The sequence below is a fragment of the Tursiops truncatus genome, chromosome 1 (assembly GCF_011762595.2).
Source record: "Tursiops truncatus isolate mTurTru1 chromosome 1, mTurTru1.mat.Y, whole genome shotgun sequence".
In the NCBI taxonomy this organism is placed as follows: Eukaryota; Metazoa; Chordata; class Mammalia; order Artiodactyla; family Delphinidae; genus Tursiops; species Tursiops truncatus.
Window position 1 is genome coordinate 19492618 of NC_047034.1, and position 144179 is coordinate 19636796.

Here is a 144179-nt window from a genome sequence, read left to right on the forward strand (position 1 = left end):
ACAATTACTGAAATTAAAAATACCCTAGAAGGAATGAATAAGCAAATAACTGAAGCAGAAGAACAGATAAGTGAACTGAAAGATAAAATGGTGGAAATAACTGCTAGGGAGCAGAATAAACAAAAGAAGAATGAAAAGAATTGAGGACAGTCTAAAAGACCTCTGGGACAACATTTAATGCACAGACATTCAAATTATACAGGTCCCAGAAGAAGAAGAGAAAAAGAAAGTGTCTCAGAAAATATTTGAAGAGATTATAGGGGAAAACTTCACTAACATGGGAAAGAAAATAGTCAAACAAATTCAGGAAACACAGAGAGTACCATACAGGATAAACCCAAAGAGAAACATGCTGAGACACATATTAATCAACTATCAAAAATTAAATACAAAGAAAAAATATTAAAAGCAGCAAGGGAAAGCAAAAAATAACATACAAGGGAATCTCCATAAGGTTAACAGCTGATTTTTCAGCAAAAACTATGAAAGTCAGAAGAGAGTGGCAGGACATATTTAAAGTGATGAAAGGGAAAAGTGTAAAACCAAGATTACTCTACCCAGCAAGTATCTCACTCAGATTCAATGGAGAAATTAAAATCCTTACAGATAAGCAAGAATTAAGAGAATTCAGCACCACCAAACCAGCTTTACAACAAATGTTAAAGGAACTTCTCTAGGCAGGAAACACAAGAGAAGAAAAAGACCTACAAAAACAAACTCAAAACAAATAAGAAAATGGTAATAGGAACATACATATTGATAATTACCTTAAATGTAAATGGATTAAATGCTCCAACCAAAAGGCATAGACAGGCTGAATGAATACAAAAACAAGACCCATACATATGCTGTCTACAAGAGACTCTCTTCAGACCTAGGGACACATACAGACTAAAATTGAGGGGATGGAAAAAGATATTCCATGAAAATTGGAAATCAAAAGAAAGCTGGAGTAGCAAGTCTCATATCAGACAAAATAGACTTTAAAATAAACACTATTACAAGAGACAGAGAAGGATACTACATAATGATCAAGGGATCAATCCAAGAAGAAGATATAACAATTGTAAATATTTATGAACCCAACATAGGAGCACCTCAATACATAAGGCAAATACTAACATCCATAAAAGGGGAAATCACCAGTAACACAATCATAGTAGGGAACTTTAACACCCTACCTTCACCATTGAACAGATCATCCAAAATGAAAATTAAAAAGTAAACACAAGCTTTAAATGACACATAAAGAAGATGGACTTAACTGATATTTATAGAACATTCCACCCAAAAACAAAAGAATACACTTTTTTCTCAAGTGCTCATGGAACATTCTCCAGGATAGACCATATCTTGGGTCACAAATCAACCCTTGGTAAATTTAAGAATATTGAAATTTTATCAAGTATCCTTTCCAACCAAAACACTATAAGACTAGATATCAATTACAGGAAAAAAAAATTGTAAAAAATACAAACACATGGAGACTAAACAATACACTACTAAATAAGCAAGAGATCACTGAGGAAATCAAAAAAATACCTAGAAACAAATGACAATGAAAACACAACAACCCTAAACATATGGGATGCAGCAAAAGCAGTTCTAAGAGGGAAGTTTATAGCAATACAATCCTACCTCAAGAAACAAGAAACATCTCAAATAAACAACCTAAACTTACACCTAAGGCAATTAGAGAAAGAAGAACAAAAAAAACCCAAAGTTAGCAGAAGGAAAGAAACCATAAAGATCAGATCAGAAACAAATGAAAAAGAAATGAAGGAAACAATAGCAAAGATCAATAAAACTAAAAGCTGGTTCTTTGAGATGATAAACAAAATTGATAAACCATTAACAGACTCATCAAAAAAAGGGAGAAGACTCAAATCAACAGAATTAGAAATGAAAAAGGAGAAGTAACAACTGACACTGCAGAAATACAAAGGAACATGAGAGATAACTACAAGCAACTATATGCCAATAAAATGGACAACCTGGAAGAAATGGACACATTTCTCGGACACATTCCGAGACTGAACCAGGAAGAAATAGAAAATATAAACAGACCAATCACAAGCACTGAAATTGAAACTGTGATTTAAAATCTTCCCACAAACAAAAGCCCAGGACAAGACGGCTTCACAGGTAAATACTATTATCAAATATTTAGAGAAGAGCTAACACCTATCCTTCTCAAACTCTTCCAAAATATAGCAGAGGGAGAAACACCCCCAAACTCATTCTACAAGGCCACCATCACCCTGATAGCAAAAACAGACAAAGATGGCACAAAAAAAGAAAACTACAGGCCAATATCTCTGATGAACATAGATGAAAAAAATCCTCAACAAAATACTAGCAAACAGAATCCAACAGCACATTAAAAGGATCATACTCAATAATCAAGTGGGATTTATCCCAGGAATGCACCAATTCTTCAATATAAGCAAATCAATCAATATGATACACCATATTAACAAATTGAAGGAGAAAAACCATATGATCATCTCCATAGATTCAGAAAAAGCTTTCCACAAAATTAAATACCCATTTATGATAAAAACTTTCCAGAAAGTAGGCATACAGGGAACTTAGCTCAACATAATAGAGGCCATATATGACAAACCCACAGCCAACATCGTTCTCAATGGTAAAAAACTGAAATCATTTCCTCTAAGATCAGGAGCAAGGCAAGGTTTCCCACTCTCACCACTATTATTCAACATAGTTTTGGAAGTTTTAGCCACAGCAATCAGAGAAGAAAAAGAAATAAAAGGAATTCAAATTGGAAAAGAAGTAAAATTGTCACTGTTTGCAGATGACATGATACTATACATAGAGAATCCCAAAGATGCTACCAGAATACTACTAGAGTGAATCAATGAATTTTGTAGAGTAGCAGGATACAAAATTAATGCACAGAAATCTCTTACATTCCTATACACAAATGATGAAAACTCCAAAAGAGAAATTAATGAAACACTCTCATTTACCACTGAAACAAAAAGAATAAAATACTTAGGAATAAATCTACCTAAGGAGACAAAAGACCTGTATGTAGAAAACTATTAAACACTCATGAAATAAATTAAACATGGTACAAACAGATGGAGAGATATACCATGTTCTTCGATTGGAAGAATCAACATCATGAAAATGACTATACTACCCAAAGCAATCTACAGATTCAGTACAATCTCTATCAAACTACCAATGGCATTTTTCACAGAACTAGAAAAAAAATTCACAATCTGTATGGAAATACAAAAGACACCAAAAAAACAAAGAAATCTTGAGAAAGAAAAATGGAGCTGGAGGAATCAGGCTCACTTGACTTCAGACTATACTACAAAGCTACAGTAATCAAGACAGTATGGTACTGGCACAAAAACAGAAAAATAGATCAATGGAACAGAATAGAAAGCCCAGAGATAGATAAACCCATGCACCTATAGCCAACTAATCTATGACAAAGGAGGCAAGGATATAAAATGGAGAAAAGACAGTCTCTTCAATAAGTGGTGCTGGGAAAACTGGACAGCCACAGATAAAAGAATGAAATTAGAACACTCCCTAACACCATACACAAAAATAAACTCAAAATTGATTAGAGACCTAAATGTAAGGCCAGAGACTATCAAACTCTTAGAGGAAAACATAGGCAGAACACTCTATGACATAAATCACAGTGAGATCCTTTTTGACCCACCTCCTAGAGAAATGGAAATAAAAAAAAAACAAATGGGACCTAATGAAACTTCAAAGCTTTTGCACAGCAAAGGAAACCATAAACAAGACGAAAAGACAACTCTCAGAATGGGAGAAAATATTTGCAAATGAAACAACTGACAAAGGATTAATCTCCAAAATTTACAAGCAGCTCATGCAGCTCAATATCCAAAAAAACAAACAACCCAATTCAGAAATGGGCAGAAGCCCTAAATAGACATTTCTCCAAAGAAGATATACAGATCGCCAAGAAACACATGAAAGGATGCTCAACATCAGTAATCATTAGAGAAACGCAACTCAAAACTACAATGAAGTATCTCCTCATACCAGTCAGAATGGCCATCATCAAAAAATCTACAAACAATAAATGCTGGAGAGGGTGTGGAGAAAAGGGAGCCCTCTTGCATTGTTGGTGGGAATGTAAATTGATACAGTCACTATGGAGAACAGTATGGAGGTTCCTTACAAAATTAAAAATAGAATTCCCATATGACCCAGCAATTCCACTGCTGGGCATATGCCCTGAGAAAACCATAATTCAAAAAGAGTCATGTACCACAACACTCATTGCAGCTCTATTTACAATAGCCAGAACATGGAAGCAACCTAAGTGTCCATCAACAGATGAATGAATAAGAAGATGTGGCACATATATACAATGGAATATTACTCAGCCATAAAAATTAATGAAATTGAGTTATTTGTAGTGAGGTGGATGGACCTAGAGTCTGTCATACAGAGTGAAGTAAGTCAGATAGAGAAAAACAAATACCATATGTTAACACATACATATGAAAGTTAAAAAAAAAAAAGAGGTCATGAAGAACCTAGGTGCAGGACAGGAATAATGACCCAGATGTAGAGAATGGACTTGAGGACGTAGGGAGAGGGAAGTGTAAGCTGGGACGAAGTGAGAGAGTGGCATGGACATATATACACTACCAAATGTAAAATAGACAGCCAGTGGGAAACAGCTGCATAGCACAGGGAGATCAGCTCGGCACTTTGTGACCACTTAGAAGGGTGGGATAGGACATGTAGGAGGGAGACACAAGAGGGAGGGGATATGGGGATGTGCGTATGCACGTAGCTGATTCACTTTGTTGTTTGGCAGAAATTAACACAACCCTGTAAAGCAATTATACTCCAATAAAGATGTTAAAAAAATCCAATCTATCCTTACTTCACTGATGTGAATAGTCATTTTCTAAAAAATCATATACTAAATTTTCATATTTATTAATATGAGAATATTTATATTTATAAATCTATTTCTAGACTGTTCTATCGCCCTGTATAGTCCTTTTTTTTAAGTTGTATTTTTTTTGTGATGTGGACCATTTTTAAAGTCTTTATTGAATTTGTTACAATATTGCTTCTGTTTTATGTTTTGGTTTTTTGGCCACAAGGCATGTGGGATCTTAGCTCCCCAACCAGGGATCAAACCCACACCCCTTGCATTGGAAGGCAAAGTCTTAATCACTGGACCACCACCGAAGTCCCTGCCCTGTATAGTCTTCTGCCAGTAAGTTACCACTTTCATTATTGTAGCTTTATAACATATTTACTACTACGTAGAACTATTGTCTCTGCTGTGGGAGTGCTGGGGTTGATTTTCAGGAAATACAACAGCTCAGAACCCCAGGACAATAGGTACACCAGTCACAAGCTAGTTGAATGTGTTCAAGTATACTCTGCTAAAACTGAATATTCATCTTATGATTATAATATGAAATATAGTTTATAATATAATATAATATATCCAGGTGTGTCTTGCTAAATTGATAATCCATCACAAATGCAGTTTAGCCCATGAATATACAAATATGTTATGATGCTAGGAAGTTAATATGTTCTATATGACTATATCACAAGGAAGAATCATATGATCATTTCAGTAAATGTTGAAAGGAAAGGTCATTTGATTCATTTCTACATTTATTTCAAGAAAATAAAATTCTAAGTAAACTAACATGATTTAAAAAATGCAAAGTTCAAACCAAAAATCAGCAACATACTAGTTAATGCAATTGGACAAAGTAACAAAAAATACCAAATTATTTTGAGCTCTTCTGTTGCTTTTGGTTTTCTAATTTGTTAATTTTCCCATTTGTCTTTACCAGTCTCTTCCGTTGGCCTTCCTTAAATTTACTTTCTTTTTTTACACCATTTTCAGACTTCTTAAGGAGATCATTTTATTGTGTGATGTCAATGTTTGAGCTATGAATTTTCCTATAAGAAAAGCTGTAGATGTATTCCATAAGTCCTTACCACATCTCATTCATTCTAACACACATTTTTTGTCATTTTAACATATCTGAGATAGAAATTTATCTGATAATATCAACAGCATCTTACCATCATAGTGGTCAGGAAGCAGCTGTGATGTGACTGACTGTCACTGCACAAACTTGACTATGATGTTGATATTTTTACTACTTCACTTGAGATCAGCACTGCTGGTAATTGCCATGTGCATTGTCTTCAGAAAGTTTTCCCTATAATTTGGCATTGAAGTAAAGTTATTATGGATGCAGAATACATGGAAATGTATCAGCAGGGCACACATTTATATTAGTGATGTTCATTTTAATATTAGACAAAGAACTACAGTTCTATATTTTCTTGCAAAGCAGCTACTGAATACATTACTGCATCTAAGAAGGGAATGTATTCCCAAGCAGATTAAGCTGTGTTACATTATGTTCCTGAGATGCATGAAAAAGGATTGCCCATCATACACTAAGCAAAGCAACCGAATAAAGGAGAAATTGCCAAATCCTTGAAACAGAGAGAAGAAATTTCAAAGCTGAGCTGGTATGTCTCATACATGCATAATGCAGGAAAATTTTCAAAACATCAAATAGCAATTTGACCGAGACTTCCTGCTGATTTTGAATAGAAGTTGCTTAAATTCTAGTTACATGATTCAACTGAAAAAAATTAAAACTATGGGTTTGATCAGATAAGAAATACTGATGAAACAGCAGCATTCTTTGTCATGTCTTTGAATTATACCAAAAATGCTAAAGGTGATAAGAAGATTATGATATGAGCACAGGATATAAAAGTAGCAATTATTGTTTTTTGATGCTCTGCATTACTGATTTAGCCAAAATTTGCCATGATATTTATAAACCACAGAACAATACCTGAGAATGAGATGTTGCTCAAAGACAGTATTACACATGCACAGAAAAATGGGAGAACAATGGTAGAGCTGATAGAGAATTGGGTAAATGTTACCCGGAAAAGATGTGCAGCAGAATCTTCAAAGATAAGTAGGAGTATTCCAGGAGGATAAAGAAGGGACAGTCATTACAAACCAGGGGAAGAGCATAATAAAGATAAAGAAGAAAACGAACTCCTTTGGAGAAAGAAAGATTCAGTTTGGAAAGGGGCTTCTACATGACAAGGGATATGTCTGTTTGGCCACACCCTTAAAATTGAATTGACTGACCCGTTGCAGATTGCATAGATCTTGGTAATGGAGCCCTTCAAGGATGGCACAGCCCAAATCACACTGTTTGAGGTGCTGCCTACTTCTAATTCTATTCCTCTATTTCCCCCTGTGCCTATCACAGAGCTTGTTGGATGTTGAAGAAATATTCTTGAGTTAAAAATATAATTATATAATTTTTGTAGCTTCAACATTGTCCTCCAAAAAAATGCTGAGCACGTAGAAGACCTCAATACATGTATTGAGTGGTGGCCTTATTTGTCCAAAATTTTCATGAGCTTAGTTGGCAAGATTCACTGCCAAACATTGGATTACTATATTTCTTTCTTCTTCATATTGCTTGTTTTTCTCAACATACAGATAGGCTCTCCCAGGTCCCTCCACAGTACCATGCCCTTCTCCATACTCCATGCTGCCTTGACCTCTGCTTGTCCCCACTTCCTTCCACTTCACACAAATCTATGCAGCAGTGAGCAGTTAAAGCAGCATGGCCAAATGTAGTTTAACATTTCCTACCAGTAATGGTAGGTCATCAGCTCACTCGATTTCTGGAAAAAAAAAAATCCTATAACTCATCTATATAAAATGGAAAAGTATCATCATTTTGTGAGATCTTATTTAAATCTTCTTTAGGTCTTCATGCTTTTAGCAAAAGCCAAGGAGGTTACACCTTCTCCCCATTACCACCAAATAAATGAAAATAAAACAAACAAAACACAGCTCAGTGTTTGATTCAGGGGTTAAATTGAAACTCTTACATTAATAGGAAAGAAATATTTGAGATATGCATTACAGATATCCAAGACTGGATGATTTTTCTTCTGACCTGGGAATTTTCAGTCTTTCCAACTCAAGATTAAAGATCTATGACTGAAGGTAAGGGGGATGGTATGGAGAGATACAGACAGACAGACAGGTAGATGTACAGACAAGACATGGGTCATAAAATACATTCTTGCTTTAGCTTTAGAAATCTCTTTTAGTTAACAACAAATGTAAGCAAAAAAAAAGTCTTCTTCCATCTTTTCTAGATTTACATTATTATTGAGACTAAGGGTAATGCCTTTGTTTCAAAGAAAAATTTCTATTTCACAGAGCTAGGTTTGATTACCAGCTTGTGCTGGCCAAGGAGAGACACTGAATACTGTAACCCCAATTTACCGTGTCACTAATTTGGCAACAAGGTATTATTCTTAATGGAGTGAAAGAAAGATACCATTTTTCTTCTGTGTCTGTCAATCTTTTTTTTTTCTTTTTTTTTTTTTTTTGCTTCTTGAAAGAGAAGTAAATGTCACAAATTTCATTACTATAATACAGACTCTAAGAGCTGGTAGGGATGTTAAAAGGCACCTAGTCCAATCTCCTCATTTTACAGATGAGAAAAAATAAATATATTGACTTGTTCCATACTTTACAACATGCTGGTGACAAAGCCAGGATAGAACCCAAGTCCAGACTTTATGCAACTAATCTGCTTAAGACATCTTATGGACCAAGTGGTATCTATCAGAGACATCTGAGTTGCTCATGTAGCCACAGATTGGGTTGCAGTAAAGTTCAAGAATGCTTAAAAGGTCTCTTTTCCTGCAGGTTAATTGACTTATGAACTACAAGTAAAAGACATTGAGGTAAGTGTTGTTTGGAGAAATTCATAATTAAATCTGATAGGTGAAAATTCTTATCACTGCGCAATGGCTGCTGAGTCAAGGTAGTTCTGAGAAAAAGAGAGGTGAAAAATGCTTGCATGCATCTCCCCATTTCCCAGATGAAGAAATTGAGGCATGGGAAAAAAACAAAAAAAACACATAGCTGAAGAAGAAATAGCTCCTGAGCAAAGGCTTCTCTTTCATGGGCTTCAATCTGTAACCCAAAGCTGGAGTAATTCTCTAAAGCACTCATGATTCAGTGACGATGCCAGCTCAATCAATAAATAATACAGAGAGTTGAGAGATTGAGGTCTCTCAGCAGTTCTACCAAGATCTATTAAAAGTAATTTTAGCTCCCTTTTGAATTACAGTCCCTTTTATCTGAGCTTTGCCAGAGGTTTTTATTTTATTTGTTCTTTCATTTTGGATGGCCTCCTTTGTTGGCGTGGAATGGATTTGATTATCTCATTTCATTTGGTTCTTTCCAGTCTGTTTCTGTGATCGGAGTGAGTTGGAAATGGATTCCAAACGTGCCTGAAGGGGAGGAAGGAGGACTCTCTCAACAACTCAGCCCGTCCTCCCTGTGGACCAGAGGCCTGCTTCTCCAGCCGGGAGGATCCCCAAGAACCCAGGACCCCCAATTCTGTTCTCGTTCCAGCCATGCTCACTCTGTTATTTGTTGCAGGCCATGAGATACTCCCAAACTCTACAGGTACTTTTCAGACTTACTTTGAGGAAAGGGGTGCCTGCTGTTTATAGGATTCCAATCAGTTTAAAACCCACAAAATCAATCAGTCAATCAAGCAACAGCTCTTGGTTGGACAGCTACTGGGCATCTGGCACTTTGAGAAGCCAAATAATGAGCCCAGTGAAAACTGGTTCAGAGGACCTGGAAGTATTCCTTACTGATTTTTATATCACTGCATATGCAGGGATGGATAGGATTCCTTCTTAGACAAGGCAGATAAGTTGGCCAAGGTCATGCAACTGCTTCATGTCAGAAGTTGCAATCAAAGCAAGGGGTGTCTACTATACCACAGTATTTTTTTTTCACTCATTATTTTCCAAGACATTGCAAAGCTAATCCCCAAAATGGCATGCTATGGTTTGCACAGTCCTCTATGAAATAACACCTAATTACACCAATTTCCTGCTAGCTGCTCCCCAGAATTCAAGATAGCCTGCACTTTGCAGGAGAAAGTTACCACGATTCCAGTGATGAGAAGGGAGGAAAAAGGCATGCTTCAGAAGCCCTGAAAAATGACAGCCCCCTGCTAAGCATGCCTCAGCCACACTTTGTCTCACTGAGTTAAAGATGGGTAACATACCTGTCCCTGGCAGTGGCTCAACAGTGCTTACACTTGTTTCCTCACCACAGCATGATGGAAATTGTGCTACTCTATTTCTTTCAGAGGACATATCCTTTTACTACAAGAGCTCTGGAAGTATTCTGGCCATTCCCCTGGTGGAGGATTCTAAGGCTGAGAAGCTGCTGGATTCTGAACTGTGGTTCTGGTAGAAATGGAATAGACTGCTCCTAAGCCAGAGCCTTGGGAAAAGCTGAGGCAGAGGACAGGCATGGACTGAGTTGAAACTCTGTGTCTACTTGGGGTGCTAGAGGGGCTTCAGAAAGGACTAAAGGAGAACCCTGGGTGCTTTGCCTATACCCATCCACCATATTTTAGCTAATAAAGGAGGCATAGCTTTTCTCAGACTCTCAGAGCCTCTATAAGACCAGGTTCTAACTTGTTTATTAATAGGTAGGAATTCAAGTTAAGTCAGGAACTTGTGTTATTGGACTAGTGTTTCTTCAAGCTCCAAGTTGTTCGGAAATCTTCTCACCCTTATGACACTATACGTCTTATTGTAGAGTCAAGATTTTTGACCTTAAGGACAATAATAGAAGATAGCAAATGACTAAATGCCAAGATGAATGATTCCAGAAATACATGCTTGAATAATTTGGAAAAAAGAAACTCAACGTGGAACAATTTGGGTGGGTTATTTCTGAGCAAGGCTTTATCAAGAAAAAGAAACTTGAACCCAGTATGAGCTGAGTACACAGAAAGGAGGAGAGGGTGGAGATTTGGGGCCTCAGGAATGAGCATGTGAGGAAGGCGTGGGATGGACTGGACCATAGGCTGTGCAGGGTCATTCTCTCCCCCTACCCTGGTGCCAACAGAGACCAAGAGTCCTGCCCAGAGGACAGCTCACATAGTCTAGAGTTGGCTTCCTGAAAAAGACATTTAAGGCAATTGGATTTTCATTCTGTCAATAATAAGAGCTTCCTGAAGAAGCTAAAAAAGCCAATTTAGATCAATTGGAAGAATTACATTACATGACAAATGAAAGGAAGCACCATTTTCATATAAAGACGTATTGTAGCCACTGTCTCCCTAGGCATTAATCTTGTAATTCTATCAAAAAAAACAAAATAATTAACTTTGTTCAGCCTTATTCTTGAATAAAACAATTTTTGTATAGCTCATGAGTTGGTGACTCTCTGTTTATTTATTTTAATCTTTAAAGGTGAATTATTGTATCACAAAGGAGAGATAGATTAACATAAGTGACGACTTTAGAGGGGGACACACATGGGTATGAGCCCCAACTCTGCAAACTACCAGTTCTGAGACTTTGAGCAAAAAAATGACAGTTATGTGGAATACAATAGTTGCCTAACAGAAATGATGGGACATTAAGTAAGATGATGTAAAAAACATACCTGACACATGGTAGTCATCCAATAAATGGGAACTAATGTTATTATCTAATTCTGTAAGCATTTACTCTATTTGTTGGGGTTGTGAGAGAAACATCATATCAAAATCCTTAATTATTTTTCTCTTTATTTTCTCTTGACTTTCTATTATTTTTATGCTAGTGAGTCCAAGCCACTGTTGAAAGTAACCCTAAAATGCCACAGCCTAAATATTGTCCAAAACTCTCCACAGGCTGTGAATAGACCAAACCTAGATCAAATAAACATAGGATATGCAGGTTAGGTAAATCCAGGGCTTAAAAACTTCAGTTAATTTAATACAAGTAAAAAAAAAATTATCCAGCTAGTTGACCCAAAAGAAGAACCAGCTGGATTGACTGAATTTTTAACTTATCAACAAGTTGAATTAGAATTATATCATTACCATCTCACATGGGTTGACCAGAAATCTGTATGTGGTCAAATCATTAAGGTCAGAGACAGTAGATCTCCAGCTTTTTTTAAATCTCTCTGAACTGCTTGATAGCTAGCTAGTAGTCTCATACGGGGGAAAAAAAAGACTGGTTTTAGTTACAACTAGAGAACTGGAGTAGGCACCTACGTATGGGTGTGGTTGGAGAGTCAGAACATCACTACCAGCCAGGAAGATTCTCATGAGCTTTATAGCTTATAACTTGTACAACAGATTTTTTAATTCCTCACATTTACCATACTGAGAATGTTTAGTCAGATTGCACATGCCATACCAACATTCTGCTGTGTTCCCTCACTTCTCCTCTATTGAGGATCACTTATACAGAAAGTGATGTGTTTGCCAAGAAAGCTGTTATCTCGAGCCTCTAGAAATGTGGGCTCTAGAATAAAGAGTATATTGGTTCTGCTATACTCTCTTTTGGCTAGGCTACATCTAATTCATTCCCTTTAAAAGGATTACTGGCAAACTAGAAAGAGGAAGAAGACTCAAATCCTGCTATATGACAAATGATTGAAGAAACAAAGCTATTTAACTTGGATAAGAGTACAGTGTGAGGAGGAGGATCTTAATTCCTAGCTGTCACTATTTGACATTTGGCTGTCCCTTTATTAGAATAGGGCTGACAATAGTGATAATGACAAAGGCTAACTTACACTGAGCATTTATTATGTTACAGGCCATGTTCTAAGCTATTAAGTTTTACGTCACTTAATCCATATAAAATCTAGGAGGTATACACTATTATCGCATCCATTTTACAGATGAGAAAACCAAGGCACAGGGCACAAAGAGATTAAGTAACTAGTCCATAGTCAAACAGTAAATTGAGGTGGCACTTAACTCCAGAGCCCATACTCATATTTGTTTCTTATGGTCCTGGTGAGTGAGAAGGGTAGTCATTTTGTGGGAACAACCGTTTAGTGACTTAAGCAAGTGGATGTTGAAACATACGGGAGAAGTAATTACCAAGGCAATTAGGTGAAATAAGCCTGCTGGGATTTCCCCCCTCAAGGATTTACTTGTTAGGGTTGACAGACCTCTCTTTCTTTATGCTACAGTATGTAGAAGCCCTGTGGTGAGATGTAAACTGTGTGGACCAGATTCAGTACTGATTCTGTTGCTTCTTAGCTATGTAACCTTGGAAATAAAAGTTGCTTACATCTTATGCCTCTCTAGAAGACGTCCTTTAAAATATCAACTTTAAGAAGTTATACACAGACATATAAAACAAACTTATGGTTACCAAAGGGGAAAGGTGGGAGTGAGGAATAAATTAAGAGTTTGGGATTAACATACACACACTATTGTATATGAAGTAGATAATTAACAAGGCCTACTGTATAGCACAGGGAACTCCACTCAATATTCTGTAATAACCTATATGGGAAAAGAATCTGAAAAAGAATAGATATATCTATATGTATTTGGGTTGGTTAAAAAGTTCCTTTGGTTTTTTAAGCAAAATAAAAGACACATTTTTCATTTTCACCAAGAACTTTATTGAACAACGTATTCACCCTTTTGTTCCACTACCTTCTGCCATTTTCACACAGCTTCATAATTCCATCTTCCCAAAGCTTTTTATCTTTTTGAACAAAGAACTGTTCCAGGTGCCTTTTACAGTGTTCCAAGGAACTGAAATTTTTTCTATTAAGAGAATTTTGTAAAGACCGAAATAAATAGAAATCCGAAGGCGCATGTCTGGCGAATATGGCGGATGAATCAGAACTTCCCAGTCAAGCTGTAACAGTTTTTGCCTGGTCATCAAAGAAACATACAGTCTTGCGTTATCCTGATGGAAGATTATGCATTTTCTGTTGACTAATTCCGGATGCTTTTCGTCAAGAGCCGCTTTCAGTTGCTCTAATTGGGAGCAGTACTTGGAATGAATTGTTTGGTTTTCCAGAAGGAGCTCATAATAGAGGACTCCCTTCCAATCCCACCATATACACAACATTACCTTCTTTGAATGAAGACCGGCCTTTGGTGTTGTTGGTGGTGGTGTATTTCGCTTGTCCCACAATTTCTTCCATTCCACATTATTGAACAGTATCCACTTTTCGTCACCTGTCACAATTTGTTTTAAAAACAGAACATTTTCATTACGTTTAAATAGAGAATCGCATGCAGAAATGTTGTCAAGAAGGTTTTTTTCACTTAACTTATGTGGAGCCCAAACATCAAAGTGATGAACATAACCAAGATGGTGCAAATAATTTTCAGTGCTTGATTTGGATATTTTGAGTATGTCAGCTATATTCCATGTGGTATAACATTGATTGTTCTCAATTAATGTCTCGATTTGATCACTATCAACTTCAACTGGTTTACCTGACAATGGAGCATCGTCCAGAAATCTCCAGCACAAAACTTCGCAAACCACTTTTGACACTTTGGATCAGTCAGCACCTTCTCCATTAACTGCACAAATATTTTTTTGCATTTCAGTTGTGTTTTAACCTTTCTTGAAATAATAAAGCATAATATACCGAAAATGTTGCTTTTTTCTTCTAACTTCAACATTAAAATGGTTACACAAAAATTCACCAATTTTTATGTTTTTTTTTAATGTACACTGATATGACAGCTGTCACAATACAATCTAACAAAATTACTCTGAATAGAGTTAAAGATAATTAAGCACTACTAGAGTCATCTTATGGAAAAATCCGAATGAACCTTTTGGCCAACCTAATATATCTGAGTCACTTTGCTGTACAACTGAAACTAACACAACATTGTAAATCAACTATACTCCACTATAAAATTAAAAAATTTAAAAATAAGTTATGCAATTAATACTATAGTTATCTTTAGAAGATGAATAATCACAATCTCTTCTTATTGACATTAAGCTGATTTTCTGAATATCCTGTATATACACTCAGAATATACAGGACTCAGGGAGAAAGACTTCTGTAGGAACAACTCTGGAAGACTGGGATGCTTCCACTCTGAATGAGATGGGAGTTTTTGGAGTTTTGGATCATTATCCTTCACCTGTGAAAAAGCTAAAGCTCAGGATGCCAACTACACTACATAATATGGGATCATAGATAACAGCAGTAATTCTCAGTGTTGCATTTCCAAAACCACATTCTGAGGGATGTTAATAAGTTCTTCCTGAGAAAGGGTCTCTGAAACCAAATTCATTTGGGAAATGTTCCTACTAGGCGCCCCTCTTATGGGGTCAAAGGAGCAGTACCTGATGAAAGATTCTGAGGATCCTCAGTAAAAACAACTACTTAATCTTGTAACTAAAGAATCCCACAATATGATTATGCAGGATTTATTCCCGGAATGCAAGAGGGATTCAATATAAAGAAATTTGTCAGAGTAAACCACTTACCAATATATTTTGGTAGAAAAATAACACCCATTGATTCTAAAAAGGAATTTGAAATACACAAGCCATAGTTATTGAAAATTTTTATAAGCTAGGAATAAAAAGAAATATTTTAAATAAAATAAATATATACCTAAATAAAAACACATTATAATGAATAGCAAAATAAAATGGTTTCAATTAAAAAGAGGAAATGGACATGAATGGTTGCTATCACAATTAATTTTACATTTCCTTGGAAGTTTTAACACATTCAATAAGAAAACAACATGAAATAACTGATAGAAGCATAGAGTGAGAAGAAAGTTTTATCTTGTTTTACCAATCAAAACCCAAGATACTTTGATAAAACTTACCAGAATAAGTTTGGAAAAGTAACCACATGCAAGATAAAATAAAGTTATCAAGAAATTTTCTTTCATCTACCAGTAGCACCCATGTATGGAAATGGGAAAATTTAGTTGACTTAAAATGGTAGCAAAATCTATAAAATGTTTAACTAAATTCAGCCAGAAAGGCACAGGACCTGTATGGAAAGAACTATAAGATGTTAGAGAATGGACTTGAGGACATGGGGAGGGGGAGGGGTAAGCTGGGACAAAGTGAGAGAGTGGCATGGACATATATACACTACCAAACGTAAAACCGATAGCTAGTGGGAAGCAGCAGCATAGCACAGGGAGATCAGGTGCTTTCTGACCACCTAGAGGAGTGGGATAAGGAGGGTGGGAGGGAGGGAGATGCAAGGGGGAAGAGATATGGGGATATATGTATATGTATAGCTGATTCACTTTGTTATAAAGCAGAAACAAATACACCATTGTAAAGCAATTATACTCCAATAAAGATGTTAAAAAATAAATTTAATTTAATTTAAAAAAAGGTGTTATTAAAAGCATAGCAATAAGATATGAATAAAAAGGAAAGGCATACCATGTTCTTGAAGGGAAAGATAATATTAACTTATCAATTTAATACAATTCCATTTAAAATTCTTGCTTTTTAAAATTAGATAAAATCACCATAAAATTAATATGATGAAAAAAATGTCCAAGAGGATCCAAGGTAACTGAGAAAGAATAATGAGAGAAGTCTTACTTGTAGATACCACCACACGCCAAAAGTAAGTGTGATCAGATCAATATGGTATTGGTATAAGAACAGATTTGTAAATAGAATAAATAACTCAGAAGCAGAACATACAGTATATATATGGTGTTAAATATGCATTTAAGTTCAGTAGAAAAAGGGTGGGATAATTTTTTAAAAGAATCTACACATTTTGCTCTTCATCTAGAAGAAACACATGGAACCCCATTATAACACTGGTGATATTCAAAAATTAATTACAGATTGATTAAAGATTGAAATGTGAAAAAATAAACAATTACATCTTTGTAAGAAATATTTTGGAAACTACTGGTACAATGTAACCTAGCTAAGTCTTTTACTCTAAAAGCTATAAAATAATGGTAGAAATTGTTAGCTATATAAAAATTAATAAAAATTGTATGGGAAAAGATGTCATACAGAAAGTCAACAGACACACTGTAGACTTGAGTAAAGAGAATTTATAACCCAGAAAGGTTTTGATATGCATGCTAAACAGAAATGATTAAAAATTTAAAGAGTAGGCAAAAATATATAAAAATATATAAATATAAATTCCAGTAGAAGTGTCAATTTTGTAAATGAAAAGATGATCAAATGCACTCCTAGTCAGGGAAATGCAAATCAAAGGGAATAATGAGCTATTACTTTATGTCTATCAGAACAGCAAAAATGTTTTAAAACACTGTAGCAGATTTTTCCACTAGAATGAAAGCTCCAAGGGAGAGTGATATTTTTGTCAGTTTTATTCACTGCCATAGCCTTGGAGTCTAAAATAGATGCTGAAAAAATAGTAGGATGCTTATTCAACATTTGTGAAATGAGCAACGGGCATAGCTAACAATTGTACCACACTTACTATGTGCCAGGCAGTCATTGCTCTGCAGGTAGTAATTCATTTCATCTTCACAACACTCTTAATGAGGTAAGTGTTATTTTTCCCATTTTACAGATGTGAAATCTGAGGTACAGCTTTCACAAGCAGCAGAGCTAGGAATGGAACCCAGGCAGTCTGGCACCAGATTTTCTTACCTGACAGCAAGACCGTATTACCTCTCCCCACATCCATACAGCTGGTTGGGCTGTAGGGAAAGAACACAGCCTTTTTATGGAAAGCAACCTGGCAGGAATTCCACTCCTAAAGGCAAAAATACCAAAAAGAAAGGATATGTGCAAGGATGTTTATCACCCCATTGTTCAATGAGGAAAATAGAAACAAAGGGAACGGTTGAATGATTTATGGTTAATACGCAGCACAGAATAGTGTGCAGCTATGAAAATAGAAAAAATTGAGTTATGATGGTTGACTTGGATCAATATCAATAATTAAGGATTGTAGAAAAAACAAGATGCTGAAATAGAAAAATAATGTGACTCCCATTTTGATAAAAAAAAAAAGACAAAAACCATATCTGTGCCTTGTGTGTGTGTGTGTGTGTGTGTCTTTGTATGATTACATTAGTAGAGAAACACTTCTGGGTTGTTAAGATGGGTGTGCAGGGTATTAGGGCTGGGTACGGATGTGAGTGGAATAAGGAAAGTAGAAACTAAGCCAAAATGGAAAAATTAAGACTGTACTTTAAAAATGTATTTGATCACATTTATGCCCTTGTATAAAATTATTTATAACAAAAATAAATTGAAAATGTCTATTCACATTTGTTGTTCCTATTTTTAAAGTGGATTGATTTTCTCATTTTTGAGTTGTAAGAGTTGTATATATATTCCAGATACAAGTCCTTTATTAAATGTGTTTATTAAAAATCTTGTTTCCCAGTTTGTGGCTTGCCTATTAATTTTATTAATGCTATCTTTTGAAAAGTGGAAGATTTAAATTTTGATGTTATCCAAATTATCAATTTTTCTCTTTTATGTTCAAGTGCTTTTCATGAGTTGTCTAAGAAATATTTACCTACCTCCACAGTCACAAAGCTTTTCTCCTATGTTTTCTTGTAAAAGTTTTCCTTTTATGTTTATTCATTTCTAGTTAACTTTTATATATGGTTTGAGGTAGGGGCTAACATTTGTTTAAAATCTTTAGTCATCAGAGAAATGGAAATTAACATCACATTGAGATACTACTACAAATCAACAGAATGGCTAAAATTAAAGAGCCTGACAATATAAGTGTTATCAAGGATGTTAGCAACTGGAACTCTCATACATTACTGATGGGAAGTAAATGTTACAACCACTTTGGAAAAGAATTTGACAATTTCTTATAAGCTTACTGTGTGATCCACTTACCCTATGTCCCAACAATTCCACTTCTAATTATTTGCTTGAGGAAATAAGACTGTAGATTCACACAAAAACTTGTAAATAAATCTTCATACGGTTTTATTCATAACAGCTCCAAACTGGAATTAACCCAAATGTCCATCAACAAGTGAATGGATTGAAATAACTTGTACATCCATAATACAATAATATGGATGAATCTCAACATTATGCTGGCTGAAGAAGCCAGATATAAAAAGGTACATATATGAAAATGTCAAAAGGTACAAACTTCTAGTTACAAGATAAATACTAGAGATGTAAAGTACAACATGATGACTATAAATAAAACTGCTGTATGATATAGAGGAATGTTGTGAAGAGAGTAGATCCTAAGAGTTCTCATCACAAAGAAAAAAAAAGTTTTTTCTTTTTTTGTATTTGTATAAGATGATGGGTGTTAACTAAACTTATACATTCATGGTATATGTAGTCAAGTCATTATGCAGTACACCTTAAACTTACACAGTCCTATATGTCAATTATATCTCACTGAAACTGAAAAAAATTAAAAATAAAAGAATAAAAGCATACATAGGGCTTCCCTGGTGGCGCAGTGGCTGAGAGTCTGCCTGCCGATGCAGGGGACATGGGTTCGTGCCTCAGTCTGGGAAGATCCCACATGCTGTGGAGCAGCTGTGCCCGTGAGCCATGGCTGCTGAGCCTGCGTGTCCGGAGGCTGTGCTCCACAACGGGAGAGGCCACAACAGTGAGAGGCCCGCATACCGAAAAAAAAAAAATTTACTTTTCATGTATATGAAATCAGACCAGTGGAGTTACGTAGCGGAGGGCAGGGGAGGATTAATTGCAATGTTCACAAGGGTCAGCTTTTTTGGAGTAATGGAACTTTCCTTTATCATGACTGGGACAATGATCACACACTTGTGTACATTTGTCACACTGCTTGAACTGTACTCTTAAAATGGCTCTATTTTATTATAGGTAAATCATACTTCACTAAAATAAAATATAGGAAAATAAATTCTTAAAATAAAATGCACAAATAAAATAAATCCCTAATGAAGACTCTCTGCCACCAAAACAACTTGTGATCTATTCTGATTTTTGGCCTTCTCTGATTCTTGCCAAACTGCTCATAACTATTAAGGATAAATTCCTTTCCAAATGGATTCAAAGCAACTGATCCAATTTTTTTTAGAGGGGAACCCTCTACTCCTCCGAAAATTTAGATCCATTTATTTCCTGGGCATTTTTCATAAACCATAAATGTCCATCTTGAGAAATTGCAAGGGTGAGTTTCTTGAGTTAATATCCATTCTGAGTAGTGGGCCTATTTTTGGCTCCCAGAAACAGCTATTGACCATTGCGATATAATTCTTAACATGTTTTAATGAAATAGGTAGTGCTTTATAAAGAATTTATGAAACTGCCTCTTGTTACCAAGTGATCCATGGAAGCTCAGTGTAGACCCTGTTCTGTGCCCCAGTGGAGATAGTCAGGTCAGATAATGATCAGAGAGCAGTGGCTGACCCCACCTCAGGCTAGTAAATCAAAATGTCTAAAGATGAGATTTGGCCATCAATAATTCTCTAAGCAGCGCCCCATGTGCAATCAGGATTGGAAATCACCATTTGAAAGGGAGAAAAAAAAGACATGTCATTTGCCACCTTTTAGAAAATATATACCTAGTGGCATAAAACCTTTTTTTTTTTGTTTGTTTTTTGTTTTGTTTTGCGGTATGCGGACCTCTCACTGTTGTGGCCTCTCCCGTTGCGGAGCACAGGCTCCGGATGCGCAGGCTCAGCGGCCATGGCTCACGGGCCCAGCCTCTCTGCGGCATGTGGGATCTTCCCGGACCGGGGCACGAACCCGCGTCTCCTGCATCGGCAGGCGGACTCTCAACCACTGCGCCACCAGGGAAGCCCCAAAACCATTTTTTAAAAGAGGAGGGAACGTGTACTCTGCGTTGAGAAGAGAAAGATTAACATTTTAAAAATTAAGTTAAAGAAATACATGTATAACCTCAGAATTTCCTCTCCTAATTTGATTGCACAGCCAGGCAGATATCTATGAACAACTCTCAGAGCAGCAGTGCTCCAGAGAACACAGCCTTGGAATCGCTGGCTGAGTGTGACACATCCAGATGTCATAAGAGGGCCACTGAGGTTCCTTGATTCACTATTTATTTTTCCGTATTTCCATCTCTCTGGTGGGCTGAGCCAACTGGCTGATCATTTGTTTGCGTCTGTTTTACCTATTTCCACCTTTCAACCGCCTTATTCTTTATCCTGGTATACTGACTGCCCTGGTAAAAAAACCTATCTCCCTTCTTTCTTCAAAACCTGGTCTAAACTCCTCTCCCAGGGAGCCTTCCCTGATAAACAGAATGCCTGCTCACATGTTGCCTAGAGCCTTACTACTCAAAGTATGATCTGTAGAACAGGGCCATCACCATTATCCACCCTGGGGCTTGCGAGAAATGCAGAATCTCAGGCCCCACCTCAGACTTGTGTAAACTAATGTTGTCACCTGGCCATATCAGTAAACAAAGGATGTTGTGACCATTAAGCCATCAGTCTCTGCAGCCACCCCCAGCGGTGCACCCTGAGGGGATTCAGGACAGAGAAAAGCAGGATACTTAGGGTGCATATCAAAGGAATGATTTCATGATTTCCTAAGCCCAGAATCTTACATCTTCCCATACAGAGAAAAGCCCTAAATTCATTAACCTGAGACAGTCTGATAATATTTATATACATTTAAAACACACAACATACTATTTTATATTGTTTATGGATAGACATATGAACATAAAAAGTAAAAATCGATCGGATGAATATACACCAAACCCATGCTAGTGGTGGCTTCTGAGATATGGGTAAAAGAGATATGATTGGAGCATGTGGTAAAAAGAAACTTCACCTATATCTGGAACTCTGTTTTTCTAACTGTAAAATGTGCGTAATAATAGTATATATCTCAATAAGGTTGCTGTATTAAACGAGTTAACATACTAAAGTGTTATAGTAATATATACATATATCTTCAATAACCAGGTATTTTCCAATAAAACGTATAATACTACATTGAAATAAAATTCTCTGCTTGTATAATTTGTAATGAATAAATGAATGACATTTATTTGAAAAGAAAGAGATTTCCAGAGAACACCCAGACAGTTTAAATAATAACAAGCCTATGGTGATGGGGTTTTTTGGGAGATTCAACCTGTTCTACCCCCTCCCATGACTGCTAAGCTACTGGTTTTTATGGTTACTGCTTGTGAACCTTTGGTTTTAAGGTCACTGCAGAAACGAGGAGAAGGGAATGTGAAGAGGGTAAGTTGAAACACCACAAAACTCACTTTTCTTACCAAGATTCATATGTTTTTCTTGAACAAATGTTCCTCAGATTATTGCAAATTTTGATTCATTTCCAGAGCTTTGAAAAGTTCATTTTGAAAAATGTTGCTGATTGCTTTTGTGGAGGAGCATATTTTAAGAGATCCTTACACCATCCCTCCAGAAGTGCTCTCTCCAGGGATTGATTTTTTTTTTTTTAGTCAGAGCTGGTTATGATAATTCATCAATAAAGCCATCTATCTTAACCATCATTAATTGAATTCCCTAAGTGCTTTGAAAGTTGTGATGTTTTTCTTTAGCAGTAGTTCTTCTCCTGGCCTCCTGGAGCTTTATTCTATGCAAGCTCAGCTTAATATTCAGACAAAGTTTCAAGAGGATTCTTATGCAGGTCTTTGGAGCTCTCTTTCTTTAAAGCTATGTAATCTCTGGTGCTCAGCCCCTCAAATATGTGCTGTCATAGTCTCCCTGAATTTGGATTTATGTCTTGTCCCTCAGTTGAGAGTATTATGCTCTGCTTGAGTTCCCCTCCCCGTACGCTGTTCTAGAAAATTCTTCTATGAAAAAAACTGAAGTCATTGTGGAACTTACCTCATCAGTTTCCCTTCCTTTATGGATCACAGTCCTGTATTTTCCATTGCGCAGTGTCTGAACATGTAGTATCATGTATTTTGTCCAATTTTCTGGTTGTTGACAGTAGGGGAGCAAGACTAGCCTCAGTCATTCCCCAATGGTCATAAGTGGAAATCTGTTGGGAGAAAACGCTTCATGAATATTTTGTTTCTGCACTGTCAGGGCTTTCTTGGCAACATTATTGACAACCTGGGTTAAATGATGATTAAATAATAAACATGCCTTATAAATTAGAGATAGTAAATTGCTCTGCAGAGATTTAAAATTTTACCTTTTTCAGAGCTTTTGGCTTACATAATAACAGTGATAAAAATGTGGGGAGCTTCCTCATCTCTCCCCATGGAGATTTTGTTTACATTCCAGAGCAGCAAATGTCTCTCTCTCTCTTTCTCTTTTTCCTTCTTTCTCTCTGTTCCCAGGAAATGAGGGACAGATTTGCTAGTCATCCTATAGGAGCTTTGCAGCTCGTAATATTGGGGCTCCTCTCTTGTGGTGCAACCTTTGCATTTGCAGTCCATTTATTCCTTAGTGTCCCGCAATGAGGAATTGACCTGTGAGTAAATGAACTGTTTTTTGCTAAAGAGATTTTGTGTTTCCTGTCAGGATAAATAGACAAGTAGATAAATACAAATACAAAAACTTAACAAAGTCTCGTAATGTTTTCCTGATTATAAGCTTGATGCATGCTCATATTAAAAATGTTTCTTTTTACAATAAACACTGAAAATTATGAAAAGAAAACACTGTAACTATTTTGATATATTTCTGAGACAGAAACAGAGAAGGATACATAGAAAAAGGGAATGAGAAGAAGAGAAGAGAAAGAGAGAAAAGAATTGTAAAACTGTTAGTTTTTCATTCAGCATTATGAGCAATTTGCTGTGATGCTAAATGATCTTTTAAAACACGCTATTTAATACTTGCATAATATTTCATTCATTCGATCTCCATTATATTATTTAGACACACACATATCATTGGACATTTATCTCAAGCTTCATTTATTATAAATAATATATTATTTATAAATAATATATAAATATATTTATATATATTTATATATTATATATATTATATATATTTATATATTATATATATAATATATAAATATATTTATATAAATATATTATTTATATAAATATAAATAATAATAAAAAATTATAAATAATATTATAAATAATATTTCTTATACGCAATTCCTTAACCACATCAATTCCTTAACCACTATATTCTTAGGATACAGTCACAGAAGTTGAAAACCTGGGTCAAATGGTGTGATGGTTAGTTTTATGTGTCATCTTGGCTGGGTCACAGGGCCTAGATATGTGGTCAAACATTATTTTGGATGTTTCTGCAAGGGTGTTTTTGAATGAGATTAATATTTAAATTGGTGGACTTTGAGTAAAGCAGTTGTTCTCCATATCGTAGATGGGCCTCCTCAGTTGAAGGCCTCAAGAGAACCCAAGACTGACCTCTTCTGAGCAAGAAGTAATTCTGCCAGGAGACAGCCTTTAGATTTCAGCTGCAGCATCAACTCCTCCTTGGATCTTCAGTCTGATGGCCTTCAGACTCAAACTACAGCATAAGTTCTTCCCATAAGCCAGTCCATCTTGTAGATTTTGGACTCACCAGCCTCCATAATCACACGAGTCAGTTTCATAAAATAAATAAATACCTTTCTACATATCCAAACATCTTATTAGTTCTGTTTCTCTGGAGAACCCTGTCTAATAAGAAAGGCATGAACTTCTTAAAGAGTCCAGAACCACACTGACGTCACCAAATTATTGGGCAGTGTTTGGGAGGGGCTTCTCTTTTATTTTTAGGAGAAACTTTTGCCTCTTTTTTTGGTAGTCCTTGGATAAAACTTGCATGCCAAACACAGAGGATGGACCAACTACTTGGCTCTCAGCAATGTGCAAGGACTTCTGAGGTAGTATCTCCCTTATATTCAGTTTGTCTTTACACTTTGTACTCCAGGAGAATAAGAGGGACTTTCTTCCTTTATTTCCTTTATTTTTGTTGCTGTGATTTTGATTTCAACTGCAGAATACAACCAAAACTACACATTAAAGGCCAAGAGTTTCCATATAACATAATAACAATGATATAAAACTAAGTCTTATTAGAAATGCTGTTTGAATATGAGTCCATTTTTCTTAAAGTTTTACAATTTGGGGACACTTCCTTGCTTAAGATTAGAGGTTGGGACTTTGTATACAGGTACTGGGTCAAAGTGCCAAGTGAGTAGGCTTTCCCTGGTTCCTTTGCTCACTGTATATCCTCTGGCCAACTGTTCTTAATAACGTGTGCATCACACAGGAGCCAGAGATCCGCAAGAGGAAGCATGGAGACGTCTTCCAGGGCAATCACCAGAGAAATGGATTAATTTAATCTCATCTTTGACTTCAATCCAGAAAATAATTACATATCCCCTCCTAAGTCAACCTCACATTTGATATGGATAAAGACTAGTCATTTGAAAAGGAATTTTTGGGAAAACAAAAGTTCTATGTCTGACATCTCACATTTATTGGCCCTTTCTGTGTGTTCGGTTCAGGCTCCTCCAGGATATAGGATGTAGAATTATATGTTCCTGAAATGGCCCCAAGAGGATCTTCAGCATCAATAAATAGATAATTATATTGGCAAATTTTGATATGAAAAATTGCATGCTAGTTCAAAGTGTGGTATATAGGTATCTTTTTATTTAAAAGAACCAAAATAAGTGTTAGAGAACTATGGATGTCCCCTTTGCACTGGTCAGGATTCCTGATGCTGTGGGAATCTACCACATGAAAAATTCTGATATTTAACCAGATCTACAATGGTAAAGAGAGTAAGGGATGAAATCATGAAGAAGAGTATCATTAATTGTTGAGAGGATTTTAAACTGTCCTGTTGTCTTTTAGTCTGCTTGATAAGAAAGATAAGATTGTAGAAAATTCATCCAATTTCTAATTCCCCCAGCTGAAATAATAGAAAAGAAAATATTTCATTTCTTTTTAATATCAGTTCAAACAAGGAAAAGGGGGTCACACTAAAGAAAGACCCTAAAGGTAGGGTCATAGGTTGATTCATAATTGAGCCCAAACTTCACAGCCAAACATGTCTAGTGGTAGTTATAGTTAAGATAGAAAAACAAGGAAACTATACAGAGCTCCGTTCAAGTAGAGCATCCTTGATATAGTCACTGTGGATTTTTGCCATTTGCAGTGCATTGCATGTGAAAGTGGTAAGTCCTCCTCACGTTGCCATTTTCCAAACAGAAGACATAGTTTCTTACCATTGTGTTTTTTTTAATATTTTTTTAAATTTTTATTGAAGTATAATTGATTTACAATATCATGTAAGTTTCAGGTGTACAACACAGTGACTCAGTTATATATATATATATATATATATTCTCTTTCAGATTCTTTTCCTTTATAGGTTATTACAAAATATCGAGTATAGTTCCCTGTGCTACACAGTAGGTCCTTGTTGGTTTATCTATTTTAAGTCAGTTATAAACCAAAGCTTTCCCAACATACAAGGAGCAGCTTGAGGGTAAGCACCATATTGTATATAACTTTATATATCTAGTGTGTAGCATAAACCCCTTGGATGTGGTGAGTGCTCAATAAATGTTGTTAAATTGAATAAGCATGATGAAAATGAGGGTGTCCCAAAAGAGCTAAAGCTTACTAAGCCCGTGACATGAACCAGCACCTTTTCTAAACTATCTCTAACTGGGGATCAGAGTGGTAAGCACAATCAGCCCAGCTAGTTAGTAGCAGAGATGGGATTCAAAGTGGATGTGTTTGGTTTCCAAAATCACTTGACCGTCCTTAGTTGCAAGAGGGGCTGAACAGGAAAGCTAGGTTACCTTGTCACCAACACCCTCACTCTTCCAAGTCCTCCTTCAACCCTATGTTATCCTCCTTTATTTTTTAAAAAAGTAGTTGTTGAGATGTTAATACCAGACATAATTTACAGTATTTACATACGTATCATTCATCATCTGAAGTGAGAGGCATTCAGAGAGAGAATGTGAATAAAATGAGAACTAAAATGTACATAGATTTAGGCAATGTTGTCAATATTAATGCTGATTAGGGATATTGGATAGCTAAAACAAGGAAGAAAAAATGTGAAATTTGATTAGCCTGTATAAAAATACTACTAATTGTATAAACTAATCATATAAACTGCTCAGGATAAAGCCCAATTATCATGCATTACAATAATTTTTAGGTAAATGTTTAGATGTGTTTTGGGTTGAATTGTATGGGTTTATCCACCTCTTGGAGTAAACTTGGTCCAAGGCTACCCAGTCTTTGGGTGTCCTGCCCATGGAGTTTGGATAAGAAGCCACAGAAGCCAGAAGCTTGCTCATTAGGTGAAGATTAATTCATGTCATCAAAAGAGGAAGAATAAGGACTAACCTTCTCCTCAATCTCTGCTCCCCTTTTCCTTTCCAACTCTAAGATTTAATATTTTAGTTAAAAAAGAAAAAAAAAAGTCAAAACATAGGACCTACAGCAAGACTGTTGTAGAATTATACTTCAGTCTGAAGGAACAGTCCTTTCTCTCTTCCTATGTTTCTGCTCCTTAGATCTAGTGTTTATTCCTTAAAAATCAAACCAATTTCACAAGGTTTCAGAGGTATGTTTTCAACTGTCTGCTGGCCTTTTTAAAAATGACTTTTTAGTAGGCAGAAAGCCTCAAACAAAAGGAGAAAACACCCAAAGGAAACTCTTATTTCAAGAATTAATGGATCATCTCAGAGTGCCAGAAGCAAGAAATGTGTGTTGGCTAAATGCCTTATCCTTGCTCTTGGATAAAGAGCCTGTTGAAATGCTGACTACATGCTTCACCATAAAGATATTATATTTGTAAACTTTCATATTATGTTGCCTCATTAGGATATGTACCTAAAAGATAGATATTGGTGAGGCATCAAACCAGGGAAGTTCACTATGGTACAATAAGTAAAGAGACCATGATAGGCTAGAAGCATATTAAGAACAGACAACATAAATTTGCAACAAAATTGGTGTTCATCATTCAGTAAATAAGAAAACTGTAACTTAGCTTAGTAGAAAATTATAAAGCAGTGCTAGTTCACTTCCTGTTCGCTGTCTCATTCCTTCCCCTCCTTTCTCATTCCACAAGAAATTACTAAACCCCAATATGTGTTAAACAGCATAGTAAATGCTTTGGTGGGGAGGACCTGAAAAAATAACAAACAAGCAAAGCCACGTGTGGACAAATGCCAGATAACATGACAGCAGCTTTATAGATGAAAGCTAAAGGGTATAGAATACAGTTGTCATAAAAGAAACAAAATTGATACCTTCATGAACAATCAGCCCTCAGTGAAGACACAGTGACTTGAAGGAAGCAGTAGGCATGGATTAGGAGAAGAGTGAGAAGGTTATGCAGTCAGAGGAAAGAGAAGTCTTGGAGGTAACTTTAGGCAAACTGTCTTTTAATTTGACATATACCACTGGGAATGTCCATAGTTGGGAAAAACCAGAAACCTCCTTAATATTTAACAATATACCTTATTTTAGTAGACAGAGCATACTTTCACAGGATGGCATATTATGCAATTATGAAAAATGATCAGTAAGACTAAGTAATAACTCAAAAAATACTTTTAATATCATGTTAAACATCCAGTAATCACAAAAATGTACTTACAGAGTGATGAAAAGTATATTAAAAAATGCCTAGAAAAAATTATCTCTTAGGAAATAAACCAGAATATTTACATTGAAAATAAGAGGTAAATATTTTCTATTTTTCTGTTTTCAGAGTCATATTTAATGAGCATATGTTATAATTAAAACTGTGAATGAACGTGGGCTGGTCAATAAAGGGAGTTACTCATTACTCTTCTCTTAAAAGATCTCAAACATGTCCCTGTAAATTGCATTATTTCATTCTTTTATATGGTTGAGTAATATTCCATTGTATATATGTACCAAATCTTCTTTACGGACCTAGAGATGGTCATACTGAATGAAGTAAGTCATACAGAGAAAGACAAATATCATATGATATGGCTTATATGTGGAATCTAAAAAATGGTACAAATGAACCTATTTACAAAACAGAAGTAGACTCACAGATGTAGAAAACAAACTACATCTATGGTTACCAACGAGGAAAGGGGGGGAATAAATTGGGAGATTGGGATTGACATATGCACACTACTATATATAAAATAGATAAATAATAAGAACCTACTGTATAGCACAGAGAACACTACTCAATACTGTCATGTCCTGTATGGAAATAGAATCTAAAAAAGAGTGGATATATGTATATGTATAACTGATTCACTTTGCCGTACACCCGAAACTGACACAACATTGTAAATCAACCATAAAAATCAACTATAAAAGTAAAAAACTCAACAATAAAAATTAATTTTAAAAAAGATCTCAAACACATACTTCTTAAACTTTGCTGTCTCCATTCGGGAAATTTGTTACCTACCCATAACAGCTTCACTGGGTGGCTGTCAGAGTAAATTGAAATGAGTAAAGTGGCACAGATGACAGTTTATTGTTTACTCTAAAGACTGAAAACTCACTTTTAGGCATTTGTAATACGTTTGATTACTCTTCAGCCTTCTGGTGAAGATGTACAATAACTTTGAATATATTTTCATGGTGTAAAGTTAGTGATAATGGGTATAGTGTGTCTAATTCTTCTTCAACCTCTACACTCTAAAATGAGGACTTAACTATTAATAATAATTACCCACAGAGTCTGTAGAGACCTAAACCAAGACAGCCACTGGCAGAATCCAACAGGGAAGCAAGTGATCATTCTTAGGACCATGGATCTAATTCTCAGACGGCAGATGTTCAAATTTCTTGGGATTACAAACAGAATTTTTGAGTCATTTTCCAAGTGGGAAATCTTGATGGTACAAGTAACAAGAATCATGCAAGCTCAGCTTAAGTAATAAAAGGGAAAGATAGTATTGTAAGGATTTGATAAGAGCTTAGAGAAGCCAAGAAAAGATAAGCCCACCCTGAGGAAAAGGATGAGAATCAGGAACTGAAGTTTTAAGACTTCAGGGGTCTCTGTCTCCCCCTCTCAGCTCTGCTATTTTATAATATATGTTTACATTTTTTTCTCCCACATGTCATAGGCAGCAACATCTCCCAAATTTATTGATACATAATACATGTCCAGCTACCCAGAGAGAAACAGACCTCTGATCTCTTGCCTAATTCTAAATTTCTGGAGATTTGACTCTAAATATCCCGCCCATCTTGCTCAAGTCCTCATTCCCCATCCAGTGAACAGTGACCAAAAGTGGTTACAACTTCCAGATAGCTACTGAGCTCACAGTGGTATTACCATGCTATTGGGAGGAAGAGACAATCCCCAGAAAATTATGCATGTGTTCCAAGGCAGATTGCTGGCCAAGAAAAACAACCCAGCGAGAGACCACAACTGCTTTAACGTATGAATTTAACTTTTTGTACATAACGCTTAGCATGCCACCCCCCTCCCTGACCCCCCCACCAGTGTAACTAAGCCTTGTTAAAGCATCATTGGGTCAGAAAGTCACATATCTGTTTTGCCCTCGCTGGATGCTGTAATCTGAACTGCAGTTGTCCATGGAGTCCACATGGATCAATTACCTATCCATGTCAATACCCCCAAAATGGTGTTTATGATCAGGGTTTTATACAGAAGGATATGTGGAAAATAACTAAAAGCACGCCAGGATATGAGAGTGGTGGGTGGGACAAAAAATTTATTTGGGGAATCTTTAGCGGCCACCCAATAACAGCCTTCAGGCCAAGCAATCCCAATATAGCGACCCAAGCCACCCTATGTAGATGTGCAACCTAAGTAAAAGGCTTATGCTTACTATGCAAATACAGCATCACTTTAAGGGTCCATCTAACCACCTCTATCCAGATTGCCTACACTAAATCTTCTTCTGTTTAAATTTTAGAGTCACTTCTGTGGACAGGTAACTCCAGTAGAAGTATACTCACCCTAATAGCACGATAAATATCATTTTAGTAGTCATTTCCAACTGCATCTCACTAAGGAATATGTGAAGATCTTTAGGCAGTTCAGTCAGAAAACTCTATCCTGTGGTCATCTTCTAGATGTTGCAGCACTGAGGTTTCTTTAACCCTTTCCCGGGTGACCCTGCTAGCCTTTCCCTCTGCAGTTCCACCCAGGATATAGGCTTGCCTCTATCTGATCTTCATGCTCAGGCTCTAAATTTAAAGTTAACATTGAACAAGCACGTAAAGAGACTCTCCATCAAAGATGTGATTAAGGAGGCTGGGGTTTGCTTCAACAAATTTACCAAGCTGTGGATTACCAGTTCTTTATTATCAGAGAAAACCTTTTCTCTCCTATCTGGATAACACTGTAGCTTTTGCTCTCTATTGGGCATACACTATTATTTCTAGCTGGTTGCCTCAATCATCTTTTGAAGCTCTGGTGTCATTGAGATGTTTTATTACACTCCCTACGAGGTGAAGAAACTCTCATCTTGGTAAACTCTGAGTCCCCCCATTGTGCAGAAATACGAGAACCTGGAAATGTCCTATATCCTTCTTTTACACATCCCTTTTGGACTACAGAAACCTGGTGGCGTATCCTATAACTATTTCACGCCCATTCATGTGTGGTCTACATTTCTTAATGCACGTTATTTTTCCCCATTAAACTGGAAGAACACACTGGTTATAAAGTTATAGGTAGTGCCAATCAATTACAATACTTTGGACAGTTACTGGCAAGAAGACAGGATAGTGGATCTTCTGTCCCTTCCCTTTCTTAATCCCCCATTTTTCAATCTGTCTACATCTAGCTAATACATTCCATCCTTTCTACACAAACCCCAAATAGTTCAATCTAAAGGAAAATAAAATGGGGCAGTTTTCTTTTGGAATGCCAGCTTTTGGCATCTCTCTCCCCAAATGTCTCAAGGTCTTTTGGCAAAGGGAATTTTGTATTCAGAAACGTTGGCACAGTGGTATCCTAGTCTGCGATCCCAACAGTCATCTGTAGCATTCTTCCTCATTTCCTGTTGGGAACAGCTGTGAGAGGCTGTTTGTTAAATAACTGCCCCAATTCAACAGCTCACTCCCCAGCCCACCACTAGGAAATCATTGGCGTTTCAAGGTTGGATACAATGAAGCCTGTCCATTGGTACATTAATATATAAAAAAAAAAAGCTGTGTTTACTTGCAAGGAAAAGATATTTTGTTTCTGTTATTCTATATTATTAAAAGCGTTGTTTAAAAGGTGAGTATGGACCCCCAGATGATAATTTACAACAAATCTTCAACTTTCTCGGTAATAAGTTTTTAGCGTTATCTCTTAGGGCTGATGCACTTGGTACAGGGGAGAGGTATTGATAGGAGACAGTGGCATTTGCCTTCTCTCCTTTTCAGATTGACAGTACCTAAGAGATGCAAAACAAAGAGATGCAGAACAAACCCAGGATCTAATTTGATGACGCGGATGACTCAACCAAGTATTTCTCCAGAAACACAGGCAACTTTGTATATTTCCTTGTGATGGCTTTATTAACTCCACCTTTTGTCTATAAATGTGAGAGTCCATTTGACAACAGTGGTCTCTAATTGCTCCAGGGAACATAACTTAAGCTGTTTTCTCTAAATCATCCCAGGTACAGAATCTAGAAGGAGCCCCATTTTGAATTAAAATCTTCATTTGGGCTAGTGTCCTCAAAATGTATACTAATCAAATCTTGTTGGTTTATATATGTGATTTTCATGTTTTCCTTGTATGAAAATGTGGAGATAGATGGAGAGAAAAAACAAGGAAAAATGGAATTGAAAGGAATAAAATTAAATGTAGTAGTTTAAATAAATCATGTTGTGTCACTATAATATATTCCAGTTACTTTATAGCCCTTAGAAGAGGTCCTGGCACACAGGGACCACTAAGTTTGTAGACTGAATGAATGAGATTCCTAAACTATCAATAATTAGGGAGATCAGTTTAGCTTTCTTTAACATCCAATAGAGAGAAATTATGGAGAGAAAAATGAGCTCTGATGTAGAAATCTTACATTCCAAAAAAAGGAAAATTCTTTACATGTTACTCATTGTTCTAAAGAGGCAGAGAGGAAATGGGAAGCTCTTCTTTGGAATCCAACACTTTTCCAATATGTTGAAGCTCATGGGACTGGCTTGCTAATTTTAAAACACTAATTTAGGGGAAAATGTCAAATGACTGCCCCTTTCTTTTCCACAACAGGAATAGTCGATTGCGTTCTGCCCCTGATGCCTTTTTCATCTCTTAGGTGGTGCATCTTCCACAAAGTAAGATGAGTAAATATTCAGCTTTCCAGGTCACCAGGCAGAGTTCTGGCCTCTGACTCACGTGCTGTTCCCTTTCCACCCCAAAACTCCAGGTCAGTCCAAAGAGAGCCAGGAAAATGCTGGTAGATTTCTTGATGGTGAAGTCGTCCAGGGCTGTTGGGAAACAGCCATTCCCTCTCAGAGCCCAGCCCAAATGCTAATACAGCAGCTGAAGGAGCAGGGCAACAGGTGATGAGAAAGGAGGGCCAAGGAGGTCAAAGTAAGACTAGATCACGAACCTGTAAACTCAGCATCATCAGCAAACAGCCCTCCCTTCCTCTTCTACCAACCGCACAGCTCTATCAGGCATCTGTGTTTCCCTGGAGGTTTTGCAGAGGTGTCCTAATGGTGGGCACTGCCCTTTGTTATGTGAAGGAATGACTGCATTTTCACTTGGGTGCAGTGGCTGGTCCTTCTCACAGAACACAATCCTGCAGTCAAATGCTCATTTATTCTGTTCTTCCTCATTCCGTTTGTCAATAGCCCTAAAGTCCTCTTGCATATTTCTCATGGTGGATGGTGGCATGTTTAACTTGTTTGATAAGTTGGTTTGTTTCATTCCAAAGGAATTTTATCTTTTTTACATATGATGTTGGGACATGGCCCAATAACACAGGATATGCCAGCTATTCCCTTTCAATGACCGCCTTCTACGCTGGTAACACATGATTAATGGATATTACACACTCAAATAACAGTCCTTTGTATCTGGTCCTATAGGCATATATTCACCCCTTCTTCCCACCTACCCCATGCATATATTTAACTCCTTTGCATACATATACATACACACAGATTCTAAATATTCCATTTTGTAGTGTTGAAAACTGCAGCTGTTCTCTTTGTTTTATAACAGCATAAAAAGAATGGTACCCTGAATACAATTCATAATTCATTAACACCAGTGTTAGCACTCTGAGAGTGCTTCTAAAGGGATTTTTATGGGATACTGTGGCTCTTCTCCAGGACATCAGTGACAAATGGTTGGGCCACCTTCATATCATCCAGATGCCTTTAGAGTCTGCTTATTCTCTTGACTGTACCCTTCTTGAGGCAATAAGTTCAAAAATTTACTCCTCATTGTGTGAAGGGAGCTTACTATAATTATTTTCAAATATACCTTTAATCCTTTGACAGACTACAGAGACAAGTGGTTCTTAAAGTGGTTCAAGGAAACCTAGGACTTCCTGAGACCCTGTAAAGGGAGTTCACAGGGTAAAAACTCTTTTCATAATAATATGAAGACATTATTTGTCTTTTTCAATGTGTTAACATTTGCCATGAAGATGCAAAATCAATGGTAGGTAAAACTGCTTGTGCTTAACACAAATCTTGGTATTGACAACAAATAGTAATAGTAGTATTTTTTTCTTCACTGCCACATGGATCCAGTTAAGAAAAAGTACCCATTTCATATAATATTGTCCTTGATGGATCAGCAAAAACTATTAATGTTATTAAATCTCAACATTTGAATATACATCTTAGCAGCTATGAAACAAAATGGGAAGTAAGCATAAAGCAAGCCTGCTACATACCAAAATATTATGGTTGTTTCAAAGGAAAACACTTGAAGATTGTTTGAGTTGCAAGCTGAACTAGCCACCCATTTCATGAAACAATATTTTTACTTGAAAAAATGATTGACAGACAAACTATGGTTATTCAGGCTTTGGTATTATAGACTCCTGCATTTAAGGAGTCTCTTATACATGTTTGAATAACTGTTTTCCTATTCACACTGTCAAATTTGTTTGGAGTATTTAATCCATTTACATTTTGTGTAATTATAGTATTAATATATTTAGCTTTAAATCTAATATGTCACTGTTTGCTATCTATCCAACCTGTTCTCTTTTCCATTCCTTTCTTTTTTTTTAATCAATCGTTTTTATTATACTAATTTCCTCTCTATTAACATATTAGTTATACATTTTTACTTGAAGTTAGAGCAAGCATATTTGACTTAACAAAATTTAGGATACATTTGTATTTCCCCTTCATCATGTACAATGCTAGGACTTCGAACATTTTAACTTTAATTTTACCCCTCCAAACTTACATGCTAATGTTTTTGTATGATATGTATGTCTGTGTTTAAGCTCACATATTACTATTACTTATTTATGCAGTTAATGTGCATTTAGATTTATCCACACATTTATACTTTCTTTTTTACTTTATTCCGTCCTGTTTCTCCAAGCTCCAGCTGAGACCATTTTCCATCTGCCTTGAGAATACCGTTTAGATTTCCTTCAGGGCCAGTCTGATGATTAATCCTATTAGTTTTGATTATACTTAAAATGTGTTTATTTCACTTTTATGATTGAAAGATATTTTCACTTTGTATAGAATTTTATGTTGGCATTTATTTTCTATCAGCTTTTTGAAGATATTCAATTTTCTACCAGTTTTCATTATTTTGGTTGAAAAAATTAGCTGGTCAGTCTTATTGTTGCTCCTTGAAGGTAATTGTTTTTTTTTTTTTCTCTAATGACTGTTATGACTGTCCCTTTATCGTTGTTTTTTTTTTATAAGCTTAATTATTATGTGTTTAGATGTGACTTTTTTATGTATCCTTCTTTGGGATCATAGTGCTTCTTGCGTCTGTAGCTTGATATATGGCATGAGTTTTAGAGCAATATCAGCCAATATCTAGGCAAATATTGCTTCTGTCTGTTTCTCCTGTTCCTCTACTTATTGCACTCTAATTATACATATATTCACTTTATTACCTGTATTTTCTCACATGCATGTCATTGAATCACGTATGTATTTCCTCATATGGATCTTACTTTATCCATATGTATTTTCCATTTATTTGGGTTTTTGTTCTTAATTCTAGAAATTTTCTTCTACTAATCTTTCTTCCAGTTCCTTAATTCTCTCTTTAGTTATGTCTCATCTTTGTTAAACCCATCCTTTGATTTTTTAATTTCAATTGATATATTTTAGTGATATAATTTACATTTTTTAAGTGTCTAATTCTCTTCCAAAAGTCTAAAGTTATCTTGAGATATTAATAAAGTGAGCATAAAATCTAAATCCAATGTCTCAAAGACATATATGTCTTATATATATTATATATTTTTTATATATATATATATATATATATGTGAAGCTCTGAATAATGTTATATCTATCAGCTAGGGTAGTGCTAGGAGCACTCTCAAACCCAGACTCACTTTACTCAATACGTGATTGAAATGCTGCAAAGATTGATTACAACCTCTATGAAGGTTGATATATTCATTACATATTCTTAGTCCAAGGCTATAATCCCTTGGGGTATCAATCCAAAACCTGTGAGATTTACCAGTGTCCTTCCATCCTTGAAGGAGGGAACATTGAACTCCAATGTTTCCCTTAGTTCTCTCAGCCTGCCAAAAGTTCCGCTCAACTTTTCAGCCTCGCAGCTGACTCTTCCAGAAATGGAAGATGCATTAACATTAAAGCATGCCCAAATGCCATGATTACTTCTCTAGATTTCCTTATTCCCCTGGATTTTGTTTGCATAATTCAGAATGACTTCAGCAGGTCTCTGGTGTTTTCAAAAAATTGATAGCCCTCCTTTTCTACAAGCGAAACTTTCTCTGGTAACTTTGAAGGTTTTCTGATTTTCCTTGATGTTCTGTAGTTTCTCTACAATGTATTTAAATATAAATTTGTTTTTATTTATCCTGCTTCATTGTCATTGCTCCTTTTTCAATCTGCATCCAGTGTCTCCTTTCAATTCCTGAACTCTCTACTACCATCTTTTTGAATATTATCTGTTCCCACTATCTCTAGTCTCTCTTCTTGGAATTTCTATTAGACATTTGTCAAAACTTCTCCTTCTGTTCCCTGTACATTTTAACTTTTCCTCCAAATGTTCTACTTATTTTTCTTGATCTCAGACATTTTAAGTGGTTTCCTCAAAATTATTTTTCAGTCTATTAATCTCTCCTCTAGTAAATATAGTCTACTGTTTAACTTTGTGCATTGTGTTTTATTTTTATGACAGTTTTAATTTTTGAAAATTTCTTGTTTTCATTTTCAAATGTGCCTGTTCTTCTTCATAATTTCCTATTATAATTCTCTGAATTATTTTCTTTCCCTTATACCTGAACATCTTAAACATGCTCATTTAAAAGTTTTTTGTCAGGTTGAAAAAGAACTAAATATTTATCAGACTTGTTCTACAAATATTTCCTATACTTTCCCACAGTTGGAGATGTATCCCTAAAACCATTGCATGGTTGTTTCTGCTGAGACTATTTTGAGTTCACTACTTCTGGACCAGTTATATATTAGATTCTTGTTTATGAATTTTCTTACTGAATAGGTAATACAAGAGATTTATCTTACTCCAAAACATGATGTTTAAGTAAGGGCTCTTATTTGCTATGGTTGAGTCTGTTTCCATTATATTTAGAAGAACATCCTAATTCTGTGCTGTATCTTTGGACAAGGGCCAAAGCTCTATGTGGAGCTGTTTTTTCTTACAAGGAGTACATTTTCATATTCCACCAGGTACAAAGTTTGCTATCCAGTCTCCTGTTCTTACTTGGGTGGTTGAACCCTACATCTTTCATCTGATTGTATAACCCTCTGGGACACATGGCTTCAAATCCTACTTATTTCTTATTTCTAGAATCTCCCTTTCTGATACCTAGAGAATTTACTTCTGGATTTCAAAACTGGCAATGTATTTTTAAGGATTTACTTTAAATCTATTACCTTGAATTTCTATGTGTTTGGAATTTGAGGTGTGCTCAGGAGAGCACTTATAGAATTTGTTCAGTCTACCCTCTTGAGAGGGAGTCAGATTATTTTTTAAACCTTTAAATGCAATCACATCCGTCAAGAAGGAAAATTCTGGTGCATCTGCCAGCAACATATTATAAAAATTCTAACTCCTATGTTTTCTCCTGAGAAAACAAATAAATAAATAATTTAGATCAATAATCTGAACCCAAACTCAGACTATATTTCTTTTCTTTTTTTTTTAAATTGAAGTATAGTTGATTTACAGTGTTGTGTACCAGCTGGAGGGAGAAACTTGGGCAAAGGCAAGGAACTCCATACCAGTATGGGGTGAGCTCTGATTAGTATGGATGCAGCACGAAAGGTGCTGGCAGGGGGACGGTGGGGGCTGAGGGCAAGAGATGAAGTTGGAAAGAAGGAGGGAAAATCAGGGACTAGGTCATTAATATTGGTATCAGGGTTCCCATCAATGACCACCCTTTTGGAATCTTATCAAACCCTGACTTAGAGTCTGGTATGTGCAACTGTGTACCCAGTTAATTTTGCAGGGGTTACCCCCAGTCTTTCCCAGGAATGCTCTCTGTCTTAGAAGCAATCGGTACAGCACAAGCATGATGAACTAACTCTACTTTTCTAAGTATTCTGTCTCCTTGCTCTGGAAAGTGGAATGGAGACATAAGAATTCTCAGTTCAGAGTTAGAATTAACTTGCAGGGCTAGTATAAGAATGTTTCCTAAGCTGAGATGGAGAATGCCCAGTTGAAGGCTATAAACTGGGGTATGCCAAGTAAACAAAGAAAATCACATGACAGTGCATCACTCTCTCCAACCCCTGACCATCACTTTTAGAAATACAGATTTCTTCCTTACGAGACTTCTTTATTTAATTTTTTAACTTTTATGACTTTATTATGATATAGTTTCAAACTTAAAGAAAAGTAGCAAACACTTCAATATATCCTTTACCCACATATACCATTTATTAAAAGTTTGCCAATCTACATATTACATCATTGCCCAAAGCTTTATACATTTATATATATGTTCTTACCCTTCCCCCAAAATATGTATATGTAAACTTAAAAATTACATGTATATAATTTTGGACAATGATATAAACAATATATACATATATAAATGAAATATATGCATATATTACTTTCTGAATCATTTGAGAGTAAGTTACATACACCATGCCCCCCATTCCTAAACAATTCCATGTATTTCTTCAGAACATTCGCATATAATCACAGTACAATTACCAAAATTTTAAAAAATAAACACAAAATTATCTTATACACACTTTATATTCAGATTTTGCCAACTGTCCCTGAAAATGTCCTTTATTGTAATTTTTCCTGGTAAAGGATCTGATCCAGGATTACGCAGTACATTTAATTGTCATATTTCTTTCTTTTTTTCATTCAAATATAGTTGACGTACAATATTATGTTAGTTTCAGGTATACTACACAGTGACTTGACATTTGCATATATTAGGAAATGACCTCCACTATAAGTCTAGTAACCATCTGTCCCCATACACGACTATTACAATATTATTAACCATATTCCTTATGCTTTATTACATCCCCATGCATTATTCATTTTAGAACTAAAGATTTGTACCTCTTAATCCCCTTCACTTATTTCACCCCCAACCATAGCCCTCTCCTCTGGTAACCACCTGTTTGTTCTCTGTATCTATGAGTCTGATTTTATTTTGTTTTATTTCCCCTTGATCCTTGGAGACAACCTCTATGACTGTGATATTCCCCCTGTTTGTTGATTGCCAACCTGGGGGTGTGAGTCCTGACTATACTGCATCTTCATCCCTCCTACCTGTCTTGTTGGGGTTCCTTCTTTATATCTTTAGTTGTAGAAAATCTTTTTCTGCTAGTTTTCAGGCTGTTCTCACAGATAGTTAATCTGTAGTTTTGGCATGCCCATGGAGAAGTTGAGTTCAGGGTCTTCCTACTTTGCCATCTTGGACAAAAATATCCATATTTCTTTAGTTTGCTTTAAGCAGAAGGCTTTTCTCAGCCTTTTTTGGTCTTTTATGACAGTATATTTGAAACACATAGTAAGACTATTTTGTAGGATGTCCCTTAATTTGCGTTTATTTGATATTTTCAGGATTGATGGTTTGATTATAGGATATACATTTTTAGTAGGTAAAACAAAGATGATGTTGTGTCCTTCTAAATGCATCATATCTGGAGGCACATGGATGAAGTCAGTTTGTCTCATTATTGGTGTGCTTAAGACCTCTTAAAATGAAATTTGGAAAGGTATACCTCAGCATTACTAGATTAGATTTCTTAAGCCCAAAATCTGTACCTGCAGTATAAAGGTCTTCATGGGACACAATATTCAAAATCACATGGAAAACCAACATTAGTTGTACATCTACCATACATTTTGCACCCTACAAACTATATTGTATATGTCATCTTAGTCTTTATAGTACCTCCCTGAGGGAGGTAGGATCACTCCTACTTTAGCACTTAAGAAAGTCAGAAAGGCCAAGTCACTGGATGGAAGTCACACAAATTAATAGGATTTAAATTCTGGTGTATCTTAGAATTACATAATCACCTTATTAAACAGACCAATTTAAATTCTGAGATAATCCAGTTGATGTAGGTAGTCACCCCAGTACTGTCCTATGCATGCTTTTAAACCCCCATGCTGAATGTCTCATCCTCTACTCAGTGCCCTTAGGTTGCCTCTGGCTGACTACTTCCCATCCATACCTCCTCTCTTCAGAGATACCTAGGGCTTGAAATCTGTCCAAAGATTCCTTAGGCTTCAAAAGTATTTACTATTTTTAATTCTTTCTGGAGCTTTAAAAACTGGGTCTGTGGTTTCCAAAGCACTGGACTGTTCATCCTCTTAATTAATTCTGGGACTGAGCTCCTGGAGAAGACCTGGGTGGTTGGGTCTTCCCAGGGGAAGGTTATAGCTTCCTTAGAGTGAGCTGAATGGTGTCCCCTCCACCCAAAGCTATCAGACCCTAATTTCAGAAACCTGTGAATGTTGCCTTATACGATAAAGTGTCCACAATGTGACTATATTAAGACTCTTGAGGAGATTATTTTGGATTATCCAGGTGGATCTAAATAATGTCACAAGTGTTTTCATAAGAGAAAGGTGGAGGGAGATTAGACACACACAGAGGACTAGGTGATGAGAAGACTAAGGAGTGATACAGCCACAAGCCAAGGAAAGCTGGCAGCCACCAGAGCTTGAAAAGCAAGAGATGGCTATTTCCTGAGAGCCTTCCAAATTCTGTGGCCCTACTGACACCTTCATTTTGGACTTCTAGCCTCAAAGCTGTGAGAAAACTAATTTCTGTTGCTTTAAGCCCCCAAGGTTGTACTAATTTGTTAGAGCAGCCACAGGAAATGAATCCTTTCCCTTAACATTTGTGGAGGTGAAATGCTGAGGTTAATGGCCAGCAATGAATAAATATACAGCTCTTCCCGTGGGAATTTGCACTTTACTAGCCCCTTGTCATAAGGAATGCCCGGACGATAAAATCTTAGGCATTTACCGAAGGCCACTGGTGGCCTGATCATGGAGGGTTACTTTTTGAGGAAAATCAGCTTTCAGGCAGTGCAGAAAGTTATGTCACCAGTGTTCCAGAGTGTCTGCATTATCTGAGATGGTTATTCAAAGCTTCAGAAGATCAATACCAACCATAGATGATGGAATTTGGGATGTTAAGCCGAGAGAATAAAAGAGTTAGAGGGAACTGATGAAGTTCCTTCATTTCTACACTTATTCACGTATCTTCTAGCCCTTTATTTCCTTCTTTTATTCATTCATCGGAGGAAGTTGAACATTGGCATTGAAGAGAAACAGCTTTGTGTGACACAGACTGGGCTTCCAATCCTGTTTCCCCACTATTCTGCCATGGCCCTGACCGACTTTGCAAAGCCTCCATTTACCAAAAAAAACCAACAAAAATAGTGAAGGATAATAATGCCTACCTTTTGGGGAGGTTATGAGGACTGGATGAGAAGCTATACATAAGGGATTGGAGACTGTATTGGGGGTGTACTAAATATTCAGTAATGTATAGTAAATATTACTACAGAGTGCCTCCTCTTATCTAGAAGTGGGCTCTTTCCAGTTATTTCTTAGTTGGTTTATCAGGCATTGCATGTGTCATCCCTCTGAAAGAGTTCACAAGAGGTAGATATGAGACATGAGAACTTTTAAATTACAGTAAAGTCATGTAATGCAGACTGTGCTGTGTATGCAACACACTGTAGGAGCACAGCGGTAGAAAAGACCAATACATGTGAGCAAGGGATGGGGAGAAGAAAAGGAGGACTTGGAAGATGGGTCTAGAAGGCTGTGAAGGACTCGACCTTGTGGAAGAGAAAATAACTGCACGTGTCCCTAAAGATCTGTGATTATAGATTGTATGTCTACACTCATTTGCATGGATTTATGTGTTTTGGGGCAAGGCTCTCATTTTTGCTTTTCATCTGTACTTTTCCTTCTTGATATTGGATGATAAGTTGAGACAATAAAGTATCTTCTCTAAATAAAGTTAGTAATCTTTGCTGAACTTTTCTTTTTCTCTTTAATGTGAAGAATACCTGATAGGTCTTTTGTGAATATTCAATAAAATTTTACAGACACACACACACATACATAAAAATATATATCTATATATACATATAAATACATATAAATATCTAACAGTTCCTCGAACCAATAGCTGCTCAACAAATTTTACTTTTAATTCTCATCTCTTCTATTTAGCTCTTTCTCCTTTGCCTCTACAGTGTAGAGGCAGTTGGATATAAAAAAAAAATGATTGGATTTAATGGTCTGGAACTTGAGGGCAACTTGATTTCTAAATTGCTGCATCTCCCACAGATCCTAACATATACAGGGGCTCCATGAATGATTGGAGAGGGAAGAGATGGGGAAGGAGAAGGAGGGAGAGAGAGAGAAGGAAGCAAGACTGGTCCACATATTACTTTATGAACCCTGTGCTCTGAAAGGGTTATCTCCTTCTCCCCAAGGGAAAGTACAAAATAGCTTAGTGTTGTGGAATTAAATGATTTTTTTCTTCTTACGTGCACTTTTCTGACTAGTTTTTTTTTTTTATGTACGTTATCTTATTTAATCCTCACAACATGCACAAAGTCCCAGAGATTGAAATCCCAATCTGATTCCAGAGTCTTCTCTTTCCATGGCATCATCCTGACCACAAGATATTATATTTCTCTAACTAGAAAACAGAACTATCAGAGAAAGATCTGGTTTCTTGTCTAAGATCTGTCCATTGCTAACTGTGTTATCTTGGGGTGCTCACAAATGGTTACTTGCCGGTCCTCACTTTCCTCTTTTGTATAATGAAAATAATGCCTGCTACTGCTAACTTCTGCAAGATTGCTGTGAGGGTCTCATGGTGTGAGTGTGTAAAGGAAAATATCTTTTGTTTTGTAAAGCTGTAAACATGTAAAAACCTATTAATGGCACATTCATACTAAGGTGTATAAAACTGACATCAGATCCTACACTGAGTAGGGACAGAAAGGGCAGAACAAGGAGAATTGAGTAGAGTAAAATATTCAGACATAGAGGTAAAAGGGCCTAAGAACATGCTGGGGGCATTTGAAGATCTTATTTCAGCTACTTCATAGCTTTTCTGAACCAATCCTGCCCAGACCCAGTGTGATATTCTTTACTTTTCTGCATCCTGTCCCTATGTTTACCCAAGATTCCAGAATTCATAGACTGACTCCTCACCCCTAAACACACACATCCATCCCTGGGGAGAAGATCCTTCCCTCTCCAAATATGTACAAAACCACCAGCCCCAAAGCCGGCTGTGGGCTGGCTGAGATCAGGGCTATTCTGGGGCAGCCAGTTTGCACGCTGATAGGGGAGGATTAATGAGACAGTCTGCTCATCCATTGCAATTAGAAACAACACTGGAACTATTCTGGGGCTATTTCTATGCAGGGAACTTGAACTGCTCATCAGTCCTCCTCACTCAGAGACCTGTGGGTAATTAGGGCCGTGTTAAATATAGGTGAATCAGCCCGGAGCAGCCCCATCTGTGCCGGTGCCTTTGGCGCTGAGGATACACTGTGCCCTCAGCTAGCACTCCAAGAGCAGCAAAAGAGGGATTTAGCTGCAACCTGGAGGATTTTGGTGTTGCTTAACTAAAACTAAAAATGCCCTGGCCTTTTAGCTGTACATGGGCTGTCAGAAACAATTCAGGAGTGAAAAACCATGTCAGCCCCAGTAAAGCATACTGACATTTATGGGCCCTGAGTAGCCAAGCCACAGGTTTGCCACCAGCCCATTAAAAGGAACAGTTCAGCCTAGAACTGACGGCATGGAAGGAGTGTAGCATAAACCAATAAAACTTATATCTGAACATGAACAGCTTGACAAACAACCAGGGTGAGCAAAGATGCCATCCATATAATTGCAACAGTCTCTGATGCCACACAGTTGTGTGGACACTGGGTCGTTAAGAAGCACTTTTCTGTCCTTGTGCAAAGGTACTCAAGTAAGGAGCTAATAGCACTCTGGATTTGAAGACACTTAGCAGGCATTAAATTATTTTCCCATGATATTGCTAAGAGGCTGAGAAAGAACAGGTATTATTATCTCCATTTCAAAGATTTTATTCTCTCTATTTTCTAAAAATTGAAGTGTGGAGAGTAAAATCAGACCCATAAGCAGGGCCCACAACAGGTCCCAGAAACAGCCATCTTGAACTCCTGGGGCCACTCCTCACGTGGTATGGTAATTACCTCTTTGTGAAATGTGTCTCTTGAGACCTGTTACCCAGAGTGTGGTCCCTGAATCAGCAGCTTTGCAACTCCAGAAGTGTGGTAGAAATGCAGGATCTCAGGCTTCATCCCTCATCTAGTGAATCAGAACCTGCTTCTTAACTTGGTACCCAGGACATCCGTACCGGCATTAAAGCTTGAGCAATGCTCTCCAGGAGGCTCATTGCCTTATACCTGGGAGGGGAGTGAATAAAAGCAGCCTTCCAGGTAAGTTTAGCCAGTTTGAGGAGGCTGTGAGCAATGCCTAGCTGTTCGTTTGTTTGGATTTCCTAATGCCTGACAATCTGAAAATTTTACAACTTCTCAGGCTCCCAGGATGGTACCTGGGTAAACTCAGCTCATCTGAGATCCAGTCTAGAAGCCCTTGATTGTCTGAAACCTGATCTCTGGGCATTGTCCTGAGATGTGAGCATATGAGGGCCCTTTGTTGAGTCTCTGGGAAAAGTCCTGTCCATCCACCAAGCCAGATAAGGGATGAGAATTCAATAGTTCTAGATTGGGAAGGTCACTCTCCTAATTGATTTAGGATATTCAATTGTGTTTGTGGCTACTGGATATTGTAGGGACTCCTTCCCCACTTATCTACAAGCTCAGTGACTGACTGACTGGAGAGGTCCTTGGTGTGTATCTGCACCTACACACCTGTCTCCACTGGACCCACTTCTCCATGCCAGGTCGCCTGACTTTGCACAGCTTCTATGTGATAGCAGGCAGAACTCTATCGTAGGTACATCCACTGGAGTCAATTTTTGGTGGAAGCTGACCTCAGCAGAGGTCAACTGCCTCAGATAGGAAAAGAAATTGCTGACTTTCCAGGTACTCTGGGGGGCTTTCTGGCCATGAAGGTCACTCTCTGAACTTGAAGGCACTAAGAATCCGGGAAGCAGGCCCTCAGGCCACTGCAGCTCAGCTAGTGAGTCTGGTCCAGTCTCTCCACATCTGCTAAACCATATGGACTATCTTTTTTGAGTTCTTTAGATTTTTCTCCACTCATGGGCTTCAGGCAATCAAAACACACCCACATGACACCCTCCTTTAGCTGCAAAGTACCAAGGGGTGACAGACCCAGGACCACCCTGGAACGCTATTCAATAGGCAATTTTGCAATCATTTAGTCCCATCTGAAGTTGCTGGTGTGGGTGGCAAAGAGGTACTCACATAGTGACATCTCTGAGAACTCTAGGGCTACCTGAATTACCAAGGATGGTTATAATAAGGTAAGAGGCTACATTTCTGCAAACATTAATGATGGACATACCTGCCATCTTTTCACCTCACATGATTACTCAAGTCCTGCGGTAGTCAAGAGCTTCTAATAGCCCCACAACGAGTATTACATCGTGGATTACACCACCAGCTATCACATGACACACGGAAGGGAGTAGTAGCAGAAGTGTCAACATTGGTTCGACCTCCTTAATTCCTGAGTAACTGTCTTCTTGCCCAAGGAAGCAGCATAGGTGCCAATTGCCAGCCTGCCTTCTTTATAGATGTTCCTTTAACAGAGTTAAGAGCCCAGGCCAGACTTCGTTTTAGGTACGGCTGATATAGCAATAGATAGGCAGATGTATCAATCGTTCCTGTCTCATGGAGCCTACAGCTTGGTAAGGGAGGCAGGTCTTAAATAAACAATCAGAGAAATAACTGCATAATAAAAATTATGATAAAGAAAATGTATCAGATGCTACATACCATACAGTGGTGGACTTAAAAAGAAATAGTCCTGATATGTGGCATTTGCCAATTTCCAGGGAGTAAACACTTCCACTGTGATTTTAAGCTACTAGCCAAGCTTACAAAATTCCAGAATGTTTAACAAACAGATCCCATTAGCCAGTGTGAGCCAACACCAGCACATAGAACACAATAGAGGGACTGAACCGAATTATGGGGGTCAGAGCTTTCCTTATTAAATGAAATTTAAGATGAGACCTACAAGATCAGCAGTAGGCAGCCAGTGAAAGAAGGGGGCAAAATACTTTACAGACAGAAGGAATAGCTTGTGCAAAGGCCCTGAGGTGAGAAGGAACATGGCATTTGAAGTAACAAGAGAAGGTACGTGTGGTGGAGATAAGTGTGCCCCCATACCGGATGAGACAAGTACAATTATTATTATCCCCATTTTAGGTGTAAGGAGACAGAGCTGCAGATGGGATAAGTAACCAGTCACTTGTTCAAGGTCATATAACTGCAAAGCAGTAGGGTACGAGCTGAATCTAGGCAATTTTTCTCTAGAGTCCGCCATGGTATCACTACTTTCTGCTGCTTTTCAGCTGAGGCTGGAGGTGTGGGCAAGGTACAAAGTATGCAGAAGCTAGTGAAATCTGGGGGTTACTTCTAAGAGCAATATAAAATACTTGTCCTCAAGTCATCTCTCTAGGCTGACAGTTCTTAATTCATTGTGTTAAAAGACCATTTACAGTCTTTGTAGTGGGCCAAAGCTGAAAGACAAGAAACCATGTAGGCTGTCATTTCCTCTCCTGCTTACCTCTTGCCCGCTCTCTGTCTTAGAAATTTTTTTGAATCTAATTTTTTCTATATGCCAAGAAACTTTCTAGGTTCTCTTACTATTCCAGGAACAAAATATTTTATCTTTTACTGGTGTCTTGGAGCCATGTCCTTTAAAATACCTCAACCAAGAATGTTGGGCTAAGGGTAGGGAGATGTTGGATTTTGCTTTTCCATTATATAAAAATGTGTTAGCACCTATATTTAATGCTCTCCTCAAAGATACATACCCTTGGACTTCCTTTGTCAAAAATAAACCTTAAAAATGTCCATGTGCGTGTCAATAATTCTATTTCAGTAAGTCTAGTTTGTATGAATTGAATTATACTTCAGAGTAAAATTCCAACATAATTATATTTTGTTCTACCTTCTTCAGTAAATGCTTTTGAATTCAAAAAAGTTATTCATAAAAGTGTTGCGAGACCTTTGTAAAGAAAGTGTCATTTAAATTCAGAGCAGTACAATTATAATAATTATTATTTTGTTGCTATTCTATCAGTGATCCTGACATTGCGCCTCCTACCACTTTCAACCAAAATTTTTCTCCCTGCCATCCCAAACAAGACAGCTTTAAGTTAGCTAAAGAGAGAAAAGTAGATCTTTGGAGTACTCTGCCATGACAGCCTTATGAGGTAGAGAATAGCTTTTTGATACCATCTCATTTAAACACAATGGCTCACACCAGATCATAAAAGCTATTTTTTTTAATATTCTGGAATTTTGTGAGACAACAGCTGTTTTAGATGGGAAATACCAATGGAATAAAAATGTTCTGATCAGTCAACAATAAAATACCGAGTTCTTACTAAAAGGAAAACAAAAAATTATATGCTTGCTATAGGGCAAACCAAATGCCTCTTTGCCCTGGAGAAACATAGTCTGAACAGACTAGATGGGAGGCTTTGGGTTCCCTTAAGTGTATATCTTGATAATCACTTCCTATACATTGGGCCACTCAAGATATAAATGAAGCAAATGTTTATTTAATGAAAAAATAAAAAGATACATGGTAAGGCAGAGTTCTTCCTAGCTTGGGAAGAACACTTTCATGAGACTCCAGCCACTCATGTCCAGATTAGGAAAAAGGAAATGTCTCTGATGACCATTTTGGAACTGACAGATATAAGGGGCAAGAGCTAAAAAGATAAACACTTGTGTTCTATTCTTTTGGCCTTTGCCTCTACATCTCTAGATTTTTCTCTTGATTTGGTAGAACATAAGCCATGCAAATTATTGCTCAGCAGATCCCCCATGATTTAGTGGATCTGAAAAAATTGAAATCATTCTCTCACAAAAACAGAAGATGCTGGAGAGGGTATGGAGAAAAGGGAATCCTCTTGCACTGTTGGTAGGAATGTAAATTGATACAGCCACTATGGAGAACAGTGTGGAGGTTCCTTAAAAAATTAAAAATAGAATTACCATATGATCCAGCAATCCCACTACTGGGCATATACCCTGAGAAAACCATAATTGAAAAAGAGTCATGTACCACAATGTTCATTGCAGCTCTATTTACAACAGCCAGGACATGGAAACAAGCTAAGTGTCCATCAACAGATGAATGGATAAAGAAGATGTGGCACATATATACAATGGAATATTACTCAGCCATAAAAAGGAACAAAACTGAGTTATTTGTAGTGAGGTGGAGGGACCTAGAGACTGTCATACAGAGTGAAGTAAGTCAGAAAAAGGAAAACAAATACCGTATACTAACACATAGATATGGAACCTAAAAAAAAAAAGAAAGAAAAAGAGAAAATGGTCAGAAGAACCTAGGGGCAAGATGGGAATAAAGATGCAGACCTAGTAGAGAATGGACTTGAGGATACGGGGAGGGGGAAGGGTAAGCTGGGACAAAGTGAGAGAGTGGCATGGACATACATACACTACCAAATGTAAAATAGGTAGCTAGTGGGAAGCAGCTACAAAGCACAGGAAGATCAGCTCGGTGCTTTGTGACCACCTAGAGGGGTGGGATAGGGAGGGTTGGAGGGAGGGAGATGCAAGAGGGAAGAGATATGGGGACATATGTATATGTATAACTGATTCACTTTGTTATAAAGCAGAAACTGACACACCATTGTAAAGCAATTATACTCACAGTACTTATGACTCCTAGAACTAAGTATTTTTAATGCATTTTTTAACTGAAGTATAGCTGCTCTACAATATTATACAAGTTACAGGTGTACAATATAGTTATTCACAAATTTAAAGGTTATACTCCATTTATAGTTATTATAAAATATTGTCTATACTCCTTGTGTTGTACAGTATATCCTTGCAGCTTATTTTACATATATAGTTTGTACCTCTTAATCCCCTACCCCTATTTTGCCCCTCCCCCTTCCGTCTCCCCACTGATAACCAGTAGTTTGTTCTCCATATCCGTGAGATTACATCTTTATTCATTCATCTGTTGATGAACACTTAGGTTGCCTCCACATCTTGTAAATTGTAAATAATGCTGCTATGAACATTGGGGTGTGTGTATCTTTTTTGAATTAGTATTTTTGTTTTTTTCAGATATATATCCAGGAGTGGAAATGCTGGGTCACATGGTGGTTCTATCGCTCGTTTTTCAAGAAAGCTCCATGCTGTTTTCCACAGTGGCTGCACCAATTTATATTCCCACCAACAGCATACAAATGTTCCCTTTTCTCCACATCCTCGCCAACATGTATTATTTGTGGTCGTTTTGATGAAAGCCATTCTAACAGGTGTGAAAATATATCTCATTGTAGTTTTGATGTGCATTTCTCTGATGATTAGTGATGTTGAGCATATTTTCATGTGCCTGTTAGACATCTGCATGTCCTTTTTGGAAAAATGTCTATTCAGGTCTTCTGTGCATTTTTAAATTGAGTTGCTGGGTTTTATATTTTTGATGTTGAGCTGTTTATATATTTTGGGTGTTAACCCCTTATTTTCTCCCATTCAGTAGGTTGTCTTTTTGTTTTGTTGATGGTTTCCTTTGCTGTGCAAAGGCTTTTAAGTTTAATTAGGTTCCATTTGTTTATTTTTGCTTTTATTTCCTTTGCTTTAGGAGACAGATCCAAAAAAATATTGCTACAATTTATGTCAAAGAGTGTTCTGCCTATGTTTTTTTAAGGAGTTTTATGGTTTCCAGTCTTACATTTAGGTCTTAATCCATTTTGAGCTTATTTTTGTATATGGTGTTAGAGAATGCTATAATTTCATTCTTTTACATGTAGCTGTCCAGTTTTCCCAGCATGACTTATTGAAGACACTCTCTTTTCTCCATTGTATATTCTTGCCTCTTTTGTCATAGATTAATTGACCATACGTGTATGGGTTTATTTCTGGGCTCTCTATTCTGTTCCATTAATCTATGTGTCTGTTTTTGTGCCAGTACCGTACTATTTTGAGTACTGTAATTTTGTAGTATAGTCTAAAGTCAGGGAGCCTGATTCCTCCTGCTCTGTTCTTCTCTCTCAAGATTGTTTTGGCTATTTGGGGTATTTTGTGTTTCCATACAAATTTTTAAATTATTTGTTTTAGTTCTTTGAAAACTGCCATTGGTATTTTGATAAAGATTGTATTGAATCTGTAGATTGCCTTGGGTAGTGTGGTAATTTTAACAATATTAAATCTTCCAATGCAAGAACATGGTATATTTTTCCATCTACTTGTGTCATCTTCAATTTCTTTCATCAATGTCTTATAGTTTTCTGAGTATGGGTCTTTTACCTCCTTAGGTAGGTTTGTTCTTTGGTATCTGATTCTTTTTGATGTGATCACAATGGGATTGTTTCCTTAATTTCTCTTTTTGATAGTTTGTTGTTAGTGTATAAAAATGCAATAGATTTCTGAATATTGATTTTGTATCCTGAAACTTTACCGAATTCATTAATGAGCTCTAGTAGCTTTCTGGTGGTGTCTTTAGAATCTCCTATGTATAGTATCATGTTATCTGCAAACAGTGACAGTTTCACTTCTTTCTTTCCAGTTTGGATTCCTTTCATTTCTTTTTCTTGTCTCATTGCTGTGCCTAGTACCTTCAATACTATGTTGAACAAAAATGACAAGAGTGGGCATCCTTGTCTCATTCCTAAAATAAGAGGGAAAATTTTCAGCTTTTCACCATTGAGTGAAATGTTAGCTGTGGGTTAGTTATATATGGCTTTTATTATGTTGAGGTATGTTCCCTCTATGCCTACTTTCTGGAGAGTTTTTTTTATCATAAGTGGATGTTGAATTTGTCAAAATATTTTTCTGCATCTATTGAGAAGATCATATGATTTTTATTTGTTAATGTGGTGTGTCACACTGATAGATTTGTGGACATTGAACCATCATCCTTGTATCCCTCAGAGAAATCTCACTTGATCATGGTGTATGATACTTGCAATGTATTGTTGGATTTGGTTGGCTAATATTTTGTTGAGGATTTTTGTATCTATGTTCATCAGTGATATTGGCCTGTAATTTTCTTTATTTGTGATATCTTTGTCTGCTTTGATATCAGGGTGATGCTGGCCTCATAGAATGAGTTCGGGAGTGTCCTTCATCTGCAAGTTTTTGGAATAGTTTGAGAAGGATACGTGTTAACTCTTCTCTAAATGTTTAGTAGAATCTACCTGTGAAGCCATCTGATCCTGGACTTTTGTTTTGTTAAGAGTTTTTTTTGTTTGTTTGTTTTTTGTTTTTGCAGTGTGGGGGCCTCTCACTGCTGTGGCATCTCCCATTGTGGAGCACAGGCTCTGGACGCACAGGCTCAGTGGCCATGGCTCATGGGCCCAGCTGCTCCGTGGCATGTGGGATCTTCCCGGACTGGGGCACGAACCTGTGTCCCCTGCATCGGCAGGCGGACTCTCAACCACTGCACCACCAGGGAAGCCCCTTGCTAAGAGTTTTTAAATAACTGATTAAATTTAATTACTGGGAATTGGTCTGTTCATATTTTCTATTTCTTCCTGGTTCAGTCTTGGGAGATTGTACATTTCTAAGAATTTTTCCATTTCTTCTAAGTCATCCATTTTATTGGCATATAGTTTTTCATAGTAATCTCTTATGATCTTTTGTATTTCTGTGGTATCAATTGTAACTTCTCCTTTCTTATTTCTGATTTTATTGATTTGGGCCCTCTCCCTTTTTTTTCTTGATGAGTATATCTAAGTGTTTATCAATTTCATTTATCTTTTGTTTTCTTTTTTTTTTTTTTTTTTTTTTTTTTTTGCAGTACGCAGGCCTCTCACTGTCGCAGCCTCTCCTGTCGTGGAGCACAGGCTCCAGACACGCAGGCTCAGCAGCCATGGTTTACGGGCCCAGCCGCTCCATGGCATGTGGGATCTTCCCAGACCGGGGCACGAACCTGTGTCCCCTGCATCGGCAGGTGGACACTCAACCACTGCGCCACCAGGGAAGCCCTATCTTTCGTTTTCTTTTTGGTCGCGTGGCTTGTGGGATTTTAGTTCCCTGACCAGGGATCAAACCCCAGCCCTCAGCAGTGAGAGCACAGAGTCCTAACCACTGGACCATCAGAGAATTCCCTTGTTTATCTTTTCAAAGAATTAGCTTTTAGTTTCATTGATATTTTCTATTGCTTTTTTTTAGTCTCTATTTTATTTATGTCTGTTCAGATCTTTATCATTTCTTTCCTTTTACTAACTTACTGTTTTGTTTGTTCTTCTTTCTCTAGTTCCTTTAGATGTAAGGTTAGGTTGTTTATTTGATATTTTTCTTGTTTCCTGAGTTATGTTTGTATCACTATAAACGTCCCTCTTAGAACTGATTTTGCTGTGTCCCATAGGTTTTGGATCATCATCCTCTTTGATTTCTTCAGTGATCCACTGTTTTTTTTATTAGCATATTATTTAGCCTCCACTTGTTTGGGTTTTTTTGCAGGGTTTTTTTTTTTTTTTTTGTTTTTTTTTTTTTTTTGAGTTGATTTCTAGTCTCATGGCATTGTGGTCTGAAAATATGCTCGATATGATTTCACTTTTCTCAAATTTACTGATGCTTATTTTGTGACCTAGCATGTGATCTATTCTGGAGAATAGTCCATGTGCTCTTGAAAAGAGTGTGTATTCTGCTGCTTTTGGATGGAATGCTCTCTCTATATATCAGTTAGGTTTATCTGGTCTAATGTGTTATTTAAAGCCATTCTCTTATTTATCTTCTGTCTGGTTGATCTGCCCATTGATGTAAGTGTGTTGTTTAAGTACCCTACTATTAATGTGTTACTGTTGATTTCTACCTTTATGTCTATTAATATTTGCTTTATGTATTTAGGTGTTCCTATGTTGGGTGCATATATATTTAAAATTGTTATATCTTCTTCTTGGATTGATCCCTTGATCCTTATGTAGTGTCCTCTTTGTCTCTTGTAATTGTCTTTATTTTAAAGTCTATTTTGTCTTATATAAGTATTGCTACCTCAGCTTTCCTTTGATTTCCATTTGCATGGAATAAGTTTTTCCATCCCCTCACTTTAGATCTAAAGTGAGTTTCTTGTAGGTAGCATATATGCAGGTCTTATTTTTGTACATTAAGCCAATCTATGGCTTTTGATTGGAGAATTTAGTCTATTTACATTTAAGGTGATTATTGATATGTATGTTCTTATTGCCAGTTTGTTAATTGTTTTAGGGTTGCTTTTGTACGTTTTTTTTTTTCTTTCTTCTTCTTTTGTTCTCTTCTCCTGTGATTTGATGACTGTCTTTAGTGCTATGTTTGGATTCCTTTTGCTTTTTTGTTTGTATATTTATTATAGATTTTGCATTTATGGTTACCATGAGGTTTGTATATAGCAATCCATATATATATATATGATTGTTTTAAGTTGCTGGTCTCTTAATTTCAAGTGCATCTTAACAACCCTCCATTTGTACTCTCCTCCCCTCAAGATTACTGGTTTTGACAACATATCTTACATCTAATTGTTTTGTGTATCCCTTAACTGCTTATTGTGAATACAGACTACTTTTATCTTTTAACCTTTCTACTATCTTTGTGTGTGGATGATTTCCTACGTTTACTGTATGTTTGCCTTTACTGGTGAGCTTTTTCATTTTGTAATTTTCATTTTTTTACTTGTGGCCTTTCTTTTTCACTTAGAGAAGTCCCTTTAACATTTCTTGTAAAGCTGGTTTGGTGGTGCTGAACTCTTGTAGCTTTTGTTTGTCTGCAAAGCTTTTGATCTCTCCATCAAATCTAGATGAGAGCCTCGCTGGGTAGAGTATTCTTGGTTGTAAGTTTTTCCTTTTCTTCACTTCAAATGTATCATGCCACTACCTTCTGGTCTGCAGCTGAAAAATCAGCTGATAGTCATATGGGAGTTCTCTTGTGTTTTATTTGTTGCTTTTCCCTTGTTGCTAATATTCTTTACCTTTAATTTTTGTCATTTTAATTTCAATGTGTCTTGGTGTGTTCTTTTTTGGGTTAATTCTGTATGGGACTCTCTGTACGTTCTGGACTTGGATGTCTGTTTCTTTTCCCAGGTTAGGGAAGTTTTCAGCTATTATGCCTTCAAATATGTTCTCTATCCCTTTCTCTCTCTCTTCTCCTTCTGGGAACACTATAGTGTGAATGTTAGTGTGCTTGATGTTGTCCCAAAGGTCTCTTAAACTGTCCTCATTTCTTTTCATTTTTGCATTTTCTGTTCAGCGTCACTGATTCCCAGTACTCTTTCTTCTAGCTTGCTGATCCATTCCTCTATATTATTTAGTCTACTGTTGATTCCTTCTAGTACATTTTTATTTCAGTTATTGTACTCTTCATCTCTTTTTGGTTGTTCTTTCTATTTTCTAATTCTCTGTTGAAAACGTCTAACTTCTTGCTCTGTGTATGCATTCTTCTCCTGAGATCTTTGATCACCTTTATAGTCACTACCCTGAACTCCTTTCACATATAGATTGCCGGTCTCCACTTCACTTAATTCTTCTCCTGGGGTTTTATTTTGCTCCTTTGTCTGGAACATGTTCCTCCTGGAGCTGGTGCCTGCCCACTGGTGGGTGGAGCTGGGTTCTGGGCCCTTTGGTAGGCAAGGCCATTACACTTAAGTATTTTTTTTTACTATACAAGAGGAATCCTTAAGAATAGAATGTAATGGGACTTCCCTGGTGATCCAGTGGTAAAGAATCCTCCTTCCAATGCAGGGAACGTGGGTTTTGATCCCTGATCAGGGAACTAAGATACCACATGCTGTGGGACAACTAAGCCCACACACCACAACTACTAAGCTCACGCACCTCAACGAGCAAGCCCACATGCCACAAACTACAGAGTTCACATGCCCTGGAGCCCATGAGCCACAACTAGAGTGAGAAAAAACCCCACAAGCCACAACTAGATAGAAGTCCACTAGAGAGAAGCCCGCGCATCACAACTAGAGAGAGAAAACCCACCAGAACTAGAGAAAAGCCTGCACACTGCAACGAAGAGCCCACACGCCGCAACTAAGACCTGACGCAGCCAGAAAAATAAAGAAAAAAATTAAAAAAAAAAAAAAAAGAATGGTATGTAGTGTTTGATGTTCTAGGACATTTCAGTTGACATTTGTCCTGAGGAGAAAACATACTTATCCCCTAAGATGAAAAGAGTTGTAACTAAAAACAAAAAGTTGACTTAAGTGCTTATTTCCTCCTTTGAACTCCAGGTTTATTCACTCAAGAAATGATTCAGAAGGAAATAATTATAATTTAAACATGCCATAAAAGTATTATATAATCAAATATGTTTGTAGAAGGCTCAGTAGCCTCATGATAAAGACTTCGACTTTATCCTGGCACCAAAGACAATTGGCTTTTAGGGAATTCTCTTCAAGGTAAAGGATAAATTGTTATTCTGACCCTTCTTACTACTGAGAAAGAGGCACAATGTCTAACAGGCCTTATTGGATTTTGGAGAAAATATATACCTCATTGGGCATATTAATCCAGTCTATTTACCAAGTAACATGAAAGGTTATTAATTTAAGTAGGGTCCTGTTATATTGTGATTTACAATAAGAAATATATATTTGATCTTTGTTTCCACTTCTGACAGAGAGCTCCTAAAACCCTTGGAATTTCCCATGGATGAGAGTGATAAAGGTGTACTTTGTTACGTTACTGAGATAACTTTTGGAAAGCACCTAAGTATGGTGGCTAGGTGCCATGGAAACCAACCATGTAACTAAATGGTTGGAACTTTCAGCCCCATCCAGGACCTCTGGGGAAGGGAAAGAGGCTGGACATTGAGTTCAATCACCAATGGCTGATGATTTAATCAATCGTGCCTACGTAATGAAACCTCTATAAAAACCCAACAGGACAGGATTTGGAGAGCTTCTGGGTTGGTGAACACATGGAGATTTGGGGAGTGTGGTGTGCTCTGAGAAGACGTTGAAACTCTGTGCCTTTTCCCCATATCTTGCTCTATGAATTTCTTCCATCTGGCTGTTCCTAATAAACTTTTATAATAAACTGTTAAACTTGTAAGTAAAATGTTTCTCAGGGTCCTGTTAGCCACTCTATCAAATTAATCAAATCCAAGGAGGAGTTGTTATTGGAACCCACAATCTATAGCTGGTCAGTCAGAAACACTGGTAATAACATGGACTTTGATTGGTGTCTGGAGTGGAGGAGGGGGGTGGTTAGTCTTGTAGGACTAAGCCCTTAACCTGTGAGATCTGGTGCTATCTCCAGGTAGATAGTGTCAGAATTGAGTTGAATCATAGGACACCCATCTAGTGTCCAATAATAGCTTAGTATGGTGGGGAAAAAAAAAAAACCCACACATTGGAATTGGGTGCAGAAACTTAGCTCCAGAACAAGAGAAGTCTCTACAATATTTCAAGGCTATCATGCAAGCTGCTCTTGCATCTAAATCCAGTACATCCCATGGTGCTAGAAGGGTCTGTATTAGGTAGGGATCCTGTATGAATCCATTCACCTGATAGGTGAATCATGGAGCAGACATTTAGGATTTTGGAACAAAAGTATGACAGCTTCTTTAGAAGAGAAGAAGAAGAGCTTTTTTTCTGAGTAACAGTTTGAAACTGGAAGTTTAGTCATAGACCATCTTGTTATAATGCAACATGAATTGTTCATGAAGAATTAAGAGTTATTGACCCTATAAGCCTCTAAGTTAGGCATGAATAATATTATTCCATTATCAGGTGGAATTGGAATATGTGAAATCAGATACAAGTAAGTTGAGTAAACAAGTGACCCAAATATCCGTGGTCTTTATTCTTGAACTCACACTTATGGCTTCATGAGACTTTCTCTGTGACCAGTGGACTGAAAGAAAAATATTTGACCTTGATTGTACAGTTTTGTGTGATATCTCAGTATCACCCTAAAATGAATGGCTACATCACTACAGCCCCACTTTGGGGTGGCCAAGGATGATAGTGGTGAAGGAGAAATTGCCCTGTGGGCAGAATTTGCAGTGGTGTACGTGGTTGTTCATTTTGTCTGAGAGATAGTCAGAGATATAGATCTACATTGCTTCATGGGCAGTAGCTAATGGTTTACATGGATAATCAGGGACTTAGAAAAAGCATGATTGGAAAATTGGTGACAGAAAAGTCTGGGAAAGAAGTCAATGGATAGAACTCCCTGAACGGGCACAGAATGTACCATGTTAATGTTCAAAAAAGCTCAACCTCAGCATAGAAGGATCTTAATAATGGTCAAGATGACACATTCTGTGAACTTCTTTCAAGTCCCTTTCTCTAGTCACACCTATCATTGACAATGGGCTCATGCACAAAATAGCCATGATGGCAGAGATGGAGTTTATGCTTGAGCTCAGCAACATGAATTTCCACTCACCATGGCTGCCCTGGCTACAGAAACTGCTGAGGATCCAACTTCAACCCACCCAAAGCAGAGACTAATACCAAGCCCCTGAAAGAGAACCATTCCTAGAGTCATCAGCCAGCTATCTGATAGCCGGTTAACTATATTGGACCTCTTCTATTGTGGAAGGGACAGTGTTCTGTTCTCACTCCACAGAAACCTACCCTTCATATGAATTTGCCTTCTCTGCTTGCAATACTTTTGCCAAAATTAGTGTCTGTGGGCTTATAGAATTCTAATGCCTAATTCACTGTGATGGTATTCCACAACGCTTTGCTTCTGACCAAGGAACTTATTTTGCAGCACATGAAGTGTGGCAACAGGATCACACTCATGGCATTTACTAGTCTTACTATGTTGTCCATCACTCTGATGCAGTAAAATAGTTCTTTTAACAATTCAGTTACTGAGCTAGATGAATGGAAAACTTTTCAGGGCTAGGGTAATGTCCCGCAAGATTCAGTAAATTCTCTAACTTGTCAACCAATATATGTTGCTGTTTCTCCCCTATCCAAAATTCACAGGTCCAGAAAGAGCTGTAAATGAAAAAACACCTCTTGCTGTTACTCCAGGTGATCTACTTGCAAATTTTGTTTTACCTACTCTGCAACTTTTGGCTCTACTGGTCTAGAAGTCTTAGTTCCCGAGGGATAGATGCTTCTGCTAGGAGATGCAGCAATGGCTCCATTAAACTGGAAGTTGATACTGTCTGCTGGCTACTTTGGTCCCCTCCTGCTAAAGAAACAACAGGCAAAGAAAGAGGTTACTGTATTGCTGGGATGACTTGTGACTATCAAGGGGAAATTGGATTACTACAGGACTATGGGAGTAGGAAGAACTATGTCTAGACTAAGGGCACCTCCTACACTCTCATGTCCTGTAACAAAAGGATCCAGTGCGGACAGGACTGCCAAAGGCTCAGATCCTTAAAAAATGAAGATTTAGTTTACCCTAGCAGGCAAGGAACCATGACCAGGTGAGAGGCTTGCTGAGGACAAAGGGTAAATGGAATGGGTAGTAAAAGAAGGAAGTTATAAACATCAGCTGAGACTACATGATCATTCGTAGAAATTAGGACAGTAAGAGTTATAAACATTTCTTACTTTGATATAAATACATTTGTTTATATATTAACCAATTCTTTCTTTCTCCTCTATCTACCATCTAATATTAAATGTGGTAAATGCAGTTGTCCGTTGTATTAGTCTCCTTGGGCTGTCATAACAAAGTCCCAAAAACTGGGTGACTTAAAACAATAGAAATTTATTCCCCTACAATCTGGAGGCTAGGAGTCCAAAATCAAGGTGTCGTCAGAGTTAGTTCTTTTGCAGGCTCTGAGAATCTGTCTCATGTCTCTCTCCTACTTTCTGGTGATATCCAGCAATCTTTGGTGCTCCTTGCCTCTTAGATGAATCACTCCAATTTCCACCTCCCTAGTTATATGCCATTGGTTCCTCTGTGTGTGTCCAAATTTCCCTCCTTATTAGAGGGATTGGTCCAATTACACCAGCAATTGTATTAGCTCCCATCTTAAGCCAATATGACCTTTTTAAAACTTGATTACATCTGCAACTATGCTATTTCCAAATAAGATCACATTTACAAGGTCTGGGGTTTAAACTTCAAAAACATCTTTTTGGCAAACACAATTCAATCTGTAATATCCTTATATCTCAGTATTTAAATTTCAGAATTTCAAAGGGAGAGTGGATCTCAAGCATAAGAGGAATGAATAAAACCCCCAAAATGGATAAAGTAACACATGAGATTACGCACTTTCATTTTGAGAGAGGATTGGTATCTTTTCAACTGTGGAAGAGACAGTTGCATCTTCTTAGGTAGAAACATCATTTTCTAATGTCTTTGTTTGGAAGTTATATGTTTGGTTAAAAGAAGTGTAAATGGATGGCAAGTTGGCAAGGGATAGACTGGGGTGGCTTTTTACAATATCAACTTAGCTGAATCAGAAACTGCATTTCCCAGAATTCCTTTTCCTATTTAATGCTAGGTTAAGGTTTGCCTTAAAAGAACTCTGCATGAGACTTGGAAGGCAGAAGTGAAGCAGTGGCCATTATACTATGAAGAGGGCAACAGGCACTATTGCCAGCAGCGCACATTTTCACCGACCTGGAATCTCACCCTGACTTAGGGCCACAGCTGTGATCACAGCTCCTGAAGCTCTCTCCAGATCTCCTCTTTGCTTCACAAGTCCTGCACCAGGTACATGGTCAGTAACATGGGAAAGGGCACTGGATCCTTCTCCAAAGTCACCTACATCATGGAAGTTGGTAAAAGGCAAATGTGCGTTCTAGGTTTTCCTCCTGATTCCAGTTTTTCCTTGTTCTCCTTTACTTCATCTTACCTTTTCTCACTGGTAGCTCTGCTGACGCACAGAGACTTCAGCCCATCATCGGACACGGAGGCAACAGACTCCCATTGACTTCTTCACTAGATCCCACAGTTGTCTAACCCCATGTGTCTTCCACCAAACACTGGCAGAAGTTGTCACACAGGAGGAAATCAGGAATGATGGAAAGAACTGGCAGTCATAGTCTACCACCTTCATAAAGTCAGAAAATCTTCTACAGATAGGTTTAATTTTGGACAATTATTTCTAACTACCTTCTTGTTGCCCATCCTTCTGGAGGCCAGAACTTGCTAGTCATTTTTGACTTCTCTTCCACCCACATCCATATATTATGATTCTCTCCAATTAGAGCATAAAACCAAACATCAACCCATATTTCCTGAGACTGGATGTTACAGGCTTGGGGAATAAAATATAAATACGTGTTGTGGCTTATTTCCAAGATCTTACTCACAAACAAGGTGACAACCACATCATCTCTATTCAGTTTGGCTTGCCAGACTTCTTATCTTCCAGAAGAACTGGTTGGAGCAATTTATTAGCATTCTATCTTAATCAACTTCTGAAGTGTAATTCAGTTTTCTTAGTTCTATACTCTGATATAGTTTTTGTTTGTTTGTTTTACTATAAACTCCCATTTTCTCCTGTTCCCCATATTTTATCACCCTTTTGGAAGGTCGTCTTTCCTCATTTACTATCAACAGGTGATTTTGGGGTTATGTACACTTCTTCTTTCCTATCTCCCCTTGTACATGTCCTCCATTTGTTAGCTTCCCTGCCTCACATCCTGCCTTACCTGTCCTCTTCCAAAAGTTGAAGACACAAGCTCTTCCATGAAATGTGGACTCTACACCTTGGTTAATATCCATTGATTGGAAATGTATTGTGTGGAAAAAAAATGTTTATAGAGGAGATGAAGCTGCTATTCTGTTTAATGTAAAGTAACAGTGCCTGTTGTATCTGTTTCTTTTTTTTTAATTAGATATGTTACAGATTCATTCTATTAAATTGTTAAGTTCATCCAGCATGCAACAACACTTGTTGGACTCTGAGAATGATATGTGCATCTGTCAGTCAGAGACTGCTTCTCAGGAAGATAACAATGAAGTTCCCAGCTCAGCCCCAAATCTCCCAGGTACCAAGTGAGGCCCAGATGCTGTAATGGAACAGGAGCAGGACCCTGGGCAGACCACTCCCTCATATCCTCAGCTCTAGCCCTTCTTTGAAGTACCTAGATAATAGTATCTAAAGCACATTTCCTGAGTTGTTTTACAGATGCTAAAACCCCCAGGGCTTCCCTGGTGGCGCAGTGGTCGAGAATCTGCCTGCCAGTGCAGGGGACACGGGTTAGAGCCCTGGTCCGGGAAGATCCCACATGCCGCAGAGCAACTAAGCCTGTGCACCACAACTACTGAGCCTACACTCTAGAGCCCGCGAGCCACAACTACTGAGCCCGTGTGCCACAACTACTGAAGCCCTCGCCCCTAGAGCCTGTGCTCCGCAGCAAGAGAAGCCACCGCAATGAGAAGCCCATGTACTACGACAGAGTGTAGCCCCCACTCTCCACAACTAGAGAAAGCCTGCGCACAGCAATGAAGACCCAACACAGCCAAAAATAAATAAATAGATTTTTAAAAAAATAAATTAAAATAAAATAAAACCCCCATCAAGTGGAAGAAATTAACTACTTGATGACCATGAGCACATAGCCCCCAGACCTACTGGCACCTAAGCACTGATAATGTTAAGCCCTGTGACACTGCCCTGTTACCTCACCATCAACCAATCAGAGAATTGTGCCCAAGCTGATCACATACCCTGGGACAAACCTCCCTCACCTTACCTTTAAAAATGCTTTGCTGAAACCCATCAGGGAGTTGGGGTGTTTTGAGCAACAGCTGCCCTGGACTCCTTGCTTGGTGCCCTGAAATAAACGCTGCACTTTCTTTCACCGCAACCCGGTGTCAATAGATTGACTTTACTGCTTGAGGGTGAGCAGATGCAAGTTTGGTTCAGTAACAAAACCTGGGGAGTCTGGTTTCTAGAGCAATGGCTTGGTTAATCCATGTAGTTTTCATGAAATGATTAACATTCCTCATGAAGAAAGAGAGGCTAAATGACTCAAAACAGATTAGCAAAAAAGACCTGAGTCTCTCAGAATTCTTGGTATGCTGGTTGGCAGGATTTCTATCTGCCCCAGCACAGTCTTGTTCTCAAAATCATAAAGTTCAAAAAACATAAATTATTTCCATGTAGCTAAAGGAGGGAAACTATATTCAATGTTCATCTTGTTTGTTAAAAAAAAATGAAAAAATAGAAAGAAAAGAAGGGGAATAAAACTTACACTATTAGAACTTTAACATTTGGATTTAGAATAAAGAATAAGAAATATGTAGTAAATCATTATGTATTTTAAATCACTAATTATATATCAACCCCTCTCCTTAAATATGTTCTAGCACCAAGAAAATTGTTAGCTTGCAGAGTAGAAAGCACCATAAGAGAAATTTACTTTTCATCCTAACACTTTGTAGTAAACCAAGATCATTCAAGACAGCTCTCAGTTAATTCCTATTAACGTCAGTCTCTACTTTTCTAATAAAAGAAAAAGTTAAATCACTTCTAATAGAAAAGCTATTTTTAAAATGTCAAAAATATTTCATTATAACACTTATCAGCACATATTCACAAGAACAGTATGTCCAAATGTAGTCACGTAGAATTGAAAATGCCAGAATTCTACTTTCTCACCTCAAGCGAATCTTAATTTGCTGTGAATCTTCCCTATGGCCAAATCCCTGGAGGCATCTATTTTAATAAAACATAGAAAACGTTTGAATCATGTTCTTCCCCTACCCCACTCTTACTCTGCTGTGGACTGGGAGCCCATGGAACACTAGCTGTGTATTAGCCAAGCGTGATGGGGAAGCTGAACTTAGGAATCTGAGCTCAGTTTGCTAGCAAAAAAGTAGGAAGTAGCAACGTGTTGCAGTGTACACTATGTGGTTAATGTTACCAAAGATGTTGAGTGAGCAAATGACAGTGGGGGAGGGAGGTGTCAATACCCCTAGCTGTCAGATTGTCATAAATACTTATCAAAGAGCCACTGGGGAGACCACAGAATTCTAACCAATCTATCTGGCAGTGACCTAATCACCAAGGCTCAAAGGCTGATATAGAACCTTCTCACGCCTTTAAGGAGGTTACCTGAAGCTTCCGCTTTGTAAGAGGAATTACTTCGGCAGAAGTGGATGGTAGGGCTGTGGCAATAGAGGAGATTATGATTAGGCAGACTGGAGCATTTTTTTACTCCCTTGCTAATTCTCTGTGCTTCACACTAAGGCCAGAGACTATTGTCTCTCCCTCATCTCTCTTTCCCTTTATAAAAATGTGTGTTTATTTCCAATTATGTTACACGTACAAGTTCCTGGAGCTATGAGATGCTTGAACCTGAACTGAGAAAAAGAGGAGGAAAAACGACACATCTCCAAATGAGTTTCATTTATATAATGAAAATAAATTTTTACACAATCAACAGAAACACACCAAGTTTTTTTTGAGAAAAATATTTTTAAATAAATTTTTGTCTTTTTTTTTTTTACATTCTGATATACATATGTAACAAGGTTTATGGCACTGTAACCAGAATCAAATCAAAAAAAAAAGTTAAACAAAGGAAAAAGGTGGGAAAGAAAAGTAATTGGTTTTGTTTAATTCCTTTCCAGCTCCAAGCTGGCAACTTTGCACTATTTGTCTATCATTCAGCTGCCAGCTCTAACTCACTTGCACACTCAAAACACCATATTATTGCACAAGAAGCCAGTGAAGGCATATGGTATAATGGTCAGTTCCTTGCTATTTCAAAAAATCTCTTAAACCCAGAGAGGGGGGAAAAAGTAATCCAGAGTACGAAACACACAAAATCAACAGTATCCTTTGTCTCTTTAAAGAATGTGAAGGGTTCTTAGACCACTTAAGCTGCCCTGATCATCTCTTTGCACCAGTGAGCACAGCAGGGCTTGGTTTGGTTGGGTTTTTTGTTTTCGTAAGGACAGCCCAGGCAGATCCTAGCTCTTCATGATTCAACATCTTTTCTACGTACTTTGGGTTCTTTTTAATTGGTTTAAAGTGTAGTATCTTCGGTCTATGAACCTGCACAGACTAGTTAATCATAAACTCTACAAATAGCTTAAAAGGAAAAGGGGAAGAAACAAATTTTGTTATATTTTTATTGTTGACTTAAAAAAATTACGTCTTTAGCCTCCCTGCTTTGTCAGTTGGCGGGAAGTAAATCTCAACGGCATCAAAAGTTAAATTCTTCTCACACTTGTTAAAAATAAAAAGTTTTAAACAAGTTTGTTTCCATTCACAAACTTTACCCCATCTAAAAAAAAAAAAAGACAGAAAAAAAGAAAAGAAAGAATCCATCCTCCTTCCTCTTCGTCTCCTAATGGAGAACAGTCATCCTTTCCAGCCAGACTATTGTCACACAACCGTCTCCACACCCATCAGCTTTGGTGTAAGGATTCGTGGTGTCACACCGTTGTTTAGGTCTTCCTCAAACTCCAGCAACTGCCCCATGAAGTTAAGGTTTGGGGAAATAATTGGTCGTTTGCCTTTGACAAATTTATAAGCATCAGTCATGGTCATCCGCGTGTGCTTCATCAAGTAAGCGATGACAATGGTGGCAGAGCGGGACACCCCAGCCTGGCAGTGGATGAGCAGCCCCTTCCCACACTGGTGAGCTTCCTCTGGAACAAGGGAGAAAGGCAAGAGGTGCAGGGAAGGAGAAAGAGAGATGGAGGGAGAGAGGTTAACGTTTCTCTAGACTTGACAATGCCATATTCTGTAGAGAGAGAAGACATCAAAATGGCTTTGAAACTAAGTATAGTTTACTAGTTAATCGTGTATGTTTATGTCACAACCTCCAGAACTGGCTAAAAGTAATATTAGTATGAATAAGAAGCTACATTTCTACGTTTAAAGAGAAGGCTAGGTAAAGGAGTCATTCACAATAATAGCTGACTTCACAGGTGACGGTGGCCAACTGAGGATGGAGCCACAACACAATTAGCCTAAATGTCAAACAAGCTACTGGTTAAGTAGACCCCTCTGATTCAGGATGTTAATTTCTATCGCCATGTTGTGTCACTTGTCAAAACTAGTGTTATTAACAATGTCTCTCCTACCTGTGATAGAGAAAAGGCATTTCTTGTTTTATACTATAGAAATGCTCTGTGCAGAAACTGGTACTAAATGGATAAGAGTTTCAGTCTTAGGAAACTCTGAAGAGGGTTAAAGGAACAAAGCTCAACTAGAAAGTTGCTACATTCAGCTTCTCACTAGTAAACCCTATTGTTGCAAAGTTAAAGACTTGCAGTTCTCAGGCATAGGGTGTCACCTACATCTGAACTGTCCAACCCCCTCTGCATCTACACATGCCTTTCCAACATGGCAATGATGCAGAAGATGAAGGAATTAACAGCAATGGCTCAGAATCCAGAGCAATTGAAAAAGGCAATACTTTAAAGGTTTTCAGGTATATTAAAAGCCCAGGAGAATAGCTCTTGGGCACTGCCTGAATGGATTCTTAATGACACTTCTAAACTAAAAGGCATCCCAAAGAAAGCATCCCTGGAAAATATACCAATTAGATGAAGAGTAGGAAAGGAGATGGTAAGGAGAGTCCCGTTCTAACAAAAACTACTTCTACTGGCTACCCACTAGTAGATTAAGAAAAGAAACATTGTGCAAATTTTCATCTTAAAAACCCAGCAATTTAGCTTGCTTCCTATGGATAACTGTATTTTAGGAAAGTATCTCCTGTTTTCAATGTCTCCTCTTCAGCACACACTATTTAAGGACCTCCACCTCAAAATGGGGAAGCATGGGGGTAAGAAGATGAGCCACAAAGGGCTAGGTTTGACCATGATTCCACCTTGTGGTGGACCTTGTGTGAATCACATAACTCCCCAGAGCCTCAATCCTCCTATCTGAATAATGGGAATAATTGTAACTAACCAGGCTCAGGAGATATACGAATATCACCCGACTCAGGAATAACTAAACTGGCATAGTTAAACCCTAAACCTAGACTCTGCTTAGTTTATATTAGACTCTCTGTGAATGCTATTATGTTTCTAAAACCAGCTGTGTTTTCCTTAAAGCAAGACTATCAGATTTCAGTTTATTCAATGATATATAACAATGAGAATAAAATATTGTGCCTGTGCAGGGTGTGATGCGGAACTGTTTTCGAGGTTAAATGCTATTTATTACTTGTTTTGTTTTCTTTCTAAAACACCAGGTGAGCCTGAATAATCTATAAGGAATGTGGGTGCTTTGACTAAAATCCTCTTAGAACCTAAGCATATCTTATGCTACCCATTAAAAGAAAAACAATTTCTTTTTTTTTTTTTTTTTTTTTTTTTTTTTGCGGTACGCAGGCCTCTCACTGTTGTGGCCTCTCCCGTTGCGGAGCACAGGCTCCGGAAGCACAGGCTCAGCGGCCATGGCTCACGGGCCCAGCTGCTCCGCAACATGTGGGATCTTCCCGGACCGGGGCACGAACCCGTGTCCCCTGCATCGGCAGGCGGACTCTCAACCACTGCGCCACCAGGGAAGCCCGAAAAACAATTTCTTAACTTCCCCCAACTGGAATTAACTCAGATAAAATTGCACTCATAACATCATATATCAACCAGGAAGTTCCTTATCTACTTGGTGACAAACTTTTCTTCCTTGGGACTCAACGTTTGATTCACATATCACTAATAAAAAATCTAAGGTATCTTTGCATCCACAATCATTGCCCATTGAGAACCAATAGAGCCTTGTAAACACTGTGTTCCCAAAAGGCTCCTGGCCTCACAGTCAAGAGCATTAGGCTCTGGTCTCTTTAGTGACCACTCAGAATTTCCTTCCAGATTGAACAATCTATGGTCCTGCAATAAATAAAGGCACAATTAGCAAGGAAATGCCTGGGTTAGTGACCAGAGTTGCCAATTCTACAGCAAATCCACCCACCCTAATGGTTGTTAAATCCAAGGGTATTTTTTTTGTTTTTCTTTTTTTTTCTGACAAAGGAGCACTGAACATGAGTGCATTCTTCTTGGGACAGAGGCCAGTAACAATCTGCTACAATATTTAGGAAAAGTACTGGGTCACCCTTTTGTGGTAAGAAAGGTTGGAATCACTTGGGAAAAAAAAAAGAAATTGTTGAGTACCTGCTGGGTGTCAGGTACTCTCCAAGTGATAATTTGAGGCTTGCAACAGTTTGAGGCTTAGAAGCAGCGAAAGTTAAAGTTTAAGATTAGGGTTAGGCTGGCCGTTGCTTCCTTCTAGAGATTAAAGCCTGCTGTTGCTAGAATTTTCTTTCCTTGGTAAGTAACTACATGGGCTATACAATTCGATCTTTCCTACTTCAATGAGTCTGGGGTAAACTAAGGGAATCTAGTACCATCTCATGAGCACTCAACTTCAAGCCTTTTTGCTACCCATTGTTTAAAAACTGAGGCAAAGCAAACAGAAGGGAAAAACTACTCCCCCCACCACCCCCTCACCCCTCCACTCCCGTTCTTTCTCTCCTCTGTGCTGAGTAATGCGTAAAGATGTTCACTACAGCATTATGTTTCTGAAAAAGATCCTTCAGAAACAATCCTTCAGCAAACACTACCTTTGCCTCAAGCAGTGGCAAAGAAATTTAACTCAAAGTAAGGGAGATGTCATATTCACAATACAGCTGGCCTCGGGTACCCGCGGGGGATTAGTTCCTGGATAAAATTCACAGATGTTCAAGTCCCTTATATAAAATGGCATAGGAAAGTCAGCCCTCTGTATCCGCGAGTTCGATCCGTGGTTGGTTGAATCCGCAGATGTGGAACCCGCGGATACAGAGGGCCGGCTGTATTTTACTCCCTGCAAAGTGCCTAGGGACGCCAGTAGACTACATACCCACGGTGCCTGCTCTGGCCGCCAATTTCTTACTTTCTGCCAGTTCTTTTCAGATGGTGTTATAGAACATCTCAGTGCTAACCCCTGCCACTTTTTCATTGAGAACTTGAGGGATGTGGAGGTCTAGTTGAACGGATCCCAACCCAGTTGAATTATTGTTCTTTTATAACCATGGTTCCAATACACTTGATGGGTTACGACTTAGGAGAATACTTTGGCTGCACCAGGTGGCAGAGCCCAAAAACACCTCGGTGGAGCTTTTTTTGCAACACAGGCATAAATCTTGGACTTGATATCAAAGCCCAAGCCAGAGAGGAAAGGAAGGCGGAAGATGAGACTTCCCCGTAGGAGATAGTTACCAATGAACTCAAAAGCCTCTTCAAAGTACTGCCTCAGGTTCTGCTTGTTGCTGTCGGTCGCCGGCAGCCGCTTATAGTTGAACAGGCCTTTCTCGTAGTGGTACAGGGGTAGGTGAGTGGTGACGTTGATGACGTAGCCAATGTTCAGCCGCTGCATCACATCCAGGTCCTGGGCATCCTGTTCGTTGCCGAGGAACAGGAAGGGCAAGATGGGCGTCAGCTCTGCATTCTCGATGTCGGGGGTGCTGGGGATGGACTGAGGTAGCATGCTCGAGGCCGCAGACGCACCGCTCCCCACTTCCCGGCACTCTTGGAGCTGGAGGGAGTTGTCACAGAGGTTTTCATGGTTCTGCTTAAAACTGCTAAGTCCACCTGGAACAAAAACACAGAAAGTGAGAATGACTACCCCTAGAACTTCAGAGCTGGCAGAAGATATCACTTTCCCCTTAGGAATGAGTGTGTTTAGTTGCTTATTACATTTTTTAAAATAAAATCAAAATACAAATGAAAGTCCATTTGGAGACGGAGGACAAACTTTGGAGGATATCACTGCATGCAGTACTTTGGAAATGTGCTTTTTATACAAACTGGGGCATGTTCCCCTGGAAAGAGCTCCACGAAGCATCAGGCAATTTCATTAGCAGCAAATTTGTTCTGCCCCAAAGAGCCATATGCTCAGTGGCCTATATAGAACCTTGCACTTTGGGAGCCCAGGAAGGCACAGATGACTTCCTTGGGTGTAGAATTTCTACCTGTACCTGGGCAGTGTAGGCGTGTGTGCCTTGCACTCTTTGTAAGCTCACCTTACCCAGAAGGCCAAGTTTGCTCCCAATACAGCAGCGTGGTTACAAGCAGGGACACTGGAAGAACCAGGTTATCTTGGCTATAATCCCAGTTCCACCACTTCCTGCATCTGTGACCTGGATAAATTAATTTCTCTCTCTGGGCCTCAATTTCCCCGTCTGTAAAATGAGGGTAATGGCATATACCTCTTAGTGTGATTGGGAGTCTGGAATGAATGGAAACATACATAAAGTATGCAAACCTCCCCCTCATCAAATGCAGTGTCACTTATGAGAATGTATCTTAAGGAAATCATCAGACCAAAGATAGCCAGCTAGATGCATAAAGATGTTCGCTACAGCAGTTTTCTAGAAAGGTCAAAATCATTTTTTTAAAAGGGAAAAGTTGACATGTGCACCCAATGGAATATTATGTAGCCATTAAAAGTTGTGAAAGGAATATGAAAACAGTGTTTCTGTTTAATATTAAACGAAAAAAGCCAGTTTAAAAACATTCACCTTACATGTGATCAAAAGTTGAAAAAACATGCAAAAAAGAACACTGAAGTCAGGAAATTTATAGATCATAGTTTATTGTTTAAACTTTTCCTTTAATATTTGTCAGATACGTTTGTGGATAAGCCCAAAGGATTATTACAGAGGTCAAATTATACAATATACATGTAAGGGCTATGAAATCAGAGTTGACATTATTAACTACCAAATGAGCTCTAATTCTTACCAACTAGATACACTCTGGCCTTCCCTTTGAACAAAGGGGGAAGTTGGAGATCTCCTAGAAGCTGAAAGCCACCAGAACCCAACATTGACCCACCTCACCCTGCCCCAGATAGATGCCTTGCTTCTGTCTTGACAGTTTCAAGAGATAAAGGAGGAAACATAATGGGTGAACAGGATATGGTTGTGTTGAAATAAATACAGGAAGTCTATCTGTCTACCAGTTTCTGAACCTATGTCCTTCTCCGTTTCAAGTTTCATCTTTGGCAACCACAGCAGGAAGCTCCAGGCTGTAACCCAGACCAAGCCTCAGGGCTGTTCACAGCCAATGCACACTAGTCGTATAAACTTGGGATGTCATATTTTCATTAAGATCCGTCATGATTCAAAGATCATTCAGAGGGGGTAATAGTATGACCACCTGTGAGTATCAAAACCTGTCTTTGCTTTTGGAAAAGAAAAACAACAGCTATAAATTCATCTTAATTGATTTCTAGAATTAACTTCTGCCCTTACATCTTATTATTCTGCTATGAAACATTGATTAAAATAAAAAGTTTGTCTGGACCCAAAGAGATCATTTTTCAAGTAGATAGAAGAAGTGGAAACCACCAGAAAAACTTCATTAGTGAATACCTAAACAAAAATTTGAAATTGCCCGCTGTCACCATCACAAGCTCCACGAAAGAGACTAAAGAGTTATTTTAAAATCTGCTCAGCTTTGGCTCCATAAAATCCAAGTAAACAGTTCCACAGTGGTTCTGTAATGGGAACCTAATTCACTTTTTGTTTTTTGAATAAAAAGACAGTTGTTACACTTTTCTGTATAAGATGAGAGGACAGAACAACAAAACAGATTCAAAAGAAGTCTTTAACGTGGTGGATTGGAGGGGGGGAGCTTCTCTCTGTTCTTATTTAGTGTACTCAAGCTGTAATTTGTCTTAAAAGCAGCTAGTTTTTAAAAAATGCATGCCAGAAAACCACACACACAGAAAAAAGCAGCATACAGCTTTTTAAAATTCTGTCTCTACACCTCCTTTCCCAATGACATCAGCTGGAGGCTCCCCACCTGCCCAGTTGCCATAGCAGTTACACAAAGACATACAATGACATCAGTTGGCATGATATCAGCTCTTTGAGTGCAAACAATACAAGAAGAACTACTTTGTTTAAGGCCTTTGGTGCAACTGTGTTCTGGGGAGCCAATGATGTAATGCTAACAGGTGGCATGGGCCTTCCATTTGCCTAATGGGGGGAAAAAACCCATGGAGGAGGGGAGGGGAGGGGAAGGAATTGGAGACAGACAGACACAAAATACTCCGAATCCCAGGGGGTGCCCACGTGCAAAATTATGTGTTTATTGTATGTTTAAGCCACGTGGGAACTCTGTTCATCGAATCTTTGGAGGCAGAGTGGATAGAAAAGGAAATATTCTAATTCACACATATTAACTAGACGAGGAAACCCTCATTGAGGGATATGAACAAACAGTCTGTTCAGTTGCCAGTCTGCTGACCAGTGTCGGCATCAGCTCTCATTAAGGGTTGTGCACAGCTAGATACTGCAGTTAAAGAACTCTCTCTGGGGATGGCGCTTACAGCAAAATGAACCAGTAGAATCCCACAGTGGTGGTTTTGAGAGAGATGTCTGTAGGGAGGATTGTTTTCTTCCCTTAGAGGTTTGGAATTGGAAGCCAGGGAGGGATGAAGGGAAGATGATGGCTAATATGGTTCTCCCTTCCAACTACTTTCCCTCCACCCTACCCCAGCACGTATCATAGAAGCCGAACGGACTGATCACTTAATGAGGAGTTTTGATTATTTCATATTTGTTATTACTACATAGGAACATTACAAGATGATAACTAACAATTGAAGTGGAAGCAGTGTAGCATGGTGGTTAAGAGAGGGCTTAGAGGCAGGCAGATCCGGGTTGCAACTGTGATTCTGTCTCATGAGAGTTTGTAAGAGCTGGTATAAATCCCTTTTCCTCATTAAGCCTCAGTTTACTGATCTGTAAAGTGGACTTAATATCACCTACCCATAGAATTGTGGTACAGGAAGCCTATGTAAACATATAATCAGGCATTTGATAAATAACATCTTATTACCCCAATGTCATCACTGTTATTGTCCTCACCTCCAGCTGATCCGCTGACTCTGAAGTTCGTGAGAACCCTAAGTGCAGTGCAAGTGATTCTGAGGCCAGGCTGCTCAGGCCTGAATCCCAACACTGCCAAATACTGGCTCTGAGACCCTGCACAAGGTCCTTACCTCTTGGCTTCTCCGTTTCCCCACATATAAAACAGGAACACCTACCTCACACTACAGTCTTGAGGATTAAACTGATTCATAAAAATAAAGTACTTTGAAATGATATCTAGCACATATGAAGCACTTATTTTCCTTACTGTGGAAAACTGCCATTTTAAAGACCTAAAAAGAATTCTAAGGCAAATACCATATGATATCACCTAAATCTAAAATATGACACAAATGAACCTATCTATGAAACAGAAACGGACATAGAGAACAGACTTGTGGTTGCCAAGGGGGAGGGGGTTGAGGGAGGGATGGAGTGGGAGGTTGGGATTAGCAGATGTAAGCGATTATATACAGAATGGAGAAACAACAAGGCCCTACTGTATCACACTGGGAACTATATTCAGTATCCTGTGATAAACCATAATGGAAAAGAATATAAAAAAGAATGCATGTATATATATGTATAACTGAATCACTTTGCTATACATCAGTAATTAACACAACATATCTCAAAAATAAAAATTCAAAAGAAGGCAGAAAAGGAGGAAAAAATAAGGTACAAATTGAATGAATAAAAGAGCTTCGAGATATGAGGTTATCATCCAGAAAAAAATAAATTCTGCTTAATATAAAGACTCTCAATGATAATAGGCTAATGTTTCCAGAGTTTTTATTTGTAAAAGCGTATTGAAAAAGAACTAGGTACCAAGGTATCTGAGCAGTTTTAAAGTTTAAATAATATACTTTTATCAAAAGAAAGCAACAGCTCCCTATCCTTCTTAAACAAACCCATCTGATTTCATTTTTTCTTTGTCCTAGCTTTCCCAAGAAAGCCTGTACGTCTTTGGATTCCTGGGTTTGCCAGAGGAGAATTGAGTGTTTTCAATAAAATCACTCTTCTCTCCTCCCTCCCCTCCTCTCCCCTGTGTCCCCAAGTCCCCACCAGGCTGAGTGATCTCTGTAGACACACAACTGCTCCCAGATATCAGTGCAAATATTTCCCAGGCATGAGCAACAGTGCTGGGGGCAAAAATTTCAGACCTTATCTCAAAACCAGGTTCTCTGCCAAAATAAGTATGATCAGCATGTGGATTCTGAATGGCAACAACAAAGAATACCCAGCACCCCTGCAAAACACGTAGAAATGCAACCGGTGAGTTTCCTCCAACGGGAGGTCAGTGAGGTGACAGTCCCACTGAAGCAACGGATTCTAGTTGTAGTGGGAAACCTCTCTTTGTAGATGTATTTCACCTCCTGTAGCTGTGTTGGCTATTGCAGCCCTAGAAACACAAGAGCCCTCTGTAATGTGATTCAGAAGCAGTGCTCTGGGATGGCAAATTAAAGGAATGACATCCAAATGCAGAATCTATAAGCAAGAGATTTCCATCGTCCAAAGATGGCCAGCACTTTGGCACACCAGCTTTTTGGCTTCATGCTTAGTTGAAAAGTGAGCATTTTTCAGAAATCTAAGGAAAACTCTCACTGAAGGTCAGCAAATGACATTAACACACAAAGAAAAGTGGAAGGGAACTCAAGTTGAACTTTTCTACAAGCTTGCTGCGAGCATATTCATTGCCCCTTTTTGTTGTTTAGAGTTTCTTATTGGGTGATTAGCTTTTTAAAGTAAAATGGTACTGATGATAGGGGTTAAGAATGTAGAATCTGGAGCCAGACTGCTTGAGTTGAGAATCTTGGCTTCTGTCACTAACTAGCTGTGTTACCTTGGTAAGTTAGTTAACATCTCTGCACCTCAAATCTCCACACCTATAACGTGGAGTTAACAGTAGTATTTATCTCACAGGGCCCTTAATATGGATAAAATGCTGCATGAGTTAGATATTATCACTATAAATGGGAAAGATATTGGTATAAAAGGGGTCCTGATGGATACTATTTCGTGGGCCCTCCATGGAAACTGGAGTCCATCTAAGCAGACTCCCAAGATTCTATTCTCACAAGGATCCTTGTGGAAGAAACAAAGCCTGAGTAAACTGGAGCTGATGTCAGGCTTCCAGAGTCGAAACTCCCAAAGATGGAGCCGGTCAGAGTTGTTTCATAATTTTCAGGGAAGAAAATCAACCACCTTAACAGGAGAAATATTAGAGATACAAACTAGAACCACGAAGATTACTTCTAACTCTTGTTTTCTATGAAATTGTCTTCATAGGTCACTGACACGACTAGGGATTTTATAGTAGGAATGATTTCAAGTTTAATACCAGTTGGTATCACCTAAACTGTCTTATGATCGTGTCCCCAGGGAACATGTATTCTTTCCTAAGGGGAATGAAGGGAGGCTGTATCAAAGAGGGAGAATGAGTCAAAAGTGCTGTGTCACCAGGTGTTAAGGTAAGAAAAAAAGGGATAAAGAAACAACTTTGTTACCGGGGAAGAGAGAGACTTAGGAGGCTGAGTCCAACAGTGTTGCTGGTGGGGACCGTGAGTCAGAGAGGAGTACCCCTGTGATCCCTAAAATCACATCATTTCATTGCTTACATGTGAAAAGTCCAATGTGTGAAAAAACATAGACGAGTTACCATCGAGCTTAAAACTCTTTAAAAATAAATTAGGATATTGAATTCAATTGAGCACATTTTGATTATCTGTGCAAATATTGTTAAGTGTTCCAGGAAGATATATCTGCTCATATGTTAGTCCCTTACTTCATGGATTTTTTTTTTTTAACTGTCTCTTCTCTCTTAGGAGATACAAATTCTCTACAGATATACTTTAAAAGCCAACTACAGAAGGCAGTTTATTATAGAGAAGGCAGCGGGGAAAGAGTGCAGGAATAACCTTATTTAAATCCCTTTGTACACAGGACTTCGCTATATGTCACAGGAAGATAGGTGATTTGTTGATATGTTTGATACCAATAGCTGTAGGGAAGATATCAATCGCTTGGTCATGGATGGGTGATCAATCTACTTTTGGAAATAATTTATAAAAATTGAAAGATAAGTTAAAGGACCTCTCTGGTATCTGTTTGACCTAGTGACAAACCATAGGTAGAAATTACTTCAAGAATGCCCCTCCCAAAACTGTCCTTCCAAAATAGACTAAAGATTACTCCTTTCCTTGTACTTAATAGTAATCTAACAAAGTTGTCTTTAGTGATGTTTTGAGAGAGAAAAAAAGAAAATTCCTCAAAAGTTTATACCAGAATATTCTCAAATTTTGAGTTAATAATACAGCCCTTTCACTGGATTTTCGGCTGGACAAAAATCATAATTTAGACTATTGATGCTTACCTGAAATAGACATCATTTGTATCATCATTGTAACTCAGGTATCTTATTTTTGTTTCCCTCAGATTACGTGCCATCCCTTCTACCCCAACAGTTCGGTAGACTGTAAAATCTGCCATTCTGGAAATAAGCTAATACTTGACTATCATATGTACCAAGAATTAAAAACAATAATTTTTGCTCCTCCTTAATCTTTGTATAATTTACAATATGCTTTCAGCTAAATTTTTGGTTCTGCATACTTCTACAACCATTTTCAATTATTAACTTGTTTGGGGGCTCTGATTTCTTCTGTCTTAAAATGTATTGCTTCCTTCTTTGACTGTTAGAATCTTTGTAATACCCTCAGTGGAAACAATTTTTTTTTTAACTCCTGCCTAAATATTCACCTCAAGAAAGCAAACCGAATCAGAAAGATCCAATGACTTAGGAACTGTGATTTACAAAAATTGAAAATGAAGCTTTAATTGTATGCCTTCCAAGAAACGCTGACCCTTGCACGTTTCTGTCAAAGTTTAAAAGATTCTGCTTCTGTCCCTGCCACCCCACCCTCTGCTCAGAAGTTGCCTCTGCTCCCTCCACTCGGGCAACCCCCACCTTGTTCTCTGTATCTAATGAGTCTGTTTCAGTTTTGTTTTGTTCGTTCATTTGTTCTGTTGGGGGACAGGCAAAAGAGGTGAAGGGGATGAAGAGGTACAAACTTCCAACTGTTAAATATATAAGTCATGGGGATGAAATGCACAGCATAGGGAATATAGTCAATATTATTGAAATAACTCTGTATGATGATAGATGGTAACTAGACTTAGCACAGTGATCATTTTGTAGTGTACAAAAATACTGAATCACTATGTTGTACACCTGAAACTAATGTAATATTGTATGTCAATTATAATTCAATAAAACATAAAATGAGCTAATTTTATGGTATGTAAATGATAGCTCAATAAAGCTACTTTAAAAGCAAAACAAAAGCAAAGAAACAAACAAACAGAAAAAGAAGTTGAGGAAGGAATGAATTGGGAGTTTGGGATTAGCTTATGCAAACTATTAAACAAAGAATAAATAAACAACAAGGTCCTACTGTATAGCACAGGGAACTAAATTCAATACCCTGTGATAAACTATAATGGAAAAGAATATGAAAAAGAATGTATATATATGTATAACTGAATCACTTTGCTGTACAGCAGAAATTACCAAAACATTGTAAATCAAGTACACTTCAATAAAATCAATTTAAAAAAACAAAGTTGCTTGTGGTACACATAAGTCCCCTCACTACCGAATTGGTGGAGAAAAGGGCTGGGGATTAAATTTCAGCCTCCTGAAGTAGCTCTCAATTGCACACAAAAAAGGCAAATTCTTGTTACTACCCTTGAAGGGGGGTGCACTTGTGTTGCCCCCTTCTTACCATTCCTACTTTAAGGCTTCAAAGGGTAACCAGTGTTTAGGATACCACCAGTTTAATTTGTGTGTATTTGAATAACACAGGCAGATTGTTTGAGAGGATACTGCGCAAGTATGTAAATACAGCCTGTTTCTTTAAATCTGTTACCTCATTTATTTACATTAGAACAGAAAGCACTGCCAGAAGCAACAGCTGATGACAGTCATGTAATTTTCCACAAAGACAACAATTAAATAGCTTTGTGTTCTTTTAATGAGCAGATGACTTCTCTGAGAGCAGGCTTCAAACTTAAGATGGCAGAGTTCCCACGGCCAGGAAGGAACCCCTCAGGTTCTGCAGAAGTCACTGTGACTTCAAGGAAAAGCACCCTCTGGGCCCCTGTCCTCTACAGCCAACCGGCCTGTGTTTGCTCCTCTTCCGCCCTCCCTCCCAGACTCCCCCTCCCTCTCTCAAAAACACTTGGGGAGGGCTTCCCTGGTGGCACAGTGGTTGAGAGTCCGGTGCAGGGGACACGGGTTCGTGCCCCGGTCCGGGAAGATCCCCCATGCTGCGGAGTGGCTGGGCCCGTGAGCCATGGCCGCTGAGCCCGCGCATCCGGAGCCTGTGCCCCGCAACGGGAGAGGCCACAAGTGTCAGAGGCCCACGTACCGGGAAAAAAAAAAAAAAAAACACTTGGGTAAGAAAACAAGAGGGAGATTCTACCTGGAATACATTTGATTTGATGCTTAAATGTCCAATGAATCCACAGAATATTTTTAAACCTATTTTTAAACAGTTGATGGTGTGGGTGGGAAAAGGGGTCAAGCCTCCCCCCTGCCCTCCCCCACACACTGTGAGCCCCCCTTGGTGCAGAAAACCCCATCTTCACACCCACCCTCCCCATTCTGTCTCTAAAAGGTTTCAGGAGGCACCACCTGGAAAGCAGCGGGTGGGCATAAATGACTTCTCCAAGTCGCTCCCTCAGCCTGAGGGGCTTGAAGAAGCCTTCCACACTCCCTTAGGCTGAGCCTGGGCTGGTCAGCGTGGACATTGTTGGGGGTCCAGCTGCCCCCTTCATCCTCCCAGTCCGCCTTGTGGAGCCTCATATTCACTGGGACTTCATCGGCCCTGAGACTGAGCTTCACTCCCACTCACAAAACTACCACTTAAAGAGAGCAAATTTATGGCTTTCCACGAAGAAGTGTGCCTATCAAATCACGGGCAATATGATATGATATATATGGAGGGAAAAGAGGGGCTGATAGAAAGACAGCCAAGTTCAAGCCTCAGGCTCCTGAAAATCTGCAGGTTCAGATTTCCTTCTGGTCGCTCCATGTCTAACCTTCACCTATGTCAGCCCACGCCAACCAGCTCCCAGGGAGAAAGACACATCCTAAACACGTAGCTCAGGTCTCTGGGTTTTCTTAACAGACACACCAGTTATAGGAACACAAGCTTCACTTTTAAAATCTCTTTTATCAGACAGCAAGCCCTCCCAGACATTTTGAGACTCAAGTGACAGGCTGAAGATGTCCCTTCCCTCTCCCCTGTCCCTCTCTCCCCACTGGCCAGGGTCCAATGGGACGAGATGGATGATCAACATACAAACACACAAATAAAAAGGTAATGATTAAGGATGATAAGGGCCATGAGGTGCCCTCCAGTTCCTGGGTGCTGTGAGAGGGAGTGATTAGATCAGGGTTTAGGGCCGGCCTCTCTGGGGATAAGAAGGGATTGACTAGTTTGGAAAAGAGGTGGAGGGGAGGGGGTCCAGGAGAACAGTGGAAGCAGAGAGAATCACACTAGGGGCAAAGGCAGGACACTCGTGAGGCCTGCGATGACTCAAAGGGACAGAATGTGGTGAAGCAGAATGAGGGGGAGGGAGTGACCAAAGGAGGGCAAAAGAGTCTGCAGAGGGCCTCTGAGGGCCATTAAGCAGTTGGGATTTTATTCTAAGTTCAGTGGGAAGCTCCTGAATGTTCAGAAGTCCATAATACATGATCAATATGAGTTTGAAAGGAAAAGAGAAAGTGAGAGCCAGAAAAACGTTAATCTAGCAGATGGTGCAATTTACCTATAGTCCAAAAGCTGGGCAAAATCCATACCCTTTCTTTCTCAGAATACATGTTTTGTACCTGCTATGGATTGAATTGTGTCTCCCCCACCCAAATTCACATGCTGAAGCGCTAACCCCTAATGTGATGGCATTTGGAGATGGGGCCTTTGAGAGATAATTAGGTTTCAATGAGGTCATGAGGGTGGGGTCCTCTTAATAGGGGTTAGTGCCCTTATAAGAAGAGACACCAGAGAGCTTGCTCTTTCTCTCTCTGTCTCTCTCTCTGTGTCTGTCTGCCTCTCTCTCTCTTTCTCTCCCATTGAGGACACAGCAAGAAGGTACCCATCTGCAAGCCAGGAAGACCTCACCAGAACCTGACCATCCTAGCATCCTGATCTTGGACTTCCAGCCTCCAGAACTGTGAGAAAATAAATGTCTGTTGTTGAAGCTACCCAGTCTATGGCATTTGGTCATGGCAGCCCAAGCAGACTAACACAGTACTACTTTTAACTCCCAGTATAGCTCACTTTTTAAAAAGATAAATTATAATTCTTACTTTTGAAGAACAACACCCAAAGCTGTGGACTGCCTGAGAACCTGGTCCCTGGGAGCCAACCCAAGTGGGTACCATATCTCAGTCAAGCCAGAAGTCATCCAAGGTCAAGATGGGGATGCTGCCTAAGGGACAGAATGCTCATAAGAAGCAAGCCCATGGAATCTTCCAGAACCTTCATTCCACAAGTCAGCTGCAAGCAGAGGGGCCCACTTCTTCCTCCCAAAGACACATGCCTCCTCATTACGTATACTCTCCTTATGGATCAGCATTGACCTATACCCTTCCTACAGCATCTCTCTGGGTTGAAAAACAGTTTAGCTGGAGACCTTCTGTGTATTTGGGAGGCCACTTGATACCATGTTAGGGCTTCACCTCCTCTGTTCACGAAGTAGCTCAATACCGGTTAATCCATCAAGACGGATTAAGGGAAGGGAAAAAAAATCCATGAGATCATACTGGAAGGTTAGAGAGGGAAGAATGTTAACAGGAGGAGAGAGCTATAAAACACAAAGCCATATTTTCCCCAAGAGCTCAAGCAGATAGTCCCCATTATTGTTTAATTCTCTGAAGAGAGGGAAAACATTCTTTGCTTTGCAGGGCAGGAGTTTAAGTAATGAAGCATTGCTAAACAAACAAACAGAAGAAAGCCCATTAAAGCTACTCATTAAACAAGCCCACTGTACAAAAGGAAAACTGTTGCTTAACAATCCACCTCCCCTGAGGACCAACATTTATCTTAGACCCCAAATTAAACACATTACAACTTCACAGCAAAAGTATGTTTCCCAATGGGATTTAAGTAGAGTCCAATTAAATAAATCTCTAGAAATATCAAGAACAAGCCTCAAGAGAGAGCATATTTCTACTGTGAAACATTCCCACTGGAAGTTACATTCGTAAAAGGTCATCTACAAATGTCTATGACAAGAGGAGGGGAAGCAAGGCAGGAAGCAAGGCAAGGTCACACAAGTGAAGTCCGGGTGGGTTCCATCCCTATGGCGTATGGAAGTGCCTAGCCAAAAATGGTGTGTGCATCTCCACTCGCTGTGAATGAAGCCCCCATGTCCAAACAAACATCTTTTACGACCATGTGTTTTCATATGATCTGGAGGTCAAAGGGCTGTGGCGTAGGGAATTCAGGAAGTGGTAGGGGAAAGGATCAAGTGTCAACATCAAACTGTGAGTTGTTTTCCTGAACCAGTGTTTTCAGTTCACAAAAGGCATAGCAACAACTTCCTCAAGTCACTGAGCTGAATTCTATATTTGGCAAGAATACTAAGCAAGTCTGAGCATTAAGGATAAACTGCCAGAAAGAGCAGGCGTGAGCTCTCCCAGCTCAGGGGTTCACCCAGACAGCCATGCCCAAAGGTCCAACCCCTGCATGAGGGCTGAGCTGGGAAAGGTCAGCCTGAAGCCAGGTTAGGCCTCTGTGTGCTAAGAGATACACCAGTTTGCATCAGGTCAAAAGCTAGTGCGTCCCCATGTAGTGGACCACCTTCTGGGATGAAGGAGAAGATAAAACAACCAGGAGGCCAGTACATCGCTGAGAAGGTGAGCTGGGATTATATACTGTCAAAATAGAATAGAATATATACTGTCAAAAAAATAGAACACCTGAAATGATGTCAACGTAGACTTAAGGCTAAGTGGAAGGCCAGCCAAGTAATAGTCGGTTCAACCTGGGACATGTGAAACGGAGTGGTGACCTGGTATGCACCCCACATCTGGCACCGTCAGACTTCCCAGCCACATCCCATTGAAGCCATGACTAATATTGCTCAGGCGGACAGAAGTCCTGACAGTAAGGACTTGGAACACAGCCCTTCTTTCCACGCTGAAGTTATACTGGGTGCTAGCGACCCCTCTTGCCACTTCTAGAAAATCAGAGGTTTGGTTCATCTAAGTTTCTCCCAATTCCAGCATTCTATAACTTCAGCAGAGTGTGGATAAACTGGACATTGATGAACAATGGCAAGAATGAGAGCAGCCATCGTAGGATATGTGAGGCCGGGAGGGCCTGCCTCCCACCTCAGGGCCTTTGCACGTGCTGTTCCCTCTTCCTGGAACTCCCTTCCCCTAGGTCCTCAAGTAGGTGATTCAGACCTCAGATCAAACGGGATCACCTTATAAAGGTCTTGCCTTTATCTACCCTCCCATAGATCTCTACCATTGTACCATGACGTTTTAAAGTTTTGTGGTCTTCACTGATCACTTATCTGAAATCACTTGTTAATTTCTTCACTTGTTTATTGCTATTATTAAAAGGCGGATCCCAAGAAAGCCGGGCTGTCATCTGTCTTGGACGAAATACAGCACCACTGCCCTGTGGCTCAGGCGGCCTCCACACTTTTCCAGCAGAATAATCTCGGCAAAGTTCCTCGCCTTCTTGCACCCAAGCTTCCTCATTTGCAAAGTACGGCTAATAATAGTACCAACAGGCAATAATAAGAGTCATTGCAAGGATTGAATGAGCTAATACTGGTAGCTATTAATAGAAATTGTAAGGATTCACTACTGTTTAGACCTACAGCTGTACCTGATTTGTACAGTAGGCCTCATTAAACGTTTCTAGATTAAATGAGCTTTGGAATGAGAAGAGAAAGGGCCCGTTCCTTGTAAAGCATGTATTATGTGTTGCTCAGCATAATGCCAGGAATTTGGAAGATTAAATTTTTTTTTAAATAATATATAGTTTCTGAAGATCAATCAAATGGGAGAAAGAAGGAGAGATGAAGCAACAATAGAGGAAAGTTAGCAAAAGGCCTGGCAGAAGACACATTTTAGGAATCCCTGAATATCCTGTGATAAACCATAATGGAAAAGAATATGAAAAGGAATGTATGTATATGTATAACGGAATCATTTTCCTGTACAGCAGAAATTAACACACTGTGAATCAACTATACTTGAATAAAATAAATTAAAAAAAAACAGAATACCTGAAATGATGCCATCCCACTGTGACTTGTGTAGGACAGGTGCAGGGCCAGCCAGGTGAGTTTAGCGTGAGGACACAGAAATCATGTCACTCCCAAGGCTGGGGAGGAGGGCTGGAAAGGCTCATGGAGAAGAGGCAGCCTGCAGGACTGACAAATAGCCGTGCCCGAGGATGGCTGGGGTCTAAGACAATTCATACCTGGTGGGCTTTTTTTTTTTTTCCTGGTGGGCTTTTAACCTTTTCTCCCCTCTCCATGCCTCCTCCTTGGACATTCTATATAAGCGATGAATGGATGGAAAGAGCCATGAACAAGAAAAGGAGGCTTAGTAGGGAGAAATCAGTCTGTGAGATGTCAGGGAACAGTGGGAGGGACCCCCAGTCCATTTCCACACACATTTATTAAGCATTAAATGTGGGCTGGGGGGACAGTACTGAGAGTACAAAACGCAAGATCTGGTTGGGCCCCCTCCCAGCTAGCTGGCCGGCCCACTGAGACAAGGTGAGCGGTAACAGATAGATGATTCACACAGTGTGAATTCAACACCCCCAGGTCCATTTCTTCTGCCTCTTGTTGAAGGGACACAACACCCCCAGGTCCATTTCTTCTGCCTCTTGTTGAAGGGACACCCCCAGGTCCATTTCTTCTGCCTCTTGTTCTAAAATCAGGAATTCTAGGGTCCTCCTATCCCTCCCTCTAACCCTGCACCTTTGGGCAAGTTACTTAACTTGGAGTCCATTTTAAAACACAATTGTATCTTAAGAACTTTTTCTTCAGACACAGGAGTTTCCCTCTTCTCTAAAAAAGATGGTTACAGCCCTTGCTCTCCCACAGGGGTAACATTATGGGTGTTCTTGAAAGACAGACAAGGGGCATCAGAGCCTCTGGTCCTCCGGAAGGTGAGATGCTCAGAGACACAGTGTCAGAAGAGAATGCCCAGTTTTCTGTCCCTCTTTGGTTGGTTCTGATAAACCCATTCTATCCTTCTTAGAAACTGGGACTTACCTCCCACAGTTACTGAGAGTGGCAGTTACCTAAGAGGTAACTGTCCCCAACCTTAAAGCCAAACAGTTCTGGAGAGTGAGAAATGGAATATTGCCTGCCATGTCAGTAAACAAAGGATGTCACAGTCATCAGTGATTGCAGCCCTCCAACATGAGCCGGTGAGCCCTGAGGGAACTCAGGATGTGAAAACACAGGAGCCTGGCCCCAGAGAGCTGAGGTGCATATGAAAGGAATGATTTCAGTGAGCCCAGACTCTTGCACCTTCCCATACATAGAAAGGCGCTAAATTCCTTAACTTGGGATAGCTGGTTTTCCTTAACTAACAATAATCTTTTGACGTTTGGACTACCGGCCCTTTGTTGCAAAACTTCTACATAACCTGGCTCCCCACCCCCACGACGTTGCCCACACACACTTCCTAGGAGCAGTTCTCTCAGGGTTACTTGAGATGTTGCCTCCCGGGCTCGAAGTCCTAAAAATTCCCACCGAAAAAACATAACTCTCAACTTTTAGGTTGTGAATAATTTTTTAGTGGACAAGAGCAAGCCTGGCACAATGGCAGTATGCAAAGTGCCCAGAGCTGTGGCCCACGTAGGTAGAAATCAAGTCATCTTGGGCATTTCAAAAGACCTCTTTTCCAACTCTAGAACCCTTTTTGTTTCATTCCTGGTTTTCATCGGTAAAGGAATCTCCCTTTGCCATAACTACACCACTTAAGTTTGTCTCTTCTTAGAAATGTGCCTTCCTGGGCAGCCCCAGGATGCCCTCGTAGGAGTCCACTTTCTGGAGCTGGTGACCTAAGAGGGCCTGGCAGGAAAAGAGCCAGGCCGGAGCAGGAACAGAAGGGTAATGGCTACTGGACCACAGGGAAGACAGAGTGTCTATTTTAAGTGGGAAGGAGAAAACAAACCAAAAAAGAAAAACACATGGGGTGATGGTTTAAAAATCCAAACAAAAGCCCCCGAAGAAAAGACAACAGTTGATCTGGACACAGAGTTTAGCAGATGTAATAGGACACGTACGACAAAAATGCGATTCTAGACATTGCAAACTACTTAAAAAAACAACCACTCCTTACCCGTCCTATCACCCTACAACAGTTTCCTATAAGGAACTTAATCCCAACACCAATATTTAAGAATCTCTGGTACCAAAGTGTATGTAACATATGTATGTCACCACCTCTCATGTGGTGTCGTCTGGGAGATGAAGAAGCAGAGAGGACCCCAAGAGTTGCAGGCTGGAAGGTTCTGGGCGTGATGGTGTCAGAGGCTACCCTGTCTCCGGGCTAAGCCTACTGGGCAAAAGCAGTTGCTGGAAGACTGAGTCACTTTACAAGTCTAGAGCATAACTGGCCATTGTCACCCAGGATGTGGGGGTAGAGAAACAAGCAAGTTAAGCTACATACAGTACTTTGCTTTCCCAAACACCGTGCCCCTAAAACAAACATCTCGATGGAAGGCAGTCTATTCTTGCAAAACTGCAGTGCAACCCTGACCATAACAACACAGAGTCAGCACAGACTCCACAAGTTAAGGGCATGGTCCCCAGCAAGACTGTCCTCACTTCTGACGCCAGCCACAAGTCCAGCGGTTCCCAGGCGACCCGCACTTCTGACCAATTGGCTGAAAATTCTGGGATTCCCACACCCCGCTCAGGTTGGCTAGTTCACTAGAATGACTTGCAGAGCTCTCCTTGCTATTACGGTTTTACTATAAAGGATACAGATCGGGACCAGGCAAATGAAGAGACACACAGAGCAAGATCTGGGAGGGTCCTGAACCAGGAGCTTCTGTGTCCTACGGACTCATCACCCTTTCAGCTCACGGCTGTGTTCATTAATCAAAAAGCTGAACCCAGCCCTAGTGTTAAGTTTTTTGTTTGTTTGTTTGTTTTTAATTAATTAATTAATTTATTTATTTTTGGCTGCGTTGGGTCTGTTGCTAAGCGTGGGCTTTCTCTAGTTGTGGCGAGTGGAGGCTACTCTTCATTGCGGTGTGCGGGCTTCTCATTGTGGTGGCTTCTCTTGCTGTGGAGCACGGGCTCTAGGCGCATGGGCTTCAGTAGTTGCAGCACGTGGACTTCAGTAGTTGTGGCTCATGGCCCAGAATCAGTAGTGGTGGTGCATGGGCTTAGTTGGTCCACGGCACGTGGGATCTTCCTGGACCAGGGCTCGAACCTGTGTCCCCTGCATTGGCAGGCAGATTCTTAACCACTGCGCCACTAAGGAAGTCCTGGTGTTGAGTTTTTATTGCAGCTTAATTACGTAGATATGATTGATTGAGCCACTGGTCACGTGACTGAACTCAATCTCCAGCCCCCCTTTCTTCCCAGGAGGAGCTCAGACTAACACAAGGCCCCCACCCTCTAATCACATTGTCAGTCTTTCTGATGACCTACCCCTGTTCTAAATCATCTCACAGTAGCATAAGCTCAGGTGTAACTAGAAGTTACCTCCCAGGAACCACCAAGGGCAAAAGCCAGACAAATTCTGCATCACACAACAGTTCTGTCCTGGGGGAGAACATCGGCTTTTCAGTGAGACTGGCCTGAGTTTGACTTTCTGCTGTGTGACTTTGGGAATTTACTTAACCTCTCTGAGCCTCAGTTTCCTCATCTAAAAAGTAGAGCTAATAATACTGTTAGTATACAGAGACCAGCACCGTTCAAGAGAAGTATGATGACAGTTACGACATAACAAATCTTTTTCTCATAGCTGCACTTTTAAAAGGAAAAAGAAACTGGTAGAATTAATATTACTTTTATATTTTACTTAGCTCAACCTGTCTAAAATAGCGTCATTCCAATATGCAATCAATAGTAAAACAATTATCAATGCAATAGCTTACATTCTTCTGTGTACAAAGTCTTTGAAATCCAGTATGTATCTTACACATATAGCACACCTCAGTTTGGACTCATCTCATTTCAAGCCCCATGTTGACTCATGGCTACTATATTGGGTAGCGGCTGCAGATAGAGGTGACTACTGTTATCTTCATTAAATGAGTTAATGCTCAGTGTCCATTTTACAAATGTTCCCTAAAATGTGTGTGCGTGCACATGCGCACACACGTGTAGAGGCCGTGACCAAGGCCTAAACTCTAAGGTGCTCTAAGCTGTGTGCCAGGCAGCTCCCACAGAACAGCAAATAGCCATTCTCTTCTCCGGAAAAGAAACACTTCAACTTGGAGGAGAGAGGCTCTTGGATGAATTATCCACAGTGTGCTCTTTCATTCCCAAATTCCATCTCCCCAACGCACATTTTGATACTGGCAAAATGAAGTAACCATGGACAATAGCTTTCAATGGGAAAAGAAGTCCTGAAAGCAGCCAGATGGGGAGTCTCAAGGAACTCTGAATGGCTGGGGAGTGGGGAGGAAGAACTGTAGGGAGGAGCTTTGGCTCATGAAGTCACCGAGTAGCCCCTCTGCTCCCCCTCAGGCCACCTCCCAGCATCACTGCCCAGACACCAGCAAGTGTACCTGCCAATCACCCGACTCTTCACTTCCTAGAAAATGCTCCACATTGTAAATCCAGAAGAATGTCATGAGCAGGAGATTGATTTCAAGGTAATTATTTAGGTAGCTTTGTAGCATCTGATTCTCAGGACCCAAAACATCATCAAAGTGTCTTTTTTTTTTTTTAAAGGTGCAGATATTAATAGGCAAGCTCTGTCTCTTCGAATACTGGTTCCCCACCTTCAGCTTCTCCCAACCTTTATAACCAAGAGCTGTCCATCACCCTGCCATTCATCTAATTCAGTCAATTCTCAACGGAGCGAGGGTGAAGGTTCCAAGCCACCCTTAAGGTAGGAATGAAGAGATTCACCTAATAAGGCCAGACAAATGCATTTTTACATAATATGCAAGATTAATTATAATAAACTCAACCCAATTCACATACTTCATCAAGAAAGACAAGCTAATTATCTGTCAGAGAATTAGCTCCTATTTAAAGGGCATTTTACCTTAATTTGGCCAAAAGAACTAATGGGAATAGTCTCTCCATCCTGATGTATTCTTTTGACTGCTTAAGCACTCAGAAGACTTCAGCGCTGCACTAAAACCCCAAGGTTTAAAAAAAGGGGGGAAAGGGGTAGGGGCACAAACACCTATTAACACCTCACAAAATCGAACTCTCTCTCTTGTTATTCACAAGGATGTCCCTTTCAAAGCATCTTATCAACAGCATCAAACTGGGAGTGACTCAGATTTATGAAACAAGGTGGCATTGGCCCCGCCAGATCATTCACTTCCACTATAGCTTCTGGTTTTTAATAGTGCTGAATGGGGCCTCCACACTTCCTCACTCTGCCCACCAAGGCAGAAGCAGGAGATTTACAGCACATGCCTTAGGGCATGTGTGTTGCACACACAATCGGAATTTGTGCAAAGATCTGTGATGAAAGATAAAGACTTTGGTACAAACCAATAACTTTAGTAGGGAGCTGGAGCTTGTTTTCTGAAGAGAAAAGCAGGAATGAAAAAATGAAGGGGGATTGGGGTGGGGGGGAAATAAATCCAAGGTGGCTGGCCCCGAGCTTCCATTCTTCAGTGGAAAAGTAGAGAAGCTCCCAAACAAGGGATTCCCTCCAGAGGTTTCTCTTACAATATCAAAAGCTTGGAAACAATCTTAACTTCATGAACAGGCAAACGTGTTCAGTAAAATGTGATACCTCCCATAAAATAAGACACGTTATAACATTCAGAGCGAACCTATGATGACTATACAGGAAGCAAAAGTACTTGCAATATAAAGTGAAAATGAATTTCAGTTTCTGTATGAAAAACTCTGCAAAATATGCACAAATATGGGTAAAGAATGCAGAGGATATGTAAAAGTGAAACTAAGCCAGTCAGGGAGATTAGTATGTCATGTAATTTTTCTTTCTAAAATTTTCTTAATAGTCCAACAATGGGTATATAATTGAGTCTTTGCTAACATTTAATTTTATAAGATTTCCTTACATAGAAATAGTATTATTTTCCAGTATGGTGCTGATTCAGAAAAAAGTCCTTATGTAGTTATCTATCCACCCCACTAGAAACACTGGGTTTTTCCAAACCGTCAAACAAAAAATAATCTACCAAGCATCAAAGAGTTGTTTCTACTTAACATTGCACCAGTGGTGATGTCAATTCATGTGACTGTATCTATTACTCATTTATTCCTTGGAAATAAATATATGGTGATGAATTTTTATTGCAGATATATGATATAATGATGGTACATTTGTAATATATGTTAGCTATTATGTGCCTGGCATTGTATACGAATTATCTAATTTAATCCTCAATCCCATGAGAAAATTGTCATTACCTTCCCTGTTTTACGGATAGGAAAACTGAGGCACACCAAACTTATTTCGCTCAACTTCATGCTATTAGTAAGTGATGAAGTTAGGATTCAAACTCAGCAGTCTGGTTCTAGAATCTGTGCTGTTAATTTACTATATTCCCTCTGCTAGAAAAGATACACATTTCTAATAGGAAAGCTGAATACAAATGCAAATCGGCAGACCGATTCATTGAGAAGTCACTTAATCACCTCGTTACAAAGGGGAAGGGAAAGAAAACATGAAGCAACCTGGCCAAACACTTGGACCCACAAGATTTGCTTATTTAATAACAACTCAAATCCAAACCAAAGGATGATACTCCCACTGGGATTTAAAGGATAATTACTGTACAGAGAGTTAGGAAACATGGATTCTATGCCAGTTCTGCTACCAGCTACTTATGTGCTCTTGGGTAAGTAAGCAGTTTCTATATCTGTAACATGGGACAGTTGAAACAAATACTCAATAATCTGTCTGAATGAATACTACTTCAAGCACAGGGTCCCCAGGGGTCCATCCGGCTATCCTTCAAGGGTGTTAATCATGCTTTCTCTACAGTCTGTCCCTGCCACACTCCCAGATTCCCTGAGCTATATTTGGAGGCTTAGACTATAGAGAGGAAAAAGAAAGATAAGGAGAGGAAAGCAGAAGACGAAACCAACAGTTAGTAAATAGTCTGATAACATTCTTTTTCACTTATCCCAGAGAATTCACTTTCCCAAAGGTAAGGATAACCAAGTAGAAATTCTTTCTTCACACACTTGAGGGGGAAAAGAAACCCCACAATTAATATATTATCCACACTAATAGAACGGATAATGATTATAAAACATAAGCAATCAAATACCATTGGATCTTAGAGTCTTGGGATGTAGTCATACATACCCATCAAACATTCCTTCTTACTCACTAACTATAATTTCATACCTGTCTTCCTTCTCACTTATCTACTTCCCACTCTAGAAAGGAAGTACATGAATATGGACAAAAGAAGAAAGCATCATTCTCATATCCACAGGCTACTAGGAGAAAGCATTCTAAAGTTCTCCACATTGAAAATACATGGAGCAGGAGCCTCAGAGCACTATGCCCAGTGGCTACCAGGTACCAGCTGAGTGACCTCGACAAGTGCCTGGACCTCTCTGAGCCTCAGTCACTCATATGTAGACTGGAATGTTATCATGAGACATAATGCTCTGAGCACAGAGTCCGCTAAGACAGCAAACATTTCATAAATGCTAGAAATAATCGTTGCGGGTTTCAAACATTTGTTTCATTGATTGGTTGCTCTAGTTAAAAGTCTCTGCCATGACCAAAATTTGAAGTTTCCAAAAGCCACGATAGAATTCAGGGTGAGGTCATTGGAAAGCCAGCTCTTCGTTGAGGACACAGTCAGCCACTCTTAGCACTGGAGTTTTCAGTTGAGGAGATACAAGAAAATGGGCAGTGGGGGAAGTATCGTAACCAAGGACACTTCATAGATAAAGCACAAAGTGACCCTAAGGAATGAGATATACAGTGCACTTGTAAATAAACATGTGGCCAGCCTGGAAAGAACTTGGCCTTTGAGATCCTTAAAACTGGGTTTTAATACTTGTTCTGCAACTCACTGGTTAATAATCTGGGGGCAGAAATATTGAATCTCCTCCTCCGATTCCTCTTCTGTAAAACTGGGAATCTAAAACCTCTCTCAACAAGTTGTGCTGAGAGCTAAGTAAGACATGTATGTGACAGCCCAATGCCCAGCACATAGAAAGCAGTCAATCGCTTTTATATTTTTTCCCCAAACTATCTGGAAAATAATTTTCTAATTTTGAGGATGATAGGTTGGTCAGACCCAGAGTAGTTATATGTGATTAAATGGTGTTCCACGGTCAGAGTAAAATTTCACTTCATGAGAACCATCAGAGCGTTCTTATAAATCTTATCATAAAAATATGCTATTTAGTAAGACTAGAAATACAAGACCCAAGAAAATGTCCTCTATCCCTTCAAGGAAGCTCCCCTTGGAAGGCTGTCTCATCTTATTATTTTAAGAGGGACGCAGACACGCTGTAATAACTAATGACAGTAATTCACAGTCTTGAAAACTGGAACCTGGGACCTCAGTCCAAGAGCGGGAAGGTGCTGTCTCTGACTCTGAGAGGACCCTCTGCCCTCACACCGCTCTGCTCCCTCTATACCCCTGTTCCTACTTCCTCTCCCCCCAATCTGTTTTTCCTTTCCACTTGCCAGTAGCAACAGCTGGTGATATTTAGCCCAGGAGTAGTGGAACCCGGGGCCGCGATGCAAAGAATGTGGGATTATTTCTCCCATAGAATAAGCATCAAGTAGTAAAGCACTGGACAGTAATGTTCTGCCACAGAGTGGTGACAGCCTCCTGACCCAGGGACACAAAATAAAATCACTTGAGCTCACATCATAACGGGAGAAGCTTACGCACCTCGAGGGGAGGACAGCCTGACGCTGCCCCCTGGATCAGGCAGCTTCATCTATTTACTTGATTGAGAATTGGGCAACAGATGCCTGACGGGGGTCCACCGGGTGGGAAGACAAAGAAAACCAAACCCTCTGTCGAAGCACTCGGGAAGAGTTTGGCTTTGTTTTGCTTTCCATGAAATTCCAGTCTTAGGGGGGCAAAACACACGATGAGTAGACCGTCACCACAAATTAAACATTAAGGCGAGACAGATAATGTGATGAATCTGCAAACCTTTTCTTCCTGATAGTGATTATCCCTTTGCCAGAGGCAGAGCAGGGGGTAATAACCTTTATCTTATATGAAAATACCAAGCTGCACAGCTCATTTCTTTATCCAAAAGCATAGGCTCAAGTTTCCTTTTCCTTTAAATTCCATAAAATATGGGTCTTGCTGGGGGGGGGGGAGTGGTATATATATATATATATATATATATATATATATATATATCCCCCCCCCCAACTTTTAAGTAATAATAGATGATACAGACAATAGGCTGAGAAAAAAAGGATGCTAAGACCTTCCTCTTAGCTTATGGATGAAAACATCTAGAGTCAGAGACTTCATAATTAGAAAGGACACTACATCAACATGAATGTAAAATGGATATTTTGAAATGTTCTACAATAAAATTCAGGCTGTGGTTCATCCTTATTCTTTTCTCTTCCCTCCCATTTTTCTGAATTAGTAAAGTTATATGATATTCATATACAGTATATAGTACATGGATACACAGCCACAGAAAATTTGCCCAAGAGGAGCCCACATGGTTTAGGGGAAATAGCACAGGCTTCAAAATGACAGACACTTGTGTTTTCATTCCAGCCCTGTCCCTTAGAGTGGTTTTTAACTGTACTCGCAAACTCTTCTTTTTTCCTAAGCAAGCCAAAACCTTGTCTTTGAAATACCATTTACAGTGTTTGTTTGCTTAGCATGTCCTCTTTTCATAGAGAGCATGCAGGAAAAAATAAACACAGGTCTTGTCCCTATCAGCAACATGTCCCAAATTAGTGAGGTTCAGATTACAAAGTTCCACTCCAATGCACAGAGGAGGCCTGTCCGCCCTGAGCTTCTTGAGGCAGAGAGAGAATGTATGCTTCCTTTTCCATTAAAAAAAACGACAAATAAAGAAAAAAATTCTGTTCGGATCAAGACTTCGGAAAGAAAATGTTGGCCCACAACGATGTGCTTAGAAAAGGCCAGACTCTATCTTGAAAGGGAAAAAGAAAGGAGAAAAAAGCCAAAGGCCACACCAGCATGTACTTCCCAGGAGAACGATATTTCCTAAAGATAAACTGCTCCCTAAACAAGATTGTGGAGCAGTAGAGGATGAAGGATCCGAACAGGTACATGATCTTCAAGGTGGAAAGAGTTCGGAATACTAGCCCGGTCCATATATATGCTCTCATCCTAACATTTAGAATATCAGAGTTATGATGGCAGGTGCCTCAGCCTGAAGACCAGTGCCTAGCACATAGAAGGCATTCAGTAATATTTGTTGAAAATAATGAATGAATCTCCTGTACCCACAAGGCTGTACATCCGTGGAACCCAACAGACCCAAAAGTCCCTAGAAACTTGAAACACTTGGGTACAGGGGCGCATTTTGATAAATGTTTTCCAGCGCTTCCTGAAACCATTAAATTCCCTAGAAGATGGGATTGACATCATTAACATTTGTCTCATACGTCTATGATCCAGGTAAATATCAGGACCATGAGTCTGCTGGTTTCAAAAGACTTAGGTCCTTATACTTCTGGACTGAAATCTCAAAATTCAAGAAAAAGGTAGCGATACTCAAAATGATTGATTAAATATATTATATTACTTTATATGTGTATGCTATACAATAGATACTGTTATCATTAGATAATAATACACACACATAATCAACATATCAACCTGGCAAGACCTATTTTTTTGCACTAAGGCTCTGAAATGAATCATGCATGTGACCCTGGATGAGCAATAAACCTCTCTAGGCCCCAATTCTGTAACTGCATAATGAGAAGACCGGACGAGATGGATGGTTCCCAAAGTTTGCGGCAGGTTAGAACCACCTGGGGGGGCTTTTAAAAGTCTTGATGTTCCAGCTGGACCCCAGACCAGTTTAATGAGAATCTCTGGAAGTGGGAACTGAGCATCCCAGGTTTTAAATTGCCCCAGGTGATTCCAAGGAACAGCCTTCAGTGAAGACTCTTGGACTAGGTGACCTCTAAGGCCCCTTCCTATTCTAAAACCTGAGGTACTTGAGTTCAGAAGAGGTGACATGACCTCTCCTGGGATTAGAATTTCTGCCCCTTGTGTGTCGTGTACCTTTTTTTTTTTTTTTTGCGGTACGCGGGCCTCTGTTGTGGCCTCTCCCGTTGCGGGGCACAGGCTCCAGACACGCAGGCTCAGCGGCCACGGCTCACGGACCCAGCTGCCCCACAACATGTGGGATCTTCCCGGACCGGGGCACGAACCCGTGTCCCCTGCATTGGCAGGCGGACTCTCAACCACTGCGCCACCAGGGAAGCCCTCATGTACCTTTATCTACCTACTAGAATTAAATTGCCTAGGGACGGGACTTCCCTAGTGGTCCAGTGGTTAAGACTTCACCTTCCGATGCAAGGGGTGCAGGTTCAATCCCTGGTTGGGGAGCTAGGGTCCCACATGCCTTGTGGCCAAAAAACCAAAACATAAAACAGAAGCAACACTGTGATAAATTCAATAAAGACTTTAAAAGTGGTCCACATCAAAAAAAAAATCTTTTAGAAAACAGTTGCCTAGGGACTACAAAGCAACATATTTCTATGCCCTCCCCAGCAATGCTGAGCCAGGGAGAGTCTGGCTGCTGCTAACACTGGAATGAAGGAAGCAGGGGCAGCTCCTGGTCAGAGACGCACGCCAGCTCCTGAGAGCACAGGCACCACGAGGCTGCGTGGTAGAGAGTGTTTCTGCTCCTGTGATTTTGCCAAATCTCTCTTCCTCTACCCTGCTTTTTCTCATCTAAAAGCATTATCTACCACTGCTAGGAGGAGTTTCTTGAACTTGTCCTTGAGAAGCCAGGTGGTTAACTTAACTGATCTGAATGGTTGAGGACAAGTGGTTCCTACTTAACATGCGCCCTAATGCTGTGCTCAGAACAAGGGCCCATTCCCCTCCCGCCCCCCCCAGTCTTATGGAAGAGGTTCTGAAAGGCCATGGGCGGGGTAGGGGAGCAGAGCCCAGGGACCTGATTTACTGAGAGCGATCTACGTTCCAGACACTCTATTTACATTGTCTGAGTTCATCCTTGATGTTGGAATTATCCCTGTTGTACAATGAAGAGAAATGGGCTCAGAGGGGTAACCTGAGTTGCCTAAGGACACCTCTAGCTGGTCAGCAGAAAAGCCTCGATTGGAGCTCAGGTGTAAGTGAGCTAAACGCCACTCTGCTGAACACACAGTGAACAGGAAACAGCTTTTCGCTTTCAATTAGGAAGCAGAATAGTACATCCAAAAGCTTAGAGAGGGTGTAGGCAAATGAGAACCAATTCAGGGGAGGGTTCAAGACTCGCTTAAAGACATGAGAGGGTCTTTCAATGAATTTCCTCCTTTTCCCTCCACCTTCCATCTCATCACAACTCAAAGCTTCGAGAACTTTTCAAGATGAAGCACACTGCCCCTCCTTCCACCTCCCCTTTTATAGTCAGACTACAATCCTTATTCCAAAAATAAATCAGCCTGATGAGAGGCCAGAAAAAGCAAAGCTTAATTGTTTTATACTTTCATTATTTAGTTATGGGACATTCGTTGGACAGATTTATCATCACGTTTTTACAAACTCCCCTACAAATAAATAATTCTAGGATATGCCTAAATTACTCTGGCCTTCTGACCCAACACATCTTTGTAATTACTTGGCACTCCAACTGTATGCTACTTAAATTAGGTAACAGTCACCAAGTTATTTTTAAGCCCTAGCAACACACACACACACACACACACACACACACACACACACACTCACTGCTATACCTAGCTTGTTATCTGCACTCCTTTGGAAGAGGAGCTAAAATTGCACTTTTACTGATACCATCATTTCTGTTCGACCAACAGTAATAATATTAAGCTACATGTACTGAGTGTTCACCCTGTATGAGGAACTGTTCTAGACACTTTGTACCCATTAATTCATTTAATATCTAAACTACCACCATGAGACAGCTACTGTTATATCCTTTTTGGTAAATGGGGAAAGCAAGGAAGTAAGCGAAGTAGCCATCAGTAAAGGGCACAGAGCTAGAAAGGGGCGAGCCAAGACCAGAGCCCAGACAGGCTGGATCCCCAGTCCTGCCTGGATCTCTCCACCATTTGCTATAAGGCTAATATTCAGCATGTTTGGATATTCAACAGAAGCTCAGAATAACACATTTGTGGGTATATATTATGCCCTTATTTCACCTGCTTAAGAAAAAGAAAAAATCCTCCTAACATCCCTGACAGGCAAGAGGAAGACTTTTGTTCCCCCTCACAAAACAAAGCAGGAAAGAGAAAGAATATTTCCCCGGGGTCTCTGATTTCTGCACATAGACCTTCACTTTGTCATCAGACTCAGCACTGCCTACAAGTGTTTACTTAGAGCCCTTTTTGACTATGGGAAAATGCGCCACCTATGTCGCTCATCTCAGGAGTTGCGAAGGAAAGTTTTCTAGCGTAAGAAGCTAATTCTCTCTGTCATGGAATCTTCCCTATGCATCAGCCTCCTGAATTGATGCTCACTCTTCCCCCTCCCTCTCCCCAATAAATGTCTCTGATACAGACAGAGGCAGGCCTGTTGGAGGATGAAGCAATCAGTCACTCTTTGTTTTGTGACAGCACAGAGCAAGTACAGGCACGGGCCCTGACAGACCCTCGTGTTAGGGGAGCACTATAGACCCCCAAGGAGGTGCCTGGAAACCTCCCACTCTGAGGCGGGGGGGATGCTTCTCCGTAGACCTGATAGCCAGTTAGTCAGAGTGGAATTTCAAGCTCGAAAATCTCTCAACAATGGGCACATGACACCAGTGTTTAGGAGTGAAAATGTTGTCCATACTATACTATACAATATTCCCAGCCTTCTTAATTTGAAAATATTAAGTTTAAACATGAAACATATTGAAATACATTCAAATATTGTCTATACTCTAAAATCTTTCAACAACCAAGAAAAGAAGAGACAGCAAATAGGGAAAGTGTTAACAATTGTTTAATCTGGGTACTAGGTAGATGGGTACCCATGATACTCTTTTCTATGTTTCTCTGTATTTGAAATATTTCATAATAAAAATGTTAAAGGCATAGACTGTCTTTAAAGAGGAGGTGATGGTAGACTAACCTTTCCTACATAGGTAAGTGACAAATTATTTCCCTGAACACAGCCTTGCTAAAAAGAAAGGGAGCCTTATAAGCATCATGGCAAAGATGGTAGCTCTCATTCTGAAAAACCCAGAACTGTCTAGCCTCCTTATTGAGTTGGGTGAGAAATCACATTAAACCTCAACTTTGTGTAAAACAGCTTGTAATTCTTTCAAAGACTTTGCAGGTCTCTAAATATACATTCATTTGGATCATTTTTTGCCAGGTTGAATAGAAGCACAGGTCTGATGCCATTTATTCTTCGGAAGATGAGAAGAAAACACAGATTCAGACATAGGTCACAACAGGGACGGGACTGTAAATTAGAAGAGTAACTTAATCCCAGGGGCTTCTGCGCCTCTGATCAGTTTCTTCCCAACCTGACACAGCATGACTAAAATGGTATCTGAGCAGCCGCTCTGCTTGACGGGCAGCACCAAAAATGGAGAACATGGCATTGAAAGAGGGGGACATAAAACTTGGACAGGGAGGGTAGCAACCGGTGTTTACAAACATAAACCAGAGAATCAGATGGGTCAGCCATAAATTACCCGAGATTATACTGAAATCTCTGAAAATAAGCTAATGAAGCCTTAGAAGTTTCGACCTTAGATTCTAACTACCCCCACCCCAGATCTACCCTACAAAAGTCACTCATTCCAAAATGGTACCACCGCCACTCTCGCTAAAATAAAATCTTACATCACTAATGGAGGGGGTTACTAATAAACCTCAGCAGAGAAGCCAGACCAGAATGGTCTGCTTGACCCACTCAAGAACCTAGGAGAAGTTGCTGGCTATGCCTTCTGAGAGATGCCCACCCCACTTTTCACCTCAGTGGTGCTATGGTATTAACGTTTGGTTTACCCAGATGAAAGGGTAGCGAGGGGCATTCGAATACCAATCTCTTTCCCTTCCTCCCCATTGTGGTCCCAATTCTAGGCCATTCCCCCAAAAGAGACCAAAGTAATAATGACAAAAATAATAAAGTAGATTACTGATCCTTTTGCTCCTGAACTACATATATTCAACCAAATTCCCAGATATTTGAAGAAAGAGCCCCCCAAACTACAAATAATCCAACCTCTACCACCAGCGCGTCTTCCAGGTCGACCGCCGCTGTGTCTCACCAACCCGAAAATGATGAGCCCTCACAGCGGCCTCCCAGGCACCCAGTGGTGAGGTCAGCAGCATGTCCGGCCCCGCCCCATTGAGGCAATCTTCCTCACTGACACTGAGGAACAAGCGCAGGCTGCCCGGGCTCTCAGCTGCATCCACCGGAAAGGGGGAAAGGAACCCCACTTTGATCAGTAACACCTAGGAGATTCATTGCCCAGCGATTGACAAGCCACACTCATACACAACAATGCCCACTGCAAAGTAGAGGGTAGAATCTCCACCTCTTCCTAATCACCCTATGTTCATGTCCAGGGTCATCTTCATGTGGATTATGTGATGCCTGTCCTCAGATCATACAGACACAAAAGGTCTGCTTTCCCTCAATGACATCTACTCTACATGAGCAACAGACCACCCTCAAGATCATTGCATTGGTTCTCCCCTTCTTGGCTCCCCAAGACAAACTATTACAAATGGGAAGTTTGGAGACTGTATTTTCTCATCCAAAAAAGATGAGAGAAGCCAAGATCATGGGGACAGAACGCTAGCTGGGTAAACCTACTGGGAATCACTCAAAGTCAGCCAAACAAGAATACAAAACAATAAAATACAGGGGTACACAGAGGAAATCTGAGCATATCTGTAACCCCAAGAAAACCCATCAGCAACAAAAAAAAAATACCTGGGAGCTGCTGGGAACTCTCTGGATGCAACTTCCATGATGTTCTCCTTCTCCTGAGGGCCCACCAGCCCAAGGAAAGCCATACTTTTGTGCTAGCTGAGCCCAACAAGAGCAGGTTTGAGGGCAGTAAGGGTGGGCAGAAGGGATGATGTCAAAGACATTCAGAACTGTATTTCTAAGAACACTGCTTAACAAAAGGCAGAATGCACCATTGGGAAGACAAGAAAAAGAATGGCAGAGCTGGCCCACAAAGGTAAAACTCCTAACTTGCTCAGCCCAATGGCCTGTTGCAATTTAAATATGCAAGGTGTTCAAAGGAACCCAGCAACGTCTTTGGTCTACACACCGCACGAGACTGGCTGGTGATGTGGCCCAGACTGTATGCCTTGACTCAACACACTTGGGAAGAGAAGAAATAAGATGCCTATCTCTCACTACCACCACTACCCCCTGACAGAAGACACCGAAGATGAAGTGTGGTGTGCAGTGCCCCAAAGAATGGCATCCGAGGGCAAAGAGGCACACCTGGGCTGGATACGAGACGCGGGCTCCACTACTAGGTTAGGCAATGCTGTGTGGAAGGAGCCCAGAGACCAGGGAGCAATTAATTCCTGCTGCCAGGGCTCAGCGACACTGACCTGCCAGTTATTCTGTGCTCAGTGGGGCAAGTGACCCACCACCCCATCTTAGGGAGAGCCATGATGCCAACGGTTGTCAGGTGATGCCAGAAGGAACTGGGGGGCGGGGCTGGGGAGTATTTCATAAAAATGACTCTGTCCCTTGAAGCTCTGGCAGAGGAACGGATGTTTGGGGTGAACTTATACTTTGTGAGGGACCTTAGAATACAGCTCTCTGCCCTTCCTGAAGGTCACTTTCAGAGAGGTGAGAAAGAGGAAGAATTTCCCACCAAAAACTGGTACCTGGAGGTTTCCCTGTAGTTCACCCCAGTTGCGGTTTCCTCTGTTCCATCAACTTTGATTAAGTCTGAGAGACAAGAACTTTCCAGCTAGTTTGACTGGACTAGAACTACCAGACCAGGCATGACTGGAGATGCCATCTGGTGTCATAAAGCCCCTTTATAGAAAGATGAGAAAACGGTCTCCAAGAGGGGAAATGACTTGCACAATGCAAATGAGAAGGTGAATGAAGACTAGAGCCCAAATCTTCTGGCTATCAGTTCAAGGCTGCTGGGTTTCTCTCCCAACCCCAAAATAATTGAGAGGGCATGGAAGGGAAGACAAGAAGAAGATAGGCAATTCTGTTTTTGTTTTTTTTTTTTGCAGGAGGATGCTGTTACTTCTAAGAGAAAACCCAGAGTGACCCCAGGCTTACCAGGACTGTGCTCGGGGAGGGGGTGGGGGCATTACCTTTCAACACCAGAGGTTCTTTGCCTTCTCTCTTCAGGGACTCGAGAACTACGTGCAGTGGCTGGGAGGGCATCACTCGGCTCGGCTCATTGGTATTCTCATCATAAACTATAATTTCTTTGGAAAAGATCCTCTTGAAAGAGTCTTTGCCTTCCCTACAGGAAATCAAGTCTAAGACAGTGATCTTGCCCTGCTGTAGTCTCCGCCGGCTGATCTTATCGGCACAGTTAATGTGGACAGCTCCTTGGATGTGACTCTTGTTGTACTCCATGAAGGGCCGGCAGTCAATGATGACGGGGCCCTGGCTCGGCAGGTGACTCTTGCTGCATTTGGTCATCTTCTTTGCCAAGTCATTGGGGTAGATTATTTTGATGCTGGCTAGCTGCTTGGGGGTCCCTGACACAGGGCTGCCCACCCCACCTGATGGACTTAGAGAGCCTGCGTTCTCACTGTTGTTGACCATCTGGTTGGCCGGGCAGGTGGTAGAGCTTCCAATGGTGGTGGTGGTGGTGCCGGCGGCAACGGCTTGGGTTGGGGCCTGATTGTCCTTGTCGTAGGTTGCCACAGTGCAGCAGCTGGCACTGCTGCATCCACAATTCAGGGAGCGGGCAGAGCCGCTGGATGAGGGCATATACGTCAGATTCGCAGCCTTTAGGGACACAACGGTGGTGGCGATGACAGGAGGGTGGCTGGTACTGCCAGGGGTGGCAGAGCCAAGGTAGCTAGAGTCTAAACAAAGGTTGAGATCCTGAGGTCGTACAGGCCTAGACAGTGCCACCACTACCCTGTCGTCTAAAGGAGACGGAGGCATGAGGAGGCTGAAAACTGGCAATTCAAGAAGAACTCAAGACAGTCTGTAAAGAAGGGGAGGGGGGAAAGAAAGAATAAAGTCATGTGACACAAAAGGCAGTCGAATCCAATCCCTAGGAAGGGGCTTTGCATCCCTCTGAGCGAAGTTGTCCTAAGTGCCCTTTACCCTGTCACTCTCAAAGCCTGAAGCTCATTGCTATGGATTCAAAGAAGATGCAAACCTGAGGACCCCCCAGTTCTTGCTAAGTCTAAGGTTGGATGTAAAGTCTATGCAAATGTTGATGAACAACCTTCCACCGACCCACACCAAAGTCCAGCCTGAGAAAAGGTAAAAGCACAAAGAATTAGAAAAGCTGAAGACAGAAGGGAAGGCTCTTAAGAGGCATCTCTTCTGGGCCTCATCTCCTGGGCAGAAGTTAATGCAACCGTCTGAGAAAGACCCATGCGTCCACCCGTGCATACTTTCCATGTAATTCCTTCACCCACTGCAAAGGTAAAGGAATGACCAAGAGTGCTGGCATGGCTCACGGGAATATACGGCAGCTAAATATACATCAGGGGCGGATGTCAACTTTCTGCACATCAAAATGAAAGCATCCCCCTAAGTGAATCTCTTTAACTGCCAGCTATTCTTACTTTCCATTCTACTGAGTCCTTTGAAAAGCACAACAAAGTCATATTAAAACCTCCCATGTTTCCAATTAGCCTCTTATAAATTAATCTGCATTTCCTCTTTCATTACAAACTAGTCTCCTAGAATGAAGCCTCAAGCCAAGGAGCCAGGTCTGGAAACCCCAACTCTGGCAGATCCATCCCTTGGATTGCTCCCTTGCTGCCTTTAAGGAAAGGACCACTTCAACTCTCCTCCCTCCTTCTTTCCCCACAGGCACATCCTAGAGATCTTCTCAATGGGAGGCAGCCGTTATGCATAATCTTTCAATCCCACACAGATATCCCCCCTCTTCAAGAGGATGGATTCATTAAGAAGACTTCCCAATGAGCCCGTCCTTGTGGGAAGTAAAGAGTTGCTCAGGGGTCTATCTCCTGTCTCATGAGAGGGCGCGTGCAAAGGGACAGTTCCTTCCTCCCTGTAGGCACAGGGGCACTCCACACCCGGGCCCTGATGGCTCCTCTCCTATTAGACATACACACAGAAAAGAACCCAAACCCCATGCAAGAGTAGCTCATCTAAACGAACTTTAAGAGATGTCTGGAAAAATGTCATCGAACATCCCTCTACACAGGACTGTCACCACTCTCTGACACAGAGCCAAAATGTCACAGGCAGAATCCACACATTCACACACACAGGGACACGCACGTATCACATCCACAGATCGCCACCGACTCAGCTTTCTCTCACCACCTTTGGATGGGCAAGAAGGACCCAACCCCTTTTCTCCCCCCCTTCCTCTTTTCTTCCCTCCCTTCTTTCCTCCCTTGCCCTCCCGCCCTCCCTCCTTCCCTCCCTCCCTTGCGTAGTATTTTTTGAAGAGCAAGTACTATTCCAGAAGCTATAACTGTTTCCCAGCTGGACCAAGCAGTGAAAGTCTTTGCTATTGTGTTACCTGGTAGGGTACCTCCCAGGATCAACAGTCCACTTCCCTTGAAAGGGGCATGAGCGTGTTCACGGAGACACAAGCTGGGACTCCCACCTCCACACGGAGTGCGCGGCGCACACACACTCTCTCTCACACACACGCGCGGAGTGTATAAAGAGATCTGCATCCCTGCAGCAGAGGGTCGGGCGTAAATATATATTGCCCGTGAAACCATCCAGACTAGCCTAGGAAACCTCCCAGAGAAATACTGAGCTATCCCCTCTCCCTCGCTAGTCGTCCTTCCACCTCTAGTCAGGGACTGGAAAGAAAATGAAGTGGTCAGAGAATGCTCCTTCCCCACTCCTGGGGCACTTAACATCCCCCTTCGCAACACAGCGCACTAACAAGTCCCTGGCATTTAAAACTGCCGCAAAGCGTCCCAACAAACCTCATTTTTTCCTCGCCCCCAATCCAAGTAGACTGCAGAGAGAGTAAACGCACAGGGCAGCGTGAGGCAACAGCCGGAACCCTTTAACCTCACCTGCTGTGGCTCTTCCGTGACCATCGCAACACACACACACACACACACACACACACACACACACACACATACACATTCACACCGCCTTACACTCCCGGGCTCTCGGGAGTAGTCACGGTGACTTCCACTTACTTCATAAATAAGTGTAACCCTCCACTATCTGGCGCTCCGCTTCGGCTGTGGATTCGCACATTCAGCCCTCATTCACTTGGCTTCATTGATCTCCAGCAGCAACATAGTTACTTTCTCTTTTGCTACACTGTAAATGTAAGGTTCTGAGGGGGCGGGCCGGCTGCCGACCGACGGCGCGTTGGACCAATAGAAATCCAGAGAAAGCTAACCGCTACTTCGCAGCAGCCCGCGGCCAATGGGTGGCTGGAGAGGGCGGAGCCAGGGCGTGGCCTTGCCTCCTTAAGGAGGGTTTATCCGACGCCGCTTCGGGTCCACAGTGTTATAACACGGGCGGTGATGTCATTGGCAACCAATCAAAAACTTAAAAGGGCCAACTGGGGCCCGCGCGGAGCAGCTGCTCTCTATTTACATGTAAACCGAACCGGCAGGATGCAGTTAACCCTTTCCGGATTGTCAGTGGGCTGGACTCGCTGCTCCAGCTAAAACTGGCTCTGCCCACTTGGCGGGATCCCCCTAAGTCCCCTCACCCCCGGACAGACCACGCTATTTCTTTCCCTTCTTACTCTGGACGGATGATCAAACGTGTTGGAGTAACTTTCTACAAGCAAGTGGCAACGAGAATGATCACTCTCCCCAGCGGGAAGAACAGGTTCTCCGAGTCGCTCGACGTGACTTGATAAACCCAAGATTCACAGACGTCGCCGAGCCACCCGCGCGGGGGGATGCATGTGAGCATGCCGCCAGGGGCGTCGCTTCTTCTCCAGTCCGCGGCTTGGGGCCACGCGCTGGGGACCTGGGCTCTGGGGCGTCTGGCGAGCCGGCCGTCTGCCCACGGGCAGTGAGGCCCTCCAGCCTCGCCGCAGCCCGAGTCCTCCGGGCCACCCCCTCGGCCCCGCGCCGCCAGGAAGCGTCGGCTGCCCGCCCGCAGATGTCGCTGCCCCTCCGGCTGCCCTACTGCTACCCAGCGCGGAGGTGGCGCGGCGCCCTCTGGCTCTCCTATATCTGCGCCCCTGTCACGCCCCCGCTTTCCCCGCCTGCCTACCGGGGCTCCACCCGTAGCACGAAGGCAGCGCTGCGGAGGGCTGCTTGGAGGCGGCGGCCTGGACCCGGGCCAGAAGCTACAGGGGGCGCGCCCCGAGGGGCGGCACAGGCGCCACCCCCTAGGCCGGGCGTCCCGGGGCCTGGAGTGCGTCTGCCTCGCCACCCAGGCCTGGCTCTCTGCCCGCCCGCGGCCCCTCTCCCACCCCGCCCGCAGGGTCCTCGCGCCCCGCTCCTCAGAGCCGCGCGCGACCGACCCGCAGCCCGCCTTCCCCGCGCGCCTCGGCAGTTACCGGCCACCGCGTAGGGCCCCAGCGAGCCGAGGACCGCCTGCCCGGAGCTTCTGGAACAGCAGCGGCTGGCGGAAAGGAGCCGGAGCTGAGTAAATAACCGACTGAGTGTGGCCGGCGGAGCGTCGTGAAGGCGGCGCTCCCCTCTTGGTTCTCGCGACTTTCGCCGGAGTGGTCGCCGGCTGAGGCGCGCGGCAGAAGAGGGGATTGGATTGGGGGGAGAGGGGGTGGGAGGATGGCGAGCCTGCCTGTGCATCATCAGGAAAATACCAGGGAAACTGCGGGAAAGTCTTGAGGTACGAAAAGAAGTGGAGATGAGGAGATGAACTGCAGAGAGTTTGCATCAAGGAACCCTAAAGAAATAGAGCTTTTTTCCTTTTCCCCCCTCTCCTGTCTCAGAGAGCGCTAGAGAATATTTGACTATGATTTCTTCTTACCAGATTGAAGGTGTTTGGAGACATACTTCAGGATCCAAGCCTAATAAGCAAGCTAAGTGGCAGCGACATATTCATGTCATTGGCTTTAAGTGCAGATCTGAAATCTGACGATGCCAAACCTTGGCCGGCTGACCAGCTATGCTCAATGAGCTGAGACATCCCTTTGGGTACCTCTGGGGATATATATATTCTCATATTCCCATATATGCATAGACACACAGTCCGGGTTTCACGACAGTGTTTCAGACTGAAGTAAATGCATGCAGTCATCTTAAACAGGAAAGCATTTTTGTTGTCCCACGCCCCACAACTCATACACCAACACGCATAGACCGTACCCCTTAATGATAACTAATGAGTGGTTAGGGTACACCATTTGATCCTTACACCTTTGGGGATCAGCAGGTCCTGGCCAAGAAAGGTGGGTTCTGGATAATTTCCACAGAAATCAGAAAAGAACTTCCCGGAGGCTCTAACCCTAGATCTATTTGGAACTTTAATAGCTTGCCTTTTCCTATCCATAGATAAGTATTGAAAAAAATATTCACTAACTCAAGGTTGGAGAGTTCTGGTTATAAGTCCTGATTCTGACTCACTTCTCTTGTGTCTGTTCATCCAGAGTCACTGTATTCATTTATCTGTAAAATAGCAAGACCCCAGCTTAGAAGAAAAAGGAAAAGTTCTGGTGCAAGCACTCAGGGGGGGAAAAAAGGATCGTCTGCAGGTGAAGGGCCTTCAGTAAAAAAAAAAGAAAAAAGCATTGTGTTTGCTTTAGCAAATAGGGTCCCTCTATTTCAAAGTACTTATGATCTGTAAGTTATGAATTCAATGCTAATATCTCAATATCTATCAGTATCTAAGTCCAAACAAAGTAGGAATTTATACAATTGCAGAATAGTTCTTAAAAGTCTTTCTACAAGGCCCAGAAGGGGAAAGCAACTTTAAAAAGAAATGTAATTCATTGAATGAGATGATTATTTTATTAGAGTTTCAAACTGGTGGATTATTATAATTTAGTTGGCTAAGAATCTAAGCCATCCAGGATGAAAAATTGGGAAAGATGGCAAAATTCCTCATCATTTATCAAGCCTGAAACATGGAATAAACATGTCGTTAACATATACAAAGATGTAATTATTTTTTAAGTTAAGCATCTCTAAGTGTATAGTTCATACTCAAATTGCAGTGGTAGAAAAAAAAACAGATTACAGCTGGATTTTTTTTAGTCACTACTCTTCTAAGCTTCTTTTCTACAAAAAGAGATGATTTTGTTCCATGTTTTGAGTCATAAATGTGGAAATAGTATCTGAAGTACTACCCTTAGATTTAAATTTGTAATGCCAACCAGCCAATGGCTATGAACCTGATCTGTGTACAAATAACTGGCAAAGCCTTAGTGTTCAGTTTTAGTCCCAAAGAAACAGTGAAGCATCTTCTCTGCATTTGAGTGTTCTAACATGATTGTACTGAGCCATTTGTTCCTACAAACAAACATCTTGAGAAAAATATTTATTGTTATTTTCAGGGCAAAACACCATGTGTTAAAGCAAAAAGATGAAGCTAACTTAAGCCAGCATATAAGACATAATATGGATAATGTCGAACAAATGTATTAATTAAATGCCTGCCTTTATGTTCACGCAAATGGTTAAGTATGTGGGAACTAATGGCAGCAGGTCGGGACTGGGTGAGAGCCAAGTTTTCAAAATAATAATCAAGGTCAAAGTGGATTCCTGGAGGTACAAGAATTAAGGCAGAGAAAGACTTAGAGAAAATTTAGCAAGAAGAAATTGCAGGATAAAGGTGATATTAAATCAGCAAGAAGTGGGGAATGAGCTGAGGGATAGAAAAATGAGGGGGCAAGCAGTTGAGGTCACTGAGACCAGCCTGTTGAAATATCCTATGACATTTCTAGGCCTAGAGGAAGGTTGAGGAGAAGGATCCCCTGCAAGAGGAGACCACCGCAGTACCTGTGGGTGAAGGAAACAGAAGTGGACCCATCTGCCTGTCTCACTGTCCATGAGTTTGAACACAGGAGGCCTATACAGATCTTTCCCTTTACATTCATGGGTAAAGTGCACTTGGGACTCAGGAAAAGGCTCTGAGGCATTTAAGGTTCTTTATCTTTGTGTTCGGTGAGGTAGCCACTTGCCACATGTGGCTGTTTAATGCTTGAAATGTGATACGTCTGATTTGAGATGTGCTGTAAGTTTAAAATGCCCACTGGATTTTGAAAACGTCATATAAAAAATGTAAAAGATCTCCATTACTTTTAAATTCATTACATATTGAATTGTTTATAGTTTGGATACTTTGGGTTAAATAACATATGTTAGTAAAATGAATTTTACCTGTTTCGTGTTTACTTCTTAGACTATGACTATTAGAAAATTTCTACTGACTTATGCAGTTTACATGTTTCTGTTGGCCAGTGCTGTTCTAGAACCTGTAATTGCTCCTTCGATTTGAGGTCACTTTAGTGCCGAAGGCACCAGAACCACAGAAAGCTAGACCTGGAGGGGACTTTAGAGCTTATCTAGGCCAGTGGCTTTCAAACTGTGTTAGGATGAGCCAGAGGGAGAAGGGATGCAATGCAAGTGGGGATGAGTGAATCCACGCAGCAGTGAGCTGGTGGGGCTCTGAGGCCACGTCCCACCCCGCCACTCCTCCACACTTGAGATGTATATGAATATATTATTCCTGAAACTCCAAAGTAAGATTTCATTTGAAGGAAAGATTCTGGTACTTTTATGTGTTCTATTTGTTTTTTTTTTTTAATCCTGGTCCACTGTTTTACCATGAAGCCGATCTGAGACCCGGAGAATGGAGAGGGCATGGCCCAGCACCGTGCTTGACCTCAGGACTTGACCTCAGCCCTCATTTCAAAGTCCAGCCTGACAGTAGAGTTGGTGACTGACCAGTTGGCTTGGGGGAGTTAAGAAGCTCTCTGTCTCAACTGCATTGAGAAATCCCCATTCCAGGCAGTTAGTTTTTCCTCCCCTTCCAGTCACCCGCCATTTGTGACCTCACACATGCCTACTGCTCTTTGTCAAGAGAATTCTGGATAAACCCAAGTGTGTGGATCATTGACACCAACTTATTTCCTTGGAAGAAAAACAAAAACTAACTCACTGGCCCTTGGTTTCTGGCAATGCATTGCTCTGCAGTGGATGGCCTATTATTATTACATGTTGCTACATCAAAGACTTAACATTTTCCCCTTTGCCAAGCTGAGCAATTATTTTCTCACTAGGAAATGCCATCAGATCCAGAGTCTCCCAGCCTCAGGAGCCTGTGTCAGATTGTGTTGTGTGTTGTGGGATGCAAAGATAGAAGATAAACAGGCATCCTTAGCATTCCTAAACCCCCTTAGGACTTGTTGCAGGTCTAACATGAAGGAATTAATCTAACCTTCTCAGCATCTCTTAGCAAGTTAAGAGGGTACCGCTTCCGGATATTACAAGTTCCCTTTAGATTACTGAGTGTGTCATAATGAGCCTCATTTCCTTTACAATTAAACATTGACTGAACTGATTCTAAAGATTTGGCATTTGGAAAAAAAAAAAAAAAAAACAGGTAACATTTCTTAGTGTTTTGCTTTGTGCCAAGCAGAGTTGAAAGAGATCTACAGGCGTTAACTCATTTCAATCTTCACATCTACATGGATGCTGTAAGTAGGTACTTTTATTAGTCTTAATTTAAAGATGAGGAAACAGAAGTACAGACGGATTAAGTAATCTGCCCCACGTCACACAGCTGGAAAGCAGCAGAGGTAACATTTGAACCCTGACAATCTGGCACCAGAACATCTGTTTTTAACCATTCTGTGTTATTTAATTCATGATCTCTGTGATTGTATTAACTTTTATCATATCCCCTTCAGCCTCCAGACTGCCAGGATATTTTTAATTGCCTCCTTGTAAGAATTTGCTGTTTTTTCTCTACTTTCTCCCGAACTTCTGAGTCCATTATGTCTTCGTGTGGTCTCTCTCACCACTGCATCCTCCATGTTTGGGACCGAATCAATCTTCCACTTGGTTTCCAGAATTCTCCCAAATAGTGCTCTAAACTTTGTCAATGTTTTGATTTGACTGCAGGCTCGACTGACAGATTCAATGAAGGGCCTAAGACATCTCTTTTGCCAACCACGCCTTGTCGTGTTGCTGTCCCCTCCCTAACAGGAGCTAGCACACAGTGTGAGCTCAGTAGGTTCTGTTGAATGAATGAATGAGTCAGTGAATGAATGAATGAATGAATAACATTTTTCTTATATGTGCCCTTGAATTGTTGGATTTTTTTAGATGCATACCCTGGTTCATCTGATGCTTTTCTAGCTACTGATTTGGTCTCCTCTGAAGTCCCTAAATTCAATTGTCTTCTGAATTGTTTATGCAGATGTTAAGTGTCTGTCTCTGGGGACTCCCACTGTTTACACATCACTTGTTTGTTAGCATACTTAGAGTTTAACTCCAATTTAGAGTTGGAGTCCCCCCACTTTCCCCTTTGGTAACCGTAAGTTTGTTTTCAATGTCTGTGAGTCTATTTCTGTTTTGTAAATAAGTTCATTTGTATCATTTTTTGAGATTCCAGATATAAGTGATACCATATGATTGTCTTTCTCTGTTTGACTTACTTCACTAAGTGTGATAATCTCTAGGCCCATCTGTGTTGCTGCAAATGGCATTATTTCATTCTTTTTTATGGCTGAGTAGTAATTCATTGCATTACATTGCATCCAATCCATTCTTTATCCAATCATCTGTCAATAGACTTTTAGGTTTCTTCCATGTCTTGGCTATTGTAAATTGTGCTGCAATGAACATTGGGGTACATGTATCTTTTCAAATTAGCATTTTCTCTGGATATATCCCAGGAGTAATTTTGTTTCGTTCATAAATTATTTCCTTGAAGTTTTGATTACAGGGCTGGGAAAGGTATGTTTGGGCAGAGAGTGGGCAAGGACTGGTCAAGCAGAGGAAATGTTGCCAATTCCAGACATTTTGTTTTCATGAGCTAAAGAGACTAGAACAGAATCTGGCCACAGAAAGAAATTGTTGAAATCTTTGCAGTCAAAAAATGAGGTAGTACTGAGGCTCAGTATGGCTGTTCCCAGCAGATGCTGGACCTGCACTCCTGGGATGGGAGGGAAGCAGTCAGGCTGCTCATCTTGGTGCATCTCTGTGAGGGGCAGCTCTGACCCACACACCATCTGACTGTTTTAATGCCAGGCCAGGGGGCTTTAAGTATGAAAAAAGCTAGTACCAGCCCTTGGGGAAGCTAGGTGAGTTCAAATGCATGCTCAGAGACACTCTATTCAACTCTAGAACCCCAAAGACAAGTTTCTCTGATCCCATAGTATGAGGAACAGATTGTGCCTCGTTCTCCCGTGAGGATGCAGAGCTTTCCCCATGTGTTTTTAAGCTGCTGTGATCTTCATCTGTGATGGGTGATTTCATGTGTCAACTTGGCTGGGCCACGGTGCCCGGAGAGTTGATCAAACATTATTCTGGATGTTTCTGTGAGGGTGAAACCGATGTTTAAATCAGTGGACTTTGCATAAAGCAGATTGTCCTCCATAATCTGCTTGGATGTCCTCATCCAATCATTGAAGGCCTCAGTAGAACAAAGACTAATCTTCCCCAAACAAGAAAGAATTCTACCAGCAGATGGCCTTTGAACTTCAACTGCAACATTAGCTCTTCTTAGGTCTCCAGCCTGCCATCCCATCCTACAGATTTTGGACTTGCCAGCCTCTATAATCCCATGAGCAATTTTCTTTAAAAAACCTCTCTCTCTCTCTCACTCTCTTTCCTAGTATATGTATACATCCTATTGGTTCTTTTTCTCTGGAGAACCCTGACTAATACACTAGTACATCCTTCTTCCCCTTTGTGGACAGAGCAAAGCAAAGCCTGGGAGATGTGCACTGTATCACGTGTCAACACAGCTCCATTTCTCTCCTGCATTAACTAAAGACATGCTGAATTGAGTGCATCTTCATCTTTGAGCACCTTCATTTCCAAGAGTTTAAAACCACTCTGAGAGGGTGATGACTACACATTTAATAAATCTAGGATAGAAAAAAATTAATTAAAAAATATAAGCAATGATTATTGATAAAGAAGGAAAACAAAGTCCCCCTCCCTACCCCCACTATAATTTATTAGGAGAAAGTAGAAAAATGCAGTGAGGCTTCCAGCTTTAGAATTCTAAAGCAACCTAGAGATTGGAAAGATAAAATTAACCTAAGTTCCTGAGCCTCTCATTTGTGTCCATCTAGCCTGAAGGAAGAAAGATGAATATTATTGCTTTCCCCCCAAATGCATATTTAATATTTATCTAAATATCCTGAATTTTGAGCCCGTCAGGAGCTTCCACAGTTGGTACAGATTGCTTTCCCAGTTTTCTATCATGTATTAAGAAAGCCATTTTAAATCCCAGAATTAAGGTTGACATCTTGTTGCAGTTATTTATTCCTTGTTTTGCTTTCCCAAGTTGATTGACCTACAGTTGAATTATTATAAGATCTCAGCATAAGGTCCTAAGGAGTGGATTTGGCAAAATGAAGAGGTCACAGTTCACAAAACCACATTGGACACAAAAATGTACTGTATTTTTGCAGCTGCCTAATGTTTTCGGTTTCCCTGGCTCTTTATCAGGAATGTGTGAAGTGCTTGACCATGAATATACAACTGCCTGCTTCATCCTCCCTGGTTTCTAGCAGACTGGAAGTTCCCTGCCCCTTCTCTACACCAGAGCTTCTCTAGCTCCAAGTATACACAAACCCCCAGGGTATATTGTTAAAATGTTGATTCTAATTCATTAGGTCAGGGGTGGGACTGGAGACTCTTCATTGCCTAACATGCTTTCTGGAGACTGTTGCAGCTGGTCCAGAAACCACACTTTGCCTATCTAGACCCACACCCTCTAATACGGCAGCCGCTAGCCACACATGGCTATCTGAGCACTTGAATTACGGCTAGTCTGAATAAACCTCTACTGTAAGTATAAAATACATGTCAGATTTAGAAGATTCAATAGAAAAAAAGACAAAACATCTCATTAATAATTTCACATAGATTACATGTTGGAATACCATTTTAGAAATATGTGATTAAATAAAACATATTACAAAGTCTTCCACGTGTTTGTTGTTACATTTTTACATGGAGTTACTAGAAAATTTAAAATTACATCTATTGTTTGCATGTGTGACTTGCATTATATTTCTATTGGATAATGCTATTCCAGATCAACAGAGCTGGCCCTAGAGGCATTTGCAAGAGAGAGTGACTTTCCTGTTCCTTTAATCACTTCTTGCCAGGCACCGAATCCATCTCCTTGGCTCCTTAGAACTTTTTCTGTAGTGTGTGTCTCACCCCCTGCCCACCCATTCTAAAGTCACCCCCAGCACTGCTTGGCCATCTTGGATCCTGTCTGTCAGAGTGTATACTCTCTAGCAAGCCCTAGCCAAAAATGACATGGAAACCCTCCAAAAATTCATTAATGGGGCTCTCTTTTGTGTTCCCAAAAAAGTTTGTGACACTTACGTAACATTCATAAAGGACCAAGTCTCTTAGCAAAAAGGGCATGGGTTTTAGAATCAAGAGACCCTGGAGTTTAATTTGATCAGTTTATTAGTTAATCCAAGAGCCTACTCTGTGCCTCTCTTTTAGATGCTAGGGATTCAGGGGTGAACAAAATTAACATATTCTCTGCCCTAAAGAACTTACAGTTTAGAAGAGAAAATAGACATTAAACCAGAAACGGCACGAAGAAACAGATTACAAAATACCATCCCAACTTCTCTTTTTCTACTTCTGCGAATATTCCTTTCCCTTTCTGAGCCTCAGTTTAATTTTTGGAATGGGAGTAATAACACTGCTTCCAAGGCTTTGTGAGGATTAGAAATAGCGATTGTATTTATATAGCTAGCATAATGTCTGGCACAGAGTAGGTGCTCAATGAACAGTTGCTGGCTGGCTAAATAAAAGTGAGCTGATCATATTTATTTGTTTGTTTATTTCTATGCTGCCTGTTTCTGTGTTAAGGAAACAGCTGGTAAAGCATTATTTCTGGGTGAGGTCTATGAGGGTGTTTCTGGTGAGATTAGCATCTGAATCATCACAGTGAGGAAGACAACCTCACAAATGTGCATGGGTGTGACCATGACCCAATCCCTTGAAGGCCCAAAAGAACAAAAAGGTGAAAGCAGGGAAAATTCTCTTTCTCTTCTCCTGCCCTTTGGACATGGAAGTTCCTAGTTCTCTGGGCTTCAGACTCTGGGACTTATGCCTTAGAACTTTGGCCTTGAACCAGGAGTTACAACATCAGCTCCTCTGGTTCCCAGGCCTTTGGACTCAGACTGAATTACTGGCTCTCCTGGTTCTCTAGTTTGCAGTCTGTAGAGCTTTGGGGACTCCACAACTGCATGAGCCAATTCAAATAACAGATCTCCTCTTATATATATAGCTGTACACATCCTGTTGGTTCTGTTTTTCTGGAGAACCCTGACTAACCCTGCCTCATTCCACAAACTGTTTGCAGTAGCTGGTTAGGCCATTGTCACATTGCAGATTGTAAGCGAACTTTGACTCCTGATGTCACTCAAACTTCCTGAGTACATTTCCCAAATCGATTCTTTGCACATAAGAAGTATTCAATAAATGTTTCTTGCATCAAACTATACCTGAAATGGACATTGCAAGTGTCCTGGTACAACGCTCCTTATTTGCAGAAAAATGTAGTAGCCAGCATGGAAGTGACTTAGCCAGGAATACACTTTCAATAATAGTTCCAGAAAAGAATACACTGGTCCTATCTGCTAGGCATTTGTGGAAGGAAAAGCATTTGTGAAAAAGCAGTCAGAGAAATGATGGAAGACCAGGGGACAGAGGAGCTTAGAAAGGAATTTCAAGAAAAGAGGATTTCAAAGTGTCTGATGTTGTAGGGAATTTTAATAGGTTGAGGTCAGAGAAGACACTTGGACATGACAATTGGCACCAGGCTGCAAAGAGGCAGGGAGGTGGGAGGCAGGTGACAGTGGAGGAGACAGTGTCAAGGGCACCCTTTCAGGAAGTGCTGTGATTAAGGAAGGGTAGGAGTTCAAAAGCTGGATGGAAGAAGGGGAAGCCCCAGGGGACATTGTTTCAGAAAGGAGGATGTGGGTGCTTGCAGGCTGAGTTGAGTTGCTGGTTGACATGAGAGGCAGAAGGTCCAACAGAGGAAGAGGGCAGTTGTCAGCAAGAAGCCCCGGAGGAGGGAGGATAGATGAATGGGTCAGCAGGACAGAGACAGTTGTTAGCCAGGGGGAAACTTCCCTTTGGATATGAAAAGGAAATGTGAGTAAACATTCAGTTAAGCATTGAGGGGAGAGCAGGACAGTTTAAGAAGTGAACAAAGAGGAAGGACAATCTAGACAGTGAGGAGGGCATCACATGCTGACATGTTCTACCTGTTCTACCTGTGCGTCCAGCCCAGACCCTCCTGACCCAGCCTTCTCAGTGTGGTCCGTGGACCAGTGTGGGACCACATGCTGCTTGTTGCTGGTTTAAATTCAGAGAAGCAGCTTGTGTCAGAAAGCACAAAAAAATTACTAAGCACACTGTTCAGTGCGGCTGAATATTTTTCCCCTCTTTGAAAGTAGCAGAGTATTCATTAACCTTCTGGCCAGGCTCCCTTTCTCATCACGGCTTACAGAGCAGGTACTTTTGAGTAACACTGATATGTACCATCTCCTACTGACAGTTCTGCCTCAATCACCCCATAGACTTCTCTCACCAAACTGAACTCATCACCTCACCTCTGAAACCAAGTCCTGATCTGTATCGTCTTCCTCAGGGAGTTGCTTCCTCTACCCACCAGGTCTCCAAGCCAGAAACGTGGGGAAGGGCAGTTTATCCTACACCTCTTGCATCTTCCTTGATCAATCATTTGAAGTCAAGACCAAAAGGGATAACTTAGTTGACCTCATACTGAGCAGAGGTGATGAAAGGGGGGGGTCATGAAATGCTGCCTGACTATGGCTAAGGTGTTCTCGGAGACTGGACTGCACAGAACTCTAGCCACAGAGGTGGAAGGCTATAGAGGCTAGAAGTCAGGTGGGCCACTGCTGACATGTTTCCACTGGCTGTGGCTTCTCTCTCTGCATCTGGTACATTGGCAACAGCTCTCCTGGATCACATCAAAAGCAGCCGTGGCTGAGATCACCTTTCAAAATGAGAGTTCTACCACTTGTGCACTTTGTCAGCTACTCTTCATGTCTAGACGTCCCTGCTTTGTCTCTCTTTCAACTGAATATTATTATTCTCCCAACAATCCCCCTGTCAGCACCACTACTGTTCTGACTTCTGCCCTTGACTTAGACCTTACTACTTACCATCTCATTTTTGCCTTCACATTCCTTTAAGATATGACTTGCAGAGTCTGGCCCCAGACTCCAACGTAGCAATAGATGGTAAGACAGACCCAGTTCTGACATTCTACCCTGGTCTTTAGGAGTCCATTTGCTACGTTGTCACTTTATGCCAAAGAATGACAGGTAGGACAGAGAAGGAAGTTTGGGGGTGGGCTGGGGGTAGAGGAAAACTAGCACAACCCTTTGGAGCCAAAGAATAGATTATGGCTGGAAACCCCCGCCTTGGTTTGGCTCAAGGGCCACAGTTATATTTGGCTGGCCCCTGATTGACATAATTATTATTGCCAGAAAGTAATTTTAGAAAGAACTTAAAAGGAGGACATGGGTGATTAAAGTTCTAATAATAACATTTCTAAAAAGTCTGGGTTAATGACTCCATAACTCAGGTAAAAGAAAAGAGGCTTGAGGTGTTCAGGGATTAGTACCTAGAACTGAACTTGGAAAAAGATATTCTGTGGGGAAGTCAAGTAGGGCAGGGATAGATCACATGCCCCTAAGACATCTTGGGGAAGTAAAAAGAGAGAGATGGAGTTCATTTATTTACACTGAAAGTTCCTCTAAAAATTTTGTGAGTAAGGTTTTACAAAGCAGATAATGTTTTCAATGCATTTGCTGAGCATCCCTTGTGTGCAAGGCACTGTTCTAGTTCCTTTGGGAGATTCCCATGAGTGTCAGCAGGGCTGACCTGAGAGCTGGCTTAAACATTCTGGCTGTTTATAGGCAGCATCTGCTTTGATTAGGCCAGTGTCCAACCTGATTGGCTGATGCCCTGCCAGTTGTTAAATATTTTGAATGTCACCCTTGGATAAAAGGCAAACGTTCTGTCCTAAAATAGCTTACAGTTTAGAGGATAAGATAGGCCCACAAATAACTACAGTGCAATGCTGTGTCCAAATAATGGTTACCACTGTATTCCACGTTGTCCTTTACAACACGCTGTCCTTTTCATACACTTTATCACATTTGAACTCCACAAGAGCTCTGCGGCGCGTGTTGTGCCTATTCTCATTTTGCAAATAAGAGAGCATGAAGTTCAGCAGGAAGTGGTCTTTCACATTTCATAGAGCAAAACCCTGTCCTGACTGAACAGCATCTGATTTTTCCACAATGCCCATACCCTCCCTATTTAAAACAGGAGATTAATGAAAGCAAATAATTGTTTATTTCATGAATTAATTCTTGATTTCTAAAGACAGGTTTTCATACCCAGGTAACTAATGAAGATCAGACTTGTAGCTCTGTCATCCCGATAGAAAGTTACAAAAGCCTCATTCTGAGAAAGGAGATGTCAGGAACCTCAGGCAAGATACACAGGGGAAGCATCCCGTCCCACTCAGGCCCTCTGCTAGGCAGTTGTGTGTGAAACAAACAACTGCAAATCAAAACAAAAAAAAGCTAGGGCAATGAGAGTGTGGATTGCAGAGGCAAGAACAGAAACAAACAAAGAGCGAGGAAGCAAACAAACAAAACCTTTAAAGATAAAGAGTAGCTGCATCCTCTCACCATAGCACAGAACAATAGTGGGTGTTCCTCACACCAGCCCCGAGATAAGTAGGTTAGACCTAGTGAAAGAAGGGTTGATGCCTGCAGAAATAAGCTCGGGGGTTTTTTGGGAATTCACTTATACAGAGCATCTCATTCTCCAAGGAGCCACCTACAAATGCTGCTACTCTTAAAGCACCTCAAGTCTTTATAAACATAGTCACAACAACACGTCTTTAAGCCACAGGGAGGGAAACAAAATACCTCCCAAGTGAGCGATGCCTACAGTCTGTATCATCATTTGTCCAGTGCTCCTGATATAAGAGGATGCCTAGATCCAGGCTCTCAGAGCTGGGACTCTCTGGCTGATTTGATGTCTTCTCTTCTGCATCTGGCATGCATCTTAGCCATGTTCAATTCATACTAATCCCCTGGAATGATTACCTTCATGGAACCTTGCAGAAATAGGATGTCAGGATAGGAAGGGAACTTAGGAATGGTTTAAGGCACTCTCTCTTTTTCCAGGAAAAGAGCATGAAATTTACAAACGTGAAATGACTTGTTCAAGGTCACAAGAGAGGTTAGTTACACAATTAATATTAGAGACTCTAATTTTTTGGTTGTTGCTACTAAGCCTTTGTTCATTTCAGTGTTTGAAACAGCTTTACTATCCCAGGACTTGTGGAACTAAGTAACTCCACCTGGTATTGTAGTGCCAGACACAGAAATTAGGCCACCTTATTAGTAACTGCTCACTAGGACATCCTGTTCTCTATCTGAGGTGAATTTCTGAACAGTTGGGCGTAAATACACTTCTGATTATTTAGATTCCATTTTGTACATATTCAGGGATCTCTCTCTGGCGTATACTTGAAAGGGCGCCAGAGTAAACTTTTTCTGTGAAGCAAAGAAGCTTGTGACAGTAAATATTTGCTGCCTGATTAATTCTTTTTTTGTTTTCAATAAAAATTTAAAAGTCCACTGGAGCTCCTGGCCTTTAATTCCCCTGGGCCAGAACTGCAGCCCTCTCTCCAGCCCTCAACTCCAAGACTCCTGAGGCAGAGTCCCTGGCCCTTTGGCCAGGCTACCCCACTAACTTGGAGGCCCAAGGAAAAGGGATCAGTGACCTTGACCTGGGGCACAGCCCCAGATATTCATTAGCTGAAGAGGCTGCACCATCCCTGTCAAAGCTTGTCCTGAGCCCAGCTCAATAGAAGAAGCTCATTTCCTCAGTCAGCCGCAAATTCTTTGCAGAACTTCTAGGGGTTCCCAGCACCCCCTGTAGCTGCCCAACAGTTGTCCATGTCCTCACCCACCCTCACCGCACCCTGCATCCTGGGTGACTCATTCTTTTGACAGCTCTAACTGTGTGTATCTTCAGGTCTGGCATACTCATATTACCATCATCATCTGGTGCATTTTGGCCACGTTGCTACAAGAGTTGCACAAATTAAACATCCACGAGGCAGAGGTGTTGGTCAATTTTGTTCAGTCCTGAATGCCCGGTCCTGAGACTCGGGCCGGGAACACAAGAGGTGCACAACAAGTATTTGATGACTAAATAAATGAATCTATTTTCAAAAAGGGAATCCTTGGCTCACCTCTGTCATAATGTCTACTTTCAGATGTCCCTCCTGTCTGAGGCTGTTTTCCTGCCCCCCTGGCACCTAAGACAGCCTGGCTTTGCCACTTCCTTCTCCTGGATGCTGTCACCAGCCCACCAGCCCAGTGGGTCTGATCCCTGCCTTCTATGTTCCATACCAGCTCCTGAGACCATCTTCCAGGTCTCCTTGGAGTGTTTTCTTCTTCCTGCCTGTAAGCCACCTTGCTTAGGCCAGTCCTAATGGATGGGGGAGCTCTCTCTATCCCTCATCTTGGGGAGAACATTTCCATCCAATGCTGAGTCCAAGTGCCACTTCCACAGTGGATGGCAGTCCCGCTGGCCCTGTCCCACCCTCCAGGGAACACAACTGCCCTCTTTATGTGGAGGAGTAGCTCAGTTTCCTGTGACCCCTGTTCCCTTGGACATGCCTCTCTCCTTATGGGAAGGTCATCCAGAGGTTACGGGGTGTTTCCCTATCACTTGGTGACAAGATGGCATAATAGTTAAGAGCATGGCCTTGGGAATCAACCGACCCAAGGTCAAGTCTGGCAACTTCTACTTCCCTGTGTAATCTTGGGCAGGTTACTTAATTTCCCTACCCTTCCGTTTTCTTATTTGTAAAATCCGGAAAATACCAGAACCTAGCTCGTAGGGTAGAAGTGAAACTTAAATGTGAAAACTTGCTCAATGCGTGGTACATATTCTAAATGCTCACTAAATTTTTATGTGTATGAGAGTGGAAAAAAATAGATGGTGAACTATTTTCAGAGGATGGCGATGCAAATTGGAGAAGTCGCTAGAGAGTGAGATATGCCATGGGAGAAGCAAAGAAGCTCTGGGGAAAGATGAAGGAGAGGGTTGGATTAGAGGAGATTAGGCCAAGGGAGGACAGGGAGAGTTGGAGCAGGTTTGGAGGGTGGGACAATGAAGAAGTGAAGAAAGAGGAGGAGATGACACAAGAGCAAGAGGAGGCATGTTCTAATATTCTAAGCTTCTCAGGAAAGAGAGTTTGGGGGAAGAGTCTGGATGTTTTAAGCAAATTTCCTGACCAGCTCTCTTCATCCCCAGACAAAGGTATGGCCCCTAGACTGTGAAAACGTACAGCCTTTCTCTTAGTTTGTAATTTTATCATTTTCTACCAGTGACAGGAGCAGCTCTGATTGGTGGATCCCCCAGGTCTGGCAGAATCTCCCACCCACCCATATCCGGGCAGATACCTGCCAGATATAATGCAGCCTGGGGCTCTTCCTACCTTCTCACAAAGCTTGAGGTTCAAATGACTGACTTAAAAATGATTATTGAAGAGGTTCAAGGAGTTGATTCCTTTTCTTGCTACTCTTGCCATGAACACAAGAACAGCAAAGTAAATAAAAGTTCAATTTATTCTCCTTAACTTCAGTTCAATTCCAGTGGTAGCCTCCTGTTCATTTGTCCACTCAATACTGTGCCTTCCTCGATGACACTAGTCAGGGCCGAGACAGACCCTCACCCGTTCCAGAAATTTCCACCACTCTTCTGCCTCATAGGCGGTCTGTGTCTCAGCAGGGCACTCTGTGGGCTGACCAAGGGCAGGCCCAGGGCCCAGCTTCTCTCCCTACCCCCAACTCTTAGCTGAGGCTAAGAGAGCTTACATAACTTACCCAAGGCCACCCAATCTGGAAAGGGCAAAACCAGCTCTCCACCCAGATAACTGGTCTCCCAGCTGCTTTTATTACATCCCCTCCCAATCTATTCCCCTTACAGAAGTCTTCTTTGAAAGAGGAAAGTCTCCATCAGTCACTCCCTTGTTAAAAATAGTGCTTTCTCTGCCTTTGGAATAAAACTCCTTCTTTCCTGGGTCTGCGGGGAAGGCCCTGTAGGATCCAGCCTCCACCTCACTGTGCAGCCTCAATCAATCCTTTTTCCTTCTCTCACCAAACTCCAACCCATCAGATCCTGGAGGAGGCTGACCTCTTTCCAGCCTGAGCATATGTCAGCATGCCGTTTCATTCCCAGAAGGCTCTTCCCCAGCTCTTTGTATACCTAACTCCTTTTCTTCCTTCTTGCCTGAGCTTAAATATCAACTCACTTGCGATTTTTTAAAAATCATGTCTTCCTCTTATTCTGTATCATAGCACCCTGTTTATTTCCTTCAAGGCAAATAAAACTTTGAACTTACTTGTTTACTTGTCAATAAGCTGTACTGTTTCTTTCTACTGAAAGGGTTTTTCATGAGGGCATGAGGTCAGGGTCTTTGTCTCATTTTTCATTGAACACACAACCATTTACATACTAGGTGTTCAATAAATGTTTGTTGAATGAATGAATGAATGGTCTGACTCAGAGGCAGATTTACTACAAAGCCAATAAATTTAATCCTCATGGGCCCTCATTTTCTAGGGGACATAGGCTTGTGTCCACATGGTTGTCTATTTTTGAAAAATTTGCAAAAATAAGATATTGGATCTGTAGGGGTGTTTAATTCCATGTATAGTTAAGTCAGTATACTTAACTATATTTCCATGTATAGTTAAGTCACTACTGGCTATTCCAAAGCAAGACTGGTTTCCAGGAATACTTCCACCGTCCCCTGGGAGGGCTCACTTGATGTTGCGGCACAAAGGCGCATGGCTATGGCATCAGAAGTATGTGAATGTGGAGGAGAAACAAGGCTTGACCTGCCTAGCATCAGACAGTAGTCTATGGAAAGTTCTTCCAAAACTTACAGCTCGTTCATGAAACTTCAGTAGAGTTTTTCCAGCTCTGATAACAATCCTAAAAATGCATTTGACATTGCTAAGAATAAGTAACACATCTGAAAGAAACTTCTCTAAACTATCATTAGGAAAAAGCAAATTTCCTGCAATTATGGATCCCAGACACTAGGCATTTTGCAGCACAAAGAGTGAACTTTATTTAAAAAAATTTTATTGGAGTATAGTTGATTTACAATGTTGTGTTAGTTTCAGGTGTACAGCAAAGTGGATCAGTTATACATATACATATAGACACTCTTCTTTTTTTTTTTTTAAGTGTTTTCTCATATAAGCCATTACAGACTACTGAGTAGAATTGCCTGTGCTATACAGCTGGTCCTTATTAGTTATCTATTTTACATATAATAGTGTGTATATGTCAGCCCCAATCTCCCAATTTATCCCTCCCCCTCCTTATCCCCTGGTAACCATAAGTTTGTTACAGGCCTGGCACATAACAAGTGCTATATAAGGGTAGGCAACTGGTAATTCACTGAAGATGTGGAGTATTCATTAAGAATGAACTTTAGGGGCTTCCCTGGTGGTGCAGTGGTTGAGAATCTGCCTGCCAATGCAGGGGACACGGGTTCGAGCCCTGGTCTGGGAGGATTCCACATGCCGCTGAGCAACTAGGCCCGTGAGCCACAACTACTGAGCCTGCGCGTCTGGAACCTGTGCTCCGCAACAAGAGAGGCCGCGATAGTGAGTGGCTCCCGCTTGCCACAACTAGAGAAAGCCCTCGCACAGAAACGAAGACCCAACACAGCAAAAATAAATAAATTAATTAATGTCAGATGCAGGCTTGTGACATCCTCTGTCACATAGGGGAGGATGTAAGTCAGGCACCAGCAGATAAGGAAAGCTCTCACTTAAAAAAAAAAAAAAAAGAAGAAGAAGAATGAACTTTAATGTGAACAAATTTTAAAAAATCATTGAAGAGGTCAGGAGATCTTAGGATGGAATGCAGAATGTGACAGAATATTCTAACTGTATCACTAATTTGTGAAACATCCTTACTGAAAGGGATGGGGGGGCAGGAGGAGTGCCGACCTAAGTAACTAGAAATGAGTAGAATTTGTAAGACTCAAGGCCAAAGAAACTGTACATAAGTACCGTACTCTAGTTGATAAAGTTGGGTCCCACAGGGAGAAGGGTTAACAATTCTGATATTGCTATACATGGATACTGGAATTGGACAATTAAATAAAAAATGGTAGATGGTAGAAGTAGATTTCTCACTGTTGAAGTGGGAGGTTAGAGATATTAGGGAAAAGAGGCTACAATGGTACATGAAATAATAGCTGAGAGTTGGAGATATTGGTACAAACTGATGTTTCGCTTAATATAGATATAGATGGTTGCATATAGAAATACACAGAGATATGTTTATTTACACAGGTTAGTATGTGCATCTCTATTTCCTTGTTTTGTAAGCTGCAAGGTCCTAGAAGCAACTACATCTTAATACCAATAAGTATACCTAATATTTAGATCTTGTTTTCTAATACCAATCTCCAATAAAAGGAACCAGAGCTCCTTGGAGAAAAGGTTGATTCTAGGACTGAGGGAGGAAATATATGAGATGATCCTCTTGGAGTGTCAGAAAGTAAAGAAGTATTAAAAAAAAAACAAAGAACATAATGACAGGGGTATTTCAAAGGGGCATCAGAGCCAACTGAAGCAACCCCCAATGGTTAAAGTTGGGAACAATTTGAGCAACAAAGTAAATAAAATAGTATTGGATTAAAGTATGAAATAAATATCCATACCTAATGATTAAATGAATGATTGAATAAATAAATAAGTGAGGAGAAGAGATAAATCTTCCATGCTGAAAATTTCAAATTAATTTATGTAGATGCTCTGTCTCAAGCAGATGGAGCACAACTCCCTCCTCCTTAAGTGCGGGCCAGACTTAGCGATGTCCTTTCAAAGGGGACAGATTGAAAGGAGGGACGGAAAAGGAAGAGTGATATGTGCCTTTGATAAGGTGCAATGAAAATGACACTATCTCTTTTTTTTTTTGCGGTACGCGGGCCTCTCATTCTTGTGGCCTCTCCCATTGCGGAGCACAGGCTCCGGACGCGCAGGCTCAGCGGCCATGGCTCACGGGGCCAGCCGCTCCGCGGCATGTGGGATCTTCCCGGACCAGGGCACGAACCTGCGTACCCTGCATCGGCAGGTGGACTCTCAACCACTGCGCCACCAGGGAAGCCCCGAAAATGACACTATCTCTATCTTCTCCTCCCTGAAACCTATAATCTCAGTCTAATCATGAGAAAAACATCAGATAAATCCCAGCTGAAGGGCATAGTACAAAATCCCTGGTCCATGGCCTTCCTAACTAGTCCTCAAAAACAAGGAAAGTAGGAAAAGTGTCACAGCCAAGAGGAGCCTAAAGAGACCTGACAACCAAGTGTCGTGTGGTGTCCTGGATAGGATGCTGGAACAGAAAAGGGACACTTGGTAAAAAGCAAGAAAATCTGAATAGTGCATTCACTTTAGTTAACAGCAATGTATTGCTAGTCCTTCTTTAATTGCAGCTAATGTACCATATGAATGTAAAAGGCCAGTAATGGGGGAGACTGGGTGTGGGATGTATGGGAACTCTATACTATCTTCTCAATTTTCTGTAAACCTAAAGCTGTTCCAAAAATTTAAGTTTATTTTAAAAATTTCCATCAGGGCTGTTAGAGGAGAGACTGAATCATCTTTCTACTCTAGAAAATAATATTACAAAATCATTGTCATAGGAAATGGTGATCAACGAATATGCAGTCAAAACACATAAAAAAGAAAGTATTTTAGAGATGTGTCAGGCAATCGTGCTTTAGAGTTCATAGAGCTGAGTCAGGAATTTCAGTTGTGAAATTGCATTGTTTTTCTGTATTCTGTAAAATGTGTGAACTACCTACTTTTCCAAATATGTAGTGTGTTGTGGCTTCTCATTCTAAATGAAGTCACTTTTGTATCTTACTTTGTGTATGTAGTTTTGTACTGTTTTTCTTAAATTGAACCACCAAACTGTATAAGCTTCAAGTCCCACAAACCGTGAAGGAGCCCCTGACTCCAGGGCCATTATCGTTCTGGACACCCTCGAGGTCGGGAGGGTGCCCATGTGTTTGGGGACTTTCCCACAACCCTTACTTGCAACTGCCTCCCTGCCTTCTAGAATCTCCCCACACCCAAAGACTGGCATCTCTAACTCACTATCTTTGGGCAATTGTCTACTCCTATTCCAGTATTTCTCATACCATTTGGACACTGTTCCTTTATACCAGACTGTCTCATTCCTTTATTTTTTTTATTTATTTTTTTTATTTTTTTGCGGTACGTGGGCCTCTCAGTGTTGTGGCCTCTCCCGTTGCGGAGCACAGGCTCCAGACGCGCAGGCTCAGCGGCCATGGCTCATGGGCCTAGCCGTTCTGCGGCATGTGGGATCTTCCTGGACCGGGGCACAAACCCGTGTCCCCTGCATTGGCAGGCGGACTCTCAACCACTGCGCCACCAGGGAAGCCCCATTCCTTATTTTTTATAATTTTCTTTCTTTCTTTCTTCCTTCCTTCCTTCCTTCCTTCCTTCTTTCCCTTCCTCTTTCTTTTCTTCCTTTTTTCCTTCTTCCTTTCTTCATTCCTTCCTCCCACCCTCCTTCTTCTTTCTTTCTTTCTTTTCTTTCTTTCTTTCTTGCTTTCTTTCTTTTCTTTCTTTTACTTTCTTTCTTCTTTTTTTCTTTTCTTTCTTTTACTTTCTTTCTTCTTTCTTTCTTTTCTTTCTTTTTCTTTCTTTCTTTCTTTCTTTCTTTCTTTCTTTCTTTCTTTCTTTCTTTCTTTCTTTTCTTTCTCTCTTTCTCTCTCTCTCCCTTTCTCTCTTTCTCTCTCTCCCTTTCTTTCTTTCTTTCTTTCTTTCTTTCTTTCTTTCTTTCTTTCTTTCTTTCTTTCTTTCTTTCTTTCTTTCTTTCTTTTCTTTCTCTCTTTCTCTCTCTCTCCCTTTCTCTCTTTCTCTCTCTCCCTTTCTTTCTTTCTTTCTCTTTCTTTCTTTTCTTTCTCTCTTTCTCTCTCTCTCTCCCTTTCTTTCTTTCTTTCTTTCTTTCTTTCTTTCTTTCTTTCTTTCTTTCTTTCTTTCTTTCTTCCTTCCTTCCTGCCTTCCTTCCTTCCTTCCTTTCTTTCTTTCTTTCTTTCTTTCCCACTGTATTAAGGTACATGTAAAGAGCCATACATATTTAACGTATACAACTCAATAAATTTGGAGATATGTATACATCCATGAAATAATCACCACATCAAAGACATAGATGATGATGATGATGATGATGATGATGATTTGTGTGTGTATGTGTATATGTGTGTGTGTGTTTTAAGAACATAAGATCTACCTCTTAGAGAATTTTAAGTATACAATACAGTATGTGGTTACCTATAGGCACTATGCTGTATGGTAGACTTCCAGAACTTCTTAACCTTGCTTAAAATCCTGCAGCAATGTTAGTTCCCTGGTTCCTACCTGGCTCCCATGGTCTTTCCATGTAGACCCATCCTGATCCCTCTGCATGACCAGGACCCCTTTGCAGGTAACTTGTCACCCCATATCCTACCGTTAGTGTGCAGGTTATGTCTCTAAATAATACTTTGCACATATTGTGTTCTTTGACATCAGTATTCTACTCTCTTGTCAGAAGTCAACACTCCCACCTTAGTAATTTCCCTCTTAGTTTCTCTGGCTGTAGTGTTCTATAAATGTCAATTAAGTCAAGTTGGTTGAAGCTATTTTTCAGAACTTCCCTATCTTTAGTGAATTTCTATGTACGTATTCTATCAGTTACTGAGAGGAGATGTGTAATTGCTAGTTTTATGTGTCAACTTGGCTAGGCTCCAGTATCCCACTGTTTAATCAAACTTTAATCTAAGTGTTGCTCTGAACTTATTTTGTAGACGTGGTTAATTAAAGAGATTGACTTTAAGTACTTTACTTAATTTGACTTTAAGTAAAAAAGATTCTCCTGGATAATGTAGGTGGGCCTCATCCAATCAGTTGAAAGGCCTTAAAAGCAAGACTCCAGTATCAACTCGTGCTTGAAATAAATTTCTTTACACATACAAACACACACACACACACACACACACACACACACACACATACACACATTCTGTTTCTTTGGAGATCCCTGGTTGGTACAGGGTATGTTATAATCTCTATTATGATAGATCTGTCTGTTTCTTCCTTTAATTCTGTCAGTTTTTGCTTCGTATACCTTTAACAACTCTGTTATTGGTTGCATTCACATGTAGGTTGTTACATCTTCCTGAAGATTTTCCCTTTTATTATTATGCAGTCTTTCCCTTTATCGCTAATACTTTGTCTTGAAGTCTAGTTTGCCTGATTATTAATATAGGTACACAGTTTTTTATACATACTCTTTGTGCTGTATACTTCTTTGCATTTAGACAGCATATAAACAGGTATTGCTTTCTTTTATTCAGTCTAGCAATTACTCCCTTTTAATTTGTTCAGTGTATTTACAATGAATGAAAATATTGATATGGTTGAATGTAATCTATCATCTTGCCATTCGTTTTTCTTTCATTCCTTTCCACTTTTTTTGTTCCTCTATTTCTCTAATTTTCTTTTATTTACTTATTTTAGTTGAGCAATTTTAGTATTCTATTTCATTTCTGATATTAACTTCTTAGTATATGTCTCAGCTTATGGTTATTTAAAAGGGTATTTATTTTATCCTCATTTTTGAAAGGTAATTTTTTCTGGGATGTAGAAATCTTGGTTGACAGACTTTAAAAGCATTGTTCCAGTGCCCTCTGGCCTCCATTGTTTGTAACAAGAAGTCTTAATTTCTTATTATTTTCCCCCATTTATATTTTTTTTATTTAATCGACTTTAACTTTTAGAGTAGTTTAGTTCCCACATACCCTCTCTCCCCTGCTCAGAGTTTTTGCTATTGCTAACATCTTGTATTGGTATGACACATTTATTGCAGTTGATGAACCAATATTGATACATTATTATTGACCAAAGTCCATAGTTTAAATTAAGTTTCACTCTGTGCATTGTACATTCTATGGGTTTTGACAAATGCACAATGTTATGTATCCACCATTATAGTATTATATAGAATAATTTCACTACTTTAAGAACCCCCTGGGTTGCAAAGATTTATCTTTCCCCCTCTCTCTTCAAACCCTTGGCAATTGCTAATCTTTTTTACTATCTCTATAGTTTTTCCTTTTCCAGAATGTAATATAGTTGGAATCCCATAGTATGTAGCATTTTCCAGACAAGTTTCTCTAAGCAATATGCATTTATGTTTCTCCATATGTTTTTATGGCTTGATAGCACTTCTCTTTTCTTCTCTTTTCCTTTCTTTTCTTTTTTTCCCCTTTTTCTTTAGTCTTGGCTTGTAAGTGTGACTATGATGTGCCTTGGTGTGGTTTCCTTTGTATTAATTTTTATTTAAGGTTTTTTCAAGCTTCTTAAACTTGTAAGTGTTATTTTTCTTCAAATTTGGGACTTTTCCAGCCACTATTTCTTAAAATAATTTTTTTCTGCTCCATTCTCACTCTTTTCTTCTGCAACTGCAATTACATGCCTGCTGTACTATTTAATACTGTCCTGCAGTTTCCTCAGGCTCTGCTTATTTTTCTTTCACCTTTTTTTTGTTATGCTGGTGGGATAATTTATGTTTATATTTCTCCAAGTCAGTCCACTGTTCCTTTATTCTGCTATCTCTAATTTCCTGTTAAGGCCTTCAGGTAAATCTTTAATTTCAATTATTTTACTTTTCAGTTCTAAGATGTGCAGTTTGTTCTATTTTATAGTTTTTCTCCCTGATAATATATTCTGTTTACTCATTAAGAGCATATTTTCTCTTAATTCTTGGCTATGTTTTATGTAAATGCTTTAAAGTATTTGTCTGCTAAACCAAACATCTGGGCTACCCTGAGGTTAGTTTCTATTGACTTCTTCTTTTCTTGACCACAGATCACATTTTCCTGTTTCCTTTCATGTTTAATAGATTTGATTGTATACTAGATAATTTTAGTTATATATTGTAGAGACTCTGGATTCTGTTATCATTCTCTGAAGTGTTGAGCTTTATTCTAGCAGGCATTCCATCACTGGTTAGTCACTTTGAACTTGTTTAGGCTTTATTTTAGGCTTTAATAGGGAAGATCTATAAAAAGATCAAGATGTGTGCAAGCTTTTATCTTGTTGGGTTTCAAACTACTAACTCTTTCATGTAGATCTTGTCAAGACTTGGTTTGAAGATGTTTTATAGAATGGGTTTTATCCTATGGCATGTTCCTTACCTCTTTTATGTGTTTTTCCCAGTATCCCAGATGGGTATGTTAGGAGTTAGCAAGACATAAGTTGGTATTCCAACATCTGCCAGCAGGGTTCGACCACAAGTATCTCTGTTCTGCTTACAACTCTATAACAGCTACTATCTAAGTCTTTTGTCTCATTCCGTGCAAGTTCAGCCCATTCCTCACCCAAGAACTCGTGGGGAACCTCCAAATAGAGTCATAACCTTCTTTGCACAGCTTCCTTCTCTCCTGCGTCCTCCCTACTGATTATAGCCCCTTTAACAGCTTCAAGTGCTGATCCTTAGCTGAGATACTCCTCTGTGCTCTGCTTTTGCTCCATTTCTCTGTGCTGTAGTGAGAAATTTTCCACAAGAAAGCTAGGGCAAATGTAACTTTAACCCTGTGAGTTTTTCTTTTCTCAGGGATCATAGTCTGGTGCTATGTATTGTTCAATGGCTGAAAATAATGCCTCATATGTTTCATCCTGTTTTATATTTGCTTATGGAAGGAAGGCTAGTTCAGTAACAGTACTTTATCATGGCCAGAGATTGATGTCTTAATTAAGCCAGAATTTAAATCCTTGCCCATATGAATCCAGAATTAGGCATCTCGACCACGATGCTATCTCGTCCCTCTATAAGGAAAAAGAAGTTGAAACCTACAAACAAACTGTGGGGCAAGACAAAGTGCATGATTAAAATCTAGGTCAGGGATGCTGACCAAGGAATTTCCATTTTCAGATAGGATGGGGTGGAAAAAGCTGTTTGTTTGAATAACAGTAATAATAACACCACCCTATGGACTTTCAATATCTTCAAAATGCTTTTGTGCCCATTATTTTATTCTCACAAGAAACCTTGTTATATCCTGATACATTAGATGTTGTCATTCTGGTGTGACAAATAAAGAACTCAGAGACCAAGAATAGTAGAGTGACTTGACTGAGATCACAGAGCTAGTTAATAAGATAGTATAGCCAGGACCTAGGTCTCCTCAAATCTAAGCCTTTATTATCTGTGCCCCTATACCACCAAGAAAATAATAAGGACACCCTCACAGAAAAAATAGGGAGTCTGGGGAGTGGTTGCAGCCTTATGTCGAGAAAGAAGACTTTGGTCCCAGCTATGCAGTTGAAACTTACAACCAGGTTGTCCTATCTGTTCCACAGATGCTTGGCCACAGACACCAAAGGAAATGTGGATTGACACAGTGGTCTCCTTCAGAGAGGAGTACATACACCGTAGAAGATGGCAAAACCATTTTTCTAAGCTTTTGTGACAGCCCTGGCTTCATTCTCTGCTCTCTTTTAGTGAGGGAATACTGTTCTGTGCAGAGTAAGAACCACGTAATAAATAACTGCAAGTCTCTTTGCAAATATCAAACACTACAGAAGTAATTATTAATATCTCTTCCTCCCATGTGTAGATTTATAGCCTACACCCATCAAATAAAACCTGGAAAGAATTAAATAGCATATATATATGCATGTATATTATATTATGCATACTTGTCTCACCTTCTGGAGGTGAGAATTTATATAGCAAGTTTGGGATGGGGTTAATTATGGTTGAGTTTTAAAAAAATCTTCTCAACAGCAGCCCTGCTGGAAATGCTCTCTAACCTTTATCAGTTAAGGTTCATACTGGCTCAGCCATTATTTTATCAATCATATTTAAAAGTAATATTTTTCCTATTAAGCGTTTGTCCAGTGTCTGGCTTGCTATTTGGATGGGGATAACTGGAATTAGAAAATATGCATTGATTAGCTCAAAAGTTGGGGCTAAGTGACCCCTGCTCTCCTTAGGAAGGGGGTGGGGGAGGACCTGCAGTAGATTCAGACTCCCAGGCTCAATAGGGATGATGAAAAAGAGATGATGATTAACCAAGCAGAGCTATCATGGTGTTTCCAAGCTTTTAGTTTCCCAGCTGGTGGGAAATAAGGATTCAGACTCAAAAACCCAGGGAAGAAAAAAAAATGAACTGCAAACTTTTCTTCACATGGAAGATAAGATACAGTGCCCCAAATAGAAATCCTGTCTGCTATGGGGTGGGAATTGCTCTAACAAAGAGAGTATTTCAAAATGCAATGACTTTATTTTAGAGCTGCAGAAACAGAGTCCCAGAGAATTTACACAGGACTCAGACTTAAGGCCCCCTGATGACAATCACAATGCATTGTCTTTAAGAAAACCCCACATTTACTTAGCTTGTCAGGCAGCACCCTGAGATGGCACTGAAACAGTGGCTGGATGGTAGGTGAGCTTTGCTAGATCTGAGGGGAGGAGAGGGGACAGGCGAGCCTGGTGTATGTGGGCGAAGAAAAATAGTCATTACCTCTCACAGTCTGGCATGCTTGAAGCCCTTCTCTATACTTTAGCTCATTTCCTCCTGGCTTCATCCCTGTGAAGAAATTAATATAATCATCTTGATATTAGAGATGAAATAAAGGTCCAGCAGGTGTACAAAGCCAGATTGTCAGCCATCTAAACCTTGGCAGAAATGGAATTTAAACCTGAAACTTTTTTGTACCACATCCATGGCTCTTCTAAGGTTCAGAGCCCAGTCGTTTTCTGCTCATCAAAAGCCTGCAGGGCCTGGAGCCTAAGATCCCAGCCAGCCTGAGGACGATGAAGGGCTGCTTTCAAGAAGGGCTACATGAGTTTAATGCTATCGCTGCCATTCTCCTTGTACGCCTTTAGCAAAGCCTGTGTAATTGGAAGTTTTATTTGGTTTAAGAGGATGTCCAGGATGCTTGAGCTTTCCAGCAAAATCAGCAAAGTCTGGAAAGAAGATGGAAAGTAAACCAATCAAACAGTGAGAGCAGGCACAAAGACCTCTCTCTGCCCCAAATGTGACTCTCCTTCCCTTTCATTTCTTGCTTTTCTCTCCCCACAAGGATTCCCGCCTCTGGGGGCACAGACAGTGTCTTCTGATCTTTATATACCTGCTTCCTGATGGATGGGCATAGTGTCTTGTATATTGCAGCCACATGAACAGAGGCTTATTAAATAAAAATTAAGTTGTATACATAATTCTGCCACAACAGCTCTTTGACTTTTCACAGCTCTTTGACTTTTTTTTCTCCTGAGGAGGACTTCTGAGCCTCCTTTGGTGTTTTGAAGATAGAAATGAATCTTGTAATTTTAAAATATAGAGTCATAATTAAAGAGGCACAAACTTAGGACAACTCAGGGTTTTCCCCACGACGCAGAAAGAGATAGCCAATTTGATTAGTAAAAAGAAAAAATATTCAAGTACTTTGTTAGGTGCTTTCCACAGAGATCACTGTGCCCCGAAGATTTTGCCCCAAGTCGGATGGTATCAACGGTTGGCAATTGTCTGTTATAAGGACCTAACAATTGGATGGAGAGTAGGAAAAAGACATTTGAGGGCATATGTTTAAAAAATCCCGATATTTGATTTAATTGTACAGGCTGGCATTTTGGAGTCAAAGACTGCATCTTCATGTGGCAAAGTCAGCTGTTGGAAAGTAAACATTTCCACTGCCTGTTATGTTGTTGACACCCTTGCTTCTCAAAATGTGGTCCCCAACAGCAACCTCGCCATCACTTGTGATATTGTTAGAAATGCAGCATCTCAGGCTGTGTCCTGGACCTGCTGGATCAGAATTTGCATTTTATCAAGATCACCGGGTGATCTGAATGCACATGTTTGACACACAGAAGTCACTTCTAGCTGTTTGTATCAATATTTGGGACTATGGAGGTGTCTAATATCTCCCCACAACTTGGAGCAGGCAAGGAGTTGAAGGAACTTCTCACCCTAAGGCAAGGTCAGAGTAGCCAGGAGCTTTGAAGCTCTGGAAGGAGCTGTGGCCAGAGGAAGTTATGACAGCCACTTCCCAAGCAACTTTTTTGTTTTTTAATAACAACTTACTGAGATATAGTTTGCATACCATCCAACTCACCCTTTTACAGTAAACAATTGAACAGGTTTTTTGTATATTCAAAGAGTTGTGCAATCATCACCACAATCAATTTTAAGACACTGTCATCTTTCCTAAAAGAAATCTGTACCAGTTAGTGGACACCTCCCAATGCACCCACCCCAGCCCCCAGTCCTAAGCAAACACTGATCTACTTTTCATCTCTATGAATTTGCCTACTCTAAACTTTCATATAAGGGAAACATACAATATGTGGCCTTTTGTGATGGGTTTCTTTCACTTAGCATAACGTTTTCAAGATTTATCCATTTTGTAACATGAATCAGTACTTCATTCCTTTTGATGGCCAAATAATATTTCATCCCATGGGTATATCTCATACCTATTCATCTGCTGATGGACATTTAGGTTGCTTCCTGGTTTTGACTATAAAGATGCTATGAACATTCATTCACAGGTTTTTGTGTGGACATATATTTCCACTTAGAGCCATTTTTGACCCCTAAACTAAGTGGCTAATGTGACTTCCAGTAAGAAAGGGAGGTAGGCAGGACTCCTTGGAAGAACGTCAACTTATTGAGGAAGATACCCTAGTGCCAGACCCAGCTCTGCCATCCACTATCTGAACAACGTTTAGCAAATCACTTAACATCTGAGAACCACATCTGCAAAATGTGCATAAATACTCACCACATCAACCTTAGGGTTTTTTTGTGAGCACCACACGAGATAATGAACATGAACCCACATTTAAAGGAAAAATACAAACATAAAACAATCTCAGCAGTCTGACTGTCCTCCTATCATTCTCACCACTCATTTAGCAATCCTTGACATTGCCAAGAGCTACTGAGCTAAAGACCTCTTCGCTCCGACCCTGGAGAAGAGGACCACATGGTAGGCCTCCCTCTCTGATGTCTAAAAAATCACTTGTGCAGTAGAGATACTAGTATTTTTTTTTAATTTTATTTATTTATTTTTTTGCGGTACGCGGACCTCTCACTGTTGTGGCCTCTCCCGTTGCGGAGCACAGGCTCTGGATGCGCAGGCTCAGCGGCCATGGCTCACGGGCCCAGTCGCTCCGCGGCATGTGGGATCCTCCCGGACCGGGGCACGAACCCGTGTCCCCTGCATCAGCAGGCGGACTCTCAACCACTGCGCCACCAGGGGAGCCCGATACTAGTATTTTTGACTCTCTGAAGATGTGCTTGTTTAAATTTTTCAGTCAGTGGGCAACCTCTTTGGGAGAAAGGAAACGTCTCACCCACAATGGCTTGCTATAGAGAAAGAAAAAACAATAGACTTAAAAAACTAATTAATTAATGATTTTTCAACATTTATAATAAGCTCAGTAGTGAGCTATGTGCTAATGGAGGGTGGCAGAATCGGGAGGGGTTCAGGAATACAGGAGAAGTAGTTGAAACACTACATTGCTCTCAGGGAAACCAATGGGGTCACTTCATCTTTCAACTATCGGAAACATAGTTGGTTAGGGATATACCCTAGAATTGGCCATCAGAGGCCCATTTGGAAAGTGTGGTCCAGGAAAGACCACAAATCTCTAAAGAAGAAGGAGAAACAACAGAGAAAGAAAAAAGAAAAGATGAGGAGAGAAATCGAGCAATTATGGCTTCTTCTGCCATTAAGGAAGTGGTGAAGCCCACATATAGCCCTGGGGTGTTTTGAGCTAAATACGAGGGCTGTGGGCTCCCCCAGTGCCCGATTTGGCCCCCAGGGGCAGAGAGGAGTGCAGAGCCTGAGACTCTAACTTCATAGAAGGGAGGAGAGAGCACTGGGTGTGTGGGCAGAAGGGGATTTACCTGCTTCTGGTGCCAGGCCCTTTTGCTAAAGTGAAACGCTGTGCATTTGCTGCTTATCCTTGTTAATACAATCCCTGCCCTTGCAGGATATGGTGTGTGGTAATGGCACCATCTGGGTTAGTGAAATAGATACTCTCAGGTACAACACACTAAACACAGCAGGGTGTTCATAAAACCATTAATCCGGACACTTTGAGCCACCAGGAAGAGACACAGAGGTTATATAAGCAAATTAATAAGTCAGGCTGAAACCAGACACACAGACATTTTCATAATTTAAAAAATTCGCCCACACCACAAGAGGCCAACTCTCAGAACCCTCTCTGAGAAGCGCTAGAACACCCTGAGGTGCCAGTGCCTTAAGCAAACATTGTCCCTTCTTGCTCCCTGGCCACCATCTCCAGGAAACCCATCCCTCTCCTAGCCCTGTACATCAGGGAAACTGGGTGGGACCAAAATCTTCTTTCCAGAACATTCCATTGCAACACTGTTATATTAATTTCTACAAGGGGGAAACTATTTCATTGGAAGACTTCAGATCTCCTTCCCAGGGTGATAACGTGGTCAGAGAAAGTATGAACAGAGGAGCCATAGAAGCTTGCACTCAAACTCCATCTCCAGTGGGCGTGCAGTGGGATCCCGAGGAAATGATTTTGCCTCTAGGAGACTTTGTCTCCTCATCTGTACGTGGTGCTAAGACAGTCCGCTCCACAGAAGGGTTTTGCAGGGAGCTGGTGCTTTCACGCCTAAACAGAGTAGGCATTTCGAGAAGGTTAGCGCTTCCCCATCCCCCAAGGAGATGATTTCCCCTGCAACCAAGACAAGAAGGAAGCCGGAAGCCTAAGATCCCTGGAGACTTATCACCCTCCAGCCCCCATGCAGGGCTGGAGGGGTCAGTCCAACCTGACAGCACTCACCGCCTCTGTTTTCTTACAAACCTCACTTCCAAAAAGAAGGCAGACACTGCTCTGCAGGGGCACCTCAAAACGCATGCACTCCTACAAACATGTCTGCCTACACTGAGCTCTAACCAGAGTGCCTGACTGGGGTGATGACCTGTTTCATTCATCAGCTTGGGCTGGAAAGGATCTCCGCTCATTGAGACACCCAGAATCCAATACATTTCCCACCCTGCATCTGTGACTGCTAGAAAAGTCAAGTGCAGATGGTAGGCAAGTAATTTGATAGTAAGGAATGACTGATGTAGGAGACTGAAAGGAAACCTACTATAGAGATTCTCTGTGCTCAGGGCCAGGTGCAGAGTGAGCTCGTGTCTAGGATGTGTGCTAAGAGAAGGATGCAGAGGTATATCTTTTAAAAAATCATAAAAATGTGCAGAACCAAGATTGGAAGTCCTATGGCTGCCTTTCCCAGTAGTCTTCCCCATTGTTTGGAGGTCCCAGATTGGTCCTTTTACCCAGGGGTGTGTGGCAAACTTCTGCAAGGCTACTCTGCTAATGCCAAGTTGCTCAGGGGTGCATGGAAAAAGGTCAGAGTATTGAGCTCAGCCAGGTGAGTCTGGACAGGACCTCTTGCCTCTGGTTGCCTCCTTTTTCTCATCTGTTCAGTGATATTAAGGATGCCAACTCACCTCCAGCCTTGGCTTGCACTCTGAGGACCGAAAGAGGTAATGTTGTTGAAAAGACTTTGGAAAGTTGAGATTTGGCTAGAAATGTAAGGGGGCAATTTTTGAGACTAATCCCACGTGCTGAGGAGGAGAGGCACATAAAAAGTCCATTGGGCTGCTGGGTCCGAGCTTGCTTGCCCACCTTCAGTGTTCTCTCTCTGAGGCACAGCACCTGTTCACACAGTTGAAAACCAAAGCCAGTCACGGGCAGTCCTGTACTTCCTTGGGACACGGGCCAGAACCCACCACCCAGCCATCGGACAGACAGCGCCAGCTCCTCTGCTACCTCCCAGCCTCTGTGTCTTCCATTTTCCCTGCACAGATGCCCACTCTGTTTCTAAGACCCATCCTGACTTGAGGAGGGAGGCTCTTGGGCAGCCTCAGCCCCACCCAGTGGGCTCTGCATTGAGTCTTCCTAGGTGAGCCAGGTCCAGAGATGAATACGGGACCCTGCCTGGCCCAGAAATCCTCTCACAGTTAACCTAAGCGGGGTCCAGCCAGTGCTGTGACCTGAGTCACTCCGTCCTTTGCAGGTTCCCTACAGAGATGCGTCTTCTCTGCCAGGATTCATACCCAGTGCTCCAGTTTGAGTAGGCTGGCCTGTGGCTTGGCCTCTGGTCCCCAAGTTCCTGTTCTGATATCTGTCTGCTGCTACTCTCTGTCCTTCCCCTGCCACGCCCCTTTTCAAGTCCTGTTTGCTTGGATTTCCAAATAGCACCTCCCCAAGCTGGGGTAGCCAGCAGCCAAAAAGGTCCCCATGGATCCCTCCTTCCTGGCCTTCACACCTTCGTACAGTTTCCTCCCACACTGAGTCAGGGGTGATCACACCAGAATGCAGTTGAAGTGACAGTGGATGTGTGAGTTCTGAGGCTCTGCCTTTCACTCTTAGATCTATCACTAAACTGAGAAGCCAGCTGTTTTACCCAGAGAGCACTCAAGCTGCCTCGTGAGGGGCCGTGTGGAGGGGAATGTGAGCTTCCCACCGAGAGCCAGCACCAGTTTGCCGCCGGGGAGGGAACCGTCTTGGAAGCAGAGCCCATAGGTCTAGACAAGCCTTTATATGACAGCGGTTTGGCCAATATCTGATAGTGACCTTGACCTCATGAGAGACCTTCAGCCAGAACTACCAGCCAAGCTGCTCCTGAATTTCTGATCAACAGGAACCACGAAAGAGAAGAGGTGGTAATTTTGTTTTAAACCACTAAGTTTGGGGGTTACTTGTTACACAGCAGTAGAAAATTAATACACCAGCTCCTCTAGTTGCCCTGAGGCAGTGCTCTACCTACCCGCTGACCCACTGAAGTGGCCATCACTTCATGGACGATCCACAACCCCACCCCTGTCCCCGATCCCTGCCATGTGCTCGTGATCACTTCATTGCTAATTCTATCCCACCTTTGTCACTCTGCCTTGCTGTAAGTAAACAAGCTAGTCTTTTCATGTGAGTTCTGCAAACGACTATAACTAGGCAAGTTCCCCACTGCCAAATCCAGACTGACACTAAATGATACTCATAGAGTGGAGTTTCCAAGACTCAAGCAATCTGATAGCTTAGCGGTTTGTTCTAACATTTAGCACTTTGCAGATTCACTCTGTAGGTAGAAAGAATAATGCTGTTTCCAGGTGTACCTGTGTCCATTTTACAGATGAGGGAACAGAGGCTGGTGTGGGAGCCCCTGCTGGCCTTGGTTTATACGAGGGCTCAGACTCTCAGCTGACGGCCTGTGGTGGGGTCTCAGTGCTGCCCATGGGTCATCCTTTCTGCTTCAAGGGCCACGGCCTAGTACTGAGCCACGTGTGTCCCTTCTGCCTTGACACACTTGACACACTTCCCTCTGGGGAAACACTGGAGTGAAATGGATGATGTCACCTGGCCACTGCCCAGCTACAGACTGCTCGTCCATCCATCACCATCATGGTTGCTGGGTCTCGGAGGGATGGTCACCTGACGCAGGCGGGAGCCCCCGGACAGAGGAGGAGCCAGGGGTAAAGGCGAGTGAGGCAGTGGCCTCAAAACTAGAGCCAGGTACCAGAGCAGAGTGTGTACCCTGACACAGGCCCCACCGCCAGCTGCCAAATTGGAATAAGTAAATACGGTAAATGGTCTCCTCAGCCATCTGGTGAAAGGGCTTCATAAATGCAGTATCATCCTCGATTCCCTCACTGGTGTTCTCATAGAGACAGTTGAAAATGTCAACCCCAAAGGGAAGCTCCAAAGCCCTAAATGTTGCCGAAAACTGGATTTTGTATCAAGACGTTTTCTCATCTGGGCTCCTTCTTTTCCCTCTGCCAAAATGCTGTCTTCAGCTGACTCTCATCTCTAGTTAAAGAATAGCAAAGCAAGAGGTAAGTTGAAGCAGTGAAAGATCTGGATCCGGCCAGATATTGCAAAAAGAGGGCAAGTCCCAAAAAGGGATGAAGATGACCATTCTCGGGGGACATGAGTAAGCCACAGAGAGACAGGAGGGGTGTGTGTGTGTGTGGGGGGGGGTGCCTGTCCCTGATGGGAGGAGATAGGAAAATGGAGGGGGAACACAATGACTGCTTACCCTGGCTGTCCCCACCTCTGCCTCTTTTCCAGAACCAATATGCCTCTCTCAACTGGGTTTGAATAAGAACCTTGGGGTGTCAAGTGCACCTGCACCATGAAACCTCAAGAAGAATATACGGCCATCACTTTAGAGTTCAAAATCAGAAGCTGCTCTGGGTGAATCTGGGCCCCCAATATGGTTTGGGGGCAAAAGACTGTCCTGCTTGCAGGATAAGAGTTTTGGGGACACCTTCTTCCTAGGGGTCGGTATTAGTTGAGGTCCTGCTGCAGTGTCCAGGGGTCAAGCACGCCTTGGCCATACTGGTCACTGTCAATTCATTGGCATTTTTGAAAGAGCCCCATTGTGTCCACAAGAGAGGGCATCTGTGCTCTCTGGACACCTGAGAGCATAAGAAAAAAATGATAAGAATAGCAGCTGACCCTTAAATAGCACAACTGTGCAGACAATTAGTGTTTTACAAATATTCCTTCATTTAATCCTCACAACAAATCTATGATGGAAGAATTTCTGATAGCTTCATGTACAGACATGAAACTGAGGCTCAGAGTTTAACTGGCTTGCCTAACTTTACATGGCTGGTACTTGGTCAAGTCTGTGTCCTCCACCATCACACTGGGCTTCCAGAAGCACTGGCTCATCAGTAATGGGGAGCCCTCTTCCAGGAAACCTTTGAGATGGGACACAGGGCATTCCTGTCTCCCATTGCTCCCCTACGCATGGCCTGAACTCATAATTGTCCCCATAAAAGGAAGGAGCAGAGTCGGGTGCCCCAAAGCCACTGAGGGCCCAATGGCCCTGTCCTGGTGCTGGTGGTTTTTTTTTTTTTTCCAGCACTGATTTTTCCCTTTCCTCATTCTTTTTGGCCCTGGCACCATGAAAGTGACTTAGCTTGCTTTCCAGACCTGCTGTGGGTAAGTGACCTAGAAACCCAGGATGTGCACATGAAAATTCAAATGTTACTAAAAAGAAGCCTGGGGAAGAGCCATGGAAAGGCTCCGAACTAGAGAATCCCATGGGCATGGGTGTGACTCCCAGCTCTGCCACTTGGGAGCTCCATGTTCTAGGTCAAATTATAGAAATGTATCTGGGTTTAGACTCTTCATCTGTAAAATGGGGATTGATAAATGCTGACCTTGTAGAGCTGTGGGGGCATAATCAGACCACGTGTGTAGAGCCCCTGGCATGGCACCGTCTTCATGATGGGTACAACTATGAGGTCATCAATGAAGAGGATTCTTGTTCTCTGGGCAAGTGTGCATTTTTTTTTCCTATTTTTTCCCCATTTTCAGAAATAGGGATTTCTAAAATCTCTTGGTTGTGCACCACAGTTGACTTGCCATCTGCCCATGCTATGCTGAGGCCCCAAGAGGTCACAGCTGATTGACTTGAGAGGTTATGTCTGAGTTGATAACAGAGTGGAATCATTTGTCAGCACACAAAAGATGGAACGCTATTTTTTTCCCAACCTCGTGGTGGAGTGCTTGTTTTTAACTATCCACCAGGCCCCTGAGCAGAGCAATCAACCCCTTGTTGTCAATTGCCCAGGGGCGTTGGGGCAGAGAGGTCCAGCTTGTGATCTCCCCGCCTCGTTCTCCAGACGTTCTCCACATTTTAACACAGCTGGTGTGGGGAATTTTGACATTAGGCTCAAAGGAGACTTCTGTCCTTTTCATAGCCCACATCCTGCTTCCCCCTAATTGGGTCTCTAGCAATGTTTTCTGCAGACAGAAGGGTTCTCTAAAATATGATGGATGGGTGGATGGATGAACGATGAATGAATTCCAGGAGGAGAAACAGACTCAGGATAGATAGATGCCAGGCCTTTCTAAATTGCAGGTGGTTGAACTGGTTGTGCTGATCCTGGATGGACCATGGCCGCCATCCAGATTCCACCTGCATCTTCTGCACCAAGCTCTTCCCAGGGGAGACAGGTGAAGAGCATCGGATAGGAATTGAGTCTAGATAGTTTGCTTTCCAGGATACCTATATCTTCCAGGGTCCAACCGGGAAAACAGAACCCACTGTAACTATTAAAAAGAGAGGGAATTCGAGAAATTAGTGACACAGATTTGAGTGAGGAGAGGCAGAGGGAAGAGTGTGAGCGGGAAGTGGTTCAGTTCAACACCCAAAACTCAAAACTGCCTGTGAAGTCCTGTCTGGGTCACTTAGAAAGGCCTGGAAAGCGATGGGTTTGACCTTCATTATGTAGAGTGGCTATGGCAAGCTGGGCTGGCTTTCCCTTGGACTGTGGTGACCTGAGCTGAGTAAAGGCTGCCTTGTGATTGTGATGGGCTTGCAGTGATCATGAGCCAGGAGTGCGGCTACATCACTGACGGTGCAGGAACCCAGACCCAGGATGGAGCTGCTGCGCCCTAGTCATTCCCTATGCCCTCCAGTAGGTGGAAATGGCCAGGTGTTCCAAAAGCCTGATATACTGACCTGGATTGTCCAAATCAGAACACCTGTAGGCTTTGCCAGCCCTCAACCATGACAAAACCCATTCAAACTTTACAACGGACATCCTGCAAGCCAAATCTTAGAGCAAAAATGAGTGGAGCTATTTGGATTAAATTGGTCAGCAGAAGCAGAAATATTTAAAAGGAAAAATGGGAAAAGAATAAAAAGAGTGAGGCCAATTGTTTCCTGGGGAAACAGGAAACAATTTTTCCCAAGTCTGTTACCTTCCTAACTCAAAGCATCACAGCATAATAAAGGGCATCTCCCAGCTTCTGAGAGCGCTAATGACAGGAATCAGTGAGATCCCAGTGCCCAGCTATGATGCCATTCATTCCCTGAAGCCAGGCTTGTCATCTGAGAGCCTGACTGGATGGTAGAAACAGGAAGATGAGACTTCTGATCGATACAAATCGTCTTTGATCTCTATCCAATGGCCAGGATGGGATCTTTTGGAGATCTAGGAATGTAACCGATCTGGCCATATCTGAAGAGTTCTAAAATATATTTTTAGAGAAAAGTGGCCAAGGCAAAAGTTCAGTCTTTAGAAAAGGATCCACAGACCAATTTGGGGGTCGGTTGTGGGGTGGAATGTTGCTCTAAAAACATTAGTTCTCAAAGTACATCCTATGGAACACTGTCCTGCAAACAGCTCCATCCTTAAGAAGAGCCTAGAGTCAAGTTAAGTTTGGGAAAGGCTTTCTAATGCATTCTGTAGCCTCCTTGCAGAGTCACAGGGTATGTCAGCATGTCAAAGCTCTGAGCTGGTCTTGAGTAAAGCATTCTCAGTTTTCTTAAACCTAGGGTTTCCTAGACTTCTTTTATCACGGGAATCACTTTCCCCATTACCTGCCATCGTATCTCAAATGCGAAGTGGGGGAAATCCCTTTTATTTGGGGTTGAAATGTCATTTTCAAAGTCTTATTCCTGAAAAGGATCAGTCTTAGATGACAGTCTGCCTTTCTGCAAGATGCCCGTGGGGACCAGCCCTGGATCCACGTGCATAAGCTGTCCAGTCAAGACCAGAAAGCTACTAAAAAACCTCGTGTACATGTAACACTCTGGTTCACACAGAGCTCCCATCGTTACTATTAGGGTCCCCCATCAAGATAAATAAATGTCACATTGGGATTATTTCCTCTGTTTTGCTGAACAGTCCTGAAGATAAGGGAACATTCTTCCCAACATAATAAGCCATCAAAATACATTTATACCAAATCCCAGGTACGGCCAAGTTATCTATGCTGCTGACAATGGGCTTTCTTCACTCCTGTCTGTTTCATCATGTCCCCAACAAAGGAGCTACGCTATTACTCTTGCCCTGGCAAGAGAGAGCATTTCAGTCCTTGGAGCTCTGACAATTGGACTCAGCCTATTTAATTACTTCCAGTGCAGGCACACACTTTATTAACAGGGCCAGGATCAGCAGGGGCTTCCTGTAGGTCACAGTACTGGTGGTTAGTTGAGACATGTATAAGGCTCTGTGTCCACACAGAGAGGACAGCAGCAGCACCCATTTTCTTTCCTATACGAGGTCTAGAAATCAGAACCCAGTCCACACAACAACCTGCAAAAGTTGACAAGGCAACAAACAAACAGCAAAATGCAACTAGTGGTGAATGGACTTTCTGTGCCTTGTTTACACGTTGATAAAATTAAAAACTCCCCGAAACCTAGATGTGTCATCTACTTTTGCCCTTGGCCCCATCCAGTGCCCTCTCCAGCTGCTGTCCTCCAATCCGACCCATTCCTCAACACCTCCTTAAAAAACCAACAAAACAAAACAGAAACCCTGACTTTCCCCACGTTAAAATGTTAACTATCTTGAGAACTTTCCCCAGTGGTCTGTGTTGATGCAGAAGTGGGGTTTTGAAATCCATCATTGAGTGTTGACTCTTAACCTGCTTACAGGAGGTCCTACCAGGAGCTCAGCACTTCACCATCCCTATAGTATCCCCGTGCTGCTTCGTGGCTGCCCTACCTGTGTAGACACATCTGTATATAAGGAAAACCCCAGAGCACCTTGCACCTTTAAATTCTAACTAAAGGAAGCCCAAGTTGTAAACTCAGGGTTTAAGGCATTGCCTTCAAAGTCTCTGGAAATACTACAAAGTCTCTGTGTATCTCCTTCACCATGAAGGGGCCATCACCACAGCCTCAGATAAGCTTCCAGGGGGATCTTTTAGAGTCCATTCATCTTTGGGCCTCCAAGCTCTGTCCAGGCCACTTGGGTGGTAGGTAAGCCTATGTGGCCAGTGGAAGGATGGGGAAGGGGGAGTGGGTTAAATGTAAGCATGATTTCCTTGTCATTCAACCAAAGACAGTTTGTTTTAAAATAAAGCCTCAGTCCAGGAAAATCATGGCCGTTGAATTCAAATTTATTTTTTAAGTTAAAATACCTTCCGTCTACAGTCATTTCTTTCTTTCCTCGTGGTAAGTTACAATGAGAGAAGTTCTAAGAGTTCAGAGGTCTGGATAAACATGGAAAAAAGTTCAGAGCTTACCCAAATTTTATCTGATGACCTAATTAGGAAATTCAACCAGGGGACCTCACGAGAACCGAGAAGAAGACACTCGCAGCTACAAATGCTCTTTCTCCTCAGTGATAACCATTTATCCACTTCATGTCAGGCAGGGAATTAGAGCAAAAGCATTTCTGGCAATTTCAGAAAGCCTTTCTCCCAATAAGTAGAGTGATGGAAGAGCAAAGATTATGGGTAGTTGGACACTGTTCCCCCAGCACGGGGAGACGCAGAAGCAGAGGTCCAGACCCGTGTTCCAGTCTTCACTCCCCTGCTCCCTGCCATACAGGGCCCCTCCACTCTACCTCTAGCCTCACTGAGGCTAGAGTTCCATGTCTCAGCTTATCATCAGACTCTTAGTGATCCCACATCTGGGGAGAGATCTCTTGTCTAAGAAGGAATGGGTAGGACACAGATTCATTCATTCAAAAAATATGAGTCCCTACATTTACAAGGAACTGTGCTGTATATTACAAGAGAGAGGGAGAGAGAGAGAGAGATTTACAAGGTCGCTGCCCTCTGGAGCTCTATAGTCTATAGGGAGGGTTTAATATCAATAAGAAGCAGTGGCACTAAGCCACATACATAAATCATTACAGCTGCACATTGAGGTAGGAGAAAAATAAAGTTGTGCTGTTCAGACCTGGGTTTGGGTCCAAGGTAGCTGTGATGAGTTATGTCACTGCAGCATGTTCCCCCAACATATTTCAGCCCTGGTTTCCTATAAGTAGAAATGGAGAAAAAAACCAAAACGCCTTTCCCCCAGGATTTTGTTGAGTATTAAAAGAGGAAAGGCATGTAAATCACCTGGCTCACAGATTGATATCATCAGGTGACTCCCTGACATTGCTATTTGGCCCTATGAGCTAAGCAGTGTCTATCTGGAATCATTCATCATCTCCGAAGGGGGAAAATCTCATTTACTTGCATGGCCCAGGGATCTCCCAAAGTAGTAA

General features: G+C 40.8%; 1 protein-coding gene across 3 annotated transcripts; it reads right to left on the bottom strand.

Moving 5' to 3' along the window:
* Window positions 1-22713: 22713 nt before the first annotated feature.
* DUSP10 (dual specificity phosphatase 10) lies at window positions 22714-104475 on the bottom strand. Of its 3 annotated transcripts, none has more exons than XM_073800544.1 (4): window positions 103024-103203; window positions 100000-100853; window positions 68677-69048; window positions 22714-22839 (listed from the first exon to the last, which is right to left on the bottom strand). In XM_073800544.1, exons 2-4 carry the CDS (start codon window positions 100808-100810, stop codon window positions 22826-22828), a joined length of 1197 nt encoding a protein of 398 aa, XP_073656645.1. In that variant the 5' UTR covers window positions 100811-100853; window positions 103024-103203; the 3' UTR covers window positions 22714-22825. The 3 variants fall into 3 exon arrangements, with proteins under 3 accessions (XP_073656645.1, XP_073656641.1, XP_004316342.1); XM_073800540.1 differs by lacking the exons at window positions 22714-22839; window positions 103024-103203 and adding exons at window positions 64104-65115; window positions 104355-104475; XM_004316294.4 differs by lacking the exon at window positions 22714-22839 and adding an exon at window positions 64104-65115 and having other exon boundaries at window positions 103024-103189.
* Window positions 104476-144179: the final 39704 nt, after the last annotated feature.

Bases quoted from the DNA above. Each gene is read 5' to 3' on its own strand.
- DUSP10 (XM_073800540.1), bottom strand. From the start codon at position 100,810: ATGCCTCCGTCTCCTTTAGACGACAGGGTAGTGGTGGCACTGTCTAGG. The intron at 69,049-99,999 runs GTAATGCCCCCA...TTTTTGTTCCAG, and splicing joins AGAACCTCTGGTGTTGAAAG to GTGGACTTAGCAGTTTTAAG. The intron at 65,116-68,676 runs GTAACTATCTCC...CCCTTGTTCCAG, and splicing joins AGAGGCTTTTGAGTTCATTG to AGGAAGCTCACCAGTGTGGG.